The sequence below is a fragment of the Amblyomma mixtum genome, chromosome 10 (assembly GCF_055824585.1).
Source record: "Amblyomma mixtum isolate Tamu chromosome 10, ASM5582458v1, whole genome shotgun sequence".
NCBI classification, from domain to species: domain Eukaryota; kingdom Metazoa; phylum Arthropoda; class Arachnida; order Ixodida; family Ixodidae; genus Amblyomma; species Amblyomma mixtum.
The window spans coordinates 147,595,398-147,739,576 of NC_143021.1; the positions used below are offsets into that span (position 1 = coordinate 147,595,398).

A 144,179-nucleotide genomic window follows, 5' to 3' on the forward strand; every position below is an offset into this window, starting at 1 on the left:
TTTCGGCGGTTGTGAAGAGCGAATCACAAGCTTTAGCGAATGCAAATGGTCACCAGGTGTAGTTTTGGCAACAGCGACCTGAAATCAACTATTGCTTACATCGCAGGGCACGCGTACGATGAACGGGAATCGCCGGTGTGACCTAGACTGCCGAGCCGTGCTTTACGGCCAGCAGCAGTCGTCGCCGTCGCTAGCTTGTGGATAACAAGTTAGGCCGTTTCAGTTAAAGCGAACAGTCGCCATACATACTTCTGGATAAAGTAGTTTAAAAAAAAGTACTGGTCACGTCGGAGAAAGCCGGGACAAGAAGCGAGAAGCGCCAGTCCTGCGCGATGCCAACAACCCGGCTTTCTCAGGCGTGCGATCGCATCATCGCTTCCCACACATTGTAGCACTGCGTAAACAATCACGAGTACAACCAGTAAAAAAGAAAACAGATTGTTTATTAGAACCAAAGCGCAGATTGCGTTTTATGTTATGTAAACAAGCGATGTAAACAACAGTATGAGTGCAGTCGTCCTCATCGGCGCACTCCCGGGGAAATTTCATGCTGACGCGGTTAATATTCATTGGCGTAATATTATCTTCAAGCACTCCCTTAGACAGAACACATGTAGCATCGTTAGATGACATTCGGCTGGAAGGCATTCGAAGCGCCCGTGTAGCAGGGGTATAAGTGGTGATCACCTTCCTGCTAGAAGTTACCATAAACGAAAGGATGACAAGAAAGGGAAAGTTTTCACTCTTCGCTGAAACGTCATTTCGAGCCCTAGATTGTTCCACGGTAGCTTGAAGTGTAATGCAAATATGTTTACGCGGACAAACCATTTGTTAGAATTTAAATATACTTCAGACGGATTAATTGCGTATTTACGAAATTACACTTTAAATAGATGGCCAGCACCAAAATGCGATGTCCCGAAACTCGATTTTGAGCATTAAATTGTTCAACGACAGCTCGTAGTGCGCTGCAAATATGCTAATGCGGACTGCCAATTTGCTAGAATTTCAGTGTTCTTTGGACGAATTAATTACGTATTTACGGAAGTACACTTCAAATACATTGACGACACGCAAATGCCATTTCCCGAAACACGATTTCGAGCACTCGACTGTTCATGGCAGCTAGAAGTGTGCAAAGACGTTTAAAAGGACTGCCCGTTTGTTAGGATTGAAATATATTTCGGATGAATTAATTTCATATTTACGAAAGTTCACTTTTAATACATTGACAAGATGCTAAAACTGCATACATATACGTTTACAAGGGCTGCCCGTTTTCTAGAATTGAAGTATACTTTCGATGAATTAATTTCATATTTCCGAAAATACACTTTTAATACACTGACAAGATGCTAAAACTGCATGCATATTTTTTCATGTATTTGAAAAGTGCTCGAAGTATGCTTTAAGTGAGGTATTTTTGGCACATTTTAAAAATATATTTCGAATACCAAGCATGAAATTTCAGAAACGTATTTCCTACATATTTTTAGTGCATTCATGAATACAAAATATGTTTAAAATACATTTTAAATAGACCTCCGTATATTCCAAACGTATTAGTTTTTGCTAAGGGCACCTCTTCAACATAGACAAGATGGGCCTCCACGGGAAGCTCAACGGTAAGATGGGTTGAGACTAGGGATGTAAAATTTCCCGAAATTCTGTATTCCAGAAAAAAGCAATGACAGAAACAGGTTATTTTCTTGAAATATTTGAAACATTTGAAAAATACTAGAAACAGCCATAAAACAGTACCCACAACTCTATTTTCAACACCAATGATTTTTTTGCGTTCTTTTCTGTTCTTAAGTCTTACGACGCTAAACTTTTATTTTCTTCAAAACTCTTAACTGTATCTTTGATGGTTCTAGCCCGTTTAGCGCTGCAGATCTTTCAACAGTGCTTGCAGATATCGCCGTCCGGTAAACTTAATACGCGCTAGTGCATGATTTGTGAGAGCAGTACTGGCGACAGCGAGGAGGAGGAGGAGGAGAAAACATTTATTGTAGCACTGTATTGAATTGGGAAGGGAAGCTGTGGATGGTCGCTGAGCTGGGTGGCAGTCCCTATTCCGGGACGCCATTGGCTGCCGCCGCTGCCCTTGCTCTCTGTACCAGGGCCCGCTGGGCCTCCAGGTCCGAGCTGGACAGGGCCGCCTCCCAGGCCTCCATAGTTGGCTGATTTATAACTGCCACAGTTGTATTTAACTGGCAGGCCCACACCATGTGGTATAGGTCAGCATACTGTCCGCAGAATTTGCACCTGCCCGTGAATGTCGGGTCCACGTGTTTTAGTACGGCGGGATTTAGGAAAGACCCGGTTGGAGCAGTCTGAGGTGACACTCCTCGGTTCTGTCGAGACCCTTGGCGGGTCCCGGGAGCACCCTCCTGCAGATACGTACATGGTTTGTGATATCCGCGTAAGAGATTAGCGGAATCGGTACGATTGCCGCGGCAGAACCGGGGAATTGAGTGGAACCCGGGGAAAGGAACGCTCGGGCAGCCGCGTGAGCGGCCTCGTTTCCCTCAACTCCCTGGTGACCGGGCATCCATACTATCTGTTTTTTACTCATAGCCGAATTCGAATTGCTCTAAAATGCCAATAGTATTCGGCGGGCGAGCGGCGCTATCCTACCCCGCACGTAATTTCGGCAGGCCTGCTGCGAGTCCGAGATTATGTACGCTGCGTCGGAGTGGGTAGCGGCCAGTGCAATCGCCACTTCCTCCAACATTAGCGCGTCGCTACTTTTTACCGAGAGCCGGTTCGCCTGCTTTCCCTCGTGCACCACCGCAATGGTGCAATACCCTCCTCGGTTGGACCCGCTGCATCCACGTAGTATATGCCTGTCTTATTTCCGTAATGATTTTGAATAAATTTTGCCCTGGCTTCACGCCTCCCCTGATTATACTCCCAATTCATGTTTTTGGGGAGCGGCTTAACCGACAAAGTATTTTTCTATGCCTCCGGGATGTCGACTCTGCTTTCAGTGGTGGGGAGCAGCGCGAGATTGAGGTTCCGAAGGACTTGTCTGCCGGCGCTGGACACCGACAGCCTAGCAATTTGGTTTGTTCTATGGGCCTCAATCAGCTCTTCCACCGAGTTTTGGACACCAAGTTGGAGCAGGCGCTCAGTGGACGCTTTGGCAGGGAGTCCTAGCGCTTTTTTAACCGCCGGCCGAATCATCGCGTTGACGTTCCCGCGGTCGCTCTTCCTCAGCTTGAGGTAGGGCGCCGCATAAACCACGCGACTGACGATGAACGCCTGAACCAGGCGAACGGTTTCTTCTTCCTGTCAATATCCTGTCAATCATCCTGCTAATTTGTTCGCAGTGGACTTTATTTTTTACAAGGCCGTCGCATTGTTACCCCGGTTATTAATTTGTAATCCCAATACCCGAAGCGTCTCCATCACTGGTGTCTGGGTGTCATTAACGTAAATTTGCATGTTCTCACCTGAGTTTTTATTCGTTTTAATGTGTAGAAGTTCTGACTTGTTCGGAGCGCATTCCATACCACACTCCCGATCGTAATCTAGCACTGCCGAGGCGGCCTCTTGGAGGGCTCCCTCCATCTGCCCCACGCTGCCCCGGGACGACCAGATAGTAATGTCGTCTACGTAGATGGCGTGGCGTACGCCATCCACGGCATTGAGCCTCTCGGGGAGTCCCATGAGGGCACCGTTAAAAAGCAGCGGAGAGATAACTGCTCCTTGAGGCGTCCCTCGGGTTCCCATCTCGATGGGCCCGAATTTTTCATTGCCAAGTCGTATAAAAGCTTTCCTATTGTATGAAAAGTTTTGTACATATCTGAATGTTTTCTCGCCGCAATTGGTGGCGTTCAAATTCTCAAGAATTTTGCTATGTTTAACGTTGTAAAAAGCCGCCTTCAGGTCCAGGGCCTAAATAACTCTGACCGCCAGGTTCCCGAAGGGGGGTCGATGACTTCCCTATTGGTCTGAAGCAGCACGCCCTGCGCTGATAAATGTGGCCGCAGACCGAACATTGAGGGCGGCAGCAGCTCGTGCTGTTACAAATAATTGGAGAGCCTTTGCCTCACTGCCGCCTCCAAGAGCTTACCGGCGCAGGACGTGAGATATTGGTCTCAAATTTTCCATGTTTATCTTTTTACTGGGGCTTGGAGATGAACGTCACTACAGATGTTTTCCAGTAGTTCGGTAACTCCCCCAAGTCCCAGCATTCGTTGATATAGTGCGTAAAATCTTCTAGAGCTGGGTCGTTGAAGTTGGCCAGAAGGCCGACCGTAATCTTGTCATCTCCCGGTGCCGTCCCTCGCCTCATCTTCATCAGTGCGGCTTTGATTTCCTCGACGGTAAATTTTGCGTCCAACTTTGAATTTTCCTCTCCGGTGTATGTCCTTATCTCCTCATCATAGTCTACAGTCCTACATAAGTACCTTGCTCTCAGTTTGTCGGCGAGTTGTTCGTCTGTTCCTTGAAAGTCGTGGAGTGCCCTCCTTAAATTTCTGTTCTGTTCGCCTTTGGTTTTATTAGGCTCATTAAGACACCTGAGGAAGCTCCATGTACGTTTCGTGCTGAGGGTACCTTGTAGGGAATCGCATTTAGATATCCAGTTGGTTTTGGCTAGAGACCATGCGTACTCTTCCGCTTGTTTAGTTAGCTGGGCAATTCTAATTTTAAGCTTACGGTTATGTTTTTGTTCTTTCCATCTCTTAGTTAGAGATCTCCTGGCTTCCCACAAGTGAGTGGGAATCCAGGAAGCCAAACTTGTGTGTGGGCACGCGGACAGCACGGCAATGAACATGATTCTCAAGATCCCGTTTACGCTGCTACAGGTTCTCCTCCCGTTCCTGACTTTCGGTGCCGGTCAACCTACCAGCTTCATCGACGGCCCTTCACCTGCGGTGCGTCCTGTACAGCTCAAGGCCGATGCCCTACAGCTACCAGGCGACGGACGAGTGGCCCCGGAAATTCTTGGCTGCTCCTTCTTCACGAGCCAAGCCGCATCGTCATCGACAGGCTCAGCTGCACCGGATATAAGCCTTCGGCAACGCCCCACCCACTTCAGTGGGCACGCGGACAGCACGGCAACGAACATGACTCTCAAGCTCCCGTTTACGCTGCTACAGGTGCGTAACTGTGTTTCTTTACATGCAAAAAAGAGCGACAATCGTTGCCTACTGCTGTTCTCGTGCCCACGGGTTTACTTCGATATTTTGTCTGAGTGCCTCAACAATTACCTTTTACTACTGATGTCTGGGGATGTTCAATTGAACCGCGGCCCCACTACGCGCGGTGATAAAACTGTCAAACCCGGAAATCCTCCGCCTGCGGCGGATTTTTCCGCTGCTAACACAACTGAAGAAGATTCAAGTAATGGCGAAATCTTGCGCATCCTTCGCGAATTACAGGCCCAGTCAGTTGCAGCCGCTACCAGCAATCAGGAATTAAAAAAGGGTATCGATGAAGTCCGCCAAGGTCAGCAAAAAATTGAACTTGTTCTAGAGAATTTAGGCTGCAGGCTTGCTGACGTTGAGCGTAAAGTCGAAACCATAGACACGATTAAAGAAGAAATGGAATGCACTATCGATAAGCTACAGAAACAAAATGAGCGCTTACAAACACGCCTGGTTGAACTCGAGGATAGGAGCCGGCGAGATAACTTGCTACTCCACGGTATCCCAGACGGCCAAGAAACGTGGGCACAGACGGAAACGAAAGTGATAAACTTGTTATCCACATGTCTCGACGGCGAGATATCTGCAGCTGATGTTGAACGTGCGCACAGGATAGGAGAACAGCAACCGTCCAAGAACCGTCCCGTTAAAGTTAAATTCAAAAGCTTTAAAACAAAAGAAAAAGTACTGCAAAATAAATCTAAACTTAAAGAAAGCGACGTTAGTGTAACTGAGGACTTCTCACCGGATACCGCCATGCCAGAAAGAAACTAACTGAATTTGCCAAATCCCAATCACACACTTCTCCCTTCCAGATTAAATATAATAAGTTAATCATGAACAACAGATGTTACATGTACAATTCCGTCAGTGAGAGGACATTTGAGGTAACACACGCTGGCTCCAAAGCCCCAGTCGCAGACCATTTCCACAATACCCACACATCTGAGCCAGCCACTCCTGTAGAAGAAACCGTGTTACCATCTAATTAACAATCATAGAGGGGCTGTGACTATAAGTCTTCCCAAGAACATGTATTCATCTTATTCACTAGCATAAGAAGTGTAGTCAAAAAGCGTACAGAACTGTCATCTGTTGTAGATTCATGCTCCGCTGATATTTTTGTACTAACTGAAACATAGCTACATAGGAACATTCACGATTGTGAAATTCTTGATTCACCTAAACAGTTCCAATTCTATCGATGCGACAGAGATGCGAGGCAAGGCGGTGGCGTCCTTGTAGCTGTTAGTAAACACCTGGAATCATTCGCCCTTAGCATTGCAACCAACCTTGAAATTATATGGGTATCTGTCAAACTAACCCACCGCCAAGTCATACTAGGTGCTTGTTATCGCGCTCCTAATGCATCATCTACATTTAGCTCCGATCTTCATGACGCCGTTAATCTCGTAACGACACGTTACCCGTCAGCACATGTGTTCTTACTCGGAGACTAATTTTCCTGGCATTGATTGGTCCTGCTCTGTTAATCCTATAAATTCAGATTCTTCTACTTGCCAAGAATTTAGAGATTTATGTTTGTGCTTTAACCTCACACAAATTGTCACTGAACCTACACGAATAACTGACACTACCGCAAACGTACTACATTTGATTCTCTGTTCTAGCCCTGAACTGTGTTCACAAATATCATACTTGCCAGGACTAAGCGATCATCGCATATTGTATTTTTCTATCACCATACCTAAACAGAAGACACCTAGGAAGACTAAAACTTTGCGCAACTATCATCGTGCTGATTTTAACAAAATCAACAGTGAGCTTGGCTGCTTTCTCACGGCACTTTTAGAAGATTATGATTCGCGCCCCGTTGAAACTAACTGGTCAACGTTCAAGCATAAGATTAGTACTCTCACTAACCGCTTTATACTAACCCGGACCATCTCGTATAATTCAAAAGCCCCTTGGTATAACACCTACATTAGGCGCCTATCGAATCGAAAAAAACGCTTGTAGCGTCTAGCAAAAACAGTGCATAGTCAGTTTCGCTGGTCATTATATCGCTTTGCAAATGAAGCCTATATTTCAGCTGTTAAAAACTCTAAGAAATTGTTCCTTACTAAGACTTTGCCACATATGTTGTTAGAAAATCCTAGAAAATTTTGGAAAGTTATTAATCCTTCTGACACAACTAGGATTGTTCTAACAGACTCCAATGATGAAGTTGTTTCTGACAATGAATGTTCAACAGTGTTAAACAATGTATCCTTCAGTCACTTTACAAAAGACTTGACCACTGACTCACCAGAATTTAGCGCCCATAATTACTTACCAATGTATCCTGTTATAGTAAATCCGGAAGGAATCTCTAGAATTACTGACAACTTGAAATCCTTTTCAGCCGCCGGCACTGACGCAATTAACGCAAAATTTTTAAAAAGCACTAAAATATATTCATCGATTATTCTGACTAAAATATTCCAGCAATCCTTAGATAATGGTACGATGCTGGAGGATTGGAAGACAGGGAAGGTGGTTCCAGCACATAAATCTGGAAATAAGCCCTCCCCACACAACTATCGCCCAATTCCAATCAGTAGCATCCCCTGTAAGATATTCGAGCATGTTCTATTTTCACAAATAGTAAATTTCTTAGAATCAAACTCATTTTTTCATCCTGCACAACATGGTTTTCGCAAGTCACACTCATGCGAGACGCAACTTCTTTTATTTACTCATAGGTTACACACAATTCTTGATCATCGCTCTATCGCTGACTGCATCTTTTTAGACTTCGCCAAGGCATTTGATAAGGTGTGTCATCGACTTTTACTGCTAAAATTGCGCATGATTCGGCTCGATACTAACGTACTAAGGTGGCTAGAGTGTTTTCTAACCGGCCGTCAACAATTTGTAACTGCTAATAGCGTTAACTCGTGTCCACATCCCGTTCTTTCCGGTGTTCCCCAAGGAACCGTTCTGGGGCCTTTGCTTTTCTTAATCTTCATTAACGATCTACCTAACTGCGTTACCTCATCCATTCACCTATTTGCAGATGACTGTGTTCTTTATCGCGAAATAATAACCGAAGACGACATACAGGCAATTCAAGCTGATATTAACAACATTTCCTCTTGGTGCGAGACATGGAAAATGACGCTTAACGTAAAGAAACGTAAATTCATGCGCATATCTCGAACAACGTGCGACTTACCAACGTATCACCTCAACAATATTGCTCTTGAACCTGTCACGACATATAAATATCTGGGCATTCATATCACTTCTAACCTCAGCTGGAAAACTCATGTCGATTTCATCATTCGCAAAGCTAATCGCATGCTAGGGTACTTAAAACGCAACTTTCATGCAGCGCCTACTGACACTAAGCTTCTATTCTATGAAACACTTGTTCGTTCACAACTCGAGTATGGATCGTCAATTTGGGACCCAGGTATTAAAATGTTGATTAACCAGACCGAAATGATCCAAAACAATGCAGCTCGCTTCATCTTTTCTAACTATAATCTTACATCCAGCATATCTACCATGAAATCTAACCTAAACCTCTTATCACTGGCATCCCGGCGTAATCTTGCACGGTTATCTATGTTTCATAAGATCTTTCACCATAATATTCTGCATGATCAATTACTGATTCCACCTTCACATGTATCATCACGTTTAGACCACATTCACGAAGTTGGCACATTTATATGCAATACTAAAACATTTTCTGATTCATTTCTTCCCCGCACATCAGTAGACTGGAATCGCCTTCCCTCCTCAGTTGCAATGATCACCCAACCTTCATTATTTCAGTCAGCCATACGCAATATGTAGCTACTAACAAGTTTTGTACTGTATAACAGATCACCTTCCTAGTTTCTTTCATTTGTATTTTCGCTGTTTTTTGTGTACTGACATGTGATATTACAATTAGAAACTGTCTCTTAGGTTTTAATCATTCATCCTGTTGTATGCCCGCACACTTAACACTGTTCCAGTTATATTCCAGACATTCACGTTATTTGTTACTTATATTGTGAAATTTTTGCTGTGTTCGTATATATCGCTGTAATAACCCACTCCCCTCTGTAATGTTCCCACCCTGAGGGTATCAATAAATAAAAAAATAAAAAGTGCAAGAGGTGGTTGTCTACTGCCGGGGTGCCGTCGGTGGTCTGAAATTTGCGCGTGAAGCGATTTTTTGTTTCAATTAGCATTTTGGCCCAATTATCATAGCTTGCCGCGTCGACACCCAGTGCCGTGGTTTTCACTTCTCTGAACTTCATCCAATCGGTCAGGCAAGCCTCTCCCCTCCTTTTCCGTAATTTATTTGATTCTAATGCGATTTGTAGGAAGCAGTGGTCACTGCCGAGAGTTTCTTCTGTATTGTGCCATTCGTAATTTTTAGCGTTCCGGACTGGCCAGAGGTCTGGACACGTGTCTCGAGAGACGCTATTTCCAATTCTAGTCGGGTACAGCGGGTCCGTAAGGGTGGTTAGTGCTGCGTCGGCTATGGCTGCGGCTAACTTCCTGCCTTTTACGTCCTCTTTATGATACCCCCATTGGTAGCTGTGCGCGTTAAAATCCACTACCACCACTAAATAGGCGATGCGCTCGCTATTCGCTTCGCTTTGTGAAAGATTTGGTCGAACGTGGATTTGCGTTGTTGCGGTCTGTTGTAGATGTTCAGAACGAACGCACCTTTGCAGGACCGTTTGTTCGGTAGGAGCTGGATAAAAATGTACTCGATTTCTTCTCTCAAATCCAAATCTATCGTCACCGCCGTGCATTCTTTATGCACGAGGATGCAAGGGGACGGACTCGTTTGGTGGGTACTGTACGACCTGAGTTTGGCGTCTGTACCTACGTCTTGTGAAGCTATTATTTCTGGCTTTTTCACTAACGTCTCAATGTATTGTTGCAGCGTTTCTTTTTTTTTGTCTTAAACCCCCTGCAATTCCACTGTATGATTTGTAATTTCTCTTTGTCGCGTTTAGCCATACTGAATAAGTTATGTGGGTGGCGTTTTGCAGGCGTCCCCTTCTTGGGCGTCCTCCTCTACTATGCGTTTACTGCTCTTTTTGATGAAAATTTTAACCATTTTTGCTCTTGACCCTTCGGCCATTTCCTGCAATTTTCTGTCAATTTTGATCACGTAGGACTGGAGCTTGTAGAGAATGTTTGCTACTGAAGCTTTAATAGTCTTTTTTAACGCCTCCTGAATATATTGTTCGATGTTTACTTTCATGTTCGCAAATTGGTCTTCTATTTTCCGCTCGATCTTTTGTTCGAGATTTAGCTCTATCTGAGTGATCCGCGCTTCAATTTTTTGTTCTAGGTTTTGCTCGATTAGAGCCAACCGCTGCTCCAGTCTCGCTTCTAGTTCCTTGTTTTGTTCTCGAACAATTTCTCTGACCTCTTGCTCGGTTAGAAAACCAAAGTTGTTCGCATTCGCCTTGTTTTGCGCTACCGCGGAGGAAAGGCTCGAAACTTCCGCTTTCATCTTCTCCTCCGAAGAAGAGGGGGAGATGGTCATCGCGGGTGTACGGCACTGGCTCGTCATTGCGTTCAGTGCTTCCTTTAGCTTTTCCAATTCCTGTTTCGCCGCCGCGGTGGCTCAGTGGTTATGGTGCTCGGCTGCTGACCCGAAAGACGCGGGTTCGATCCCGGCCGCGGCGGTTGAATTTCTTTGGAGGAGAAATTTAGAGGCCCCTGTACTGTGCGATGTCAGTGCACGTTAAAGAACCCCAGGTGGTCAAAATTTCCGGAGCCCTTCACTACGGCGTCTCTCATAGCCTTAGTCGCTTTGGGACGTTAAACCCCATAAAACAACCAAAACGAATTCCTGTTTCAGTCTTAAATTATCTTCTCTAAGCTTTTGATCAGCCCAGGAAGGAGGGGGGACATAGCAACGCTGGTCCAGCTCACCTTGATATTGTTGATGGTGGCACTGGATGTGGCGGCAGCAGCCGGCGTCCCCTGGTTATTTTTGGTCATGGCCGCTGAGTGATTGCCTCCTCCGCCTCCTCTCGGTCCACCAGGTGGGGTGACCTTGTTTAATTGATGGGTGCTGCTTGCTTTAAACTTGCGTCCTCCTCCATTGGCTCCGGCGGCAGTGATGGAGTTGGGGTGTCTGTGTTTTCCTGTACACTCCTTGGAGCCTGTGAGGTGGGATTCCCCGCAGAAAAGGCACTCAGGCTTGCAATCGTGTCCATCTTCTGGGTCGTTCTTTCCGCAGGCATGTCAGCGGTTTTGTTTTGGTTTCGGGCAAACGTCTACCCTTTGTCCGACGACGCCGCATCGGGTGGAGGCCGGAGTTGTCTTCCGGTAGAGACGGGCCGGAATAGCTTCACTCCAGTAGATCACGTTGAAAGGCACTGTGCGTCCCTCGAACGTGAGCACTGCGACGTTAGACTTCCCTAGTTTTCGCACACTGATCACTTTGGCTTCGGGCGAATGGATGGCCTCGGAAATGTCTCTGTCGGTAACTTTGGGGTCTACCTGGATGACCCCTCTGCTGGTGTTAGTTTTGATTCGCGAGGTGCCCTGACTTCTCCTAGACTGCCGTGTCGGCGTGTGGCATTGGTCTTGAATTCCTTCCCGTCGCAACAATAGTGGGGCCTCGTTCGATCATTTGTGCGAAATTTGACTCACTGAACAGCGGTAACGGACCAGCGGTCTGCAGGTTCTGCTGCGCCTAGTGTGAGTTTTCGAATGCAACGCGCTCGATCAGGCACATCGCAAAGTGCCCGAAATGACAACCGGACATTAGATCCTCTGCACAATCGGTACAAGACGAAGCTTCGGAATCTTCATCTGGTTGCTGTCGCTCCAGAAGCCCATCCGCTGATGTGAAGTTGAATAGTATGTCGTCAAAAAATGATAGCATCGCGGACAAGAAAGAGGCCGGCGGACTAGCCCCTCAGAATGTTTCTATAGCAACATTCGTTGACAGAGTGACACTGGAGTGTTAAAACAAGCTTGCTGAGGCTCTGGCACGAGCGATATACTATAGGTGGGCACCATTGTCGCTTACAGAAAACAAATACTGGCGAGAAGCATTCGATATTCTGAGGCCCGCATTTTTGTTGCCGTCAAGGCATTCGCTGGGCGGGCGGCTTTTAAAAGCTGAGCGCGCCCGGGTGATAACACAACTGGAAGAAAAAATCAGTTCTGCGCTCATCATCTCCTTTCCTACTAACATCTAGACCAACGTGCGCGGGGAGAGCGTCCTGAACTTTGTTGTGGCTGCAGCCGACCGAAACATCTACAGGGCCATGGAAACAGACGACCGTAGGCACACAGTAGAGTACTTAGCTGATGAGATTTCGAAGGTAACAGAAAAGGTTGACAAGCACAGTTTTTGCTTTGCTTACAGACAACGCTGGTAACATGAAGGCTGCATGGGCGATCGTAAAGCAGCAATACTCCACTGGCACTGCGCTGGGTTGCTGCCCCCCGCACTAAACATGCTTTCGTTCACTCTTTCATTCTTTATTTTTTTCCAAAGCACGCATGTAATTACATGTAATTACATAAAGACATTCAATGATCCTTAACCAGAGCTAATCGTGGATCCGAAAATGAATACTAATAAGTCTACTGACAATTCAGGCAGAAAAAATATACGCATTTTTCAGTGGAGGATCAAACAATCCCAATACAAAACAACATTGTACAAACTGAAACACTATCGTATGGCAAACATATTACCATGGAAAAAAGAAAGGTCATTCTACACTGAGACTGCCACGTTCAAGAGATTAACCCTAATATGCCACGCCACAGATGTACAGAGTAGCATTACTGAGACACTTCTGTATGAAGAAAAAAATTCTTCAATGCTCTAATTGTATTGGGTGAAGATACGACCGAGCATGGGATAGCATCCAAATTTTTTCCCCACAAAAACGGAGACATCTGTGACCATAATGATTGTCAGATATTGGAAGTAAGTACTTTCCATGTTCGGTTGAACGAGGATTGGATAGAGGGGCGTTGTTGAAACGCTGGATAGGTGCCACGGTTCTAAAAAAACATTGTTTACAAAATTTCCTCAATGGTAGTGTATTAGGTTGGTTAGTGGTATTAGGTTATCTTGTTTAAATAAAGGCCATGATAGCTTTCTAATTGCATAGAAAATGATCAGTCTAAGAGCCCTTTTCGGCAACCTTACCACATGATCTATATACGATTGGCATGTAAAGGCCCAGGCCTCAATACAGTATGCCAGCTGCGACTGAAACAAATTTGATCTAATGTTTTTAAGTGTATTAGTCTGAAAATATTAAGATGCTTTCGCTAATGTATAGTAAGAGTATGACAACTTTTTACTCAGGGCATTGATGTGCTCATGCCGGTTAAAAACTTTATCCAAGATCACTCCTAAGCTTGATATTGTGTGAACCTACTGGGACTCACCTGCTCCAATATGCAAGCTGCAGGGTCATATGCACGCAGGCTTATGCGCCGATTTGAAAGTAATATATTTCGTTTTTTTTCTGTGTTCAGTGGGAAACGGTTAGATTAGAACCAGGTTTTAATACACTGAAGTTCTTTATTAAGAGCGATTATACCGTCCTCTGGCGATTTGGCAGTAACTATTATAGCGGCGTCATCCGCACACATAATGACGTGTGATTTCTGTGCTTATACAGGAAGGTCATTCAAGTAAAGGGAAAAATGAATAGGTCTCAGAACCGAGCCTTTCTGAATAACCATGGGCACCGTTAAAGAATTTGAGACATTGACTTCAATTCGGACCTTTTGGAAACGATCGCATGAATAACTTCTTAGGAACAGCACGGCCAAACCTCTAAAACCAAGTCTTTCAAGATTTTTGGCCAGAATATCATGATCCACAGTGTCGGAAGCTTTTTTTTATATCCAAGACCACGCCTACTGCTACAAAATTTCTGTTAAGCACGTCATTAAAGACTTCGAATTGGGACAAGATTGCAGTAGTAGAAGATCTTGACTCCTGAAAGCCATGTTGATCAGTGCTAAGAATGGCGCATTTCTTCTAAAAGTTCTCATTACGGTTGAAAAGCAGCTTCTCGAAAGGTGAGTTAAACTAACTTAGGACAGAAATTGGACTGTAATTGCTTAGATTATCGGGATTTACATTTTCGTATAGTGGGACGACCTTTGCTACCTGCAGTGCATCCGGGTATGTGGCCCTCTAAAAGTACTGGTTAAATAAGGAAACCAAAGTAAGCGCTAGAACTGCGACAGTGTTTTTCAATAGCGACACAGGAATTTCATATAGTCTGCACGCTTTTAACGTCTCCAGTTGCTTACCCACACATATAAGTTCATGACAGGTTATGTCATCATATCTGAAGCTGGATTCCTGCCATTGAGGAAGAAAAAGAGGCTCCCCGCTTTCGGCGTTAGGCATCACATTCCGACCTATGGAGCAAAAAATGTCTTTTAAATTCATCTATCATGTGAGAAGAGCTTCGAGACAAGTCTTTTGACGGTAGTACCCTTTGGGCTTCTGCTGGCTAAATGACAGAATTTAGTTTCCCTTAGTTTCTTGGCATTTCTTGCATTAGCATTAATTTTTAGTTCATAATAATGCCATTTTGTGGACGCATCTACGCTAAGGATTTATTCCTCCGAGTTCTGTATTGAGCTGCATAATAATAATTGCTCCTTTATTTTTCAGGCGCAGAAGAAATCGCCCAAGGGCAAATTGGCAGCGTGAAATAGTTCACTCCTTTAGTAACCTTGCATTCATTTATTAACATATTTATTTGTTCGACAAGGCGTTGGCAGTGTTAGTTAGCACCTAAAGGTTGAAAGTGGTCAACGCTAATTCGAGAAATATACTAAGAAAATTTGTCGCAGTCAATCCGGGTAAATAATTTGATAGATGGTGCGTGGGGCCATGGAATATTTAAGTAGTGCAACAAGTAGATGATCTGTAAGCGCAGCATTGAACTCTACAGCGAGACTACGAGTGGGTTAAAAGTTACACAGTGTGGAATCCAAAAATGTCGAAGTGTTGTTCGGAATGCGGCTGGGAGATGTAATATAATTATGGGAAACGAATGAAGAGAGAAGGTTACAATAGCCGCTGTGATTTTCACCAAGTGTATCAATGTTCATATCCCCAGTAATGATAGCGTTTTTTCAGCACTTCGTTATGTTCACGCATATATATAGTTTCAGTTTTACTGAAGAAGATGTTACGAGTATTAAGCGGCGCTTTTTAAACCACACAATCATTACATTGTCAATTTCTACGAACATTGCCTCGCTGGCATCGTTTGTTAGGTTAACAATATGAGGGCATTCTTTAAAACTTATAGTGGTTTCCATTGGGCGAACAGGAGCACTTTTAACTGCGCTCAAAGTGCTCTCGCTAGTTCCAGCGCCTACCAGTGGTCGAGCAGGTGCAGGAGCGTTGTGTTCCTTTGGCTGAGGAGGAGTGCTTTTGCGGCGCCGAGAGCAGCCGGGAGCAGTTCTGGGTGCTCCGTCGCCAGCGGCGGAGTAACAGGGGAACGGAGGAAGTCACGTGACCTTTTTGACGTCACTTCTGGTTTTATCTTTGGGAAGACCGAGGAGAAATGGCGGAAAGCGGTAGCGGTGGCAGTCGGCCGGTGCCAACAAACATAATGTCAGTAGCTAAGCGCCGCCGTCTCGACGAGGAGTTGTTGCTACTTTTTTATGAAGACAGCAGCTGCAGCGTCGACTCAGACACAAGCTCGTCTTCGGACAGCAGCAGCAGCAGCGATGACGACGATTTGGCGTTCTACGAGGAGATGTTCCAGCAGCTGTTTACCCCGCCGGAGAAGCGACCTAAGGTCGAGTCGTATCTGGAAAAGACGGTTGCCGCGTATTCTGACGAAGAGGTGAGTCCTTGTATCCCATTTAAAACGGGCGATCAATAAGTTACCTGCGTTTTTTTTTTTTTGCTCTCCAGTTTCGCAGGAACTTCCGACTGTCGCGGTCGGTTGCAAATGCTCTTGCAGCTGAGTTCGCGAAATCGCCACACTATCCCTCAAGGACCGATCGCGGAGGCCTGCCCCCAAAGTCGCCTCAAGAGCATGTGCTGTCCTTTTTATGGTAAGATATTGCAATTTTTTAGTAGCAAAGAAAAAGGAGCTGTTATTTAAGATGACTGATTGAAGAAATTTAGGAGCAAAAAAGTCTCGGCGCATCTAACCGGGTGCGAAGCCTGAAATTGAATGCAGTAATACGTCGCGTGATGGAGAGTTTACCAATCGATTTCTCGCTAAATGCTTATACTGCCTGAAAATTGCTTTTAAATGTCACTGCTCTTCCGCAAGCGCCAGGCTCAACTGATCGCATTCTTCCCACGTACGAATTTAAATGTATGGGATCACAAATTCGACTTGCGCAGTTTTTTATTATTTCTGTTCTTGTCTGTGCTTCCGTTGTGACATTCAGTGGGAAAATATCGTATGGCAGTACCAAATGTGCCTGATGAACACGTGAAACTTGTTCAGACAACTGGGCAGATGTGGATTTTTTTCTTTACGTCGCTGCAATGCTTGATGGTTAGATAAGATGCCAGTTTCACGATTTCGTGTTATTAGAAAATTGTAGCATTTTTTTTTTTTGCAGGTACGCTGCCAACAAATCCTGCATACGGGATGTTGCAGGGCGCTTTGAGCTCGGAGAAAGCACGCATCACAGGATGATGTACCGCGTCAGGGCGTTTCTTCTCGACATCGCCCCACGCATCGTGACCTTCCCAGATGACTTGGAGAAGCTTGCCGATGAGTTTAAGCAGGTAATGAAAAAAACGTCCTGCTTTCAGTTTGTACTGTGCGTAGGAGTTGCACTAGTGTAGACAGTTGGGCTTGTTAGTGTGAGATCATCTCAAAAACCAGCCGTTACAACACATAAAGGAAAGAAGGCCTTTGTCCTGTCGCCTTCTTTCCTTCATGTGTTGTATGTGTACCAGGCACGTATATGACGGTGCGTCTCTGTCGCTGACATGCGCGGTGCGAGCTGCCTGTTATCACTAGCGGGCTATATAATCGGCACGCTTCAATAAACACACGTTCTTCTTGTTCTGGACATCATGCTGTTGCCACGTTCTTTCCAACACGGATACATGGTGTCAGAAGTGGCTAAGACGATCTAGCTACACCGACGGCGGACGAAGCATGGAACGGCTGGTCGCACCGGAACCGCTGCGTCTGGCAGGGAGTGTCTCGGCATCATGGAAGCGTTTCAAGCAGAAATTTGAGATTTTCCTGCAAGCGTCGGCAGTCAAGGACCAACCGAGAAGTGAGGCTTCGAAAGCTGCGCTCCTGCTGAGCATCGCCGGTGACGAGGCACTCGATGTGTTCAACAATTTTAAGTTCGAGTCGGGCGAGAACAAGGATGACTACAGCACCTTGATAGGAAAGTTCGACGCCTACTGCACAGAGGTGAGCAACGAGGTGCATGAGCGGTACCTTTTTCGCACGAGGAACCAAGCGGAAGGAGAGCCATTCGAAAAATTTTTACGTGACCTGAAGAAGCAAGCTTCACAATGTAACTTTGGGACGTTACACGACTCAGTGGTAAGAGACCAGATCGTCTTTGGTACCAACAGTCCTAGATTACGGGAGAAGATGCTTCAAGAGAAAGGATTGACGTTAGCAAAAGCGGAGGAGATGTGCAAAATTGCAGAATCAGTAGCACAACAAAAAGAGGTGTGGCGTAAAGAAGAGAGTTGTGTGGATTTTGTTTCAAGGCGGCGCACAGACTTGCAGCATGCACAGAGTAAAGAGCCCAAGTGCGACGGGGAGCAATGGCAGTGTAGAAAGTGTAATCGCAAGCACAAACCGAAGCAATGCCCAGCATTTGGTAAAAGGTGCTGCGTGTGTGTTTCACCACTTTGCTGTCTGCTGTAGGAAGTCAAAAGAAGTGAGCGAAGTCGACACACTTCCGGAGAACGACTTTGACGTACTAGACGTAGGAATTAAAAGTGGCACGAATGAGTGGACTGTAAATGCTGAAGTCGGCGGTCAGGAAATTGCCTTCAAAATAGACACAGGGGCGCAAGCGAGCCTCTTACCGTTTTCAGTCTATCGAAAACTGCCATCAGCTGGAGCACTAACTCCGACGAGCACAGTACTACGGGCATATAACGGCGGCGTTATTACGTGCTTTGGGACAGTGTCGGCAACTGTGCGCGTTGGAAATTCCCACACGGTAGTGAAGCTTTTCATTGTGAAAAACGGTCGTCAGCCTATACTCGGACTGGACGCCAGTGAAGCTTTGGGACTGGTTCAGCGTGCCGTCAATGTTATAAATACGCCACCTAAACATGGTTCTCTCAAGAATTATAGGCATATTTTCGAAGGACTTGGTTGCTTGAAGCAGCCATATCACATGGTCCTGGAACCTGGAGCAGTACCGGTCGTGCAGCCAGCCCGCCGGGTGCCTTTGGCGCTGGAGGAGCCTCTCAAAAAGGAACTCGAAAGAATGGAACGAGCCAACGTCATTGTGAAAGTGAATGAGCCTACTGACTGGGTAAGTCCACTGGTTGTCGTCAAGAAAAAAGATGGCAGTTTGCGAGTTTGTTTGGATCCCAGGCAGATCAATCGGCACATTAAGAGGCAGCATTTTCCCCTCCCGAGACGAGAAGACTTGGAAGCTAAGTTGGCGGGCGCGAAGTACTTCAGTTGCTTGGATGCTAACTCGGGGTACCACCAGATACCGCTAGACGAAGAAACATCAAAGATATGTATGTACTTTCTCGTCACCTTTTGGGAGGTACCGATTTTTGCGGTTGCCGTTTCGAATATCATCTGCACCGGAAGTGTTTCACCAAACAATGACGCAAGTTCTAGACAGGCTGCCAGGCGTGCTAGTATATATTGATGACATTCTGGTGTGGGGCTCAACGAGACAAGAGCACGATGACAGACTAGTAGCTGTCCTGAAAGCGGTCGAAGAAGCGGGGTTGACTTTCAATGCGCAGAAGTGCAAGTTCAATGTGACCGAAGTAAAGTTCCTCGGTGACATAATAACCGGAAATGGCATATCTCCTGGCGCACAGCTCGTTAAAACAATGATTGACATGCCAGAACCAACAAGCAAAGCGGTGGTTCAACGTATGCTGAGTGTCCTCAACTATTTTGGGAAATTCGTGCCGCGGCTGTCGGAAAGAACGGCGTTATTAAGGGATCTTATCAAATGTCGCTCCGATTTTCAATGGACTGAAAACCACGCTAGAGAGTGGAAAAGCGTAACGCAAGTTTTGACTACCGCTCCCGTGCTCGCAATCTTTGATGCTCGAAGGGACACAAAGATTACATGCGACGCTTCGCGGAACGGGGTAGGGGCGGCCCTTCTGCAACGTCATTCTGATGAATGGCGACCCGTGGCATACGCGTCCCGTGTTTTAACACAAGCAGAGCAGAGGTATGCTCAAATTGAAAAGGAGGCCCTTGGCATTTGCTTTGGTTGCGAAAAGTTCCATCAGTTTGTCTACGGGCGACAACTGCTAATAGAAACTGACCATAAGCCACTCTTATCAATTGCGGAAAAGGCAATCGATGACATGCCACCTCGCCTGCAAAGATTTTTTTTGCGCTTGTTTATGTATGACTTCTGTTTGCAGTACATTCCCGGCATGAACTTGGTTCTAGCAGATATGTTATCACGATCCTCGGCTGATGGCAACAGCAGCAGCCGCCAAGACACTGGCATGGATGAAGTGGAAATTCACGCAGTCGAATCCCTGGGTTACATGGTGACGCCAAAGACGCAGCGCGAACTGTAGAGAGAAACTGCGTGCGACGACTGTCTGCAAGCCGTGGTGCAAAGTCTGTCAAGGGGCCAACCAGTGGAGGGTGAACTCAAGCCTTTTACACAAGACCTTTCTGTGGTTAATGGAATAGTTTTTAAAGGCTCCAAAGTGGTCGTACCAAAGAGCATGCGAAAGAAAATTCTGTCTAGAATTCATGCGTGACACCTTGGCATGCAAAAATGTAAAGAGAGGGCACGTCGTCTTGTTTTCTGGCCGGGCCTTAACAGTGAGATTGTTTCTCTGGCAGCTAGCTGTCCAACCTGCAGGAAATTCGCTTACGCGCACGCAAAAGAACCGCTCCTCATGCGGCCAACTCCCCGATGTGCATGGTACCGGGTGGGAGTGGACATCTTTTTCTTTGCTGCCGACTCGTACCTGGTTGCTTACGATGCATTTTCTAACTTCCCAGAGGTGCAGCAACTTCAGGACACTAGTGCAAGGGCTACAATTGCTGCACTCAGCGCTATCTTCGCACGACATGGCGTGCCACTAGAAGTGTGCACGAACAATGGTCCTCAATTTTCGAGCCACGAGTTTGCCGTGTTTGCACAGAACTATGACTTTACACATGTGACTTCGAGTCCCCATTTCCCTCAGTCAAATGGTTTGGCTGAAAAAGGTGTGCAGGTGGTCAAACGCATCTTGAAGAAAACCCAGGATTCCGGGGACGATTTCTGGCAAGGCCTGCTGGCCTATCGATCAACACCACTCGAAGACGGCCGATCCCCGGGGGAACTTTTGCAAGGGAGACGCCTGCGAGCCAACCTTCCCGACTTTGAAGAAGTGCCGCGCAGCAAGGTTGAGAAGCATCGCCAGAAAACGCAGGGCAAACCGTTGCCGAAGCTTTCTCGAGGCGACGTGGTAAGGCTGCGAGGAACTACAACGTGGGCCCGGAAGGCGAGGGTAGTAAGCGCTCCGGCTCCAAGGTCGTACCAGCTTCTAACGGAAGATGGAAGAATTCTGCGACGTAACCGGCGACATCTCGCAGAGACGCGAGAGCGGTATGCCGAGACGAGCAGTGACGACGGTGGCGACACAAGTGGGCCAATCGACAACCCCCGGGTACCTGCCTCGCCTTCGTCGCCTGGTACCTGCCTCGCATCGCAGGCCTCGGGAAGGCCACAAAGGACTGCTGGGGAACCACCGTGCGCTGCCAATATAGCGGGAAGCTCGCCTCCGGGTGCCGTGCAGCCACCAGCATTAAGGAGATCGTACCGGAACAGGAGGGCCCCGCAACGCCTTTGCTATGACGACGAATTTAATCAGTGCTCTTAACTAATCCCTGTTGCTGCAACTGTTTTTGTTTGTTCCCGCGAAAAGATGTATCAGGCACGTATATGACGGTGCGTCTCTGTCGCTGACATGCGCGGTGCGAGCTGCCTGTTATCACTAGCGGGCTATATAATCGGCACGCTTCAATAAACACACGTTCTTCTTGTTCTGGACATCATGCTGTTGCCACGTTCTTTCCAACACGGATACAGTATGGGCTGGTTTTCAAGATCATAGGAGTCGCCCTTAATCAAAGCAGCATTTCACTTGCCATGCACATTACCTTCAAAGAAAGCTGTGTGCTTTTCTTCACGAAACACATAATAAACTTATAATAAATATAGTATATACAGGATACCCTTGAATTTAGTTTGAACTGTTAAGTTGTGACAGGCAGTGTCGTCTCATCATTTCTGCTGTAAGCTGCATGAAGACGTTGAAGAGCTTGGGAAAGCAATGTTTTCAGTTCTATCACTTCAAAGAGTTGTTAAGGTCTTACTTTCATGTACAAGCTTATATTCTGATAGATTTGAAGACTTTGAGCACGACTTCACTTACTACTTTGTTAGGTCTTCTGTGAAAATTTTTACATTTATTCTTTCTCAACATCTAGATTTCAGGGTTTCCAGACACTATTGGCTGCATCGACGGGAGCTATATTCCTGTTAGGTGCCCTGCTGGCAAGGTGCGGTCAGTCTACGTAAACAGGCACCATTATCCATCCTTGACGCTGCAGGGAATATGTGATAACCGCAAGAGGTTTCTTGATGCCAGCACTGGTGCACCTAGCAAAATCCACGACTCCAGGATCTTCCGACTTTCAAATGTTTCAAAGAGACTGCCTCAGCTCTGCGCCGGGAAATATCAAATTCTTGGGGACGCTGCGTACCCATCTCGAGAGTTTTTGATAACGCCCATCCGAGACTATGGAAGCCTTGATGCCTCTGACAAGGCCTTCAACACTAAACTTTCGTCTACGCGAGTGCTCATTGAAAATGCTTTTGGGGAACTGAAGGGTAGGTTCAGACAGCTACAGCGTTTGGACCTCATGACAGTTGACAACATGTCGAAATTTATACTGTCGTGTTGTGTCCTCCACAACATCTGTATTGATAATGGGGACTCACCTGATAGCCTACTTCAGGACATGCGTCTGTGCTCCTAGGATAAAAGTGATCAAACCCCTTCTGCAGTTGAAGTTCACAGTGGCACGTCTAGAGAAGAGAGCCTCTTGCGGGCACTTGCAGAAGTCAAAACGAGAAAAAAATCAAGGCCAAGATGGGACTAAAAAGGAGGCAGCCACAAAATCTGCCATAATGCAAGCAAGCACAGTGCTAAACGTGAAATAAAAGTTGAGGCAATACTTAAACAAGCCTTGTTTTTGGCCGTGCACAGTGGGTGTATGAAATAAACAGTCATCAAAACATGTTCATTCGAAGTGCACTGTCTTCATTGCCTGAGCCCCAGGGCCTCGCGGATGAGCTGAAGTTTGTCTTCGTGCATCTTGCGACGTTCCTGGCGTTCTTGAATGCGCTCAGCTCGCCGCTCAGCACGCCTCTTCTCCTTTTCTTTTTCCCGTTCTTCCCTGCGAGCCATTCGCTCTGCACTAATAGCCCGCATTTGGTAAAAAAAAAATGCATCTGTTGCATACGACTGGTGCTAGCGCGGAATTCCCTTTTCTTGACTTCTGCCGACCCTTTTGCGTTGTCCCCACTTTCTGAACTGTTCGTCGCAGTACTGGAGCTCTCAGGTAGAGGTGAGGGCGGATCAGCTGAACTGTCAGCACTTGATGATGTCGATGGCTTGTAGGTCACTCCAAAAGAGTCCCTTTGAACCTCTGGTTCAAGACTGTCATCTATGCTCTGAATTTTTCTCATTTCATCGTCAAATGGGACAGGACAAGGTGAAGCACCTGATTTGTTATTGTTATCACTTGCCTTTTTCTTTTGCCTCATCACCGTTTTGTAACGATTTTCACATTGCTGTGGCGTTTTGGTGCATCCAAGCACAGTGGCCAAATCCTGGGAAACCTGTTTAAAAAGCATCTTCTTGTTCTTAAACTTTTTGAAAGGGCCAACCTGAGGAAAGTATTTGTAATAGTAATCTAACATCAGTTTCTCCTGGTGTCCACTCAGGAGCTGAAATAAAGATAAGGCCAGTTTACTAAAAGCGTAAAATGTTTCAAGCAGTGCAGTTGGCACAAGCTCACCTCCACCGCCTCTTTTCACTCCTGGCGCTGGCTGCAGTCCCCTCTCGCCGGCATCGGACCCAGCGGTGTTCTCTGCACGTGAACATACAATCATGGGCGTCCGGAAGGGGGGGGGGCAAAGGGGGGCGGTTGCCCCCCGCCCCCTCTCCCGCCCCCTCGGGAATTACGGATATCATTCATGCACTAGTAGAAAACAACTACACAGCTTGATTAGCAAGCTTGGGTGATATTAAGTTATCAGATTTTGCTTATTGATTTCAATTCTTTGTTAATTAAGAAATTCCAATGATTGTTCTCCAAGCCTAGAACTAATTTGCTGCTTCTAATTTTTGTTTCATGAGCGCAGTTTAGACCACAAATAGTTCCTTTTTGGTGCTAACCTACCGCCTCCCCCATACCCGGCCATCGGGTGCACACCCCTGGAAAAAGTTCTGCGGACGCCCTTGCATACAATTGGGACTGCGAAAACTCTGCCAAGCACCTCCTTTCTGCGCCGCAACGTAACCACAAAAATTTGTCAGTTGGCCCACCCGCATAATTAGATGAAGGCAAACAAGCGGATTACTATCGCACCTTGGTTAATAACGTATTTAGTCAAACAGGCATACACAGGAATCTGGGCGCATCGACAGATAAAAGGGGCAATAAACTGCAGAAGAAGGCTTGACAGTATAGCGAGAAAGTGCGGCGCCGTTCTCGTCCGTCGTTGCGTCACGCCGCGACTCCCCCGTTACCCGAAATAGTCCATTCGGCGCGAGAAACTGTGAGCAATGAAAGAAATGGATGAAAACAATCGTCAGATATGGCCATGCATAGTAGTTATTGTCACTTACCGTCGGGTCTCTCTTCAATGTTCTCATGAGAGGCCAAGGCATCGATGGCAGCTGTGGTGAACACAAAAGAAAGCGCTGGTATTAGCTCTGTTATATTTCGCAGCCAATTTTTAGGATAGAGGACGCTTACCTAGTGTAGCAGTTAGCGGTGAAGCATTTACCATGGCCATGAACAGCCGCTGCGCTTCTTCACCCATCGCAAGCTAAAGACGGCGACAGACACAAAACTGGCGCGGATTGTTGACTGCCGCGAGCGCGCGACGGGATGCAGACAGCGCGAGCGCGGGAAAAAGTTTGGTCACATGACACTTGGCGTCACGTGCTCTCCCTGCTGCTCTGCTCTCGGGGCAGCGTGCATGTTCCATTCGCGAGACGAGGACCCGCGTACCCTCTGCTCTCGTGCACTACTCCAGCTGCTCGCTGCTCTCGCTCCTGTTCGCCCAATGGAAACCGCCATTAGAGATTTTAATGTAAAGGACGACGCCACCACCCCTATTTCTGGCACAACTAGGGCGTGACAGAAAAGCATAGTTTGTTATATTAATACATTAATTTGGAAATAGTTTCGGAAACTGCAATTATATCATATGCATTTTTGTGTTCAGCCAGAATCGAGCAACGAAAGTCAAAGTTTTTCGATATACTCCTGATATTTCAGTGCAGTACGGAGCGAGCACAGTTCGTCACAGAAGTTATCAACTTTATCAGCTGTGAGCATTTCAAGATTTTAAGCTCTCTTGTCTAGGTAGGCTACCGGGATTAATCTATCTTGTCAAGTTCGGCTGCCGTTACAATTTGTGTATTTTCAGCTATCTGTCTTTCTCATAAGAATCTTACCTCGAGAAATCCAGGCATACTTCAAGTTGTATTCTTTCTTTGCGGTGACAGCCTTTGAAAGGAACCGCTTATTCTCGGGAAAGAGGTGTTCATTTAGAAACACACTGGTTGTGGCGACCAAGCCTACATCTCATGTAGTTAGGCGCTGCTTTTTGTGGCATTCAGCACTGCATTACGGTTGCTGCACAAGGCGAATTGACAATAACATTCTGTGCTTATTTCTGGACGGTACGCGATGAACAACGTCGATGTCTTCTTTTGTTATCGAGACAAAGCTTTGAGAGTGCAAACAATGATAGGCAGGTGTTCTTCGGAATACTCGGGTATGCCCTTTGGCTATAGATTTTGTCTTCGGCTGTACTGCTGAATTTCTGTCAGCTCAGTTCGAGCTTTTGTAAGCTCCTCCCGAAAGAAGTGATTTCTCTCTTCAGGAGCTCTTATTCAACCTTACGCAGAGTTATTTCTTTCTCGCGTTTTGCAGTAGCTACCTTAAATTCCTCAAAGCCTTCGGTAGTAAATGCGACAGATTGTGTAAGACTACTTAAATCTGCATTTAGATTTGTCTCCATCGCTTCAACCTTGCTGTTGAGCTTCGCGAGTAATGCTGTAATTCCTTGACAGTGGTAGGGTACTTTTCAAACAGCTTCCATATTTCGGGTTGCTTCGACACAGCACCATCTAATTTCTAGTCCTCTATTGCTGATGGATGACCCAGGACGCAGTACAAAGATATAAGGCTTAACAAAAATGTAAAAGACCTAGAAATGTTTTGGTTTTATCGCTTATAAGGGTTTAACTTCCCAAAGCGACTCAGGTTTGAAAGATGCCATACTTAACGGCTCCAGAAATTTCGACCACCTGGGGTTCTGTAACGTGCATTCATATCGCACAGTACACGGGCCTCTAGAATTTCGACTCCATCGAAATTTGAGCGCCGCGGCCTGGACCTAACACGCATCTTTGAAGTCAGCAGCGGAGTGCTATAACCACTGATCCGACGCGGCGGCTCCAACTGGAAATGCACCAATTTTGAGTCAGTGAAGTGCGAGCTGTGCGCGCCCGAATCATCCTCAGCAGTGGCCGCTCGCTGGGTGGTTGTATAAAGTTCCGGTTCGGGATGACAGCGCCGTGCTCCTATAATAGCACCGACGTCGACACGTGCTTTCGCGCCTGTTTCAGGGGGAGTAGTCTTTAGGAAAGTCGGAAATCTAGAAATGCACAAATTTCCAGTCAGTGCAGGGCGTGCTGTGTTCGCCCGGATCTACCTCAGCAGTCACTACTTTAGATCGCTGCGCCCACGCACTAAATTTGCTTTTGGCGGTTAAGATGATGACTCTTCAAGTAATTATTAAGAATGCAAAATATGTGATAAAGTATGTGAAGCCGTCTCATGTGGTCTCTGCTCATTTCGCAAAGAAACAGCTAGAGTAGTGCGACAGAAGTAAGACCACTATCTCTCTGCGTGATGAAACGCGCTGTGCAGGTGTTGTGACATCACTCGAAAGACTTCTGAAGAACAAAGAAGCGCTGCAAATAGCCGCACTTACCACTGAATTGGGAGTAGGCAATGCAATCAGAAGTAGGTGGAAGTGTACCTCAGAAATGTCTGGTTGGATGGTTCGACAGGATACCGGCAACTTATGCCAGGAGACTAATATCTAATTAAAAAACGCCGACAAAGCAGCGGTACGTCTAACACCAGAGACAGAATAGAAGTAGCAGAGCTATCGACGTTAATAAGTAAGCGAAAGGTAGCCTACATAAGGAAGTTTAGCATGGAGAAAATCGAGCATGCTCTAAAGAAAAGGAGGTAGCAGTAAAGACAAAACTAGGTGTGGGCAAAGACCAGATATATGAGTTAAGAGACAGAGAGGGCAATGTCATTAGCAATATGAATAAGATAGTTGCAGTAGCCGAACACTTTTGCAGAAATCTATTCAGTAGCGAATTTAATCAGATGGTTATTGAGAGAGACAGTCGAGCACAGCAATGGGACATCCCGCCAGCAACAAAGGGGAAAATAAAGAGAGCCTTAGGAGCAATGCAAAGGGGGAAAGGAGCTGGAGAGGATAAGAAAAAAGCAGATTTTTTGCACGACGCAGGCGAGATTGTGATAGAAAAACTAGCCCCCCTGTATACAATGCGTTGTGGCCTCGAGTATACCAGGAACTTGGAAGAACGCTAGCATTACCTTAATTCGTCAAAAAGGAGACGTGATGGACATGAAGAATTACACACCGATCAGCTTACTCTCTGTTGCCTAAAGGGTATTTACTAAGGTATTCGCTAATAGAGTCAGGAGAACCCTAGACTTCATTCAACCAAAGGATCAGGCATACTTTTGTAGAGGATACTGGACAATAGAGACAATAGACCACATTCGCACTATCAATCAGGTGATAGAGAAATGCGCCGAATATAACCAACCCCTATACATAGGTTTCATTCATTACGAGAAAGCATTCGACTCAGTGGAAACCTCGGCTGTCATGCAGGCTTTGCGGAATCAGGGTGTAGGAAAGTGTTGTGTTAAAATATTGGAAGATATTTATAACGATTGCACTGCTAACATAGTTTTCCATAAAGCCAGGAATAAAATTCCAATAAAGAAAGGTGCCAGGCAGGGAGAGAAGTTCGCGCCAATGCTATTCACTGCCTGTTTACAGAAATAATTCGGGGGCCTCAAATGGGAAGAGTTGGGGATAAGAGTTGGTGCAGGATGCCTAAATAATTTACGATTCGCTGATGACATTGCCTTGATAAGACACTCAGGACCTGAACTGCAAAGCATGATCAATGAGTTAGACAGGCAGGGCAGAATGGTTGGGCTAAAAATTAACAGCAAGAAAGCAAAGTAATGTTCATCTGTCTAGCAAGGGAACATCAGTTCGCAGATCATTTCGAGGTGCTGCAAGTAGTAAGAGAATATGTGCACGTAGTGAGCGCTGATCAGGATCATGAGAGGGAAATAACTAGAAGAATAAGAGTGCGGTGCAGAGCATATGGCAGGTTCTCTCAGATCATGAATGGCAGTTTACCGGTATCCCTCAAGAGAAAAGTATACAACAGCTCTGTCCTACCAGTCCTCACCTACGGGGCAGGAACGTGGAGGCTAACAAAGAGCGTTCAGCTTAAGTTAACGACAACGCAGCGAGCTATGGAAATAAAACAATATCGGTGTAACGTTAGGAGATCGAAAGTGGGCGTAATGGGTGAGAGAACAAACGCGGGTTAATGAACTCGCAGTCGAAATCAAGAGGAAGAAATGGGCTTGGGCAGGGCATGTAATGCGAAGGCAAGATATCCGGTGGTCCTTAAGGGTAACGGAGTGGAATCCAAAAGAAGGCAAACTTAACAGGCAGCGGCAGAAAGTTAGGTGGGCGGACGAGATTAAGAACACATAATAACTGCTCACAAAGGACGGCACAAGAGAAAGAGAACCACACGGGACAAAAGCAGACACAGAAAAGAGCCCCTTGTAGAAGAAATGAAATCTAGAAGAGCGCGGTGAGGGGCTAGTTGGTACGACATTATGAAAACAATAATAACTGCGCAAAAAGGACGAGACAAGAGAAAGAGAACCACACGGGAGAAACTCGGACAAAACGCAGTGTGGTTCTCTTTCTCTTGTTCCTTCCACTTTGCACCCTTTTTGTCCTTTTTGCCGGAAAAGTGCTTTCAAATGTCGCCGAATACAGGACCTGCTCAGGCGCCTGCTCCAGTAAAGAGCTGTGCGACTCGGCGAACCACATCTCGCAATCCACATGGGGGCAAGACCTTCGTGCGACCAAGCCTCTGACAGCAGTTGCGCCTCGCCTTCTACAAGTTCCACTCCCCACTGCTGCCTTCGAAAGGAACTGGTAAAGGTTCGACAGTATCCGCATCAAGAACAGGAATAGGCTCCAGAGACTTCTAGTGCAAAAGCTGAATTCCTTTCGCTTCAACCTGCAACTGAAAAACTGTGGTTTGATGAGTGACAGTATAAATGACTCCTGAAGCGATTCGCAGCAATCTAAGCTGAGAGTAAGATGTGAACACATTTGTTTGTGTTATTCCTCTTATCGTGTTTTAGTCAGTCCATGTGTACTCTTAGTGAATTACTGTTTTGGGGTTCAAAATTCATCGTGTTTTTGTTACAACAACCTTGTGCCAATATAGCAATGCCCTAATCAAGAATATTCTATAAAATATAAAAAATGAATATTATTAAGCATGAAATGCTTTTAGCTCCCGTTGTCGGCATTGTGGTGACGTCACGCCGAGACCGAGAGCCATCATCCGGGCACTGAAATCCGCTCATCCGGGCACTGAATTCCACTCATCCGGGCTCTGAATTCCACTCATCCGGGCTCGGAAATGAGAACATCCGGGCACCGTACGAGACTTAACGAGATTCAACGAGACTCTCTAAGCCCTCCTACGGGACCGGCATACAAGCGCCGGTTGCTCTCCAAACGAGTCACAAAAAATAACTGCTGCCAGTGTCTTCTCAATGTTTAGCAAGATATCAGTCGAGCTGTGCATTTGATAACGCACGGAATTATAATTTCCGATTTCTAATAACGCGCGGAAAAAGCACATACATGCCACAATACACTTCGTTGTCATACGTGATCTGTTAGGGGCTTTGAGAGAAGGCCGCTTAGAGAAAGAGGGCGAGAAGGGCTTTCGGCGGAAAACTTTCGCTCCCTCCCCAAGGATGGCGCTGCGGTCCCACACTCACGCATGTAAAAGACCGGCCGCTTGGCCTTCAAGCCCTTTCCCCCTCTGGCAGGCAGACGTATACACGCTCGCGGAGTATTCGAACGCGCTGCATATACATTCTTGTCAGGCCTGCGTCTCGTCGTGTCCGCGTACGCTTCTGCATCGTCCTGCATTTCAATGCCGCCACCGTCACAGCTGCTTAAGCCGAGCAATGGAGCCTTTGTTAGGCCCATAAGCATTTCATGCTTACTCTACTCTCGGTTAAGGGAGAGGCGCTCCTTCATGCCTCTATGATGTCCCGAAACCCTGCGGATAAGGTGCGATATCGCACCTGCAACCTGCTTGAGTTTCTTGAGGGTAGTGGTGTTTTTGCCATCGTTCTTGATGTGCAGGCCCAATAAACGGAGGGTGCCAGCCTCAGGTACCGGGTAACCATTCAATTCAATGGCAATGGGGGAGCGGGGACAGCGGTGGTTCATAGGCCGGATGAGGAGCAGTTCGGACTTCTCTGGGGAGCAAGACAGTCCGATGGTCCGTGCGTAAATTTGGGTGAGGGTGGCTGCTTCCTGTAAGGTTTCTTTGTGTGTTGCGTTTCCGTATACGTTTCTTGGAACTGATTGACCTGAGGGTAATAATTGCTTCAAATCCGCTACGATATCTTCTTCAAAGCAAGCACGTAATACGGAACAGATTATAATTGATCTTTCCAATAGCAATTTTTGCACTCAATATCACCACAGTCGAGAATAAGCGTCATGATACCAATAATAAGTAATACATACCAATAATAAATATATATATATATACCAATATATACCAATAATAAGAAAACAAACAACCGCTATATTGTTCCCCAGTGTCAGAATGTAATAGCACCTTTCACTTTGGGGAAGAGGTAAATTTGATTTCCGCATAAATAAGTGGTACACAGCGAGTACTTTGACCAGAATGTTACCCGTAGATGCTGTAAAAATTCAGTTCCAAAATTTTGCCATTTTTACCTCCATTCCTACATCTAAAACGGGACAGTGCAAAACAGTACAACTTAGCAGTGTCCATGCTGTTAGGTTCACACAATGCAAAATAGGCACTACAAGGACACAGCATTCTAAAGCGTATCAGTAATTGATCCTTTCTTATGAAACGGTGTCATAGCTAATACTGCATAAACTAAGCACAACAAATACAAAAAGGCACGCTAGCTTTGACATCTTCTGTGATTTTTTTGTCGCAACCTTTTAGCAGTGTGTTATTGTTAACACAAATTTTCGAGAGATTTCTGCTGATTAGCGCCATACAGTACGTGTTTTTTTTTTCGATTTTCGTGCATTGGAAAAAGAAATTGAAAACTGTTTTCCATTTTTTTTCCAAGCCCTCCCATCCATACGTGAGACACAGCGTTTACGCGGACTACATCACTCTGTGGTCATCGGGTCGCAGTGTTGGACAGATAGAGGACGCCCTACAGGAGGCAGCGTCACCGGTACATAAGTATGCCGAAGAGTGTGGCCTTACGTATGCACCCACGAAATTGGAGCTCTTTCATGTGAAGCGGGACGAAAAATCGGGAAGCTAAATTCAAATATACATAGATGGAACTCACGTCTCGGAAGTAGAAAGCGTCCACATGTTAATGCTACAAAACAACGACAAAGGTAACAACATCATAGCGATTAACAAACTAAAGTCCACCTGCCAGACAATCAGTGCGATGATTGCACGGTATCTGGCAAGCAAAATGGACTCATGGAAAAAGAGACGTCACGCCTGGTGGAGGCTTTCTTCATTACCAGATTAGCCTGTGCAGTGCTCTACGTGAAAGTGCGGCAGAGCGACAAGAAGACATTAGACGCAATAGTCAGAGCGGCCATCATGAAGGCGCTTGGACTCACCCGAAGACGTCTACTGATCGCCTTCACCTATAAATGCAAAACGCGCTGGAAGAACTACTGGAAGCTCACGAAACAAGCCAATTCATGCGGTACGGCTACGGGTCCAGACAGTGTTGGACACATCTTTGTGTACTTTTGAATGTAATAAAGAATTTGAATTTGAATAAGGAGTTCCCGCCGCGCTCTATAGCCCAAAGGTGAAACATGCAGGAAACTGCGCATCTCCAAATAGCTATATGAATCAACGCAACAAAAAGAAAACTACGTTTTATATTTTTATACGTTTCAGATATACCTTGTGTTGTGCCACTGATAAATTCTGGGACATTTGATGCGTATATTTAGAACTCTCAATTTCCGCCTCAGAAAAAAACAAACCAATGGCTCAGAAACTTTACGAAGTCAAGCCAGGTGCACACTTATAAGCTCAAAGAATTCCTTCCTCTTCTTCTGAAAACACCTTTATGTACGCTTTAGTCGCTTTGGGACGTTAAACCCATAAACCAAACCTTTATATACAGTTAGTTCGTTTTTATCACCCATATATGTTTCTGCAAACGAACTCAGCTACCTCGTCTTTGATTAAAATTTTTCATCACCTGAGAGCAAAAAAAAAAAATGCTACAGCCTAGATAGCTTCCAAGGCTCATCATAGAATTTGCTACGTCTGGCTGTATTTTTTACTTGTTAAAAGCCATTTTTGCTAGTCTTCCAATCGGTCCAGCAGGAATTCATAATGTAATCAGCACATTTTATTTCATGAAGATAGCTCTGATGGCGTGCCAAAAAACTTGGAGGCTGTGCCCCAAGGAGTTAATAAAACAAAAGGTACAAAAGTAGTCCGCAAATTGAAGAAGATAAAAAGGAACAAGCTGGGGGCTGTCGTAAAAAGCAAAGACAGTGCATTATATTGAGGCCTTCGGAAACCGATGTGAGAAGCAGAGTTTGGATCTCTTATATATCCTGAAAATGTTCGCGTCACTTCACTTCACACTTCGTATAAATGAAAATAAATGTATATGACGTGAAGTTTGGGAGGGAGGTAATTTAACTTGCATTTCCTCGCAGCAAGTGTAAGGAAGAATGTAACTGGTTTACGTAAGCACCCTGCGCTTAACACAAAAAATATGCAAAATAAATTTTCCTATTGTGTACTCAAAAATCAGGAATAAATACTATCCACTTATTCCGCAACAATAGTGTTCGTAAAGGAGGCATCTCAACTCTACCAATTTAATTTAATACATATAGAAAGCTTTCCCAATGAACATAATTGCAGCCTTGTAGAGGAACTCGAAGGTTTATAGCTTTGGTGAATGTCGCTCGCATATCCGTAATTCACAAGTGTGGAAACATCAATCACGATAGCAACTATTGTCTCCTCTTCGTTATTTATACTTGTGGAAAGGTTGAAGAAAATGTCCTAATTAATGGAGTGTTTTTATAGCTGGTCACCATAAAATCATTGTCAAAGAACAATACGCATATATTGTACAGGTGCGTCTTCGAAGCGCAGGTCGGAGGCCGTTGATCGAATACTTGTCACGGCAGGCACACACCCAGAGTCACTCCGGAACCGGCACAGCACTTCGTTCACCTCTTCGTCGCACCGCGTGAACGGATGCCGGTCGTTCCCATTACAGTTACCTCCCCGGCGAAAAGGAGCCATCCTGGCGACTTACGGGGACGAAAGAGTTGGCGGGTCATAGTAGGGCTTAAGACGCTCGACGTGTACAGTTTCACGCCCCCGGCGACGATGATCCGGAGATGGGTTAAGGGGCTCAACTACGTAATTCACGGGAGAAGTTTGTTGTAGAACGCGGTAAGGGCCGTGATAGCGGGAAAGCAGTTTCGTGGCGAGGCCGGGAGTGGAGGAAGGCACCCAGAGCCAAACGAGTGCACCGGAGGGATATGACACGGGAGGGTCCGAGGGGTCCCGAAGGTGCTTCTGGTGCCGCTGCAGTTGTGTGGTGAAAAAGCGCGCAAGTTGTCGACATTCTTCGGCATACATGTGAGCGTCGGAAAGGGATGTGGTCTCGGAAGGCTCAGGACGGTAGGGAAGGATGGTGTCCATGGTGGATGTAGGCTCGCGAACCATATAAGAGAAAGAAAGGGGAGAATCCCGTCGTTGTCTGCGTAGCCGTATTATAGGCGTAGGTTACGAAATGAAGTACTCTGTCCCAGTTGGAGTGGGCGGTATCAACATACATGGCGAGCATGTCACTGAGTGTGCGGTTGAACCGCTCAGTCATGCCGTTGGTTTGTGGGTGATAGGCGCTGGTACAGCGATGAACGATTTGGCATTCCTTTAGCAGCGCCGCGACTACTTCCGAGAGAAAAATACGGCCACGGTCACTGAGCAGTTCTTTCGGGGCTCCGTGACGAAGAAGAAGACGGTGTAGGATGAAAGAAGCAACACCCTGTGCGGTAGCAGATTGGAGAGGCGACGTTTCTACGTAGCGGGTGAGGTGGTCAACGGCCACGATGACCCAGCGGTTGTTAGCCGAACTCGTTGGAAGCGGACCGTAAAGATCGATGCCGACGCGGTCAAAGGGGCGGGCAGGGCAGGGTAACGGCTGCAATGGAGCGGGGTCGTGGCGGGGAGGGTTCTTGCGACGTGGGCAGGCTGTACATGATGGAATGTACTGACGTACGAAGCGGTACATACCGTGCCAATAATAGCGCAGACGCAAGCGAGCATACGTTTTCAATACACCGGCATGGCCGCATTGTGGATCGGCGTGGAAAGAGGCGCAGATCGCAGCACGGAGGTGGCGAGGAATCACCAACAGCCACTTCCGCCCGTCGGAGAGGTAGTTACGCCGGTATAAGAGGCCATCACGAACGGCAAAATGGTGGGCTTGGCGACGAAGAGTCCGGGACGAAAAAAGTGGCGAGGGATTACACAGTAAGGTGAGGAGGGAATGGATCCAAGGATCCTGCTGTTGTTCGGAAAGCATATCAGGGACACCGAACGACGAGAAATCGTAGGCACAGGCGAGGGCAGAGGCGGAATCGCAAGGGAGTGGTGAACGGGAAAGTGCGTCGGCGTCGGAGTGCTTGCGTCCAGAGCGATAAATAACGTGAATATCAAATTCCTGGAGACGTAAAGCCCAGCGGGCAAGGCGGCCAGAGGGATCTTTGAGCGAGGACAGCCAGCAGAGAGCATGATGGTTGGTGACGACATAGAACGGCTGGCCGTAGACGTAAGGGCGGAACTTGGCAATCGCCCAAATGATGGCGAGACATTCTTTTTCTGTGACAGAATAGTTGGATTCCGCCTTGGTGAGGGCGCGGCTGGCGTAAGCCACAACATATTCCGGATGGCCAGACTTCCTTTGGGCAAGAACTGCGCCCAACCCCACACCGCTCGCGTCAGTGTGAATCTCGGTCGGACAGTCGGGATCAAAATGGCGGAGTATTGGGGGGGAGACCAGGAGGCGACGTAAAGTGGTGAATGCTTCATCGCAAGCGGGGGACCAAGACGATAGATTCGGGCTGCCGGCAAGAAGCTGTGTTAAAGGTGCAATGATACAGGCGAAATTCCGGATGAAGCGGCGGAAGTAGGAACACAAGCCTACAAAACGGCGAAGTTCTTTTAAGGTGGTCGGTTTGGGGTGATGAAAGCGGTTTTAGGTCGGTCAGCGGCAGCCATGGGTACTTGCCAGTAGCCAGAACGTAAGTCTAAGGACGAAAAATACTCCGCTCCCTGCAAGCAATCTAGTGCGTCGTCGATTCGGGGTAGAGGATAAACATCCTTGCGAGTAATCTGGTTGAGACGACGGTAGTCCACTCAGAACCGAATGGAGCCATCTTTTTTCGTCGCCAGGAAAACAGGAGAGGCCCAAGGGCTGTGAGAGCGCTGTATTATGCCGCGCTGTAGCATATCGTCGACATTGTCACGGATGACGCGGCGCTCTGTGGGCGAGACGCGGTATGGTCGCTGGCGCAAGGGGGCGTGCGTACCTGTGTCGATTTCGTGAGAGGCGGCAAACGCACGGCCCAAAGATGGTTGGGAAAGGTCAAAAGACGGTGCGTCGAAGTGTTTGGCATTGTTGGCGGTGCAAGTTGCGTTCCGCTCCGAAGTTCCAGGTTGAGTACCGGGACGGGGATCGAAGCACCTCCACCAAGTGTACAGGTGCGTCTTCGAAGCGCAGGTCGGAGGCCGTTGATCGAAGACTTGTCACGGCAGGCACACACCCAGAGTCACTCCGGAACCAGCACAGCACTTCGTTCACCTCTTCGTCGCACCGCGTGAACGGATGCCGGTCGTTCCCATTACAATATCAATAAACGAAGCCACGGAATGTATCTTGCTATAAGAGCTACTATTGGCAAACTTGAAATACCAATTTTGGATCACCAAGGATTTTGTTCTTAAAAAAGCGTTTTTTCGCGACATGAAACATGATATACTTCTTAAAACATGTAATGCTTTGAAGCAAAGTGCCCTGTTGCAGAGCTTCTGATCAGTTGTGTGAATCCAACACACTACTGTAAATTCATGGTTCCAGCGCCAGGAATAGCACACGATACATATGGGTGTCACTGAAAGAAACACTTCATTGAGCTGACTAGTATTCACAAAGATCTGAAGAACTCGGCGATTCCAACAGCAAAAACCTGCTCATCGGGTGTCGAAGAACAAAATCCCAGCTTCTCTCGGCCGCGCTCCACTTAAAACTAAAAAAAAAACTAAAAAGCATTCATATGGGGTGCGGAAAGAACCTACAACAATCTCGACCAGCACACAAGTAGCTGTGAGGGCTACAATCATTCGACATAAATCTGGTTACATATATCGTCATAAAATAATAAATCCACGTGCCAGCGGTTTTAGACATCCGCAAAAAAGATTACAATGTTTCGCGCCATTATCCGCGTCCTAAATAAATGTCAACAAAAAAACGATCAGAGCTTACCAAATTACCTCTCACTTAAACCACAGGTATGTAAATGAGTTCACGTGCATGATTCAGCCTCTTCCACCTCTGAGAAAAGCAGTTTGTTTCCGAAAAATAATTGCAAAGCGATGAAAAGTTGACCGAATTGGTACGGATCCACGTTATTGAGGCACCAAAAGGTCGGGCACGCAGAGGAATAAAGTTGATAGTGAGCACTTGTTCTGTCTTTCTACGCCTCCGTCCTCGTCCTTGTAGTGCTTCAAAAACATGGTTTCGTTCAGTTCAGACCCACCGCCAATTAAATATTTCAAAAGAACTTCAACGCCCTCCTAAAGCCTCATTACTCCAGGCCCACTTTGATAGCAATGCCGAAATTGAATTCCACATTTACTCGAGCAACTGGAGCCTCGGCACCATCCTTGTTCAAAGTAAAAGGGAATAGCGCAAGTCAACGCCTATGTCGGCATATCGCTTTAAAAAGCATAGGCTAATAATTTAGAGACACAAAAGGAATGTATCGTGATCGTACAGGTCCCATCAAAATTCTGTACCTACCTGTATGCAACGCCATTCAACGTCAGGCGTTTGGCTAGCTAGCCAACTTGAAAGACCCTTCTGGCCGCCTCGCACACAGTAGCTGAAGACTCTAAGAGTATGATGTCATCGTAGTTCACAAGTCAGGACGGAAGCACTCCGACGCCGACTGTCTATCACGCGCACCTGTCATCGCACCTCTCACAGACGACGATGACGACTCGTTCTTTGGAGCTACGAACCGCAGCACTTTTAGCATCAAGAAATAAACACTACAAAGCTTTACGCCATTAATGGCGTGGACCTGTGTAAGCTCTGTTGATGCTGGTAGGCAGCGGCACGTGGCTTTACCAGTTTTTGGGACGATAGACATGAAGAGATATCTGGAGCGTTTATAGCCCTGAGCAGTTGCTTCTTTTCTGGTAGCAAAAACTTGCGGTTTTTACTGCGCCTTGTCAGCTTTTAAACTAAGTGCGACCACCGACAAAGACGGTGACCCTAGTCTTCGACGAACGCCGAGCAGATTTGTTGTTATTGCTGCTGCCGAGTTGCCCACTTCTTTGTGGTTACAAGTGACCCCAATATAGAGTTCGTTTGTGACAGGTAAGTTTACTAGTTTGCCGTTCTTTGCGTTGTCACCAGCAAGTGACACCTGGTGGACGTGCTGAGTTGATAAGTTCAATGAGTGCCGCTTCTGTGGTGCATTGTCCGGGTGGCGTAATAAGACGTCGCGACTTTCTTCAGCTGCGTCGGGAATGTTTTCTCTCTTGCAGAACAGTCCGCCAGGGCAGCCAACAGTCAACCAGGAGAGTAAGTTTATGGTTGCAATGGTTTCTTCAAACGTTGGAGGTGCCTGCTCTCGAGCTGCATGTCAGTCTCTCCGTGGAGATCTTGGCTTTGGCAAGGGTCCACCATGGTATGAGCGCATCCTTGATTTCTTGTGTGGCAGCGTTGTAATCTCGAAGCTGCAATGCAGCGTTACCCTGTGTCTTCGCCGGTGGAGGATACTCCTCGTTTCGTTGGCCACTAAGCTCAGCTCCGTAATTTGTTTCCGTCGTTTTCCTTTTCGGGGGCTGGTGGACATTCCTTACGTCGGCGCTATGTAGCTGTGGCGTTGACAGTAGTGCCAGAAGTGCATGCTGAAGAGCAAAGTGAAGGCCGCTTTGATGTGGAAGAAAGCTGCAGTCGGCATGTGTCCACCGCAAAGGTAATCTCAAAGGGGTGAAAGCAATGGCAACGTCCATCGAGGTTATTTGTCGATATTCTTCTATTTTTTCCCGATCTTTATTCCGGCTTACTGAGCGCTATATTAAGGTTTTATAGATAATTGTCGAAACTAGTGTCCCTACAAAGCTTTGTAAGGTAATGTGCCTGAAATATGCTAGATGGGCTTCAGACAAATGTAATCCTCGACAGCTTCCTGTCCGTAAGAACATCGCCATAATTCCAGCAATACTCGACCAATAGCTTACTTCATGACCTGGTGACGTGCACTTGATTTATTCGGCAACAGCTGTCGACAGCTCTGCTTCTGCGCCGAGCAAGTCCAACCTTGGAATAGTTGCTCATGTAGGATAGTACTGAATATTTGAGGAAATTGTCGGAGGCCCTAAGCCATAGGCATAATTCTGCGGTAATCCTCAACGATTTCTTTCAATGTCTGCCATGCATGTAAAAAGGTTCAGCATAAGTGTGAAGTGATTTGGGATGAGGGAGCATGCCCCAATTAATCCGCCACGTTTTCGCGAGCGCTTGGTGCACATTAAGCGTAGCAGTTATGTTGCCAAATTGGCGACTCAGGTTAGTCAAGCTGCGCTGGATCTTTTTTACGAGACGGGAAGCGCGATGGAGTTCAGCAGCCTTTGTACGGAAAGATTATCCAACGGCTGATTTCTGAACTGCGCTCAGCCTTTCAGACGCCTCGTCAATTATTGACAACTAAACTACATTAAACCGAAATAAAAAGTTAACTATAAGTGCTATATAAGGAAAACTACCAATCCCACGCTTAAAAGGGCCCTACTAAGGGGTTCTGCCACGACGAAGCAGCCATACAACTTGTATTGGAATTTTATTTTTAGTGCGAAAGCACAACTTCACGTGGTCGAACCGGCCCAGGAAGACTATGTAAAGCTTGAACTTGAGGGTGACTTTAGCGACACCATAAATAAATAAATTCGAATATGCCGCTATTGTGATTCGAACCAGTGGCGGCGCCAACAGATCCGCTGCGCTGGCCACTGCACGAGAGCACGATACTTTCGCCGAAGCGGATCGCACATCTAGGTATTCATCAAATAAAAATACCATTGAACTAATATCGCCCCCAGGCGCGGTGAAGATCTAGGAAAGCAAAACCATGAGCTAATCAGCCTTAACACATCCCTTTGCTTGTCTACTCCGTGGAACTGCGGGAAAGCTCTACCACTCTTTTGGATTATCAAAAAATCCTAGGGGCCAGGCCTAAATACAGGTAAGCATAGAGGGGCTATCGACGCCTTGAAAATGCACACAGTACAAGGGTACATTCACATCGACACTGTAGGACGTTTACACGAAGATAAATCTGTCAAAACAAAACAGGAACCAAGATATTTGATGTAATGAATAATAGCTATAGAAAAACCCAATAAATTACCAATAACCAAGGAGATGAAACTACGCATTTAGCCAATGGGGTAATTTAAACAATGTCAAGCTCCAACAGTTGAAAGAAGAGAAAGTCTAACTGAACGTTTGAATGAACGAACTGTTTCAAAATCATTAGCGTGTAGACGAAAGGCAGTTTATTGATAAAAATCGAAGCAGCATAGAAGGTCATCTGCATAGCATAGTTCTAACGCGAGAAGTTATATAACGTGTGTGCCTGATTTATAGTGTATCGTGTTTTATGAATATTTTAATCAAAGAATTCAGGTTTGTTTTTGTTTCCTTATAAGCAAAACAAAGCAGTACGAAGAGAAATCATGTCTTCTAAACGATGTATTTTTGACATAAGTATATAAGGCATTGGATGAACTTGAGTCCATAGACAATAAATAGAGCTAATTGTTTTTTTTTCTGTGCAACAAACCATTAGATTATATTATCCTTTCTCGTGTTGCTGCCAACCAACAAACAATACAGTAGTTCAGAGTGAAGAGATCGATAATTTCTCTACATCGTGTCATTTTTATATCCTCAGGTAAAAGATGCAGTTCAAAACGAGATAAACAAATATTTCTATAACAGTGGACTAACCAGCCAAAAGTCATACGTTGAACTTGTGATTCTGGAATCCTAAGAGGCTTGTTAATTAGATCATAAACATGGGCAGCTTTAAAACAATTTTACTGGCGTTTACACCCATCAATAATTTTATCTTTAAGGAACGAAACAGCGCAACTAAAACGAAGGACCAAGAAAAAGAGAGACACGGACACGCGCTGTTCGTGTCTCTCTTTTTCTTTTTTTTGGTCCTTCGTTTTAGTTGCGCTGTTTCGTTCCTTAAAGATGCAGTACCAACTCGCCCACTATGCTATGTTGCTACAAATAATTTTATGATTCGCTAGGCGTTTAAGGAGCCTTTAAGTTGGTCAGAAGGAGCTTTTAAGTTGGTCACAAATTAATGAAGTTATAAACCAGGTAAATTCGGATTGGGCGCCGGGGCCGCGAGCCTTGCGGCACCTATACATAAGCTCATTACAGTGGAAATGGCAGCTTTTCTTCAGTGTGTAATAAAACACCCTAAAAACTAATCCGAACCCCTTAATCTCAAGCGGGGCACGTAATGCTTATCCAACTGTGGCAACCTAGTCAAGTCAGTTACCTTGAAATCTTCAGTTTCTCTAGGTCTAGAAAATGTTTACTAAGAAGTCTACATGGAGTACATGTAGAGGAACGACTCCAGATTGTATGTAACTAATTTGTTAGATCACCACAGGGAAGTGATATAAAACAGAGGAAGGATTATTTTCGCAAATACCAAAGATTGCTATATTATGTAGCGAAGCAATGAAACGGCGCGCAGCGTGGCTGCAGTTATATCTGCTCAGCGCCTTTGGCAGCTTTGGGCACGACACACTGCTCGCACTTTTAGATTCTATCAATATGAGATCTGTCTTGTGAGACTGCCTGAAAATTATTCAGGAACAATTCATGGCGCAATCAATCAAAGCCAAGAATTTAAGTGATATCTTACCTTGTCTGTCCACAGCTCTTCAAGGCGTCTTTGTTGGCGCTATCCTTCGTGCCATAGGCAATCCAGAGAGGTCAGCCAGCGCCGAATAACGTTCAAACGGTCGGCTGCTTTCGTGTCGAACGGCAGACTGCTGATTTGGACTGATGTATGATGTCTGTGGCGGCGCGGCACCGGAAGTGCGTGTTTGTTTTCATACTTCACGCAAGCATGCGTGACGTTTGTTTATGCTTGCATTTTCACGCAGGCAACGGTCCTTTTGAGGCAAGGACTACACTTTTTTCTTTGTTATGCAACTTATAATGCTCAGTCACCGGCATAGCGCACAATAGAAGAGTGCCGGCTTTCTTTCTCACCTGAACGCCAGCAACGCTGACGGGCTCCTTGATGGATGGCTGATGTCACGAAGCATTTCTTTCACGTGGTCCCTAATTTCTTGGTGCTCCAGCGACGGTAGACAGTAAAGGCTTTGGCGGAGTGGTGTGGCATGTTCAGCACTTAATATTTTATGTCTTGCAATCAGCGTACGTCCAACCTTTGAAGACGACGAGAAGCACTCCCTCTAACTTCGAAGAAGGCTGCGTATTTCGTCTTGTCTCTTCCGGAACAGAGCCAGGTTTATGTGGAAGGCTGGCGTGTGGTCTAGCGTACGTGACTCTTGTGAGGGTAATTCGGAGAGATTACAGGCGTGGTAGAACTCCTGATAGTTGGCTAAGAAAGCCTCTGGTGATGTGTCGGTATTCTTCACTCCAATCTGTGAGTAGCACATATAAATAACAGCGCGACAGACGGGATAATAAGGAAGAGGCACAAAACACGAGCGCTGACTAGTAACTGAAATCTTATTGCAGCGACGGGAATATATGCCCCCAGGCCTCGGCCACAGCATAAAAAGCATAAAAATTTTAAACTATATCAAGACTATCCGCGTTCTTAGCAATTAATAAAACTAATCTCTTTCATCTTCAAGTGATAGAAGGTGTGCTGACGCACTTCACACCTCTTTTAAAAAGGACATGCGCTTCAAATATTTCGTGCACATGTTGTTGCTTGTCACAGCTCTGAACCTTGCTTTCTTCACGCTTTACAGTGCATTTGGAAGTGGCCAGGCGTCCAGGCAAATTCTTTCTGGTGCACTCTTTGAAATCTGCTATTTTCTCTGAGCCTATCATTTAATGTAAGATTACCAACAGGACAAAGTTACTTCGTAGACCACTTCCTTTTTACATTTGATGAAAGCCCTCTCCTGTTTCTTTTCGCGTTGTAATTGCGGCTTTTTCATCTCGATTGATCATTTTGCAAAGTTTTTCCTGATTGGTGCAGAAAAAAACACCCTTACCTCAGACCACTCCAAAGCTCTCTTCAGAGGACGACTCACACCGTGTAGATATGGGTTCATGTTTTTTCAAGTTCCTGTTTTTTCCTTGTCTTCATGACTGCCCGGTGGATATCTCTCAAAACTTCGCAGCCGACGGTACAAAGCACAGCGTCCGGAAATCGGGCGATGAGCAACTTTTGTAGTTGGTGCCTAAAGCTTTCTTCGGTGCGATGCAGATATTACCCATCAGGGCGTTCCTCAGTGCGCTTGTTGCTACTGCTCTTTTTACAAGTTTTGAGTGAGCCGATCTCTAAGGCATGAGACCTTTCTTGAGCGCGGGGGCCTTTCTTGACCTTTCTTGAGCGCTTTTCTTGAGACCTTTCTTGAGCGCATGAGACCTTTCTTGAGATGTTCTCGGGGCGTACGAACAAGTGCAAGTCCAGGAACTGGAGTTGGTTGTCTTGCGGTAATTCCCTCGTTAGAGTGGAATATTTAAGAGTATCTGCGAATGTCATGAAATGATCTTTTACATCACTCTGGGATACCAGGTCACAGGCCTTGTAGACGATCAAGAAATCATCCACGTAACAGAGCTCGTTGAGTGAGCTGCTGTTAAGCATGAAATGCTTTTAGCCCCCGTTGTCGGCAGTGTGGTGACGTCACGCCGAGACCGAGAGCCATCATCCGGGCACTGAAATCCACTCATCCGGGCACTGAAATCCACTCATCCGGGCACTGAAATCGAGTCATCCGGGCACTGAAATCGAGTCATCCGGGCACTGAAATCGAGTCATCCGGGCACTGAAATGGAGTCATCCGGGCACTGAAATCGAGTCATCCGGGCACTGAAATCGAGTCATCCGGGCACTGAAATCGAGTCATCCGGGCACTGAATTCCAGTCATCCGGGCTCTGAAACGAGAACATCCGGGCACCGTACGAGACTTAACGAGATTTAACGAGACTCTCTAAGCCCTCCTACGCGACCGGCATGCAAGCAACGGTTGGTCTCCAAACGAGTCACAAAAAATAACTGCTGCCAGTGCCTTCTCAATGTTTATCAAGATATCAGTCGCGCTGTGCGTTTGATAATGCACGGAATTATAATTTCCGATTTCTAATAACGCCTGCAAAAAGCACATAAATGCCACGTATACTTCGTTGTCGTACGTGATCTCTTAGGGGCTTCGCGCATCGAAGCAAAGCTGCGCAGGTGCACAGGGGCCCGAAGGAGAAGCGCTGCGTTCAAAGGGCAAGGCATCGCGCCGAACGGGTGGTGGCGTTCCTCCCTTGCTTTACGGTGCGGTTCGGGTGTCCACCGAGATGGCAGAGAATTACTGCGCCATTTCCTTTCCTCAAAAAACCAAATGGCAAGGCATCGCGCTGAACGGGTGGTGGCGTTCCTCCCTTCCTGTACGGTGCGGTTCGGGTGTCCACCGAGATGACATTAGGCCCTAAACATTTCATGCTTACTCTACTCTCGGTTACGGGAGAGGCAGAGATTTTTTTATTAAGCATGAAATGCTTTTAGCCCCCGTTGTCGGCAGTGTGGTGACGTCACGCCGAGACCGAGAGCCATCATCCGGGCACTGAAATCCACTCATCCGGGCACTGAAGTCGAGTCATCCGGGCACTGAAATCGAGTCATCCGGGCACTGAAATCGAGTCATCCGGGCACTGAAATCGAGTCATCCGGGCACTGAAATCGAGTCATCCGGGCACTGAAATCGAGTCATCCGGGCACTGAATTCCAGTCATCCGGGCTCTGAAACGAGAACATCCGGGCACCGTACGAGACTTAACGAGATTTAACGAGACTCTCTAAGCCCTCCTACGCGACCGGCATGCAAGCAACGGTTGGTCTCCAAACGAGTCACAAAAAATAACTGCTGCCAGTGCCTTCTCAATGTTTATCAAGATATCAGTCGCGCTGTGCGTTTGATAATGCACGGAATTATAATTTCCGATTTCTAATAACGCCTGCAAAAAGCACATAAATGCCACGTACACTTCGTTGTCGTACGTGATCTCTTAGGGGCTTCGCGCATCGAAGCAAAGCTGCGCAGGTGCACAGGGGCCCGGGGTAGAAGCGCTGCGTTCAAAGGGCAAGGCATCGCGCCGAACGGGTGGTGGCGTTCCTCCCTTGCTTTACGGTGCGGTTCGGGTGTCCACCGAGATGGCAGAGAATTACTGCGCCATTTCCTTTCCTCAAAAAACCAAATGGCAAGGCATCGCGCTGAACGGGTGGTGGTGTTCCTCCCTTCCTGTACGGTGCGGTTCGGGTGTCCACCGAGATGACATTAGGCCCGTAAACATTTCATGCTTGCTCTACTCTCGGTTACGGGAGAGGCAGAGATTTTTTTTTTCTAGGGTTTTATTTTCAGTTTTCTGTCACAGCGGATGAGCAGCAGGCAGGGGAGAAGCGGCGCCACGCATGATCCTATACATACTCCTTTTTGCTGGATGTAAAGACCACCTTTAAATTTTATGAAGTTGAGCGCACATAAAACCCCAGGACTTCAAAGAAGATCGCACAACTAATTACGAAAACATTTTGAAACCTAAGGGTTCCGATTGCTTAGATGCTTTTCTTTACCGTCTCACAAACAACTCGCGCGCTAGAGACTAGTTAAGTCATCAGAGAAAATGTTTGCTTCTTGCAGACATTGTTCTTTGAGCAAGTTTGGAACTTTCTCAGGTTTATCAGGAAGCAGTCGTCCACTGGAAGCAAGGAAAGAGAGTCTTCTGCTACCAACACGTGCTGCCAACTGCCTCGCTCATACCCAGTTGTTCTGAAAGGCCGATTTTCTTTGTGTTGCTTGACCTTAAAGAAGGTGTTCAGGCTTAGGCCTTTAGTCTTCTTCATAGCTTGTCCTACTTTATTTAGATTGAGGTCATAACAGAGCTTTTCGGCCCGTGTCTTCACAGTCGAAGGCTTTCCTTTTCCCATCCTTACTCCTAAAAGTATGCGAAGGTAGGATCACAAAGGCTCCGTCTTTATCAGAGGTCAGCAACCGAAGGTGTGCTTTTCTGAGGCTTGCCGCAACTTTTCTGCAATATACGAGAGGCTTCTTCATAGATAGCATCCTTAGAATGTCAACGCCTTGGCTGATACACCGGTCAGCCTCTTCCGGGTGTGCTCTTGCAGCGCGTTTCCTTACTAGAGATAGTAACTCGAACTTATCGAGATGAGGATCAGCGCAGAACTTTGGTAATAAGTTCAGAGCTTTTTAGCGTCCGTAGGCACTTCCTTATTGATGAAAATATGCATTGTGTGAATACCCGATGGGTGTAGGCTTTCTTAGGAAGAAACGGTCACCAGAGCCTGTAGATTACAGGAATGGGTCTAAGAGAAAGTGCTTGTTTCCCTCCGTGATGCCCTTGATTTTATGCTAATCTTCGCACCCACCGGGATGGTTACACCTTACTAGACGGAACGCTCACTTCTTCAACGACCATACTACGGGCAATGTGTGCTAAGGCGTTGTCTTCAAAGGTACGCCTCCCTCCATTAAAGCGTGATGTACTTGGACTGAAGGTCGATGATCGCTCGATGCTCAGTTGAAACGTACAGTCTTTGTCAAAAGTTTAGAGCCCAGGGGGTTTGCTTCTAAGCCTTGTAGTGAGACTCCTGAAGCATTCGGAGCAGCCCTACCCATTGGAGGAGGCGGGACCAGAAATCACCCTACCTTCAGGAAATTGGGAGCGCTGGAGATGCATTACGAACCACAAAGTGTGGCTCAGAATCAAACCCCCTGGGCTCCAAACTTTTGACAAAGGCTGTACATACCTACAATCATCCGTCAGGAACATTGATGTAGGGCTATGAAGGCCGCAGGGTAGGTGCATTCGCTGACCTTTTCTTGTGCAATGCATTGTCCTCGCGGTAAACTTGCCGGCCTTCTGCGGAGCGAGTTTTCGGCTGTCCCAAGTGCTCAGCACGTTTTTTGAGCTCAGCCGCAAACGCTCCACTCACGACAGAGTAGTCCGCTCCTATGCCCACTAACGCAGTTGCCATTCGACTAGTCGACGACTACTTCAAGACATTTATTCTTGTTCTCACATTACAAGCTGGTCTTGCAGTCCGAACTCGGCTTCTTCGGGTGCTGTAATCGTGGCTGCGATACGCCACTGTGATTCCTCTGGGCGGCGGCGAAATTCTGCACATGGACAGCATCGTGGTCGAGGTTGTCTATGTAAGCGGCATCTTCATGCGGTGTGGTAGGTAAATGACCTTGGGCATTTCCTTCGTGAGCAACGCCACCAACAGAGGGTGCTCTCACCAGTTGCTTCTACTGAACCTTGGAAACCTGCCTCGAACATCCGCTGTGCAGCAGCAGCCCGGCGGCTCAAAGCGCATGGTGAACCGCGATGAGGAGCAGGACACATGGCTGGACGACACGTACTCTCCAGCGCGCAGTCGTCCGTTTTCTGCGATTGTTCGTGAAGTTGTAGTCGTGGGATGTCAGTAGCGAAAACGAGCAGACCAAAGCACCTGTACAGTAAATGACGAAGGCTGTGGCCGGTGTAACCGCAATAGAACTGTGGGCGGTCGCTGGGAGTCCTCCGTTGATCTCAATTCCTAGAGCCGGCGCGTCGCTTGTAAGAAGGGCGCTTTCTGTGAACGTTGGTCGTAGAGCAGCGGCTGCTTAGTTTACTATATGCGGACGATATTGTATCATTAGCTTATGGCCAAGAACATTAGCAGACTGTGGTTGATTCTTGTGCAGAAGAAAGACACACTTCAGGACACACTACAGGAAACCCACACTGAAAGCCAGGACATTAGGCGAGTTCATGTATTGTTCTCTTCAAGCGGAAATGGATCTGCACTTTATAATACCACCTAAATCAGCCGACATGTGCTGCATCGAAAGAATACGTGAACATGCAAGTGTTGTGTTGGTGTGGTAGAGTGCCTGGAAACCGCATAAACGGTTGAATTTTCTGTGCATGACTAGAGGTGGGAGGTTGAGCGATATTTTCAGGGCTGCTACATTTGATGTCAAGACTACTGTGAAAGAATTAATCAGGCAGCTTTGCTTTGAACCTATTCCAACATGTTAAGACATGTTGAGGACATGTGGTGAGGACTGCGAATGCATGAAAAAGTACGAAGAGACTTTCAGGGACGAAAGGGCAAAGAGATGTCGCAATAACGAAGATTTGGGCATTATGGAAGGACAACAAGTGTGAAGTACTGAGAGCTGCTTGGAAATAAACAATGGTGCTAGGGTTTGTGTTTGAGAACGCGTTTTTCTGCCGAACACCAAAATTTCAGCAGGTACTAAAATAAACTGGAGAGCTGATAGAAAGTTACCAGTAGGTGGACACGGTAAAACCACGAACAAAGTGCTATAGGAGAACACGCGGTGGGCATCGTTCGATGAACGGGATGCTCAGAGTTAAATATTATATGAGGAACGCCTGAGGAGATGGTGCGATAACAAGCGGGCAGCTAAGGTTTTTAAACACTTAAGCAGAAATTACGTTGATTCACAGTGACGGAAAAGGTGTAGGAAAGTATCCATTATGTACGCAGGAAACAAGGACGGAGAAAAAAAGAGCTTTAAGCGACACGTAAAAACGCAGAACGTAACAACTAGATTGTTTCAAAGGAAAAAACAAGGAACTGCTGAACTGTATAAAATTTTGAAAAAAAAGAAGCAGGATGGAATCGTTCTATGAGAACTCAAGTGACTCTGTGAGACTTTGTCCAGAAGGTCATAGAACGTGAATTTACAAAAAGAAATCGATGACGACGATGACGACGAAGGGCACCTTTGGCAATAGAGCGCCATTGCACAAGCTAGAATTGCACAAGGTTGGGTCAAAGACCCATTTCCTAAGCATTTCACTGCAAAGAAGCCGAACACCAGGCAGGGGATTGCTTGTCCCCATTGTGTCACTGGTGGCTACCGGGCGGGACTGGGGATCAAACCCCCCATCTTCCGCATGTGAAAAAGAAATTCAGCAGAGAAGATTGCCACAGCTGCATCTGAATGTATCTACGTGTAGCGGCACCACGTGGTCTTCGCTTTAACGCAAATTTCTGGCTTATGTAAAGTTTGTTTGCAGTCAATATGACTTATTAGCTGCCACGTTGTGCTGGTATCTTAGTGCGAAATCATAAACCCCGAGCAAGGTCTGTCAGTGGTCAAACGCTTGCGGTGCTTGTGGTTTTCGGACAAGTGAAATAAATTAGCAAAAGAAACAAAATATCCGGGACTGGGATTCTATACCGCGTTGGCTCAAACAAATTAGCTTCGCCGGCCACTGCGCAATACTACTATACTATCACCGCATTTTATCCAACATGGCATTTCCTACAGGAAGTTATGTTTGTACAGAAGGGGATGCATACATATTATTTACAAAGTACGGAACTAGTGACTGCACTGCACTAGCTTGACAGAACAAAACACAGTTAAATTGGAGGCAAGGATAGACACAACCTCAACTGCGGAAACAAGTCCTGCAGAAAGGCTCTTTCAAAATAAACATGCCTGGGTTGCAGCGTCATTCAACAGAAATGGTGCAGAATGCGCGTTTTACCGCAGGCTATGAAGTGCCATGAGGTAAAACATGCTATCTGGTTCCTAATCGCGTTGAGTAGCCGCAAGGTAATAAACACTGTAGTAATTTAAAACAGTCTGTCTTTAACGTCCCCTGCAGCACGTCCCAAAGCTGAATTGCATTTTTGCAGTTCATAAAACACTGGCCAATGATTTCAGGATAGTGCACAGACGGCAGATAACAAAAGGCAGAACAATGTTTTTTCTACGGAGCCACGTGTTAACAAGTAGAGCTTTGGTGTATAATTTGTACAAGAACGTTTTGGTGCAAGGAGGGATCGGCATCTTGCATACTCCCGTTAACACATCATGACCCTTAAGGCCAAATTACACAAAAAGATAAAATGGCTGCCGAAAGAGCATCATTAACTCTTAAGCGAAACAGAAAATAGGTACCCGTTAGAAAATTGAACTGTCAAAAACTCCACAATAGCACAAACTCCATGCATAAAGCTTAGTAAAGATAGGAGCTCAGTATATTTAGAGAAACCACTCAGTTTGGAAACAGGGTCGTGAAAGTAATCTGGAAGAATGCTCTAATAATCTGACGCGCACAATCACGAGAAAAGAAGAAACGGGCGGCGGTCTCACATACAGGTGAACTCTACCCAATCATCCAGCCAGACGTGCCTGAAAAGATTATCACGCCGCATCGGCTCGAAACTGGATGCCCCCCCCCCCCCCCCCCAAAAAAAAAAGTCGCAAACATTCGACGAAAACGCTGAGTGGAATGTCTAGCGCAGTGCAAGAAGTGGAGTACGTGATAAATATTTCTTCCCAGACGGGTGTTGCAGGCTTGAGCACGCCTAAAAAAAGTCTGTGTGGGGAAAAACTGACTGTAACTCTCGACGACCGCAATCTGCTCCTTCGAGTAATGTGCACTCCACTTAAATGCATGAAGTGGAACTCCAACATATTTAGGTGGCACACATGACCATTCTGTTCCGGCATAACGGAGCGGTGTTGAGTGTCATTAACCGAACCGCAGGCCAGCACATTAGGAGCGATTCATCTTAGCGCCAGACACGATGTCCCATTGATCTATTGTCGGCACAACGTTGTCAACGCTGTGCTTGTCAATGCAGAAACGAGGAAGATCGTCGGCATGTGCAAGCACTTTCACTTCATTAACCAAAACAGAGAAGCTACGAGTATTACTTTTACACCAAACACTCAAACAGAGCGGCTCCAGATAACGGGAAAAAAGCAAAGGGCACATCATGCAGCCTTGTCTCAAAGCAGAGCGGATTGGCACAGGATTTGACAAACGACCATTAACAATTAAGCGAGCCAAACAATTGCTGTAATAGAGTTGCACCCTTTTAAGTAGAGTGGACTGAACATTTGCTCTCTCTAGACGGGAAAACAGGAATGAATGGCGAACATGGCGAGATCTATCTAAAGCAAAGCAAGCTAGTCATGAGAGCAGGAGCAAGCTTCGGGAATTGCGCGCACAACATGTACACCCCCTCAAAAGTATACAGCCCAAAGGGTTTGATTATGAAGCCTCGAGCCTGGCTCGTTATGCATGCTCAGCAGCCGTGATCTCTCGAAAGAGGAAAGGCATTACGTCCTCAATCTACCGAAGGTTTGGACTGCTTGATGCGCCAGGGAGCCACGCGAAACAGCTTTGAAGGAAACCCCTTGGGCCGTATACTTTTGACAGGGGCTGTACATTACTTTGAACTGAGCGGCCTCTCAAACCGCATATTTGGTGAAGGCCAATGAGAACCGACATTACGAATTGTATGTGATTTGACAAAATTTTAGCGAAACGTTTGCAGTCCAAATTTCCCAATGTGATGGGCCTATAGCGCACCACTGAGCGCAGTTTGCTCTATTGGTACTTTTTGAAATTAAGACTGTGTGATTCCTTGTAAAAGTCTGTGGAAGAGCCTCGACATGAAAACCTATCCTGAAGAGCTGCAGCAGGATAGAAGTGGGAATGGATTTAAATGCATTATAATATTCATTTGAAATCCCGTCAGGCCAAGGTGTTTTTGAGAAAGGCAAGCGATCGCCTTTTAGTTCAACCTCCTGAAGTGCGAAAGAGCCGCTAATAACGGAACAGCTCTCTTCTCATGAAGGCGTCGCCAGAAATGTGAACCGCGCGATAACGCCTCAGTTTTGTCTATCCGGAGTGCTACTAAACAACGCTGTCTAGTAATCCACGAATATGGGCATTACTCGGTAGCACCTGTCTGTACAGTCCCATTGGAAATAATTTCCGAAATGTGGTTTGCAATCGCATGATAGCACTCATCAAAGAAAAGCTTGTCTTGTGGGGCTTTCGCAATGCCAAGCACGCTTCGTAAAGGATCTGAAAAGGGCACCCTTGTATCGTTCCGCATCATGCCTTTGTAACTTCCTTTTGATACTAAGAATTTCAGCAGTATATAACCAGGCGCTTCACATTCCAATTCGTACAGGATGCATAATGTTTGCATGGTTGCCTTCTCCTGATGCATCTTGTAGAATGACTTAACATAGCCGCTTTGAATAGCTATCGCACGTACTTCTTGCTTGAACATTTCCCATTATCCCATGCGGCAAACAAGGGTAGGCTGCCAGAAAAACTTAATTGCAGCTCGGAGCGCACACGAATTATTAACTCTTCGTCATTCACAAGCGATGAGTTTAACTCCCAAAGCGCCCACAGCGGCCTAAATTGTGAAGAGTCCTTGCTCTCTGAGCCGAACAACCACAATGCTATGTTGAGAAAACGAACGCGGTGTCACAAAATTCGGCGCGCATTTGGAAGGCCGGCGCAGCGTGGAAGCAATATTACCAGTGCGCGCTGTAGAGAATTCTAGAAAAGTGGAAGTAATCACCCCGGAGAGCGCCATACCTTCTATTGGGCGTTGCTGCACTCCCCATTTAGCGCGCCCGCGTGGCACTGTCGAAGAATCAAAGAGGTAGGAGTAAATTCCACTCACTCCCGACAGAAAGGGCGTAGCCTTGAACACTTCGCTTACACGCCGGCGGCGGCGCATTGCATGAACGAACTCGAATTTTCTAGAAACGGTCTCCACGCCTGATCAATGGGGACGCGCGCCCAGTGCGAGAAAAACGAGATTGTACTGTTAATAAAGTGTGTGTGCACGCGCCTGCCTTGACGTGAAGAACTTAGAGACACGGAGTGCGCCTGTATAGGCTCGTATAATGGCCGCACGTTTCTTCCCGAGATCTGGGGTGAAAATCGGGCGTGCGGCCATTAAAAGGAGAAAAAGACAACAAAATAAATATTTCCGGTGGCACCTGCATATATTATTGCCAAAACACTCCTCGACCTACTTCGCCGAACTCGTCGGGATTTCGGGCTCGTCCATGTCCAAAACATCCTTCCTCGTCGTCGTCGTCCTCCTCCTCCGAAGTCGTAGGGACCTCAGGTCCGTCCTTCTTCCAGATGAAGTCATCCTTCGTGCGGTCCAGCTTGTTAGATATGCCTCTCACCTTGAAACTTTTTTCGAATGTCTCGAGTGAAATCGCCGCAAATCAGGGCAGCGGTGGGTTCCGATTTCGAGATTGCACGTGATAGGCCTTGGGCGAGCGAGATAAAGGTATTAATACGCGAAGAGCGACGCTCTATGGCTGAAAATGGCTTTGGCTATTCTTGGCTGTTCCCGACGTGCACAGCGATTGATTTTTGCCATAGAGTAACGAAAAGACGTTCTGGATTTCTTTCACCGCAGACTAAATGATACTGCTAAACTTCCTGAAATTCTTGGTGCGGCTTTTACTCGGGTAATTTTTAAATATATTTTTCCCTGATTTTTTTTTTAAAGTTAGGGGTACGGCCATTACATGACTGCGGTCATTACACGAGTGTTTACGGTATGTAGGGCCTTTGCCGCTGTCAGTTCGAGCCGGCATTTCAGCTTCAGAGAAGCGCGCCCGCTCGACTCCCGGGTCAGCACCACTTTCCCAGCCACGGACCAGCGAGGCCGCGTGCGCCAGCCTGTGGGACGGCCCCGTCGTAGTCCTCTGGTCGTCGGACTGTCGCAGTGACCAGTGAACAAACTCTGTTTTGTCTCTTTTGTATCTGCGCACTTTAGGTGCTATATTTCTTTTGTATTGTAGTCTCGCTCGAGTGTTACTTTGCGCAAGGTGCATTGTATTGCACCTTGGTCTGTGCTCTTACGAGTGACTGTAAATTCCTGTGTATCGTCTCTTTCCTGTATAAACTTAGGTTTGTTTGTGAACCTTTGGCTCCGAACCATTCTTTGGCTTGCGACCGGCGAAAGCTGGTGATTAACTGACCGTCCCCCTTGTAAGTTGGTACTGTTACAGCCGGGTAGCAGCATTCCACCGCTGCCACCAGTTGTTAGGAGTCAGGTAGTAGGATCCCACCAACGACACCCAGTTTTTACGGCTCGGGTAGCATGAACAGTTGTGATTGAGAGTAGCGTGGTTGGGCCGGAGAAGGGACGAGGAAGGATGGAAGTCGACATTGGGAGCGAAAACACAAACACGTCTACTGACGCTTTGAATAAACTTAATTACATATTGCACAAAGGAACAAACAGTCAAGGATTAAAAATTCATAGCGTCGAGCGACTCGATGAGCCTTGTCGCCAAGTCCTAGGGCGTTCGTTCTCACTTAGGACACGTGTTAAATACCTTAAATCTCCGCCCTTTCACCAGGCGGTGGTCAATCCTAGACGAGGCACAGATTGGAAGAGTTACCACGCGGAGGCACCGTGCGAATGGGCGAGGAGGATTCGGAGGTACGCTGCTACTTCGCCTTAAGCTGCACATGTCCATCCAAACACAGTTGCGGCGCAGTGGTCATAACCTTTACGGGCTCTCTCCCGTCGGGAGGGCTCCTGTCAGACACGGAAAGTTAGTGGAAGACACTGTTCCTTTCTTCCCCCGTCGTCTGTCCATCGTCGGTCGCTTCTTGAAGGGAACCAAAGGGAAGGTCGTTCGCACCGAGCCGAGCGTGCGAAGAACTCCAGAGGCTACTTCCCAGCCAGTCACCCTGTTTTTAGCAGGGTTATCTGAGGGTCACACGACCTGTCGAGATTGCCGCTGCTGTTGCCGCCACCGTGGTTGTCCCGGTCGATGGAAACTGCGCCTTAATCCTCTTCGGCTGGTGTGCCTCCCATTCATAGCAGAACACTCTTTATGGCTCAGGTTGCAACGCTCAGTTAACAGCATCTCCTTTGAGACCGAGCCCGCTACCTCCACACGCTCTACGGTTGTCCATGACAGGAACGTCCGTGACATGGAGTTTTGTGGTTTGCAAGAGCAGAGAACGCAGAAATAGTAGAAAGCGAGTATCCGAAGTGGTTTCAAAAATTGTCAGCAGCAGAGCCGTATAGTTTGGTGTCGCGCTGAAGCGATTAGTGGGGTTAACCGTATGGAGGTAAGCTTTTCTTGAAGAGTTGGGTATCCGAAAATGAACTTGAGGGAACTAGTAGAGTTTGGCATACGGACAGGGATCTTCGGGGACGAACTGCGGAAATGGTTGAACCAGAGAGAAAAAAACCGCTTGAGCAGAAGCTGAAAAGGAAAAAAAGGATCGCTGAAAAGGAGAGAGAGAGAGAGAGGGCTGAGAAAGAGAGAGTTAGTTCAGTAGTGTGGCTTTGTGGGCTTGTTGGTTCATAGCGTTTAAAAACACTAGCGCAGCAGAAGATGAAAAAACAGAAAGAACAGAAACGAACACCACGGGCACGCCAGAGGCCTCAAGAAGCCGAAAATGAGAGCGAGAAAGCTGGGCATCAAACGACCACGACCCCTGTCTCTTGGTAGCTGGTTTCTGTCTGAGCTTGCCACACTGAGTCGGGGGCAACTCCTTTGAGACTGAGGTCGCCACGTCCAAACGCTCTAAGGGTGCCGTGCGCGCTGGTACAGTTCGAAGTACGAACCCGCAAGAAGCTAGTGCACATGGTTTGGCTTGATTTATGGGGTTTAACGTCTCAAAGCGACTAAGGCTATGAGAGACGCCGTAGTGGAGGGCTCCGGAAATTTCGACCACCTGGGGTTCTTTAACGTGCACTGACATCGCACAGTACACGGGCCTCTAGAATTTCTCCTCCAAAGAAATTCTAGCCGCCGCGGCCGGGCTAGGGCACATGATGCATAAATACGACCTAGGCGAGCATTAGAGTGCCCCTGAATGGGCGTGAAGCTATGCTGCGGCCGAACCCGCCACGTGTAAAACTGCAACACCTCTTGCATTGTGCAGTGCATCTTGTCTTCATCAGCCCTACTGTCAATTATTCACGCTTTGACCTATGTGCTGATAGTGACAAAGATATGTACGCTGTATGGTTTGGCGCGAACAACGTCGTGGCAGAAACACGGCACTGGAGCAATATACGTTGGCGTTGACAACATTACTGCTGAAACGCGGCACTGGAGCACAGACCGCCGACGACATTGTGTAAATTGGCATTCACGATGGAAAAGTTGAAGACGCGTATAACTGGCTCCCTATGTCGGTCGACACTTGAATCGTGCTTTCAGGCGTTTGGCTGTGTGTCTACAGGCAAAGACTGCGCTTCCGTACAATATTTTGTGGTCAGCAGTGCTGAACCCGAGCCATTTTTATTTAATCTGACGTAGTATGGAGCCGCTGTGGACGACGGGGGCGCTGGTGAAGATTCTAAAGGTTCGCTTACAGTGCACATAAAATATCTTCGAAAGGAAAAGATTGGACAGCCATCGCCGCAGCTCAGTTGGTTGAGCACCGGACGCCAAATGCAGAGGTCATGGATTCGGATCCAACCGACCGCATGTGACTGTTTTTTTTCTGCTTTTATTAATCTCCCATTGATAAAAACTACAAAAATGCAAAATACATCCCCTCACCTCCTTAGTTTCAATGACTGCTGGCTTTCATCATTTATGTCATAACCAGCACCTCTTTCCAATCGACCCGCCGCGGTGGCTCAGTGGTTATGACGCTCGACTGCTAACCCTAAAGTCGCTGGTTCGATCCCGGCCGCAGCTGTCAAATTTCGATAGAGGCGAAGTTCTAGAGGCCTGTGTACTGTGCGACGTGAGTGCACTTCAAAGAACCCCAGGTGGTCGAAATTTGCGGATCTCTTCACACGGCGTTCCTAATTGCTTGACTAATTTTGGGACGTTAAACGCCATTAACCAAACCAAATCTTTCCATTCGCTTGTGTGCTGAATAGTTCATCGATGGCCTAAAATGTGGCAGTCTTGATGCCGTAGGTAGCATACGAGGGTGCTCGCACAGGTTCCCCCCTCACCGTCTCTCAATGTTCCTACGTGGCCCTGGCAATAACACAGGACGTACTACCTCCGCTGCTATGAACGAGGTTCAAGCTGATGAACATTTTTAAGGTTCGCTTACCCTACTCACGAAATACCCCCGAAAGGAGAACGTTGGATAGCCGTCGCCATAGCTTAGTAGAGTACTGGACTGAAAATTAAGACTTCGCGGGTTCGGATCCAGCCGGAAGCATGTGGTTGTTTTTTTCTTCTGCTTTTATTATTGTCCCATTCTTAAAAAAGTACAAAAATTAAAAAAGACATCCTCTATGCTCCTTGGTTTCTATGACTGCTGTCTTCCGTCATTTCTCACGTAGCATGCGCATCTTGTACCACTTAAATTTACATTTATGGTTGGTTTATGGTTTATGGGGTTTAACGTCCCAAGGCGACTCAGGCCATGAGAGACGCCGTAGTGGAGGCTTCCGGAAATTTCGACCACCTGGGGTTCTTGAACGTGCCCTGACATCGCACAGCACACGGGCCTCTAGGATTTCTCCTCCAACGAAATTCAACCGCCGCGGCCGGGTTTAAATTAGTCTAACTCTCAACAAATTCGGTGATTTACCGAACAAACTTAAAGCTCTGAGATTTTTGGAATAATATTTCTTAGGCAAACGTCTAAGCAAGAAATAAAGGAAAGAAAGAAAGAAAAAGGAAAAGAAAAAGAAGGAAAGAAAGAAAGAGAGAAATAAAGAAAGACGGAAAGAAAGAAAGGAAGGAAGAAAGAAAGATAGGATGAAAGAAAGAAAGAAAGAAAGGAAGAAAGGAAGAAAGAAAGAAAGAAAGAAAGGAAGAAAGAAAGGAAGAAAGAAAGAAAGAAAGAGAGAAGGAAGGAAGGAAAGAAAGAAGGAAAGAAAGAAAGGAAGAAAGAAAGGAGGAATGTACAGACCAAGTTGCAGACTTTACTGAGCAGCGAATTGCTCACTTTTTACAGCAGATTGCAAGGATTAATGTTCTGGCTTTTGCTCACAAAAGTGGACACATCACTTGACGTGTTTTAATAATTAGCAAGCGCATTAGTATGCGCGATGTGTTTATTCGTTTTGTTCCTTGCGCTTCCTCTTCAGCATTGCTTTAGAATGCAGCGATCAAGGTATCCGCTGCCACGGGTTGTCACCTTTTGTTGCAAGTCTGTAGTTTCTAGAAAACACCCTTTTTGCTAGAGCCGCTAATACGTTGGCTGGTTTATTGGTGAGCATTCCGTCGATGTCATCACTGCGAAAAAAAAACATAAACCAGCATTAATTTTTTGTCTCGCTGTTGAAGACGGCAAGGATGTATTTCCGAGAACTATCGGTTTGTTCTATTACTCTGAAGCATTTGCGCTGAATGTGGGGAACAATAAAGTGAATTATTAAAAACATGTGGCACCTCTGTTTTGAGCATTTCCGCGTGAAACATTGTTTCCAACAATTCTTTTGCAGCAGCAAACAGAGCACCATCAAATTTCATAAATTGTCTCCTGAATGCCGTGGATTTACTAGGACCTATAAGTGGTCAAGAGCGTTCAGCCTCTGGAAGGACGGCGCTCGTAGGCGAGAAAGGTTTACGGACTTGCCATATTGCCATTTCGCTTTGCCTAAAGCGTTGACAGAGCTCGGCTTGTAGCGAGCGGAAGAGCGGCTCAGGAGGCACTGCTTTCGGCTGCTGATCAAGATTTTGGGAGTTGATTCTTAGCGGCACACCCCTAATTTCAACAGATGCTAATTGGAAAAACACCGGCCTGCTAAGGTTGTGCGATTCCACACAAAATCCAGAGCTAGAGCACGTGATTCAAGATTCCTCACATTGACCTGCTTTACTATGAATGTAATTTTGGTATGAATAACGTGGTAAGGTTTATTTCTGTACGCAGACTCCAGTAAAATGCGCTGGGCTAAAAAGCGCGAAGTTTAGGAACTTCGTTCTGTTTGCGAGTGCGCAGTGATGTGTTTGAGACGTCGCATGAGTGAGAATGTAAATATAATTGTGAGGCTAGTCTGGTTGTAGGTTCCTAAAGGGAACTTCTGTTATGAACGGGATGGCGACGAAAGGTATAAAACATTAATCTCATCCGCCCACCCAACTTTCTGCCGCCCCCTGCTACGTTTGCCTTCTCTTGGAATCCACTCCGTTACCCTTAAGGAACAGCGGTTATCTTGTCTTCGCATTACATGCCTTGCCCAAGCCCATTTCTTCCTCTTGATTTCAACTAGGATGTCATTAACCCGCGCTTGTTCCCTCACCCACTCCGCCCTCTTCCGATCTCTTATCGTTAAACCTATCATTTTACTTTCCATAGCTCGCTGCGTTGTTCTTAACTTAAGCTGAACCCTCTTTGTTAGCCTCTACGTTTCTGCCCCATATGCGAGTACCGGTAAGATATATCTAATACCTAATCTAAAACTGACAAGTTTCCAGTATGGTTGCACAATTCTGCTTACTAAGCAACTAGGCAGGAGAAAACTAAGGAGGCACACAAAGCAGCAAATTAGAACAGATTTTAATTTCTTGAGAATTAATTTACCTATGTTGTTAAACACACAACATATGACGATATGCAACAAGAAGACTAACCAAGGAAAAAAGTATGGCGCCAGGTGCTGAATGGCATCACTACGTCTCTTGGAAAGCGCGGAGGGCCGAGCTCTATCACCTACTTAAGAACGCTACCTACCTCCCCTTTCGCCAAAGTGATTAACTGGTAACATCTGCACGTGGCTTCATTTACCAAATATATGCACAAAATTTAAACAGCTCTCATTGTAGGTTATGCACGGATAGAAGCATGACTGCTGTGTTATTTTGCAGTGACTGACTTCTTACACCGAGCGCAATGTACAAGAAGTTCTTCTAGTGAATTTAACTGCATGACTTGTGAAACTATCGGAACTATCATTCTGGCAATGTCCTGTCTAGGGGACTTTTACCGCGCCAGGAGCGCTGGCAGGGCATGAGGGATAAGGCATGCGAAAAAGAGCGCGTTGGTTTTCTGTTGTGGTATGCGAAACATCACTGTGGTGTGGCCAACCGTAAGCCGCCCCAACGGGATGCTGTGTTAAAGAAAGGCGCCGGGAACGTCTTGAGTCATGCTGCTTGTTCACGGGAGTCGCCTGTTAGTGAAATCATATAGAAAAAACCTAATAAAAGAAGCACCACACTCCATCAGATGAATCCGATCAGAGGTTAGCGTTACAAAGAGCATTGAGAAGCGGTTTTCGCGCAGCGATTCACAACTGCTTTATTCATTACTGTTCGATGACCTCAGCTGCGGTGCCTTCACAATTTATGAGTATCAATCCGCCATACCTTTCGAACTCCTCCGACATTTTCTACGCGGACCGCGGAGTTTTGTCTTTTGTCTACCTGAATAAAACATAAAATTTTTGCGATTTGTACAGCTTCGGCAGGGTTGAGTACACCGCGCTGTATATTCTCATGCACCTATGCGTCAGATGCGCCGCAATGTCCACAGTGCACTGCTGCGCGGATATTCAGGAGCGAGTTGCGAAAATAATGATTGAAAAAATAACGTACGCTGCCACCATGCATATACCAAGAGAGTAGAAAATGAGCAGCACCTGAGGAATCTGCTGATGGTGTCAGGGTCATCAACGGTCCACACATAAGCTTTGTCCACGTAGTTCTGGGTCGATGTGTTTCCACTGCGTCGTTCAATCACAGAGCTTGTCCGATGTGACGGGTAGATCTTGATCATGCAGTTGGTTACACCGTCACCCTGCCATCGATGCCCGCTGATGCCCAGTTCTTTGTACATATCCGCAATGCTTTCAAGAGTGTTGTAGCCACTGACGTCAAAACCTGCAAGTGCATAGTATTTAAGTGTTTCTTGTTCCAGTGTGCACTGTAAATAATTAATGCAGGGCAATGTATACTAAGCTCGATTACCAAACATAACCGTGATCGGAACAATCATCACTTCTAGGGGCGCCTATTTGTCATCATGTGTGTCAGTACATTCAGGACGGTTCCACTGAACAACAAAGAGCGTCCGCGGTGGCTCAAGGATTAGGGCACTGAGCCACCCGAAAGGCGCGGGTTAGATCCTGGGCGCGGCAGCCGAATTTCGATGGATGCGAAGTTCTAGAGGTCCGTGTACTGTGCGATGTCAGTGCACATTAATGAACACAGGTGGTCCAACAATCCAGAGCCCTTCACAACGGCGTCCCACATAGCCTGACGGACTTTGGGACGTTAAACCCCCATGAATCATGAAGAGCAAAGATCTTTTTTAAACAGGAGACGCAAAATCGTTATCCTGTCTGCTTTTCATCGATGTCACTTGTTCTTGTTGGTGGCTCTTCTCTGTCAGAAAGCTATCAGATTGCAGCGCTGCAGGAGAAAGGTAATTGATTGAAATGTTCACGGTGTAACGCGTACAATTACAATGTTTGTTTAGATAAATTTAGTTGATGTTCATTGAAGGGGTAGGCAATATTTGAGCCTAAAGGTGACCATCTTGTTTCTACCTAGATTGCTGCGGCTTGCTTATCTCTTGTTGGAAAAAATATTCGCTAAGTAATTTACTCGGCAGCAGGAAGTCATGGACAATATTATGCATGGCGCACATGTGTAGCTGGTATATTTCAAATAAACTTGTTGTAAATGTTAATAAGACAAAATGCATAATATTTAGGGGCTCCAGAAAAAACAATACATGAAAACTTGCCTTCCGTGCAATGGCTGGGAACACCTATTGCGCTTGTCACTAACATCACTTATCTTGGAATAATTCTAGATCAGAACCTGCACTGGAAGCCCTACATTCAGGCGATTTGCAAAAAGTTAGCTGCAGCATGCTTTGCGCTGTACAAATGCCGAGATTATTTTGGTAATGGCACACTCAGAATTATTTATTTCTCAATTTTTCAAAGCCAGTTATATTGCATTGAATCATGGGGCTTCACCTACCGATCTTATTTGGAACCACTTAGGGTCTTGCAAAAAAGGGCAGTTCGATTCATTTAACATTCAAGATACAACACCCACACTGCTCCTCTTTTTAAACAGATGGATATGCTGCCACTACAATCATTACTTGAATCCAGGACTGTCTTGACAATACACACATGCCTTAAAGACAATTAGCTGTTACACTCATCACTATTCTGTATCCCACCACTATGCACTCGCAACGCCACTCATAGAAATTTCCTTCTTCCAAAAACGAAAGGGAAAGAAGGATGGCCCATGTTGTTATTAAGCTTTGGAACAAGCTTCCACGTGCCCTCAAACATTGTAAAACTTTTATTGTGTCATTGAAGAAATATAAAAAATGAGTGAAGCCAGCGTTTTTTCTTTGCATGTATTTTTGGTGTTTGTATGTGTTTGTAAAAGAGACTTGGTGCTCTGAATATTGTTGCTCTATGTACCCATTTATGCCTTTCTAATTTCATGAGCTTTTATATGTATGTAATCAATTTTTGTTATGTCTGCAATTTTCTTTCAAACTGAACGCATGGATCCCAACTAGCTTTAGCTAGGGATCCAGATGTTTTCACAAGCATGCCTTGTATGAATGTTGAGAAATAAAATTGAATCAATCAATCAATCTATCAATCAATTCCAAGAAAAATATTAATTTCTCAGTGTGCCAGCTAGCCTGTTCAAACGGCATGCTTACAACAGGTAGAGCACGCATTTCTATAAATTCCGCATTCCATAAACATTTCGTCCATGACAGCACGTCGTGCGGCGTTCAAAGAGAATTTTGTGGCATCAGTACCTTGCTGCACACCATAGATTTCTTGTATTTTAGGAACCTTGCAAGAAATATATCCCGCAAAAGTATGCGGTGAATGTCGAGCGGGCTCAACAAAATGAAGGTCCATATTTATGCTTTCTTGCTGCTTGACGTGGTTCCTTGTGTGGCGCGCTGTCATGCGCATGACGGTTTTATATTTCTTTATTTTTTTGAAAAATGGACCAATGGCCTCCAAACAACATTACGGTCGAAATCTTTGGCTGGTACATGTGATCACCTTTGGTCTTATGGACGAGAAGACCGCCAGGCTTTCCAAGTGAACAAAACCAACCAACCACATTATAATGATGGGGAAATCAGATCTATCATCAAGTACCTGAAGACGGTAGATGACGTTTACTTGCATAGTCTACATTGGACTACTATTGGGCTCGGCGTCATAACTCCTCAGTCAAAATGGTCGCTTACCAACATGGTCCAGATAGTACGACGCATTTTGAGCCTCTGATAGTGTCTTCAGTGCTCCTCGGAGGAGGTCCTTATATTTGACGTCGATGACCGAGAGGATCACGTTCAGCATGCGCTCGTAGGGAACTGCGGATGAAAGCGTAGTGCCCAAATAAAATATCACTGGAAAAAATTGGAGGTTTCCTTCGTTCTAGACGGGAAGCTTGGCGTGGAGCAACAAAATAATCGTGATAGGTATCTTATTCTAGCAATGAAACGCCCACGGGAAGAATTGTCTGTGTAATTGAAGGGCGTCATGGACTAATCTCAGTATTGCACATTACTTTAACTGTTCATGTAAAGAATTCTAAAGTTCTGCTGCTACCCCACTGGTATGACGCGTTTTTGAAAGTTTGGTGGTGCTCGCAATCTTTTCTAGGGCCCATGAGTGAGTTTGAGTTTCTTTATTCTACCGCAGCGTCAATTTTTACATGCTATAAACATGACGCGGGAAAAAAAACGCACTTCAAACTGCATATAATTGATGTCTGGGCTTAAGTTTCAGCGAAATTTCTTTCACTGATAGCAGTATTTCGGCATGTCGCTAGAGAACGAAAGATTCGTAAACTGCTGCCTATTTTTGAACAGGTATAACCTCTTCTTACTGGCATACGACCGCCCGTTTCCACTCAGCGGTAAAAATGGTCGAAAGCCTCGAGGGGAAGAGATGTACTGTATTATCTAACACAACCGGAGAATGAGCGTTTTTGCGCGACAATGCAAGCAGTACTCAGTAAGGAGCAGTGGGCAAGGAATTACTCTTTGTACTGCAATAAATTGCGAAATGCTGGCTGTCATGGTTGTATCTGATTCTTAAACTACAATGCTTGTTTTTACATATTGCCACAACTGAGTCTATCAATGGCGAAGAGCAGAAATGCTTTGTGCAGAAAAACATTAGCCTCACGATTGGAAGTTTACGTGGGAATAAAATACATCGTGTTGTGCGTGAGTCCTCAGGCTTTCAAGGTCTCAGCCTTGCGTATTGTATTGCCTGGGCCTCTGTAACCTCTAATAATTTGCATTCATTCCTTACGTTGCAGATAGTGGGAAAATACAATCACAGGCCATCATTTTGTTCGGCTTGCTGTTCTTTGTTTTCCGCAGATGGTGTGAACGTCGGCGCTATTAGGGCCAGAGGGCATTTGCGAAAGCTTAGACATTTATTTAAAATCCTCATTTCCTAACAACACAGTAGGTTCAGCAAGTTTAGTTCCCAAAGTTAACAAACAATATTCATCGATTTACGTTCAGAGAACTTGCAAGTTCCGTGCCTTTCATTCCGAATTTTTACAAAAAGGGATAAGCGATTTACTCGTTTAATAGCGTTAATGAACTGGAACTCTGCAATTACCATGGTTGGTTAAAGTGAAGCATTGTCGTATATCCTTGATAATGTTTTGAGTGTCAGTAGCTTCGTACCACTGAACCGCTGTGATGCAGAAGGGATGTTGAGGTCAATTTGTTGAGGTCAATGGTCACCCTTTACAATTAATACAAACACACACTGGAGTTCCTCAAGAAAGTATTCTTGGCCCCGTTTTGTTTAATCTATACTTAAATGATATCGCCAGTCTTGATGATCGAGCTAAGTTCGTAATTTACGCCGATGATACTAGCATATTCTTTTCTTCCGATGACAGCACTATGATAGCCAACTCTGTACTCGCTAAGGTAGCTGCTTGGGCACAGGAAAATGGCTTGGTAATCAGCATTCCTAAAACAAAAGCTATTGTTTTCCGTCCTCAGACACGACAGATTCCGCCTAATTTAACACTTAGTTTAATTAATACGGAGATAAAAATAGTGAGTGAATTTAAAACGTTGGGAGTGTTCTTCACGGAACATACAGGGTCTGTTCTGAAAGTAGTCGGACTGGTTTTTTCCTGGGCGAACGGGCGGACGAGAGGTGGTCTGCGCGTTCAGGGTCGTTGAAGGGGGATATTGGGAATGCTGGGGAAAATCGGCAGTCGGCTCTCGGCCGTTGAAGAGAGGAGGTCGCTTGTACTGTCAACCCCTGTCGAAACGTCTCGTCACGCAGAAACGTCGAGCGTTTACTGGATCAGCGATACGCGATCTAATTTCGAGTAAATCTTAGTAAAACGGGCAAAGAGACTCACAACATGATTAAGGAGGCCTACGGTGACCCTTTCATGGGTATATCAGGTGTTTTTTGAGTGGTACCAGCTTTTCCGAGAAGGTAAGGAAAGAGTGGAGGAAGACGACCGCTCCAGACACCCTTCGACCAGAAAGACCAACGATAATGTGTAGCGAGTGAAACATTTACTTAACAATGATCGTAGAATGAGTATCAGAATGATTGCTGATGACTTCAGCATTCCTCAAAACCAAATTTTTGAGATCGTGACAGAAAACTTATCCATGAGGAAAGCGTGCGCGAAGTTGGTGCCGGGAGTGTTGTCAGAGGAGGAAAAGGCCAACCGGTGGGATCTTCTTCATCATGTGAATGAGGACCCCTGATTTTTTGCCCAGCACAAGGCGACAACGCTTCCTCTGCCCCCCTACAGTCTCGACTTGGCCCCGCCAGACTTTTTTCTATTCCCGAGAATAAACTCGACGCTCAAGGGGAAACATCATGGATCGGTAGAGGTGGTTCAACAGGCCGTGACGAGGGTGCTAAACAGCATTCCGGTCCAGGCGTTCCTGGAGGCGTACGAAAAATGTAAAACTCATTGGCAGCAGCGTGTAGGTACGGAAGGGTGTTACCTTGAAAAATTGTAATCGTTTGTACTATTCTCTTCAATAAATTTTGTGTAAAAAAATGAGTCCTACTACTTTCAGAACAGACCATGTATATCCTGGGACAGACACGTCGATTACATCTCAAGTAAGCTCGCCCCGATTAACGGCATTTTGTACAGACATACAGATTTCCTCCCTAAAAATAATTTGTTACTCCTATATAATTCCTTGTTGGTCTCTCATTTACAATATTGTAGTCTGGTCTGGGGTACTACTACCCTAACTGACATAAACAAGTTGAGTATATTACAGCGAAGGGTTATTAGAATTATTACACGCTCTCAATACGACTGTGATATATACTCTGTAATGCAAAACCTTAGCATAATACGTTTTGAAAACATGTACAATTATCACCTGTGCCTTGGGCTTATCAGGGAAAAGAAAGCTAAATGCAATAGTTTAATAAGGTTCGCCGAATTAGCCATGAAAGGTCCATCACGCTACCCCACACGCAATCTCAGTTTTGGAAACGCAAGTTTTGGAAAGTGCATTCCTTCTGGACTAATTATGGATTTCAGACACTAAAACATCGAATTCGTAATATACTAAACACATACCTAAAGGATAACATTGATATTCTTGATCTTAAGCCACTTGAACTGACATCTGTATTCTTGTAATGCACCGTTTTTTTCTCTTTTTTGCTACCTTTGTGTGCTCTGAATATTTTTTACTCATATTTAAGGTTTACCTAATTCGGTTGTCATGAATGCATACATTTGTGAATGCTTTCTTTATTATGAACTATCAACCAATGTCGCCTTTATGTTGCTGTATTACATTTGTGCGCTGCTTTTTACCATTACATTTTTCTTTACAGTGTACTTACAGTGTTCAATGCTTCCCTGTTTGATATTAGTATCTAATCTTCCTCCTACTTAGAAACCTGTATTCACTTTTTTGTTTTCTCGCATAAAATAACTGTGTGCGGTGTACATACCTTTCTTATCAATTTGCTAACAAGTGTATGCTTTTGGTGTGTGCAAGTCGTACATTTTTTTTACCGTTGTTTTTCTTTTTTTATTGTACGAGCACTACATTTTATACTTTATCATATATATCTGTTTTTGTTTCTCTTATTTTTTTTGTTTAGATTCTTCAATGTAAGATGTGTCGGGTTGTCGGCGTGTACTGCTGCTGCTTTGTAGGGGACGCAGGACTTGTAAAGCTGCTATAGCAGCTTTTTGCCTCGCCTCCTCCATCTTTGATGATGGAAAAAATAAATGAAAATATGTAGCAAACAAATTTTACAAACATCAAAAGCGATACTTATTGTCTTGAGGAGAGCAAAAATGGCGTTTAAACCTCGAACCTAGCTCGCACTTCAGTGCTGCGGAAATTTCTGGCTTTGTTTGCGGCCAGGACATGGGAGGAGATGAGAATATTTCTTCGTAGGCAGTGTCTTTTTGTTGAATTAGATACGTGATAAAAGCACCAAATAGCCGTCGCAAGGGCGGCAGTCGCAGCAACAACGCTGCTATTGGCCCCCTTTCTGCTGCCGACAGCGCATTTCTGCAAGCGTTATCCTATTTTCTTTTACGCAGACTGCAGGCACTCATAAAAAGGCCACACTTACAAAGAAGTATCACTGATTAGGCACGAGATGCCACCATGAAATTATATATCCGTGCGGTAGCACTGTGTCTCCGATGAAACGAACGGCGGCCGCACCACAGGAATACAGTGAGCGATGAGGCGAACTCACCCCGCCCCTAAAGTAGAAAATCTCACTCTTCCCGCAAGCGCGCAGACCGAAGAGCGCCTCCTGGTTCCCTCGAACCGACCCGAAAAGATCATGGAACGCAGAAATGAAGTCCTAAAAGGCTGCGCACGCACATACATGTGCGCAGGCTAGTTCTCACGTTAAACGACAGATGGCGTGGGTGGAAGACAGCGGCAGTGTTCGTAGCGCAACTACAGCCACGGCTGCTAGATCGAGCAGTCATCACTGCTGCCTCCAGTCAGTGACCAACTAGCGGCATCGATTCCCGACGTTACAGTACCAGTGCCTGGCCGTGCCTTACTGATCCAGCTCTTCATGTTAAGGTGAATTTAGAGGCGTAGAGAAGATGCTTGGGCACAAACACGTTCAAAACATGCCGGCTTGTGGTGCGGAGCCAGCACTCTCTTCGAAATGAGTGGACAGATAAACAATTACGTCATAAATAAAACATAACTTGGTGTCATAGTAAAGTTGTTTCTTCCGGGAGGATAAATTTCTGAATGTTTTTGAGGCTGACAGCGACAAGCGAGACAAGGACAAAGAAAAAAAGAGACCACGCACAATCGGGCGGCTCCAGGCTACTTCAACAGTGTTAGATGGCTCCCAGGTATCTAAGCTCACATTATGTCACTGAAGAAAGCGCGGGAACCAGATAAGGTAGATAATTGTGAACATGAAAATGACAAAAGGAAAAGATATGAATGAGATATGACCGAAACATTTCGAGAATCGACAGACGAAAAAGAAACGGGCCAGGATGTTACATGACATTATATCACGTCCAAAAACATACGCTCAGCCGAGTACAAACTTATGGAAGGGTCGCTGATGCACTGGCTAGACTTCCCACGCGCGAAGAAGGAACTCTTGCCCTATGACTCGTCTCACTCTAAGACCGTTAAGAGAGCAGTAGCAATGCAATGCCTTGAATCCGCGCTTCGGAAATCGTGTTCGCACGAGATGCATGGCAGTTTCGACCATCAGGTGCGCAGGCTTTTGACCGCAGGCTTCCCTTGCTTGGTCCTTACGGCAGTAGCCGGAACCCTCCTGAAGAAGTTTCGCCCTCGACGAAACGTGGCTGCAACTGAACGCGCAAAGCCCAAACCTGAGGTGATGCCTTATATTCATAAGGTGTCACATAACCTCAAAAAAGTGGCCAGAAGGCACAAAGTGCCTCTTGTATTCTCCGCGCAAAATAAGTTGGCGAAGCTGTGCCCCCGCTTCTGCGGTCATGGTGAGCGTAGTTGCAAAAAGCAACATGAAGAAGCCTGCGTCAGATGTGCTTTAGGAGTGGTTTACAAGATCCCCCTGTCCTGTGGAAAGTGCTACATTGGGCAGACAGGGCGTTGCATCAATGACTGTTTAAGGGAGCATACTAAAAATTTGATAAATCAAGATAAGCTTGCGAATCTAGTTTCGCACGTAATGCGTTGCAGCTGTACGCCACGGTTCAAAGAAGCAAAGGTTTTAGGCAGAAGTAAAAGCACGAAATCAAGAGTTATTTTGGAGGCATTTCATATTCATAAAAAGTCTAGCCAGTGCACCAGCGACCCTTCCATAAGTTTGTACTCGGCTGAGCGTATGTTTTTAGACAACGTCAAGTAACGTCATGTAAGATCCTGGCCCGTTTCTTTTTCGTCTGTCGATTCTCGAAATGTTTCGGTCATATCCCATCCATATCTTTTCCTTTTGTCATTTTCATGTTCAGAGTTATCTACCTTATCTGGTTCCCGCGCTTTGTTCAGTGAGATAATGTGAGCTTAGATCAATCAATCAATCAATCAATCAATCAGCCTTTTATTTTCTCTATAGTGGAGAAGGAGACAGGACTAAAAGCTCGGAAGCTTGACAGAGGTTCTGCCCGCTTTTTTTCACGCTGGCATTGCAACAGACAAGCGGCAATAAATTCTGCGGTATACATTATAGCACAAAAGAAAATAACACACCTTGGAAAAAAAGGAAAAAGTACCAACACAAAAATACATGCAACGTCATGACACAAACTTGTTCAGAAAAAATTTCTTAAGAACAGTACTTGAATGCTGGAAAGGGTGAAACATTTCTTTGTTTAAGTTATTTAATAGCACTGGCAGCGTATACGAGATAGATTGTTCTGAGTAATATGCTCTAGGTGTAGGAACTAACCACATTTCTTTATTTCTGGTTTGTGGAATATGGGTGTTTTTTGCAAGTTCTCCCAAATTACCAACATAATTTTCATTGCTCCGCGAAGCAGTTTTGAAACTCATTAAAAGTCTTTGTTTGTGTAAAGCTAAGACTGGCAGGATTTCATATTTTAAAAAGAGGTCACTCGTAGGAAAACAATACGGAACACCAGCAATGCATCTCACAGCTCTTTTTTGGAGAAGATGTAACTTGGCCATGTTCGTGATACCAGTGGTACCCCAAACGATAATGCAGTATTGTAAGAGAGATAGAACTAAGGAGTTATTTATTTATTTATTTATTTATACAGAATACACCTAAAGGCCCTCGAGAGGGTATTACATAGGGGGGGGGGGCACAGGCAATTGAACAGAATAAAACAGAACCACAAATATAAAACAAACAACAAAAGCACAAATAAGACACTTTGGATGGCATAAGTAAGCAAAAGAGTCAATCAAAAACACAAATAAGACACTTTGCATGACGTAAGCAAGCTAAAGAATCAAAAGAATGGCAGCGCGGCAAAGAACGAAGATTACTGCAGTATTAAAATTATACAAACAGAACACTAGTACAATGAATCTTTTTAGTAACAAACCCTGCAAAAAAGGAAGCCATGAGCAAATAAAATAACAATGTATGCGAAGAGTTAAGCAGTAGTTATTGAAGATATAAGTTTAAAATATTTATCAGGATCAGTGGTGGTTGCGATATGTGAAGGCAGAGTGTTCCAGTCAGATATTGTGCGTGGTAAGAATGAATGCGCACAGATAAATGTTCTGCACGTGAAACGTCTAACTTCAAAGGGATGATCGCGGCGGTCAAAAATCGAAGGAGGCAAAGAAAAAAAGTCGTTATGAAGTGATGGATGATGATAAATTTATGAAAAAGTGATAGTCGTGCAATTTTACGGCGGAGACATAAATCCTGGAGACCTGCGCGTTTCTTTAAGGCTGTGATGCTGGTGTTACGTGAATAATCGGAGTAAATAAAACGAACGGCGCGGTTCTGCAATGATTCAATGTTATTTATTAGGTAAGATTGGTAAGGGTCCCAAACAGCCGAGGCATATTCAATTTTAGGTCGAATTAGAGTGGTATAGGCATGAGCACGGAGGTGAGGAGGAGCATGCTTTAGATTATGTTTTAAGAGACCTAATGACCGATTAGCAGATGCAAGCATAAGGTTATTATGGTGGTTCCATGCTAAGTCTGAATGAAGGTGAAGTCCTAAGTACTTATACGTGGTGACTAGCTCGAGTGAGCTATTATTTAAGGAGTATGCTGTTTGAATTCGAGACATTCGGTTAGTAAAAGACATCAATTTAGTTTTTGAATGATTAAGTTGCATAAGCCAGGTTGAGCACCATGCTGTTACTGAATCCAGGTCAGATTGAAGGGATTGGCAATCGGTGTTAGAATAAATTTTGCGATAAATTACACAATCATCAGCAAAAAGTCTGATATGGGAAGAAATGGAATCTGGTAAATCGTTGACAAATATTAGGAAAAGTAAAGGGCCAAGCACACTTCCTTGTGGGACGCCAGAGTGTACTTGGCTGAAAGACGAATTGTGGTTATTGACCGTTGTAAATTAAGACCTGGAAAAGAGAAAATCTTTAACCCATGCAATGACAAGAGGGTGAATATTAAGCAGTGCTAGTTTCATTAATAACCGGTTGTGAGGTACTCTGTCGAAAGCTTTAGAAAAATCAAGAAATATGGAGTCTACTTGAATGCCAGCATCAATCGATGAATGTATGTCTTGAATGAATCCGGCAAGTTGCGTTTCGCATGAGTAGCCTTTACGGAACCCATGTTGATATTGCCACGCGCCTAACGCGCCGCGCGGCCTCCGCGCTGAATCGAAGACGACGACGAAGCGGCGGTGGCCTCTCGCGGCGCGCTTGTTCTGTTTTGGTGTCGTGGAAGCTGGCTCTATAATTAAAAAGAAGGCTCCCAGTCTTGGGTTCTTGCCGACGCCTACCTTCGCGGCTCTTCTGGCCGTGACACTGGTGGAGGTGCGACCGATGCTCCCTACTCCTGAGGACGACTCGACGCGCCCGCCTCTTGTGACCACCCCCGTCCATCGTGCCAGCCGGAGGATCCGAGGCCTGTCCCCCGAGGCCCTCCCTGTTGTCAGCGCGCCTTCAACTACCATTCCACTCATGGCAACGCCACTGCCCGCCCTGCCTACGACCGTCCCTGCAGCCAGCCCCACCTATCTCACCCTTCAGACTCCACGCACGCCTAAGTCCTTCCACGGTGACCTGTTTGAAGATGCCGAAGACTGGTTGGCTCACTACGAACGGGTCGCAACCTTTAACTGCTGGGACGACGCTACAAAGCTGCGTAACGTGTACTTCAGCCTTGAAGACTCCGCACGAACGTGGTTCGAAAACCATGAGACTACTTTTTCTACGTGGCCGGACTTTCGACGTCAGCTCCTGAGTACGTACGCCAACAGCGACCGCCGGGAGAGCGCAGAGCGTACACTGTCCTCTCGAATTCAGCTTCCCAATGAGGGTGTTGCCATGTACGTCGAGGATGTGACGCGTCTTTGCCACCGCGCCGATCCGGCCATGCCTGAAGAAAAAAAGCTGCGGCACCTGATGCGCGGCGTAAAAGAACAGCTCTTTTCCGGCCTCGTGCGGAACCCGCCCAACACCGTCGCGGAGTTTCTGGCCGACGCCGTGCACATGGAGAAATTGCTGCAGCAGAGATCCCATCAGTACGACCGGCAACTGCGTCAAACTTCGACTCTATCAACGTTGGACCGGTTCGACCATGAACCCAAGCCGAATCCGGACTCCCTTCGCGAACTCATCCGTTCCGTGGTCCGCGAGGAGCTGCAGCACCTTCAAGCCACCTTTGCCCCTCGCGTCGATTCCGTCCCCAGCGTCATCCGCGAGGAAGTCCGGCAGGCACTCAGGGCACAAGACGCTGCAGCTGTGCCGGCGCCGCAACTGACCCCATACGATCCCGCGTCGTACCCGACTCCTGTCCAGCCAGTCACGTACGCGGACGTCGTGCGCCGCGCGGCCCCCCCTCCTGGGCCTTCGCCTTACACTGCACCATTGGTCGCGGTGCACTCTGCCCAGCCGACACCTTACTGGGCGGATCGGCGCCAGGCACCGCGGAAGACTGACCTCTGGCGGACTCCGGATCAACGCCCGCTCTGCTACCACTGCGGTGAGGCCGGCCATCTCTACCGGCGGTGCCCCTATCGCGAAATGGGACTACGCGGTTTTTCCATCGACAGCCCCCGTCCACGCCCTGGAGAGCGCCCTCAAGACATCGCTGAGTATGTCACCCGCCAGCGTAGTTCACCGTCTCCTCCGCGCCGCGAGTCGCGATCGCCCTCTCCACGCCGGTCTTCGCCCTCTGGGTCCCGTTTCGCCCCAGGACAACGTGGTTCCTCGAGCCCTCGTCGGGAAAACTAGCTCCGGCGGCCTTTGGAGGCGAGGCCGCCGAACGCCGTTCCGACGCAAAGCTTCCACCGCCGCAGCAACTGAATCGCCCCGACGTCGCACGCCGCATCGCTGCACAGTTTTCCCCGACGCGCCTTTCGTATCGCCGCGATTCCGCAACCCCGATCGCCGACCCGCTTCCGCCGCCGCACCGACCCAATCGCCCCGACGCCGAACGCCGCATCGCTGAAGAGTTTCCCCCAACGCACCGCTTGAATCGCTCCGACAGCGCAACCCCAGTCGCCGACCAGGTTCCGCCGCCGCACCGACTGAGTCCTCCACAACAGCCATCGACGGGCCGTGCTGAAGGCAGGGTCTCCTTGGATATCCCTGTTCTCGTCGACACAAAGGAGGTCAGTGCGTTGGTCGACACGGGCGCAGATTACTCTATATTTAGCGGACGGCTTGCGACGGCCCTGAAAAAAGTGACGACACCCTGGGACGGCCCCGACATACGCACGGCAGGCGGACATCTTGTCGCACCACTCGGCATGTGTGCGGCCCGGGTTACGGTTCGAGGCTGCACATTCGTTGCCACTTTTCTCGTTCTCCGCGAATGTTCTCGCGATGTCATCCTTGGCATCGACTTTCTTCGCGAGCACGGTGCTATCATAGACCTGCCGAACCGCTTGGTGACGTTTTCTACCGCAATGGCCACAGAAGAACCTGCGCACTAGGGTTCTCGGTCCGCCCTGCGAGTCGCCGACGATAACGTTACGGTGCCACCACGTGCCAGCATTCTCGCTAGAGTTACCTGCGACGAGCCACATAGGGGACTCCGGGTTGTCGAGCCTAATGTCTCCCTCGTACTCACTAAGGGGGTTGCGGTGGCACGGGGCCTCGGATCCCTTCATGACGGTTGTACAGAGGTCCTTGTCACCAACTTCTGCAATGAGCATCGACATCTGTTCCGTGGCACAACCATCGCTTACGTCGACCATGTTCAGGAAGTGGCCGAATGCTTTGCTTGTGCGGAGGACACACCTGGAGCTGACGCCAAAGCGGTCACCAACGTAGACATAAATCCAGGCCTTCCACCGACTGAAAAGAGGCAACTCCAGGACCTCTTGCGGGAGTTTGGTGCGTGTTTCACGTCGTCGTCTAAAGTGCGCCAAACGTCGATAGTTAAACACCGCATTATCACGCATGAAGGAGCCCGACCCATCCATCAGCAGCCCTATCGTGTGTCCCCTCGTGAGCGAGATGCTATTCAAACACAGGTCGAAGAGATGCTCACAGACGGCGTCATCCAACCGTCAAGCAGTCCGTGGTCGTCTCCTGTCGTCCTCGTGAAAAAGAAAGACGGGACACTACTGTTCTGCGTAGACTACAGGAAGCTGAACAGTGTGACCAAGAAAGATGTGTACCCGCTCCCGCGTATCGACGATTCCCTCGACCGACTTCGTCAAGCCAAGTACTTCTCTTCGGTCGACCTCAGAAGTGGTTATTGGCAGATAGAAGTTGATGAGAGGGACCGTGAGAAAACCGCCTTCATCACACCTGACGGGCTGTATGAATTTCGTGTCCTCCCATTCGGGCTCTGCTGTGCTCCTGCCACGTTCCAAAGAATGATGGACACCGTTCTCACCGGTTTGAAGTGGCAGACCTGTCTTGTTTATCTTGATGATGTCATCATTTTTTCCGCAACGTTCACGGAACATCTGCACCGCCTCAGGACTGTCCTCGAAGCCGTTCGATCCGCCAACCTCTCCCTCAAACCAGAAAAATGCCACTTTGGGTTCACCGAATTGAAGTTCCTCGGGCACGTCATTAGTGCTGACGGAATCCGCGCTGACCCAGAGAAGCTTGCTGCCGTTGCTGCCTTTCCGGTTCCCGCCCACAAAAAAGCAGTCCGACGCTTCCTGGGCCTGTGCTCTTACTATCGCCGCTTCATTAGAAACTTCGCCCAGCTCGCCAGCCCCCTGACACTCCTCACCCGTGATGACACGTCATTTTCCTGGGGCAACGAACAGCAGACTGCCTTCGACGAGTTACGACGCCGACTCCAATCGCCGCCCATCCTGGCACATTTCGACGAAGATGCTGACACGGAGGTGCACACGGATGCGAGCAACGTCGGTCTTGGCGCTGTTCTAGTACAGCGGCAAAATGGCGTCGACAAAGTAATTGCCTACGCCAGCCGCGCACTGTCGCGCGCTGAGTTGAACTACTCTACTACGGAAAAAGAATGTTTGGCGGTAGTCTGGCCCGCCGCTAAGTTCCGCCCATACCTGTATGGTAGACCGTTTCGTATCGTCACCGACCACCACTCGCTGTGCTGGTTTAAAAATTTAAAGGACCCTTGCGGCCGCCTAGCACGTTGGGCATTACGCCTGCAGGAATTCGATTTCACCGTCACCTACAAGTCAGGCAGGAAGCACACCGACGCTGACAGCTTGTCACGCGCTCCCGTCGAACCTCCTCCAGAAGGCACCACCGATGATGATAGCTTTCTTGGAGCGGTCAGCACGTCTGAGCTCGTTTCCAGACAGCGTGCCGACGCCGAGCTGGGTCTGCTCATCGAACATCTCGAAGGCGGGCGACCTGAAATACCACGATACCTAGCTCGTGGACTATCATCGTTCTGCCTGCGGAGAGGGGTGCTTTATAAAAAGAACTCTACTTCTAGTCCGACAACTTACCTGCTCGTCATACCGTCCAATCTCCGGGATGAAGTCCTCCTTGCCTGCCATGATGAACCGACTTCCGGCCACCTTGGAGTTACACGGACCTTATCCCGAATCCGGAAGAAATATTACTGGCCCAACCTAACTTCAAGTGTCAAGCATTATGTCCGGACATGCCGGCAATGCCAGCGGCGGAAAAAACCCGCGCTCAAGCCTCCTGGACTGCTTCAGTGCATCGAGCCACCACAAATACCATTCGACAAAGTCGGCATGGACCTTCTGGGGCCATTTCCTCTCTCGTCGTCCGGCCACAAGTGGATCGTAGTCGCCACAGACTACTTGACCCGCTACGCTGAAACAAAGGCCCTTGCTCGAGGTACTGCCGCCGAAGTTGCCCACTTATTTATGCACGACATCGTGCTTAGACACGGCGCCCCATCGGCCGTCATTACTGACCGAGGCAAGGCGTTTACAGCCCGACTTCTACGCGACGTCTTAACGCTTAGCCATACTGCGCATCGACCAACAACAGCGTATCATCCCCAAACCAATGGTCTAACGGAACGGCTCAACAAAACATTGGCGGACATGATCTCGATGTACGTCGACGTTGAACACAAAACCTGGGATGAGGTCTTGCCGTACGTCACCTTCGCATATAATACCGCGACGCAGGAAACCACCCAGTTCACCCCGTTCCGTCTCGTGTATGGCAGAGAGGTCCGCATGATGCTAGACGCCATGCTGCCGTATGGCGGCGCAGAGCTCCCCCCTGAAGAAGGCCACTTCGTGGAACAAGCAGAGCAGGCCCGTCAGCTGGCCCGCTTGCACATCAAGGACCAGCAATCCGCCGATGCCCGACAATATAACCTTCGGCACAGGGACGTGCACTACGAGCCCGGCGACCACGTATGGGTGTGGACACCCGTGCGCCGCAAGGGATTGTGCGAAAAGTTTATAAATAGGTACTTTGGCCCGTACAGAGTCCTGCGCCGCCTGAACAGCGTCAACTACGAAGTTGTACCCCACGGAACTGTGATCGTCGGCCCTCAGCGTCAACGGCCTGAAATTGTGCATGTAGTGCGCTTAAAGCCGTACTTTTCGCGTGACTGAGCGCTGCGCTCACGCTGTGTTTCTTACCTTTTTCCCCTTACCCCACGTGTGACCTTGACTCTCGCCGCATTTCATTTAGCGCACGTTGTATAGTTCACCTCACCCCTATTCTTTTGTTTTTCTCTCCTCCTCCTCTCACTGTACATACCCCCTTCCACATCGAGACGATGTTTGCTTTCGCGGGGGGGGGGGGGGGAATAATGCCACGCGCCTAACGCGCCGCGCGGCCTCCGCGCTGAATCGAAGACGACGACGAAGCGGCGGTGGCCTCTCGCGGCGCGCTTGTTCTGTTTTGGTGTCGTGGAAGCTGGCTCTATAATTAAAAAGAAGGCTCCCAGTCTTGGGTTCTTGCCGACGCCTACCTTCGCGGCTCTTCTGGCCGTGACAATATTTAAAGATAATGTAATGTTCTTCAAGATAGCTAATTACCTGCGAGTGAATTACGTGTTCAAGAAGCTTGCAAACAGTGCTAGTTAATGAACCTAATGAACCAACAGCCTAATTTTGACACGCAGAATGGGGCGCAGGCGCGACATAACTCCGACAGCTGAAGATATTTTGGATCTGATATAATCCACATGATCATTCCAAGTCAAGTGTTTTGAAAACATGACGCCAAGGATTTTGACAGAATCCACTATCTCCACAGGATCATGGTTTAAACATACATTGAGTGGCCTAAACAATACCTTCCCTTTCGCCAAGTACAACATTATTTTAGTCTTTTTAGGATTAAACTTCAGAAAATTTGCTTTTGCCCATGTATTTAATGCATCAATTGTTCTACTTGCTTTTTCTTCAATATCGTCTTCTGGTTTCCCGGAAATGAACACTGAAGTATCATCGGCGTAAGATACAAATGTACTGTCAGGTTCACAATGCACAATATCATTTAGGCAAATTAAAAATAGAAGCGGACCCAATATGCTTCCCTTGGGAACTCCTGTGCAGATATTCTGTACTGAGGACAAGGAGCTTTTAAAGTCTACATACTGTGTGCTATGGGAGAGGTATGATTCCATTAAGTCTAGTGCTTTTCCACGGATACCATAGGTTTCCATTTTATGTAAGAGAATTTTGTGACTTAATAAATCAAACGCTTTTGTGAAATCTATGTAGATACCTGCAACTAGCTCCTTATTTTGAAATTTATCTATTATTATTTCTTTTTGCGTAAGTAGCGCTGTTTCTATGGATCGATTCTTTCAAAAACCGTGCTAAAAGCCAAGGAGGAGATCATGCTTGTTAAAAAATGACAGGACTCTACCATGTAGCAACATCTCTATACCTTTAGAGAATACCGGTAATATAGATATAGGACGGTAATTTTGGATCAAAGATTTGTCGCCACTTTTAAAAACCGGTATCACTCGAGCAGTTTGGAGTTCTTTCGGAAATACAGCGGTAGTTAATATTAAATTGTAAATGTGCGTAATGCGTAAGATAAGTGTGAGTCATCTAAAACTTTTAAAGTAGCCTCGAGCCGCCCGATTGTGCGCATGCGTGTGAAGACTATAAATGTGTTTCTTGCATTTATCAATAAATCAGTTGTTAGCAGCACTCCGTGTGTGTCGTTCCCTTTCTTTGTGTTCGTCTTCTGCGCTGAAACAAGTTTCAACTATAATTCGCACCCGATGAAAACGAGCTACCAGCCTATTGTGCACAGAGGACATAAATAGCGGTGCAGTTTTTCAATGAAATTAGGCCTGCTTTTTTGAACACATGATCGACAGATAGTTATGTAAACACAAAGAAAAGTTAAGCTCAAAAAATTAAACCCGCGGTGGCAAAAAATACATAGGAAGGCACGAGAGCGTGAGCAAATACTATTCGTGAGCTTGCAGTCATAGGAAACGTTCAAGCAGTCATTTAATAAAAGATGGTTACCCAGGAACATTTGAATAAAACGAATTATCTCACTAAAGACTGCTTTGGGCTTAACACACAAAAAGAAATTACATCTCAACATGGGAGATTTTGCAAGGGACCAGTTCTTGACATGTGACATAAAGTACTGGGTTTTCTGAACTATTATACTAACATAAAAAAAATTGAATGTGTACAAAAATACTTTTCATTCGTTGCTTTTGCACTAAGTAACAGGTAAGTAGTGCTGATGTTCGTTTTTGCGCTACGTCGTGTTTGCAAGAAGTAGGGACAGGATTTCTTTATCTTAGCCTTTCTTCAGCGCCAACAGAAACAGTTCCTGTGCATTGTTTCACTAAGTGCAGTCATCAGAAAGCAGAATCATGCAATCCAACGGCAGGTTCCGTGAATTATAACAAAATTCCGTACGCAGTGGGCGCTTTCCTACGAACTACAAAGCAACCAACTGGAATTCACACGTGACACCTGCCAGACAGACGTTATTAGACAGCTTTTTGGCGGCATAGGCATTCTCTGACAACGGCATACTACACTTGCAAAGGGATTGTAACAACATAACTTTGCAATATAACGCCAGTGGAGCCGTTCTCACTTTGACACTTTTCTACGGAGCGCACTTCTTCGCGTGCAGCGCGTTCTTCGTCTAGAACCAGATATTGTGTTTCCAAAGGCAGAAGCGCCGGGCCCCTTAGGACTCGAAATGCGGCTGGTATGACGAAAAAAATGTAGCTGACTAGAACATAGCGCGCGCAAATAAAGAAAGCACTTCAATATAACGCTGCTAAAAGGCGTGTAGCCACATGCAAAGAAGTAACGATATAACGAGATACCGCGGCAGCAAGCGATAACGACGGCAGTAAGCGGCAAACACGCCATAGAATTGTACTAGACCAGAATAGTCAAGGTGGATAGCCTAAGAGCCATTACCCATTGCTTCGAGGCGAAGCAAAAAGAAATATTTTACTTTATAAAAAGCGTTGTACATTCTAACCAAATGACACAACAAAAACGCTCTTAAAACGAGTCACTGAAATAGTGTTTTCAATGACAATAAATCACAAGTATGCAACCATTTATACTTTCTCCGTTTAGTTTGTCCACTCATTTATTTATGACACTTCAGTTCCACCGCTCTAACTTTTGTCGCTGGCACTTGGACTAAGACCATGTTCAGGATCAGCCCGCGCGATATATATAAATTTGTCTTGGCCACATGTGAAGCGTCGCTGGCATAGTGAGCTCGCCACATGCGCTGCTACCACTTCCAGTCAGCACGCACACTGCAAAAGAGTTTAGTTTGCACTGTTTGAGTTCCGTTGAGTTGAGCTTGTTGACGGCCACAGTTGGAAGGAGTTGGATGAAAATATTAAGGGCTGTCTAGTGTGTTGCGATGAAATTGTGATAGCATTCTTCTTTCACTCACCCAATCGATTCATGTTCTCAATCCAATCCAATTATGATTCTCTTCAAATTCTGATGTTTTTAACTCTAGGATATACGCCAATGGTGATTCCTTTCCAATTCCAACCAAAGCGAGAGTGCAAAATGCGTCAGCATTGTTAGATCGCTGTGAGTCCTCATATCGGTATCTGCGCAGCGGAGTGCCTTATTGGCTGTTTCGAACACAGCCGCTGGTGGGGATTGGGAGAACCAGGCTGCTCTTGCCCAGAGAAGGAGAGCTCCCGCAGACCTCATTTGTGCACGCATAGTACTTTGGAAGGATTTACATTTTCCACGGAAGCCTGCTGTTGTCTGCGTCATTTTGTTAGCCATTTTAGTTTTTCTTCAGTCAATCTGCGTCCGGCGCCTCCCCCCTCTATACTAAAACTGGAGGGTGGGGTGCAAATGACAGGTGGCAGGTGTAGAGATAGAAGTACCCCAAAACACCACCTATCAGTTGGAGGCTTCACACAGATGCTGCCCTGCACAATATGTGCCTTTATAAGTCTCTTAGTGCTATCGCATTAAAACGCCACCCGTCGTATCTCACCACCCAGCATGCGGAGGCTTTGCATAGTAGCCAACGGCGTTGAAGCCGCAGGGCAGTTTAGACCTTCACGACCATTTTAATACTCCCGGATTAGAAACACAATGTGTAATAAAGCGTGTGGGGTACAGTCGCATCAGGTGGCCTCGAGCCTTTAGACCTCAGCCAACTCGGTGGCTCTTGTAATGAAGCCTTTGGACGTTTGGATCGGAGGGCAGCAATGCGCCCCCAAGTGTTAAAGACTCGACAGAGACTCGACAGCTGCTCGACCGGGCAGGAGCAAGCTAGTAGTACGTAATAGTAGTAGACATTTATTCGGCCATAATTCACAGGCCGAGCATGTCGACCGCCTGGGCGACCAGAAGTTGCTGTTCTTCCTCCCCTTCAGCTCCAAGCCAGTCGAGCCAGGTGCTGATGCATATAGAAGGGGGGGGGGGGTAGGAACCCGATAGCTGAGCAGCCGGGCAATAGAAGAGGCAATGAGCCAGGTCCGCATAGATAGAGGGGCAGATGGGAAAGGAAGGGTCCGATCGATAGCGATAGAGAAACAGACGGGGGGGGGGGGGGGGGGAAGACTGCATTCATTTGGATGTGCCGAAAAAGGCGGGGTTCAGGCACCGTGAGTGATAAATGAGCGGGAGGATAAAAGCGTTTGTCGAGGTGGAGCTCGAGGTAGACCTCTTTTATGGTGCGGCGAAGAGTGACTCTCCTACCGACCTCCGACGGCTTGGGCCAGTGGATCAACGGTGCCCGGAAGAGTGTGTCGCGATCGAGCTGTCATTGCCGTCAATCCCTGAATGATCAGAGACCCAGCGGAGGAAAACGATGGAAGGCTGCAGTGCGCAGACCGCTCGTTTGACCTCCTGTTGGAGAGAAGGGGTTAGGATGCGGTTCTGTATGTGGTGTATAGCGTTTTGTGAGTCGGGATAGACTGCATACTCTTGGAGACAGGAAGGAGGGCAAATGACTGAAGGCCATGCTCAATGTGGAGGACCTCGAGGGACAATGCGTCCGGAGGCGTAGACACGCCCCACCTCCCCGCTCCTGCAGCAAGCTATATCAGAAGAAGAAAGATCTGATTGATTAACCCCAAAGCAGGAATCGTCTAATCCCACAGACAAAATAGAAGCCGCATAGCTATCAAAGTCAATGAGCGCAAGGAAGCGGACATAGGGAAATTATTATAGAAGAATAGAGCGCTCTCTAAAGCACCGAGGTTGTATAAAAGCGATGAAGACGAAACTCGGCTTAGGGAAAAACCAGACTTATTCTTTGAGAGGCAAATAACGGATGTCATTAACAATATACATCAAATAGTTAAAGTATCCGAAGAGTTCTACACAAATCTGTAAAGTAGTAAATCTAATCAGGACGTTAATCACAGAGGCAGTAGCGAAGAGAACTGGTATATCCTGCCAGTAACCAAAGAGAAAGTAAATTCACAAGAAAACGGCGCGAAATATGGTCACGAAAGAAAAACATAGATGACAGCGCTAGCGCCTTGTCGTGTCGTGTATGTTTCTTTTTGTCCCCGTATTTCACGCCATTTTCTTTGTGAATCATGCAACAACTAGCCCAAACTAGAGTTTTTCTTATGGAAGTAAAGAAAGTCTTAGGAGCAATCCAAAGGGGCAAAGCAGCTGGTGAGGATCAGGTAACAGCAGATCTCTTGAATAACAGTACTTTTCCGGGGCTAATTTGTGTGACATTGTGTTCAGGAAAGCGAAAACAGCACTAAATTTTACAGAAACCACACAGAAAAGCGTACAGGACGCGCTCTCGTCCTGTCCGTCTTTCTGTGTGATTTGTGTAAAATTTAGCGCGGTTTTTACTGTCCTGAACACAAGATCTTTTGAAGTAGGTGAGATTGTCCTGGTGAAATTGGCAACCCTGTAAAATCCCTCACTACCTGGATGGTACCTGAAGCTTGGGGGAACGCTAACATAATATTCACCCATGAGGAAAGAGTCGTCAAGTGCTTCTAAATTTAGAGATCGGTCTGCTTACTGTCTGTTGCCTGTAAGGTCTAATTTACTAAAGTAATCATTAATAGAGTCAGGATTAATTTAGGCTGCAATCAAAGAAATTATCATGTAGGCTTTGTAAAGAGTTCTCGAAGATAAACGAAATTCACTTTGTCAGGGAGGTTATCAAAAAATGCGCAGAGTATAACCGACGCCAATATATATATATCCTTTGATGACTACGAGAAAGCATTTGACTCAGTCGAAACTTGAGTAGTGATGCAGGCATCGTCGAATCAGGGTGTAGAAGAGTTTATAAAAAAAATGTTGGAAGATATGTAAAGCGAGTGTACAGCTACCGCAGTCCTCCATAACGTCAGAAATTAATGTGTAATAAGAAACGGTGTCAGGCACAGACATACGATCTCTGTAATGCTACTCGCTGCCTGTTCAGAAGAGGTATTCGGAGGCCTTGATTTGAAACAGTTGAGGATAACAGATAATGGAGAATGTGTGCTGTTCGCTGATGATATTTCATTGCTATGTCACTCTGGAGATGATGAACTGCAAAACATGACTTATGAGTTAGAGATGCAGAACATTAATACGGGTCTTAAAGTTAACATGTGGAAAACCAATGTAATCTACAACACTATTCAACACTCTGGAAAGCATTCTACAATTTGTAGCGAGGTTTTGGATGTGACAGGGGAATACGGGTACTTAGGACAGGGAGTGACCACGTATACACATCGCGAAAATGAAATAAAAAGAGGAATAGAAATGGGGAGGGGAGCATTTGGCAGGTTCTTTCAGATCATGAACGGCACTTTACAATATCACTTGAAAGCATTTATAAAACACACGTATGTTAGCGGTACTCAACTGCAGAAATGTGGAGGCTAACGAAAAGGATCGAGTTTATATCGAGGACAAAGAAGGGAGCTTTAGAAAGAAAACTTGCAGGTGTACCGTTAAGAGACAGGAAAAAGAAAGAGTGGGTCAGACATCAAACATGGGTTAATGACATACTAGTCTATATCAAGAGAAAAAAATGGCCATTTTCAGGTCATGTACTGCAAGGCAAGATTAAAGATAGTCTTTAAGGGTAACAGGCTGGATTCCAAGGGAAGAAAAGCGTAGCCGGGGGCGGCAGAGAGTTTGGTGGGCGGATTAATTCAATAACTTGCGAGTATATGGTGGACGCAGCTGATGCAGGGCGTGGTTACTTGGAGAAATTTTAGAGAGGCCTTTGCCTTGGAGTGGGTGTAGTCTGACTGACGATGATAATAATTATGATCTGCAAGGGGTGACGCCTGTCAGAGTACGCCAGGGAGGTATAAGGACATTTTAGAGGCCTGCCTAATAAGGAAGTCTGCTTTGTCCCTTTGCTGCGCCGTGAGGTAGATGTAGGGTAGGGTATACATGAGACGGCTAACAAACGTCTGTGCGTGGCGTGTGAGGTCTGCCTCCCGCACACCACCGGACTTGTTTGCGATACGGCGAATCAGTGCTACCGTTTGGGATACAAAGCCTGTGGCACGAGTGATAGCTGTGGTGTTTTAACGGCTTCATTAGTTCGGCATGGCGGAGACCTCAGAGATGGGGACGCCTTAGGGGAGGATCCGAATAGGGTGACTACCGTCATAGCCCGTGGCGCCCCTAAGTAGCAGCGATTCGGACTTTGTGGGGAGCACGCGAGGCACGCGAGGAAGACTAACTTCGGCCGCACTATCCATAGCGTTGCCTGTAATGACAAAGCCACCTGCCATTGCAGTGACGCCTCTTTTAACCACTGCGCTGCTGGTGGTGTGAAGACTCTCCGCCGTCAAGGAGCGTAAAATAGAGAATGAACAGTTCTGCATACATGGACATTGCCCACTAGAAATATCGGGTCATACCCTCTAGGCAGAGCTTAAGTGCCCCCCCCCCCACCCCCTAAGTGCAGAATCACGTGCTTTCTCACGTCTGCTCTGTTTAACTGCGTTAAACCCCTACAGTATTCTTACAGTTGAAATTACAATTGCCATAAATATTACGACAATTCCTCCACCAGAGCGACTCATTAACAAAACATGGCAGACACTTAAGTTTGCATTAGGACTATGACACAATGATGGTAAAGTGCCCTTAAGATCTCTTCGAGGTCTCCGCTCACATTCTTGTGCAGACATCCACACGCTTGCCGCCTTCCCATACTGCATTATAAACGTTATCGTCTGTAATAATTGGCAAAGCTCATTAGTGAACCTAAATAACTAGGTGTTCCTGTAAAGCAATATGTGAGGTGCTAGTACGAGGCCTCCGATTAGCCCACAGACCGAAGGTCGTCAGTGGTGTACAGTGAGCGTGCCCAGCTCCCAGTTTAAGGGAGAGCAGTTTTACTCCACTCGACCACCTTTTCTTTTTTCATCAAAACAGCTTTTCTTCTTCACTGTCCTCTAGATAAGTCAGGATTTTCCCAAAAACTAATTAACGAGCTTCGCATAATTCATCGCAAGCACCACCTGAGCTTCGAACTATTCACACAAATAGAATAACTTGTTAGAAAGGACTCGGCGGGTAACAGTTACTCAAATTTACCAGCCAGATAAATCCAAAGCCAAAACCTATTATTCATAGCAATCACCATGTAAAAGGGGGGGGGGGGGCATAAATTACCCTCTTATTCTACTTTTCAGTTCAACCGTCAAATCGTCCCCCTAGGGCCGAAAAAGACGGAAACAATGCTTAAGATACAATAACACCAGTCCGCCTCCATCCATATAAAAGTCTTTGTCATCTGCACGCCAAGTGTGAACACACATAAGCCCGGGCGTCATATAGCGTGCTTAATGCACCTCTCAATTTTTATTACTTAAGCTATCCGGCGACAAAAAATTTACCTCCCTCATACAAGCCTCCTATTTAATAACCGAAAATGCCTGCGGCTTCCATAGCACTATTTTTAAATTTATTTTCCATGGCGTTTTTTTACGAGAAAAAAGACATGGAAAAAAAGAATTTAAAAATAGTACTATGGAAGTATGGAAATTAGTACAATGTAAATGGTGACACCGCACAGCTACAAAGTGATGAAACCTTGAACCGAATTATGAGCACTTAGTGACTGCCACGAATGAGATGAACGGAACAACGAGAAGCCATATATATGAGCATGTGGCGTCGAGCTTTCAAAGGCTATCGGTTCAAACACAACCCTCTAGCACATTCTTAGCCGCAATAATTTGCACATATAATAGAAGTGTAGCGCTCTGCGCCAGGAAAAGGTCCGCCTTAAAGACTGAGACAAGCATAAATTATATTTTTAAAAATATTAATTGCACTTTTGTTTTTAATTTTTATTTTTAGTTGGACTCGGAGACGCCCAGTTACTGCAGACATTGCATACAGCAAACGCGATTCGCGTGACCGTCAGGCTCGTTTTAAGCAAGCTCGGTTGTGCATGTCTCAAGCCAGAACTGCCTGTGAGTGTGGACTATGCAGTATGCTTTTCTTTTAATGCCACCCCATATAACATGAGGTGCCCAATGCCCAACGCAATTCCGTCACGTTGTTTTCAAGTCGTTGCGCAGTGCTTCCAATGCCAGCACGTGGCTAACCGGTTGCTAGTGAGCGCGCATGCAAATGACTACCTTTATTTCAAAAACCATGAAACTACGTTGAGGTTTCCAAGGGGTGGTGGAATTCGAGAAAGAGATGTATTATAATGGTTTGGTAAATGGTTTCGCTGAAGGGGGCTTCCGGGCGCCTACTGAGTGAAGGGAGTAACACAAAAGATTTGGAAAAGAGTGGCGACTGTTTGTTGGATGTAGCAAATAACATGTTTTATGCTTCCACAGCGCTAATACCAAGCAATCTGTGCACACAAATTTTTATACTATTTTGCACGGCTCGAACCGGCGGTCTATGCACTGGGTGTGGAAAGTGTGGAATAAAAAAATTGCTTTCAGCCAAAATTTAATCTTTCCTCTAAACACGGGATATGAACTGCATGCATGGAAATACAGTTGTAACATTCGTCAGGGAAGCCTTATGATACATAACAGGTCCTGCATATAAAAACGGTTCTATCTCAGATTCATTATTTCTCTATGTGCGTATGGTACCAACCACTTTTGAGGGTAGCGCCGATTGCTTGCTGTCAGAGTGACTCGCCGCCTGAGGTATTAACTAAGCGCAGAAAATTTTTCCTTCTATTTCTGAATAAGATTTTGAAATATCTTAAAGCGGAGAATCCTGGGCCTGCATACCCCAATGGGCATGAAGCGCAAACGTTAGGAGCGGGCTACGAGTAGAACGACTGTTGCCATTCTGCACTCAAGAGAGTTTTGCGAAGGCTGCTTCAGTAGCAAAGAAATCAATAGCGTCATCGATATAGATTCTTTATTTTTTATGTAGAATTTTTGAATGATAAAAAAGCTGTCTCAAATGTGTCGATTTGCGGAATACCGCTGCTTAGTCATTTATATCGTAATTTTATTTATACAAGAGTTGCAACTACACAAGTGGTGAAAAAAAGGCAGTAACCCACCACACAGCTTCTCCCTTAAAGCCAACTGATAAATTAAGTTGTCGTTTTTTTTACAAAAACTTATTTCGCGCCATGGCTGCGAAACTACAGGAAATTATCCTTCGGAACTGCCATAGTGCCAAATTTATTTGCCGTTTAGGCCACCCAATCCTTCTTGTCTTTTGTGAATGGGTGTATCTATCTCCAGTGTCACAGGCGATTGCAGGTTTGGCTGCACGTTGCATTGGTAAGCAATGATCCGCGCGCTGCTTCGCTGTTTCTCGCTGCTACGCAGGTGGCGGCCAGAAAAGCGCGTGTAGAGGTTCCGGCCTGCTTGTACAATATGGAAACCAGCTGCCGTTCTGCTTCCTGGTAGCGCATTTAGAACGCATACACGAGTCGCATGCAATGAATTCACCATGACTTGCCAAGCACGGCAAGCAGCCATATAGATGATATGTTGGATGCCATTCTTGCCTACACTTCCAAGTGGCGTCTCATTTTGCAATGTAAGTATACCCATGACAATATTAAAATGACACGTCGAAGTCGATGCAACCACAGCCCGTGTTTAGTCTGCGCAGCACCCTTTGAGTCCTGAAGCCATGGCTGCAACCACAAGAAAAACAGCTGGTAGATAGCAAGCACTCGTGCTGTTTGTCACCGGTGCCTCAAAGCTATACGCGTTGACGTAAACTACATTGGAATGTATTGCAGTTCTGGCAGACACGCGGCTGTGTTATCTGTGAGTTTCATAATTTTTTCGTAAACCGTGTTCAATAGAAAACATGAGGAGAATTACATTTCGAATAGCCCATACTGCAGTCACTGCAAACCTTTTAGAAATCGCGCTGGCTGCGTCCTATCAAATGAGTAGTTTATTTCTATATTGTCCCTTCCAGCCATTATGTGTACTTGTGCAAAACCGAAAGGGAGGCTATCTGTAATCTTATTTTGCAGACAAGGCACAAAATTCACCAAGAGGTTCGCAAAATCTGCTTACTTTTTTCTTCTGTGGTTTCGAATTCAACATGTCATTTTCCAGCTACCAGCTGTCAACATCGGTATATAGCACATCGAGAAATACATTTTGCACCCTGCCAGTTCTTTAACAGCATTACCGGAGTCTCAGCAATGGCAGTCCAATACAGCGTGACAAAGCAGAGCAGTTAAGTAGGCTAAAACAGACATTTGGGCGAGTTGGTAATCCATAATTGTAGACAGCGCGAAAATAACGGGGACGTGGGAAGAACACAAAGACGAGTGCCTCAAGGAGCATCACAAATTTGTAGTCGAAGCGGTCAATGGGCCTCTAGGCATTCACTCCAGGGACTGTAATGATTGCACGCCGCATTTCCCAAACGAGAGTGATAAGTAAACATCGCAATCAGCTCACCCGTGAAAATTTAGAAGCCGCAGAAATGGCGAAGACTGAAAACGCATGTGTAAGTAGTGCTTCGTTGGCTTTAACAGCGAAGGAAAAGAGGTTTTTGGACGCATGATGATGCCGCTGGTGCTACCTTTAACAGATGTAGCTTTTATCCATCGATGTGATCAGCGCTCGGCTTTGTGTTCTTCCCACGTCCCCGTCTTTTTTCGCGCTGTTTGCAATCATGGTTAAATAAGCTCATACCGGCATTAACTTTGCGCGGACGTTCGTATTGTCCGTTTCGTAGCCTCAATTTGGCACAAGAGGCTATACGGCCTGTTAATCGACAGCTAGGCGACACGTTAAATAACTGGACGAGTATACGAAGTGGCACCCGAAAGTTGGGGGAATTGGATCTTTGTCAGCAGGGACGCGACGCTGAAGGCAGCAACTTAATCGTGTGCACTGCATCGTGTCGGCTAATCCAAAGCACTTTCAGTTACAAGTTATTTTCTTTAGTTTTGTGCCCCGCTGTCACTGAGGCCTCTAGGTGTTTCATGCATGTTTGTTAAACGTTAAGAGTGTACTTCTAATACAGTACTAAAGAAGTGGAAAAGTTACTGCACGACATCAAAAAAGGGATGGCAATGCAATGAAAAGGTCTAACTGGAGCGAACCATTATACAAGGGTAAAGCTGACTACGTACAGAACTGGAGGAAATACAATTGAGCATGAATGAAATGAGTTAAGACTAATAATGCTAGCCTTATTGGCAGCCATGCCACCATTGTGGCGGCATGCACAAATAATCTGCAAGATTCTGAGAAGTGAGCATTGGAGACAAGTTAGGTTATACCATGATTAGCTTCGAGTCCTCGTTTTGGAGCAGCCTACGCAAATTTTCAGACAACTAGCGGAATTTAAGGAGCTATCAGCGCAGACAATTGAGTTGTGACGGCAACGAACGCGTATGGGCCTACCACAAACAAAAAAAAACTTAGAGAAAGGGACAGGAAAGGACGTCACTCTTCAGAGAAACGCTGTGATTGCTTCTGAAATAAGGAACATTTCAGAGAAAGGGCCGTAAGTTTTCATAGCAGCCCCCTGTGGAAAGGCACGCATTAGTCGAGTTTGCTCGTCAAGCGGCGGAAAGAACGATTCATCTACTGGAAGAACTAGTCCTCTAAACCCCGACAAAAGCAGTGGAGAAGAAGAAAAATGTATATTTAGATGTATTTTAGACTGCCAAAACACACAAGCCTGATTACCACTTCAGGGTCATAGTGTCTGAGAACAGCGCCTGGTAAAAGCTTGTGTGCTCCGACCTTCAACGGCAGCTTAACATCTTGACGACTGAACATCCGTTCCTCATCGAAGTTCCAAAGAATTGGTCGACCACCTCGAACAGAGTTCTCATTGTGCGGTGAATGGTTTTCTAGTTGTTATAGAAGACCTTTATTATTCAGCGCCTCATGAAGAGTTGCTCTCGGTGCTGCGTGAAACGATATCTGAAAGCGGAGAAATAACCTCCCGAAACGGTGCTGGAGCCAGCAGCGATTCGTTCCTGGTCTTCTGGAATTCTACCTTCGGCAGACAGCTGTCTTTTCGAAAGGAAGTTTCTATAATCAAAAATGAGGCATCTGTATAGGGTCCTCGGTGCCACCTCAGTTATGCGGCCTACTGTTGTTTGCGATTGACAACCGCTTTCAAGCCAGTCTTTCGGACCTTCTGGTTGTAAACGTGTTCTGATACGTTGATCATTTCTCTATCAATTTTAGCAAATGTTATGGAAGAAACTACTTGCATGGAACTCGTCTTTGAGAACCAGGCATTAGTGCAGCAAGTCGAGCATGTATCCGTCTATTTCTCCGACCCCAAAGCTTCTGTCATGACAATCAATCAAGAACTGTTAGTGGAGTGTTTCTTGAAGGAGGAATATATGTAAATTATAACAAGTTGTCTGTAATTGTAGATACATCTCATGCTCGAATTCTTTGCTTCAGTCTTCCGAAAAGCTGGAACAGCTCATGAGCTGCGCTCAAATTTCGCATTAGAAAGTAACGCAATTATTGGCATTTTTTTGTTCAGTGGTCATCAGAATCTTGTATGCTCCTTAAGCTGAAACCCATGCAGCATTAGCTTCCATGTACAATGTCATGTGTCGGTTCTTTACGATATTTCTTGGCCAATGTACGCCGTGCTACCGTAGATTACCGAACATAGAGTGATTCATGTTGAGTCATGCCTTTTCTGCTTTTTTTTTCTTTTTTCTCTTAAAAAGGAAATCTTTCATGGTTGCATGACAAGTTTCGTGGCAATTAAGAAAGGCTTCCTTGCTAACCAAGAAAAGGTGTCCAAATGGGCTGGCGAACACTTCGTTCGTAAAATTCCGAGCTTGGTGCATACTGTGATACTTGAACGAAACGCTGAGTGATATCACCCCAATTATTTATAGGGTGTGAAACGTCCCTCTGCTTTCTCAGTACAACGCAATAGACATAGTTCGTGGCACTACCACGCGGAACATTCTTTGCTCCGTTATATTTCTGTTATATCGTCAACAAACTGATTAACTATGAAGTGTTTTTAGTTATTGCGGGCGGTTTCAGTGTTCCTCACTATCATCTTACCCCGTAGATCTCAGTAAGATGCCATAGTGCAAGCTGATAAACTCTTGCCTGGATGCCAGCAGAAAATAAAAATGACACAGCATAATTTTCGCGACTTCTAAGCCACGTGGTACGCAAGATAATGTATCGAAGCCTCTGTGGGGCGTTAGCGGCTACTGATAAGCTTACGCGGGGAAACAGACTTACTCCGATCTCGCAAGCAAGGGCAGCAAAAATTAGGAGGACGCTTAAGCATCGCCTTAAGAGTCGACTCGATAGCGCCTTTGCCTCCTTTTCCGCTTCTCATTCCTTTTCTTTTTCAGTTTTCACCTAAAAACAGTTGCAGTCATAGTTCGTCGGCACACCGTTCTCGACAAACCCGATGCCACGAACGCCAGCATAGCTCTGACGCCGAACGAACTGGGAGCAAGCCGCAAGCTTCGTGGTGAATGCGTCTTTGATGTACACTGCGTTGTTCGCCACTCACGGCGTGATTCCTGCGTCCCGGCACGGCCCCACCGCGCCCGAACGAGACGAGCTGGAGGCGCTGCCGTCGCACGCTGTCTGTTGGGGCAGTGGCGCACATTGTGAGGAGGAGGAGGAGGAGGGAGTGGTTTTAGTGGGCGCCGCCTAATGGCGCTACGTGCGCGCCAAGGGGAAAAGTAGCGGAAACGTACTTTGCTACTCAATTCATTGCGAATTCTGTAATTTCTATGCTCATAATTCCTAATATACAACACGGTACATGTCTCTAAAGCACCCTTATAATACACCGTATTCACTAGACGCGCCTCCGCTCATTCCGAATCATCAAGCTGCCGTGGCGGAGTGGTTAGCGTGCTCCTCTCGCACTCCGGAGGACCTGGTTGCATTCCCCAAGTGAACAATTTCCTACTCGGTTTTATTTATTAACGCTTCTGGGATTTTTTGCTCACGTCCAAAGCCGCCGACGACGAAACGGGCTTTTCTGCGACACGGGCTCCTTTACGCTATCGCTTTAAAATTGCTTCCAAGAATATGGGCATCGGCGTTCTATTAGTCGGAAATGTACATCAACACTTTCTTCAAGTAAAATCCAAACAACCTGACCATTACCACTGCACTGGTAAGGATGGTCTAGCGCTGCGCGTGATTAAGCTACCACATTTGTGAGGAAAGCAAAAAATTAAAAGAAAAGATCCCGCACAGCATATCGGCGTGAGCTTCCTGGGGCATACCTTACAAGACCAAATGAAATGTTCGTGTCAGCAAGCCTTCTGTTGTCTTGTATGGCAAAGAAATATACTTCTAAGCGCATTGACAGAAACATGCGATCGGATCTGAGGATATATATATGCGGTGGTTAGCAAATAAAGTAATGTACGAATGCACCCTTGCCACACTCTGTCTCGCCTATTAAGTCTTTTGCGTACTTTCTTCATTCTGGTGGATTACGTGTCACCCACCGGGTAAATGTATGCTGGAAACGGCGCCGCTCAATTCCTGGTCATCTTTTACAATACCGAGTGCACTAATAAATTGGTCCAATTTTCTTTTAAAAATCATGATCTCTAAACTAAGGAGTTGGTCAATACGCGAATCGCAGCCAAGGCGAGGTACAAACCCATCCACAGTTAGAGGAAAGGGAGGAAGAATATGACTACAACAGTACGACGGAAACTTAAGTGTTCTAGACACTTTCGGGCCTTCCGTATTTACGGCCCTTGGTACCAACATTACTGCACACAAGCTTCACGCACTTCTTCCTTTTGACGAGGGTCTCACGAAAGATTCTCATATATTACCTACAGAAAGAGGCGCAACCATATGGCGTCGTCGCATCGTGGATCGCGCATTAAGATTCATCGCCGTAAAAACGAACCTTCTATCCCGCCTAAATGTGGTCAACAATTTTCTCCTCATTTAAGTGTGTCGTAATCTCACACCCTGGCTAGTAAAAAAAAGTTCACTGCAGCACGCGACATCCGCGTCGCTCAAAAACACGCTTATAATGAGGAACGTAGCTGTAGCGCCCCTCCTGTGATTAGTGTTTCTCATAGCGGCGCGGCAGCTCTGGAATTTGGTGCCCAGTAGCGGTCACCTGATATGAACGCTGGTAGCTCGCCGCACCCGCTGGTCGATCAGTAGGACATTCCAAGTGGTTCTTTTTCTATCCACCAATTGAAGGGGTCGGCTTATCCAACGTGTTTACGAATAATCGATTAAATACGGTTGTTTGGCTCTTGTTTCCGTAATATTTCTCATGAAAGAGTTCAAGAGGCCAGTACAATACCGGGACAGCGACGGCTCTCGTTTTGGAGGCAGACCGGTGCCCTCGTTGGGAGCGAGAAAGCAGGTGGACCTCCTGTAGCCTTGGTGCCGTCACCGAGCGACGTAATCACAACCTGCCCACCGTGACAGGTGGTACTTAAAGTAATGAATGGCCACATGGGACTGTTCGTGAAGAGCAACCTGAGTCTCACAAGCAGCATCGGTGGCTGCGTTTGAAACAGCCACCTACCGGCGCAGTTCCGCATAGCTTAACCGCTTCGTCACTGAGCTTGGAATCGTATGAGGACTCTCCGGTACTATGGATGCGGATGAGAGACTGATCAATTCTGCATATACCGTGTGCGGTATGTATTTGAGAACACACGATGACTCCGCATCCTCCGCAAAAAAAGCTAAACACCTTTTTTCGCTGCCGGTCACCATGTCGGAGCTGCTCACTCAAGAAATGAAGAGGCACGCTGTCATAGTGTCCTTGGCTGCAGGACACCCCGATTCTGAGATTGCGACATTCTTGAAGGATGCCGATCAATTATCTTCAAAGTTCGGAAGGTGCAGGCTGCTAGTAGTGATGTGGACGCAGGTTCTCAGACGAAACGACACTGTCGGCGTTCTGACACTCTTAGGACGCCAGAATTCATCAGTCGTACCCAAGCTACCGTTGATGAAGACCCTGACAAGGCGGTAAGAGCCATCGCTAAGGAGGTGGAGGTTGACGAGGCCACTGCCAGAAGCGTGGTTTGTGAGGAACATCGCTACAAGCCCTATCCTATGCGGAGAGGAAATTTCGTGGCCGAAAAAACCAAGAACCTCCTGAGCAGAGCTAAGCCCCTCATGAACTAATTGAAACACCCAGAAGATCCTGGAATGCTGTGGGTTTTCTTCGATAAAAAAACTTCGTCCAGGACCGGAAGCTCAACCGCAGAAATAATAGGTGGCTGTGTCAAGACACTGAAAAAGTTTCAAACATCATGAGGACAGAATTTTCAGCATCAGTGATGGTAGGGGGCGTTGCGAGCAGTGAAGGAGATGTGATGCCTCCACAAATATTTCTTCAAGGTAGCAGGGTCAGTGCTGTTGCTTACACCGAAATACCGAACGCGGTTCTGAAGCCTTGGATTACTTCTGTAGCACGTGGGAGGCCATATGTTTTCTAACACTGCGCCATCCCATACAGCCCACACAACCTTAGAACAGATGGCTGAAAACCTACATGACCATGTCGCTCTAAACATGTGGCCTTCGAGCTCCCCAGATCTTAACCCAAGGGACTATTACATATAGGGCATGGTTGAGAGGGGGTCCAGTAGACACCCACACAACATCATTGCGGCCCTAAGAGGCGCTATTGTTAATGCAATGGCGAATGTTCCGAAGACTCACCTTATCACTGATAGCGGTAGGTTTCGGCAGCGTGTGGAGTCCGTAATTGCTGCCGTTGGCGGTTCCATTGAATAATAAAATTCAGCATTAATAAATAAAACCGAGTAGGAAATTGGTCGAGTTCGGGAGTCGAACCAGGGCCTCCAGAGTCCGAGGAGAGCATGCTAACCCCTCCGCCACGCCCGCTCAGTAGTTTGGAATGAACAAAGGCGCGTGTAGTGAATACGGTGTTGTTTGGCTTGGTTTGGTTTATGAGGTTTAACGCTCCAAAGCGACTTAGGCTATGAGGGACGCCGTAGTCAAGGGCTCCAGAAATTTCGACCACCTGGGGTTCTTTAACGTGCACTGACATCTTACAGCACACAGGCCTCTAGAATTTCGCCTCCATCGAAATTCGGCCGCCGCGGCCGGGATACGGTGTTGTCTTAGAAGGGTGCTTTAGAAACATGTACTGTAGTGTGTACACAGAGACAGGGCTGAGTCAGGCTGGTTGGTTCATGTTGAATGGTACCGCGAAACAGCGCTGACGGACGGGACGGAAGAAGATGAGACAGACACATGCGCTGAACTAACAACCAAATGGTTTATTGCGGCGAAAGAGGGGGGCAATATAAAGCATAGAAGGGAAGAAAAAAGCAGTGCAAACAGGACATGGCATACATTCGGGATATTATCACTGATTAAGAAAAGCGATCTCCTGTGTGAATAGAGACACCGATGGTTAGCTTACACATGAGTTGCCTAATGCGTGAATGTGAAAGGCCTCTCATATCAGGCGTGATACTTGGCGATGATAGTGGTTCGGTTCAAAAACGCCTTACATTCATCGCAATCTGCGAAATGAATGACCATGTTATTTCGGCGGGACTTGTTTTCAATGTCTTTCGCGTGTTCGCGTAGCCGATCGTTGACGCACCGTCCGGTCTCCCCGATGTAAAATCGGCCGCATGACAGTGGGACCTTGTAAATCACGCCACAGCAACAGTTGACAAATTTGTTTCTGTGTTTCTTCTGAGAAGCCTTCTTTCCACTTTCCTGATTCACTCTCTTGCACAGGCCTCCCAACTTATTCCTGGCTGAGAAAAGGAGCTTCACGCCGGCTTTGTTCACAATCTGTTTTTTTTTTCACCCCGGCTCCGAGCCATGCGGACACGCTTCGCATGGGCTCCGTAAATTATCGCTACCACGGCGAAACGAAACAGCGCATTGACCCAAGACTGGCACCAGACGAAGCGGAACACCATCCGGATTCCGTGGATACCTCTCGCTACCAGGCAAGTGGGTCATCTGCCGAATAATCAACGGAAACATTTTTCGGACGCCGTGTTGACAGCTAGGCATAGCTGCGACCACGGCATCGACCGAGCCGGCTAGGCCTAACGGCGACGCCGGTGACGAGTACGGTCACGTGAGATGATCCACGCTGTATGAAGGCGAAGCTGTAACGGAGGCAGAGCTTCAGGATGACGGATGGATCAACGCCGCCCTCGCCGCGCAGAAGAAATACAGGAAAAATAGGCAAGCCGCCAACGGAACGCCGGCAGCAGACGCTGACGGGCCGGGGCGTCGCTCTGATCACAGCAAGGCGTCCAAGGATGGAAACTCTGCTACACCTAAGCCGCGTCCGCCGCCTCTATTTCGAGGCAAACCGCTGCCAAAACTCCCTCAAGACGACTACATAATCGTCGTACGACCACGAACGCCACTCGATCTGAAGACGGCATCCAGATCGGAGATTGCCGAAGCCATCTGTACTGCGTTAAAACTGCCTCCAGAGGAGACAGTCCAGAATGATAGGTTCAGAGTACATCCGTCGAACAACACTCTGACCATCTGCACGCCAAACATGCAACGTGCCGAAGCTTACAGTCGCCTGACATCTTTCCAAATGGCGGACCAGCTGTTTGAGGTTAAGTCCTACGAACCAAAGCCAGAAGATTCTGTCAGAGGTATCGTCTTCAACACTTACACGAGAGAAACGGATGAGGAGATCCTAGCGGAACTTCGCGCCCGAAATCCCGACACGGACATAATACACGCGCGAAGAATGGGGCAGACCAGGCACTTCTTCATCATATTTGCCGGAAATCAGCTCCCAAGATCCATCAGATATCTGATGTTCGATGAAATCGTTTATCCATACCACGACAGAGTGGAAGCTTGCTTCAACTGTCGGAAGGTTGGACACCGCATGGACGTCTGCCCACAACCATTCAGCGAACTCTGCCGCAGATGTGGAGTCAACCACGCTCAGCCCAAGCAGGGAGAACAACATACGTGCAACTCCACTTGCATCATCTGCAGGGGCCATCACTTCACTGGCAGCCGCAACTGCAAGTTCCGCTTTCAAAAGCAAGTAAAAGAAGCCAACATGAAGAGGGCCAACAACAGCGAGAGCCAAAAACAAACCGACGAGAAACAATCGCAATCCAGGAGCAAGCATCCACCCGGGGGACGCCACCCCAGCGGATCGTCATCCTTCCCTCCCTTAGGCAGCGACGCCTCGTCGGGAAGCGCCAGCAGATCCGCCAGCCGCAGCCGATATCGCGACCACAGCGAAAGCCCGGGACGCAAGAGTGTGACCTGGCACACAGACCCCGAAAAAGAAGCCCTTCAGAAACAGGTGAGGGATCTTCGAATGCATAACCAGAGCTTGCAGTCCCAAATAGACGAGCTGAGGAAGCTAATAGGCCAACATGCCGTAACTCCTTCTAGTCAACCAAAATTCTACAAGGCAGTGGTACACCAGTCTGCAACCACAAGTACTCCACCTGAACCCAAATCACCTTCCCCATTAGGCCCCTCAGTGATCAAACACACATCCCCTGCTCTTCCCAAGCAAGACGATAAGCTAGGAGATAAGGCTGTGGACGTGGAGGTGGCATCTAGACATAAAAGGCCGGCCATTTCGATGGCAGATACTCCTCTCACACCTCCCAAGAAAAAAACCGAAACGACGGTAGCAGATTTAGTCGACAAAGTGGACCTCAGATTTGCCAAAGTAGAGGCCGAGAGAAAGGCCGATCTAGAACGTCTAGATGCCAAATTCGCGGCTACACTGGCAGAATTCAAAACTTTTATCATCGACGAAGTTAAGAAAGAAATGGCCAATCTAGCGGCCAGGATCACTACACACGGAATGCAACCAATTCATGGGCAGTATGGCCCCCCGCCCGCAGATAATTAGCGTATGGCAGTGGAACTACAGGCACTTCCTTCCAAAGAAGGATCACCTGCAGCTTCTAATCCAGAATACTGAAGAAAATCCGGACGTAATAGCGCTCCAGGAGAATAGAGGAAAAACCAAATTTGCGGGATTCAAAAACTTCATGCAGAAAGGCGTGGACACCAAAAAATAACAATTAACCGCTATTCTAGTACAAAGAAACACCACGGCTATCAAGCACGAATTCGATGGCATAACCGCTAATTACACTCTCATAGAGGTTGTTCCTCGCAATAGAGGAGACAGAAATCTTTTCATACTAAATGTGTACAGCTCTCCCCAAGATAAAGGGCTACCCGTTCCAAATTTATTGCGTAAGACCATGCACTTCACTAAAGGAGCGCAACTCCTCGTAGTCGGAGACTTTAAGGCACCCCATGCTGAATGGGGATACGTTAAATCCACCAAGAAAGGCACGAAGCTATGGGAAACTTCACGCGATCTCGGCCTCACTTTACTTAATGATCCCCACTCCTGCACGAGGCTAGGCAACAGCGTCAGCAGGGATAGCACACCCAACCTGATCTTAACCAAGAATATAACTGAAGCCAAATGGCATAATACCAGAAATACGGCAGGCAGCGATAATTGCATCATAACAATCGCGTTTCATACGTCCGCACACAAGTCAATTCCAACAAGCACTACGCTCACGGATTGGGATAACTTTAAAAACCTTAGAGAAGATACCGCTCCCACCAACATCAAAAACTTAGATAGTTGGGTAGAGCAGCTTAAAAATGACGTGCGCAAGAGGACCAAGGAGGTGGAAGCGAGGGAGGATCAGCCGACGGCTGACTCCAAGCTTCTCCATCTCTGGGAAGCGCACAAAAGCACCCTCAATAGATGGAAAAAACAAAAACACAACAGGGAACTTAAGCTAAAGGCAGCCAAACTACAGAGGCAGATCGAAGCACATACATCCGACATATCTAGGCAACAATGGCGCCAGATAAGCGACAGCCTAAATGGTCAGTTAGGCAACAAAAGGGCCTGGCTCCTCTTAAGGCACCTCTTAGAACCCACTCAAACAAAATCTACTACCAGATCTCACATGAGCGAAATCATACACGGATTCCCCGGAACAGATTCGGAGCTCCTAGACGAACCTCGAAAGAGATACCTGAACACGTCTGAAAGCGACGCCCTTAACCGCTACACGGGTGCTCCCAACGAGGAGCTGGACAGAGACATAACGGACGCGGAGACATGGGCTGCAATCGGTCCCCTTCGCACAACATCAGCCGCGGGACCGGACGGAGTCACGAATAAGATGCTGCGAAATCTAGATCGTAAATCTCTCTCGGCAGTTACCGATTTAATGAATGGATATTGGCGCAAGGAGAACTTCCTCAGTCGTGGAAACACGCGATAGTAACGTTCATTCCTAAACCCAACAAGAAGCTCAGCAACGACCACCTCAGACCCATATCCCTTACCTCGTGCTTAGGCAAACTCATGGAGCATGTGATCTTGAGCCGTTTGCAAGGCTATGCTGAGGATAATGACTTATTAGCCAGTACTATGGTAGGTTTCAGGAGCCACCTATCAACCCAAGACGTCATGCTCCAGTTGTATAACGACGTCATAGATACCCCGGATAAAACCGGCGCCAAAGCCGTTCTTGGACTTGACTTAGAAAAAGCCTTCGACTACGTGTCGCATGGAGCAATTCTAAAAGGCCTCTCGAGCATAAATGTAGGTGCCAGAACCTACAAGTATGTCAGTTTTTTCCTATCGGGAAGAACGGCAGAACTCTTAATCGGGGGAATCAGGTCGGATAGGATAGAACTTTGACATAGAGGCACGCCGCAAGTCTCCGTCCTGTCACCCTTTCTCTTCAACCTATCGCTCATATCGCAGACTAGCAAGCTAAACGCCCAAGAGGACTTACGTGATGCACTCTATGCGGACGACGTTACCCTATGGGTGGCGAATGGCTCCGATGCTCACATAGAAGAAACTCTTCAGAAAGCAGTACAAGTAGTGCAGGAGCATGCGAGTAGCATAGGACTCAAATTTTCTCAACCCAAGTCTGAACTCCTTCTAATCAGACATAAGAAACAGAGAGAAAACACCATAGAGGTCAACCTTCAAGGTCTCCCGATAGAGGTCGAAACCATTCGAGTACTAGGTCTGTTCATTCAAAATAATCGTAAGAGCAACATTACAACCACCCGTCTGGAAACAACGGTCAACCAGATAGTCAGGCTCATTCCAAGAATCACTGCTAAGAAGAGAGGTATGAAGGAGGCCGAGATCTGTCGCCTTATACATTCATTCGTCATTAGCAGATTCACCTACTCTCTACCATACCTCAAACTATTTAAGGTGGACATCGACAGATTAGAGAGGTTACTCAGACAGGCATATAAAGCTGGTCTAGGGCTTCCTAGAAACACACCCACGGACAGATTTTTATCCTTGGGTATACACAACACTGTACAAGAACTCATCACTGCACACAAGGCGATACACATCCAAAGACTGGCCAACACTACAGCGGGAAGGGAGATTCTAGATCGAATAGCGTAAACGCTGAACCCATGTCTGACCGACCGGACCCTCTACTATGAGGAGTGCGCGACAAACTAGTCATCAAACCGCTCCCCAAAAATATGCTACCGGGCTTCCACGATGGCAGACGACGAGCCAGAGCGCGGGCTTTGCATAGAAAGTACCTTAATCATCCTGGAGCAGTATACACCGATGCAGCCGATTATAATTTCAGCCAAGGGGCCTTCGCTATCTGCGCATCCAAATTCATAGCAGGAAGAAGCGAGTGCATCTCTGCAGCCTCAGTCACGGTCAAGTACGCGGATCAAGCAGAATAATAATAATAATAAATACTTTATTCACACCAAAGAAACAATACAAGACGCGGACGCGCCAAAGCCTCAATTGGGCTTGTAGGGCGCCGTCCGGCAGCAGCAACAACCTGTGTTACCAAATCAATTCATTGTTTTGTGTACTACATTAAAACATATGCACTAGAGCTGTTCAAGCTCGGCAATAGCATCACGTAACTGTCTGCGAGTGTTCAAGTTGAAAACATTATCAGGCATCTCATTGAATATACATGGGATATAATATGACCTCATAGACATACCAAAATGAGTTCGCACTGCAGGGACAATATATCGAGAAACTTTTCTTAATGGGATTGGTTTAACGTTGTGGAACCGAAATTCAGAGTTCCAGAAATATCTGAGTACAGTGACTTGTTTGAACACAATGTCAAAGGAAGGCAGACCTGAAGAAAGGAATACACTTTGCTGTTTATGGGGTATTGAATAGATGACACTCTTAGCCATATTCTTGAGAATACGGTTTATCCTATTTTTCCATGTTGCAGAACAGTTGAAGAAACAGCACATGCCATATCTCAGCAGAGAATACCCCAAAGACTGTGCAATTAAACGTCTTATGGCAAATGGCAGGTAGGCCCTTAGAGCATAGAGCAAGCATGCGACGCCTCTAAGCTTCTTACTGAGGTGTGCCATGTGCGTGTTCCAGGATAAATCACTGTCAAAGTAAATGCCAAGGTATTTCACGGACGGAACACATGTAATGGGGTAGCAAGAACATGCAGTGCAACTGGAGCTGTGCAAAAAAACCGCAGCGTTTTTCGGGATTGGCTTGTGTGCATTTTTAAAGCACACTAGATGAGTTTTTTGGGGGTTTATATCAATCAGGTTACATTGAAACCAATCATATAGATTAGTAGCGTCCTGTTGAAGTTGACGGAGTGCGCAAGAAAAATCTGTATTAGATGAGATGAGGAGGGTGTCATCTGCATATTGATAAATCTGTGATGAAGTTATAATGCTGGGGAGGTCATTAACATAGAGATTAAATAAGAGGGGTGATAAGATGGATCCCTGGGGAACACCACTATATAAGTCTATAGTTCTGCTTTGCACAGGTCCAAGTTCCACCATTTGAGATCGCTGAGACACATAATTTCTTAGTAACATTTGAAAAGGACCACGAAAACCATAGCAAAACAACTTTTCACAGAGAATATCATGGTGAACAGTATTAAATGCCTTCCTGACATCAAGAAAGAGACCAAATGCCACTTCATTTTGATCAAAACTAGAATGAACGGAATCCGACATCTTTTCTAATAACGTTTGGGTACCAGAACCAGCAACAAATCCGTATTTATGTGGGCTAAGCACGTTATGCCTCAGCAAAAATGCTGACATTGTACATAAGACGTGTTTTTCTAAAATTTGTGATATACACGACACGATAGATATTGGGCGATAATTCGTGATATCATTTCTTTTGCCACCCTTGTAAAGTGGTATAACACGCGCTTGTTTAAGAGAGCATGGTAAGAAGCCACTTTCAATCATATCATTTAGCATAAAAAGAAGGACACACTTCAAGCTTTGGAAGTTTCTGGAAAGGTCGCTGATAAATATTCCATCAATTCAATTCATCAGAAGAAGCGGCCATAGCCTTGGCCATAGCAAATACTGACGCTGACATCATTCTCAGTGATTCCAAGACTGCATTACGCAACTTCTCGCGCGGTAGAATATCCCTAACTGCTCGAAACATCCTCACAATTATTGCACTGCAACGAGAAATAGAACTGGTATGGACTCGTGTCCATTCAGGGAACCCAGGGAACGAAGCAGCCCACCAACACGCTCGAGGTTTTGTCGGCCGAGCGGTGGGCTCTCGTCCAGGGGGATCCGAGATGGAGGCAGTGATTTCGTACCACGAAATTACCCAATTCTACAAACTCTCTCGAAGAATCTATCCTCCCCCGCACAAGTCACTCTTGAAGCACCAAGAGGTGGCTTGGGGAAGACTTCAAACCCATTCTTACCCGAACCCGTACATTTACGCCCACATCTACCCCGATCTAATAGACCCCACCTGCAAACACTGCGGTAGCACTGCCACCCTCGAGCATATGCTATGGGACTGCCCGGAGGATCCTCCTCCGGAAGCTCTTATAGAAGCTCCCTCACCAGACGCCTGGGAAGAAGTGCTGCGCAGCTCGGACTCCGCCGTCCAGGCAGGAGCCATCGAGCGCACCGAAGAGGTCGCCGCCAGCTATGAGCTAACGGCCACCTGGCCCTCCTGCTAAGCGTCCAGGAACCCTTCTTTTCCGACAATAAAGTTTTCTCTCTCTCTCTGTTCACAACCTTTTTGAGGTTGTGCGATACTTGGTGAACATACGGAATACATGTTATGTGCTTATTGTCCAGTTTGCGCGCATCCTTCTGCATTCTTTTAATATCGACTGTGCTATGCTAGATAACACCTTCGTCGGGTAGCCTGCAGCGGTAAGCCTAGTAACCTGCGCGTCAAAGCTGACTTGGGTTTTATGCGCACATGATCTAAAGAGAGCGGCTTTCATGCATGTTTTCGCTATCCCGCACTTAGCTATCTTTGAGTGGGCCGACCGGAAGGGGTAGGCTCTTCTGGGATCGCGGGGAGTACATCCAACAGACATGGTCACACGATAGCACAAGTTCCAGATCTAAAAACCTTAGTTTCTTGTTAGTAGGTAGCTCTGTGGTCAAATGTAGGTTGTTAAGTTCAGTACTGAACACGTAAAAAATCTGAGCAACAGTATGTTGGTCGTCACCTTTAAGATAAAATACTAAAAAGTCATCTATATAACGCATAACCTTAACAACGGTGCCGTCAAGTTTGGCTTGAAGTTGTGTATCGCACGAAGCTAAGTACAGATCGCTGAGATTTTTTCTTCCCTTCTATGCTTTATATTGCCCCCCTCTTTGGCAATAAACTATTTGGTTTTTAGTTCAGCGCATGTGTCTGTCCCATCTTCTTGCGTCCCGTGCGTCAGCGCTGTTTTTTATTTATTTATTTACATATACTGCAGCCCCGATGGGGCTATTGCAGGAGTGGGAGGAAGAAAAAAAATAAAGAAAAGAAAAGGCAGAGAGGGACAACATATTCAGAAGTGAACACCATTAAAATACAGAACAGTAATTCAACAGACTAATCACTTATTTGCAACAACGTTGAAAAATAGGTTTGGTTCCAGGGAGCATATATCACCGGGTAAAGAATTCCATCCTTCGATAACACGAGGAAAAAAAACTAGATTTGAACATATCAGTGCGCGCGTGAATGGGTGTTACATACAATGGGTGGTAGCTCCTTGTAGATGAAGATGCTGAAAAATGCAAATACTGAGACAATGAAGCAAAGCGGGATGAATTAACAATGCCATGAAAATATTTTAAACACTTATTGTCGCGGCGGGTACAAAGGAGGGAAAGGCCTATGGCAGGAAGAGTGGATGAAGGTGAAAAATTTCTGTCATACCGTCGGCAAATAAACCGTACTGCTTTCCTTTGGACGGATTCCAGCTTACTGATATCGGACTGTTTATGAGGATTCCAGATTATTGACCCATACTCCAAAAGTGGACGAATTAGAGCTTTGTATGTTACCAGTTTAGTTTCTTTGGGGCCAACACAAAGTGTACGTTTTAGATAACCGAGCCTCCGCATTGCATTATTCGATATTGTTTTAGTATGCTTTGACCAGGACAAGTTAGAAGAGAAAACAAGACCTCAATATTTGTACTCGGACACTTCATTCAGAGAGTTATCTTTTAATGAGTAGGTGTAAGAAGATGGTATTGTGCGATTACAGAATGACATGTATACATATTTACGGAAGTTTATTTGCATTTGCCATGTTTCACACCATGAGCAGAATGACACGAATGACTGATTTAGTTGCGCGTGATCCTCAGAGGTGTTAATTGAACTGTATATCACACAATCGTCTGCATACAACCGAATTTTAGAAGTAATATTTTCCGGCAAATCATTAATGTATAATAAGAATAAAAGTGGCCCGAGCACGGTTCCTTGTGGTACACCGGATGATACATTAACAGTTTCAGATGAACAGGAGTTGAAAGAAACGTACTGTGAACAATTAGAAAGAAAGCTTGATATCCAGTTTTCCATTAACGGTACCATTCAACACAGAGATATGACAGGCGCATTTTATTTCCTTAAAATCAATTTTCCTTAAGGCCCTTACGGCGCGCTTCTTGAGTCCACCGAGATATCAGAGAGACAGGCGTCGTTCCGTTTCCTTAAAACCAAATGTCATTTCATTTCCCTTTCCTTACGGCGCGGTTCAAGTGTCCACCGAAATATGAGAGACAGGCCGTCGTTTCCTTTCCTTCGGGAAAGGCGTCGCGCCAAACCGGCGATGGTGGTCCGTGGACTCCTTGGCAACGCTGCAACATGCTGTCGCGTCCCACTCATAAAGACGAAGCTCTAGCGTCCTCAAATGCTTTTTTTGCATCCCGGAGACGAAATATTGAAGATGTTTAGTGGTTTACCAGTCGCAGGCTGCCACGCACAAGGGCTGTAACTATTCCTCTAAGCAGGCGTAGGAGAAACCCAGCAAAATGGGATACGTCTGCGCGAATATTTCTCCTGTATGCTAAAAATGCATATTAAGGCTACCGCGTCATGTCCTTAAGACGGAGCTTTAGTTCTTTTAGGGTGCATAAGATCTGCCGTGGTGAATTGGTAGCTCATCAAAGTTGTTCCGGGTGATGTCGCTAGTTCAACCTCTGCCTCAGCGGAATCATTTTAGTAAAAGTTAAATATAAATTATAATTTACTGAGACACAGTCTACACCTGATAACGAAAACTGCTCATGGCGAGGATAATAAGAAACGTTTGTACCCAAAGACTCAGAGGCTGCAATGTGCCTAAGTCAGGTTTACTTGAATGACAACGCGAAAACTGGTGTTATTTCCAAATTCTGGCGGCAGTCATCTTCGCAGAATTGGTGCGAGCAGTGCTTTGCCGTTCTCTTGGGCTTTCAACGTACCTCGTCACAGAAACGAGCTAAAGCCCTTATGGTTCCATTGCGCGAAATAGTAAAAAGGCGATCCAAGCGGGGTAGTAGTTTTTCAACTCCTGAAGGTTCCGCAGAACGCCTGCGTGACAATCTCAACGCATTACCCCCGTTTGCGTCCCTTGCATTGTTAATTCACCTACACACCTTAGAAACGTCCGCGTGAAACCAAGCAAGAACACAGCCAGGAAGAGCTTATCGCCTGTTCACATTTTCCACGGCACAGACACAGAACCAAGGACATCTGGAGACGTGTGGAAGGAAGGCGTCCCGAATGACAGCTTTTAGTCGCTCTCCCCTTTGAGCTCTCGGCCTCCGGGCACTGTGTGCGCGCGACGGGGTACGCAACATAAGCGCAATTCCACTTTGTCAACACGTCGCTCCCAGTAATGTGATCGAGCTAAACCTTTGACTCTGCCGGTTATGATGTTTGCGTGTCCTGCGACACCCAGGCGTTCTCAATGTAGCCAGCTCACAGAGCTTCTACTCCGCGGTTGCATCCAACTTCATGAAACGCCGTCATTATCTTTGTTAAACGAGGCCCTAATAAATATGGCGACTTAGTTTGGACATCTCGCCAGTTGCAGGATAAAAACGTGCAAAGCATCCCACACTAATATCCACGCTAGACACAAAGCGCCGCTTACCATTGTTCCAAAGGTAGCTCATCAGGTTGTTGGCCATGCTGACTCCCGCTTGATACACGCTGTCCCCAGAAAGGTGGCTAGTCTTGGTGTCAGCGTAAAACAGCAGCAACTTGTCAGCATACTTTCCTCCTTTTTTTTACAGAAGAAAAAGAACATGAGCGCTAAGTTGGAAGTATCGAAATTATTGGAAGAGTCTGTTCAGAACAAAGAGTAGAGTGAGATGCCTTACTTTTTTGCTAGCTCTTTCTTTTTCGCTAGCCATCTTGTTACCGACGATGAACCAGCCCGAAAAAGCTGTCAATACTCGGGAAAAAATATTCGCCATCCCAGGGAATGCGTACTAAACTGCAGGTTGTCTGCCCGAAGAATGCGAACTTTTGGAGGCTAACAACCACCGTCGTATTGTGGTAAAGTAGCTGCAACACCGTTAGCTTGAATGCGAATAAATGATATCACAACAAGCGGAAGCCGTGTAGGCTAGCGTAAGTTCGAAACCGAAGTAGAGCTGGCTTGCAGCGAGTAATTAAACCTAAACGCTGGGCTCCATGGTACATCCAGATACAGCCATAAGATTTGCCTGCCCAGTGGATACCTCCTTTGAAGAGGCCCTGCAACACTGCTCAAGAACCTGACAAAAATTTCAGTCCGGCCATGTTTTTTTTTACTTCTGCAGGGATGAGCGAAAAATGTAAACGCTTTGGAGAAGGAAAAACCGCAGTAACTACCACATTTCAGTGCGCACCACACTAAGGAAAGGGTTGAAAACGTATGCGTTAAGTGGAGCTGCAGCGACCTCGCATCGAATTCATTAAATAAAGTTAGATTCATTACAAGCAATAAAAGCAAGGTGAAGTTCGCTTATATTCGTTAATTAACGTTCTTAGGGCGGAAACGCTGTTTTAGCTGGAAACGGTGCGAAACACTTTCACCGAAGACAAGGCCGGCTTAAGGACAAGGCTCTTTCCCCGCACGCCGTTTTTAACAAGCATATGGCGTTGACGCTCAGTCCGAATTGTACGCCGATCTCCATCATCGCTGCCTAGAAAGAGAGTCTAAATAATGACCACAGAGTTCTTTGTGACTTCTTCTGTTTGAATTGCGCAGCGGGAAAAAAAAACATTTGGAAATCAAATTTCTCTGTCATAAATGCGGATATTTCGACGGGCTCAACATCAATATCGTCCCAAAAGCGAAAGACCCGCTTCTTACTTAAAAAAACAATAGTATGAAGTCTGTGCCTTCAGTCTGCCACGGCATAGCAAGGCAGTTTCACTTTTCATCGCCACCAAAATCAGCAATTCTATTGCACGGCCTCCTCCTGTGCAGTCAGACGCCAAAAACATCTCAATCTAAAAAGTCTATTTGGCCTACTTGGCGCCCCGTGTGTACGAGCTCGAACCGCAACATTAAACAGTTATTTACTCTGTTTCAGGTGAAAGCTATCATCAAGACTTTTTACATTTGATAAGCAACAGTAGGTGCGTCGAAATGCTAATGTGGGGCCGATACGCTAAAACCTGTCGATTTGTCTTAGGCTTTGCTGCTGCTATGACCAATCCAGAGAAGTACGGAATTCTTCGACATCGGTTTCATTGTGAGCCAGCTCGGAAATATTTTAACGTATTGTTATAGAAAGGATCAAGGTAATGGTTGATTCCACCAATGGTTAGTAAAATCTTTCTTTTAAAGTTAACGCATCGCTCTCATCGAGTTGTTAAGATTGCCATAAAAACCAAAGGGGAACGTTTTTACAACCGCAAAAACTTTATTACCAGAAAAATGAAAGCCTTCTAGAGATAAATCTGCGGGGGTATTGATTGTTACAAAGAAACCTTGCAGTATATGCCAAAATTTGCCTTTATGAACTTTCCTTTTAAAAATGCACTTTGCAGAGTTTATGGGTATGCGGTATTTAAAGTCACTTGTGGAAACGATAGTGCCTATTTCGTCTCCTTTGCGTTTTCTGATGACGTGCTCCTTGACAGATATTTAGTATGTGAAGCAAATGGGTGTATTTGTTAACACTTACCTTCGTTGACAGAGTCCCTCAAGTAAGAAAGATAGGTCCCAATTTCAGTAGATTTCTTACAGTAACGACCACAGTCGCAGGGGCGGCCATGGTACAATTTAAGTGCGGTTCCGTCTGACGCAAAGTTGAAGTCAGCCTCTAAAGCGTTCACACCCTGTTGCAAGAAACCATCCACCTCTTGCAAGCTGTTTGCCATATGTCCGAACAGATAGAACGGCCGGCGGTCGTCTGATGCATGGACCTACGTTTCAGAGCCGGGAAAAGAATTGTTGCATGGTTCGATTAACCCTATAGTCACCGGGCAGTATAGGTCAATAAATACGGATCAAGGAGCAGCCATGCGCCATCCATTCTGAGCTTATTTACTGCTGGAGTATACCAAGAACCCAGTGTAACATTTTAGAAACCTAAAGCGCCTGAATGTATTTTACATTGATCTCGGTGCCTTTAACCTATACCCAAAAGCGGTTTTTCTAAGTGCGTTGAAGGGTCCTGTATATAAGGCTCCTTACTGAATAAAATTAAAGCCAGAGCGCGGGGCCTGATCTAGCCAGGAATGGGCAGTGCCATTGAAACGATCTTTCGCAAATGCAGCGCATGCCAAAAGTACGCATAGAAGAAAGTTTCTAAGTCTTTAATTTTGCGGCCAACACACGGGGTGCCATGGCACCGGATGGTAATCGATCTCTTTCATTTCGCTGGTGACATGTACGTAGTGGTGTTTGATGAGCATTCAAACTTTCCAGACGTTGAGAAACTCGCCGTCACCACTGCGCGCGAAGTCGTCACAAAGGTTGCGACTATTTTCACGCGGTACGGAATTCCTGTCCAAGTGTATACCGACAATGAACCTCAGTTTTCTTCTAAGGAGTTCGCGGGGTTTGCACGCTGCTATGACTTCGTCTATAGTAGAAGCCCTGAATTTCTGCGGTCGAATGGTTTGGACGAGAAAGGAGTACAAATAGTGAAGGGCATTATGAAGAAAACTGCAGAGTCTCGTGACGACTTCTGGATGGGTCTTTTATCATACCGCGCGTCCCCATTAGAGGACGGACAATCAATGGGAAAATTGTTGAAGGGTCGTCGGCTGCGCACCAGTCTGCATGAATGCAGTATCGAAAAGGAGCGCCTAGTAGTAAAGCACCGCCAGTCGTCCACGGGCAAACCACTGCCTCCACTGCAGCATGGAGACAATATTGTCTCAAATAGAATAGGAAACAGAAGGGCTAGGCGCAGGCCGCAAGCAGAAAAGCAGAGTCCCAGCTCCGAGAGCACGCGAGTTCCTCACTTCTTCGTCCTTTCGTGGTGGTGGAGTGGTGGAGTGCGCTGGGTAAATCGCCTGGAGTATGTCGCACACCCCTCCTAACACCGAGGATCCCAGACCTCTCCCTGTCGACACGCCAGTGCATCGGGTCAGTCGCCGAGATCTAGGACTGTCCCCTGAGCATGGGCTATTGGAGACTACCTCGGCGCCTGGACAGCTGCCTCCTGTGCTCAGGCCATTTGACTCAACCTCGGCCCCTGCCCCTCGACCAGCTATGCAAGGGGCCGCGTACTACACCGTCCAGAACCCGCGGCTGCCAAAGTCCTTTCACGGGACTCAGCTGGAGGACGTGGAAAATTGGCTCCTCCAGTTTGAACGTGTCGCCGCATTCAACCAATGGGATGACGCCGCCAAGCTGAGGAACGTTTTCTTCACCTTGGAGGACGGTGCTCATACGTGGTACGAGAACCGTGAGGACACTCTTTTATGTTGGCATGAGTTCCGACGTCAACTGCTCGCCGCGTACGTCAGCGCTGATCGTCGGGAGCGAGCAGAGCGCGCCCTGCAGTCCCGTATGCAAATGCCCAACGAAACGGTTTCGATGTACGTCGAAGACATGACGCGTCTCTTCCCACGCGCTGACCCAGCCATGTCGGAAGCCAAGAAGCTGCGCCACCTAATGCGTGGTGTTAAAGAAGAGCTTTGCGCCGGCTTCGTGCGCAGCCCCCCAAGCACTGTTGCCGAGTTTCTAGCCGAGGCTGTCACGATGGAGCAGGTCCTCCGGCAGCGTTCCACCGCGTACGACCGGCCAGTCTTTGCTGCTTCTGTTACGGAGTCTCTACCGGCGTTAAACAGCAATACAGACTACCTCCGTGACATGATCCGCGCTGTCGTCCGTGAAGAGCTAGCGAAGTTATGTGGTACCTCACAGCCAGCGACCAGCTCCCTTATGGGCGTTATCCGTGAAGAGGTGCGGCAAGCTATCAGGCCTCTTTTACTGCGCGGCGAACCACAGCCCATCCAGACCGACTACTACCGCCCGACGTACGCTGAAGTTCTGCGGCGCCCTTTCCCAAATCCAACGGCATTTCCATAGCCCGTCTAGACAGACTACTGCCGCCCGACCTATGCCGATGCTCTACGACGCCCTGCCCCAACTCAGGCGGCATTTGTTCAAATCCCACACGACGTCCCGCTACCCTCCGTGCAGCCAGTGCAGCACATCCCGAGTAGTGATCGACGATCCCTGCGCAGAGCAGACGCCTGGCGTGGCCCTGACCGGCCGCGTTCGTGTTTCCACTGTGGGGAGGCCGGTCACCTGTTCCGCCGGTGCCCATATCGAGAGCTTGGCCTGCAGGGTTTTTCCTCCGATGCGCTACGACCTCGATTTGGACAAAGGCCCCCTGAGATTGAGGAGCACGTGACCCAGCACCTCCACCACAAATGTCACAAACAGAATAGGAAACAGAAGGGCTAGGCGCAGGCCGCAAGCAGAGGAGCAGAGTCCCAGCTCCGAGAGCACGCGAGTTCCTCACTTCTTCGTCCTTTCGGCGCCGCCCGGGAACACCTGGCGGCGATATGCGGGTTCGTGAAGGCCGCCAGTGGTGGCGCAAAGCGATGGTTCTCAAGAAGGTGGTTGCACGATTGTACATTTTGAGAAGGGACCGCGAACGTCTTCTAAGGCGGAATAGGCAACATCTGGTTCGAACCCAAGAACGCTACAACGTCGTCGATGACAGCGACGACGACGCGGACATCCGCTCCGAAGCTAGCAGACCCTCAAGTCCTAGTACCGCCGACGCGAGGGTGAGGCACGTGATGGACTTGCCGCAAGCACTCAGCACGCAGCATCAGATGCAGCTGCTCGATGCAGCATGCCAACCATTCCACGCAGGAGAACCCGGCCACGCCCGGAACCTAAACGGCTGAATTATGATCACAAATTTCACCAAATCTCTTATAGCATTGCCAAAATTGATCTCTTCACAGAGGACAGAATATGCATCAGATGTGCCTATCAGGCAAGCGGCCCGACAACGTCCCAACGCCTCTTGTTCCTTTCCGTTTCCCTCGCTGCAGCCGCAGCTATAAATCTATGCACAATAAAGGACCGGACATCTTTCCTGGCCTAGCTACTGATGTGTCATGTCTCTGCATGAAGCGATCGATACAGGTCCGAGAAATGTGAGACACAATATTTAACGTTACAAGTTTTCGCAAAATGATTTCTGCCGCTAGTTTCTTTCGCCAAGTTGCCACTGATGCCGCCGAGACTTCCTTAAAATGCCACGTTCGACAACCGTCGCCCAGCAAACTTCCTTTACCGCACTAAGGATTAGTCCCCGCTTTGAAATGGGCGAGTGTTTACTTCACTCCAGCTGCTCATCACAGATGAGCGAAGTGCAGGTTCCCTGGCTTCATGGCACATAGCTTAGGAACGAAACTGTCTGCATTCAAGGGAAGCTCGCCCGGCCTTGGAGAGAACTATGGCCTTAAGTTGTTAGTGCCGGACAAAACGTTGGGTCCTTAGCTGGGTGGCTAGGTGCCAAAGTAATCAGTTCACCGAGCTAAATAGTTGAGTAAGGTTTCTGATGTCAGCTGATGAGACGCTACCAAGTGTATCTTGCGTATCGACCGTAAAAATTTAATGAGATGGATTAGAATTGCAGATAAACTCATGTCCGACAACAGTACCGAATGCATTCATTATGTTGTCCGTTGTGCGCCGCAGATGTCTCTCTCGCACTTTCTCCTCAACGTTATCCTGGCCAATCGCTAGATCTCCAAGGGAACTACTCTGTTATGACTAGAAATTAAAGAACACAACTTCTCGTTAGGATATACACGCCCAGATGAAGTACCGACGGCGCGATAGCTTAACACTGCGTACATCGAGTAGCTGAAATGCGTCGTTGTTTGCAAAGGTTTCATTTAACCTCTTAAGAACTTCTGCAAGAGGGAAGACACGTCCCTGCATGATATGCGTATACAGAGTGTTGCAAGCGTACGTTTTCACACCATAACACCCCTAGCCATAAGTCTGCTCTAAGGGAGGGGGAGGGGGCTTACAGCTGCGTGGTAGATGTTCATCACCTCTATCTTCTGTCTCAACACGGTAAAACACTCGTTGCTAAAGATAGAGACAGTGGCATTTGTACGAGAAACCGCAACCTAAAGCCTTTTGTGTGACGTAATACCAAGCAATATTCCTGACGTAATACGAGGAAATTAAGAGCCATGATCACTTTTGGAAGAGTGGCATTCTTGGAAATTCCAAATAACCCTTTCCCCGTTTCTATTCTTATCATTAGTGTACATTTCTAGCTCTTTTTATTTCTACTTTAATTTGGAAGAGACTTCAGTGGACATTAATAAAGGTTCTGTGTACGTAGACACAGCTGCAACTGAGCTTTCGGCCACTATAAGATGACAATGGCCGTACATTTTGTTGGCATCTATTAGGAACGCTGACTGGCTGGTCGGTCAGACTGAGCGAGATTTTAAATTTTTAAACTTTTACCGAAGCGTTAAAGGCAGGGTCAATGGCTGAAAAGAGATGTTATTGCTTGCTCAGTGGTCGAAAGGCAAGCGCTAGAGAATGTGGGTATGCTTCTCTCGAGCCGCGCTAGGCAACGCGCACCTCAGCTGTACAGCGGCTTCCTTCTCTTCTCACAAAGGCACCTTCGTGCGCAAGGAGTTAGCCCACGTTTACACTCCACCGTTCTGCCTTTCCAACCGTCCGAGTCGGAGTCGTATTCATGATCAAATTAGACAGATGAAGTCGTCTTAATAAATTCTTTGCCATAAAAGCATTATTTTTCCACGGGTGCGATACTGCTTTGTGTCATCTGCCTGGCACTTCAGTACCTCCACGATTGACGAGAGCAACGCGTCGAGAAACAAGCGTGCCCTATTCCGCCGAAGCCGGAGAAACTACCGACGAGAACACACAGTATAGTCCAGTGGCTCACAACCAACGCTGCGCTAAACCTGGTAATCAGACATAAGTTTTGCAATAACGACCGGGACAAACGGATGTGCCGTCACGGTGACATCTGTCGACCTGAACGCACATTGTGACCTGTCGACCCGAACATACAATGGGATAAATATTCAGAGCTTCTTAGAAGAAACCTCGCAGAACTTCCTATTGGTCTCTACCCGGCCATGTAACGCGACTGGATGCTTGCAATAAAGCAAAACAGCACGGCAGTCGCTTTCTCAAGGCAAAGCTTGGGGGATTCGCGACAGAAGATACGGGCGTTAAACCTTCGCGGCAGTCGGCGGCTACGGAATCGGCACCCTCCTCGGTTACCGTGATAAGTATGATGCCACATTGTCGCACAAGTACCTCGTGGAAGGAGCACGTAAAGGTCTTTTATAAAGGACGTGTTTTAATCATGCGCCGTTCTTTGCCACCGCAGGGGTTACCTTCCTATTGTATCCCTTAACTTTCCGTTTGATAGCGCGGGGTACAGGTGCTCTTATGTGCAGGATGCTACAAGTTCCGTACTTTAAATCTGGCCCTTGGAAACTCCCTCCCCTGTCGGTGTTCAGAGTAGTCGGTTGTCAAACATTCCTGCCATATCATGCAGGGTTGGCACCGCTGTACTCATTCTGTGTGCTGTGTAACGCGCGCAACAATACGAACCGCATGAAGGCTACAACGACTATGACAAGGGAGGCGATACAAGAATACATGCCAGTGTGGCGCGCTTCCTTTGGCGTAAAGCTTAACTAATCGCCCGTAATGTGGCCGCACCGTTGCTATTGTCTTAGACGCAAAGCAGAGAGAGTGTTTCAAGAGCCGAGGTTTACATTTGAATGCAGCGTGTTGTCACTCTCCTTCACGTGCTAATCTTCCTCGAATGGGAACTGGACGTTCGTCACATCACAGCTGTGAGCAGTGGTTCTTCGTTTAATTGTTGACCCACAAGCAGGGGTATGGCACTCGGACAAACAGGACGGCCATGTCCGCTCTTGCCTGGTCGATCCTGAGAGTGGGTACAGTTTCCTGACATGCTATCAGACGTCCAGACCTGTAATCTTAAAATATCAAGGGCCTCAATAAATCTGTGGAAGCGAATCCATTTCGGCCTGCATCCTCTGACAAGAGCTTGAAAGCCGCAGCATGGCCCTTTATATTGTGGTAGGGACTGTACATTTTGATCTGTGCGTGAAGTAAGCTCTGGATTAGAATACTGTTCTATGTCGCGAATTGCGCTGCGAACGAAGTAGCTTGCAGGGTACGAAGTGCGCCACGACTACTTACAGTGAGGATCAGCACGCCAAAAAGATGAAGCGCTTTCAGGGACATTATTGATCGTGTTCTCTCGGTAAAACAGGTTTCAGATTCATCTGCGAAGAAAACCACACACATCACGTATAACAGCTTGTGCAACAAACACTATCTTGTATCAGCCTGTAAAATAACTGGATAATAACGTGCATATGAACGCAGAAGTCAACTCTTGCTTACAGACCCTGCTTAGCTGCACCTGATAGCGTCGCGAGTACGGCTGATAATTGCGACATGCAAAAGAAATATTATTCTTTAGAATTAATATTTTCCGACGCTTTGTTTTGGCCTCCTAGGGCTCAGGGCTACATTCTGTGACATTGGGGAAAGCTGTAAGCAAGGATGAAGTGCTGTTTGCCGGGCTTGTTGCGGAAGGCAGCGCTGTTAGATGGGTGAAGCAAGAAAGAATGAAGCAGGACACGAATCCACACAAAATAAGTGTTCGTCCCTTGTACGAGTACGTGTCAAAGTATGTGTCCTGCACTCAATGTACATGCAATAGTGAAGCAGGACGCGTGAAGGATCAACTACGATGGAGATACATTTGCTTACCTCACATTTCAGAATAAAAGGATAAAAGGAAGGAGGAAAATGCAGAAGTTACCAATTCAGACTCTGTGAATTAGAATCAGTATTCAGAGGTTATTCGGGCTGTGTGACCGCTGCTTAGTGCTAATTAGTAGATTTCTAGCTTTTTGGCAGTTGAAAGACACAACACGTTCGTGACTTTGAGACAACTTTAGTATGACTGTTATCGGGACTAATATATGTGTTTGTAGGTTATTTGGTGAATGCAGTAATTATCATATGCCAGCTGAATTGAGCTTAGTCGCACATCCAATGGTATATGCGGTTATGCAGAATTTATCACCCATTGATATCACTTGGCTCTATGAAAGATAGTGATTTGCCAGTTTCCTGATTATTTATTGCAAGAATTCTGGTTTTTTCACATATATATAGAGTACAGCGATTGCTACGGCTTATACCAATGTACTTTACGCATGCAAGAAAAGACCAGTTTATGTATCGCATTCAAAACCTGGTGCGATTTTTCGAGGCCGGCATGGATTCGATCAGCCAGAGCAATTGCCTTGCCGTGCGCCGTGTCAAACGTAAGCCGGAATCCCGATACTCATCAGTCGTTCCATGCTCATTATGTTTTATCGCTTCCCCTGAGAACAGACTGGATTATCTAGGATTGGCAGTCACGAAGCACATCTCGTTTTAACCTGGAAATAACAATAATTGCGCTTCGATAAAGCGGATGATGAGAAAGTACTTCAACTGCCTCTCATGCAACTCCTCAGGGCTCTCCTAGTATTTAAAGCGCTTACAGCAACAAGGTAGATGTGAAAAGCTCACCTTGCACCCCACAGTGACAGCTCGAACACTCAAGAGCTAAGGGTTGGTTTAAACTTCCTATTATCCTTGACACTTTAGCAAAAGTTAGCAAAATTGCCGGTGGGGAAGGAGCCACCGTCGTTCGAAAGAGTGCGACTACGTCATACTTTACACGCTCTTTCAAACGACTGTGAGAGTCATATTTTACAAGTTTAGGGACTTATCCTGTGTCACAATATGCGCGCACATTTTGAAGAGAAGCACAGGCTTGGGACTGGACATGCAGCACCTGATTCCATTTACGAGACGGCCGCCAGTCTGAATCACAACGGGCTTCTCAACTTGCAAAACTATGCGCCGGTTGGAGAGAAATGATCTGTAACGGCCAGTAATACTCGATAACAGTTTTTAGCGTGGACTGCAATGATAGAGGCGACTAAAAAATAAAGGGATTCTCGAAATCATTGCCAGCACGGCAAATAAAGTACTGGTAAGACAGCAATGCAGTGATAATAATGATAAGAAACTACACTAAGTCAACTCAACACGTATTATGAAAAAAGACTGCGCGTAACAAAACAAGCATTCCCCTGTATCCTTCACACAAGCATAAATTTATTTCCGACACTTTTAACTTGTCAGGAAGTCATTTCTGACAGCAGAAAAAAAAATGAGGTCACGATTAGTTCGTAGATTTAAGCTCCGTAGATCTCAAACTACGGTCTTCCGAAAGAAAGGAATCAGTGAAGAGGTGGTGAGCGACCGGTAGGGTTGTAGTGTAGGATGTCTGAAAATAATGCGACTCAATATGATGCTTACCAAATCACCAGCAGTTCCAGTACATGGTCTGGTAATCACTGATTGGAGAGCTATTTGCTTCTTCAGGTAATGCGCAGCGCTAACTTCAATGACATTCGCCGTTCGCGCCAACTAGACTTCCCTATAAGAGCGTTTCCAACTTCAGCCCTTGCTCACAAGTGCTACAGTGACCGAATGGAGTGCTCGAGTAACTTCATTCTGTACGTGTACTGCGTGAATTACAAGGAAAAGCACGCGCTTTCTTGTGCACTTTTTGCTGACGGTAGGTCTATGGCCATTACTTTTTTACCAATGTCAGCAGCGCTCTGGCGGAAACAGTGGAGCTGGCCAGAGTGGTCGTTTTGAAGAACGATATGCTGCAGCTGTACCTTTCCTGGATTGCTATGAGCGTCACTAAAGATGCCGGATGCTGACAAGAATGACTCAATCTGGAATTTCTGCTCGGCGTCTACAGCACAGTTGTGCTTTCCCAGGAATGTACGGGCGATGGGTTTGCGAGTTCTGCGTATGACGTGACGGCTACTAGTCACTGTGCACAAAATGAGAAGAAGAAAAAAATTAAATGCGGGGGCGACTCCGCAACCTTAATAAAGAAACAGCGCGCAGTGCAGGAAGCTTGCTGTTACGCAGCACAGATAGAGATGGGCAGACAGGGAGGCAGAACAAAGCTTCAAAATAAATCCTTTTAAGGGGAGAACTTGTGCCCACGAAAAAACATCAACTCATCGGTGCAGACGGCTGAAACTAGCGTACTCCGCAGTTTCTGGCACCAAATTAACCGCCATCTTGGCAACGCGCAATTTATCGATGATCGAAAACTGTCCATATAAAAGCGAAACCCCAGATATGATATCTGTGAAAAGGAGCAACTAAGCTGGCCCGGTAACCTTTGTCAGGTGGCCGTTTTATGCGAAGCATATTACTAGAGGTAGACTACAGCCCTTCGCCGTGGTTACGCGCCGTGCACACCACGTGGTACAGTGACGTCACACCACGTGACATACCACGTGACACGTGACGTCACGACAGAGGAAGACAGGTACACTACAGCCATTCGCCGTGGTTATGCGCCGTGCACACCACTTGGTACAGTGACGTCACACCACGTGACATACCACGTGACACATGACGTCACGACAGAGGAAGACGGAGGTACAATACAGCCCTTCGCCGTGGTTACACGCCGTGCACACCACGTGGTACAGTGACGTCACACCACGTGACATACCACGTGACACATTACGTCACGACAGAGGAAGACGGAGGTACACTACAGCCCTTCGCCGTGGTTATGCGCCGTGCACACCACATGGTACAGTGACGTCACACCACGTGACATACCACGTGACACATGACGTCACGACAGAGGAAGACGGAGGTACACTACAGCCCTTCGCCGTGCACACCACGTGGTACAGTGACGTCACACCACGTGACATACCACGTGACACATGACGTCACGACAGAGGAAGACGGAGGTACACTACAGCCCTTCGCCGTGGTTACACGCCGTGCACACCACGTGGTGCAGTGACGTCACACCACGTGACATACTTTATTTATTTGTGACGCTCAGTGTGCCGCGCGGCGTAAAACGTGGTGTTAGTCACGAAGAGTAGAATAAGTTACAGAAATGCATGAAGCCCGGTTGCGTGTAAAAAGTCACATAAGCTTCGGGCGTAAATGTCTTTAGTTACCCACACGTTCAAACTAGAGTCATTGTTTGCAGACAGTCCTGCCTCTTGAAGAACTCGAGCGCGCACCAGTGAAGTTCCGGGACATGTCCACAGTAGGTGGTGGACATTGGTGTCGGAAGCGGGTGCCTCGCAGTGAGGGCATTTTTGCGGCGCAGGAATCTTGTCACTTTTCCACTGGTTGCGAACAGCAGGCGTAAGGGCCACTCCGACACGCAGCCGCCTCAGAGAGACCTCCTCTACCCGTGATAGGTTGGGGGGAAGGGGGTAGGTACACGGGGGAATAAGAGCACGTGTACGCTGCCTGAGGGAGGCTGAAGATGTTAGATGTGTCAGAAGTGGATCTGGTGGCAAAGAGGCAGGTGGAGTTTGTAGAGTGTCAGTCTCACGAGATATGTCAGGTGCGATGCTGTGGACATCAGTGCGAGCTTGAACCCACTGAATGCGTATAGGCACCGGGTAAGATTTTCAAGCAGCATGTATGGCCTGGGAAACCCGAAGGGTACCGCGTACTTTCTTTAGTTACTTCACGGCTTCTTGGGAATGGGTACATAGGTGCACCTGGTTATAAGGAGGGTCGTCAGGTAAAGCTGCTATGGCATTTAATATTGCTTGCAGCTCCAAAGAAAGAAATGATGAAGTGTCAGTAGAGTAGGTTTGTCGGCCGTAGAGTTGAGGGTGTGTCGGGCTTATAAAAGCAGTTGATCCTCCTGTTGGGGTTATGGCGACCTCTGTGTAAACAGTGCAGCTGTCATGTTGCGTAGAAAAACCTTGTGGTAACGGCGGTGAGAAGAACTCCGACTTCTTATGACGGGCAGGCTTGTTTGATGTGATGTGACAGTAGTCCCATGGAGGCGGTTGAGGCGCGAACATCGGACGAAGAGAAACTTTCCGTGCTCTATTTGTTTGTCTCTGGGTAATTAAATCTTCCAGTGTGTTGAGCTGCGCATACTCCTGCAGCAGACAAATAGGAGTTGCTCGAGGTAGGCCAGTAATGACTCGCATGGCTTCGTGGTTAAGTGTTTCAAGTGTGGACCACTGTAGTTTAACCACGTGGCATACCACGTAACACATGACGTCACGACAGAGGAAGATGAGGGTCCACCTCGCGCCGTCGCTGTGGTTGCACGCCGTGCAGACCACGTGGTACAGTGACGTCACACCACGTGACATACCACGTGACACATGACGTCACTACAGATCGCCGTCACGCGCTGGGAGAGGGAGAACGATGCCATCGCACAGACACCGGAATGTCCTCGAGCGGCATTCCCGCGCATTTCGAACGCGCGTTCACACTCGGTGTAGGCGAAACGCTCGCTCCACCCGGCAGGCGGACGCGGCTTCCGTGGCAATCCAGGCGCCCACCCAACGCGCGTCTCGGGGTTAGTCAGCGTTCCGCTGTAGCCGTGCCGTTGTCTTCCCCCACGACGAAGGCTTCTAGTGGTTGTATTAAAATGACCAGGTATTCAACCAAGGAAAGCCATGTGTTACCAAGCCTAGCCATCAATATGCTTCGCATCTGACCAGGCTTAACCAAGTTAAGCCTCAGCCATTTTTTCAAAGATACGACGGTCAACGCCGACCTGGCGCCGCCATATATTGATCACCGGCGTCTTCGAAATTATATGTGATGGAAACTATGTTCTAACGCAGCACAGAAGGGCTGCAGTTTTGCCTTGTACTTAAAGTACTCCCAGCAATCCCGACCGGTGCAGAAAGAAGCTATCGCGCTGACATCACGGTAGTTCCAGAGCATTCTCGTAGAAAGTGACAACGACAGAAAGTGACAAGGACAAGTGCGTACTCTCATAAACAACAATGTTTGATTTGATTTGATTTATTGGAGCCTAACGTCCCAAAGCAACTCAGGCTACGAGGGACGCCGTAGTGAAGGGCTCCAGAAATTTCGACCACCTGGGGTTCTTTACCGTCCACTGACATCGCACAGCACACGGGCCTGTAGAATTTTGCCTCCATCGAAATTCAGCCGCCGCCGCCGGGATCGAACCCGCGTCTTTCGGGCCGGCAGCGGAGTTTTTTTAACCACTGAGCCACCGCGGCGGGTACAACGATGTTTGGCTGCAGTACTTGATCGCAATGCGAGCCCAGGCTGCAGCATCGATGCTCGTGTCGAGTCACAGGGAAAGACTGGTTAAAACATTGCCTGATGGTTGTGCCCAAGTAACAGTGAGATGGTGGCTGTGCCCAGGTCTACGGCGTGATCTCGTGCTCCCGATTGGTGCTGTATTGTCGTGGAGCTTAGTTTAGAGGAAATCTCGAGTTGGCTCATACAGAGCAACCTTCGTTACTAGGTGCAATAACCCACCGTGGGGGCTCAGCGGCTATACAATCTAAGCATTTTACGAAACGTTGGTGCTTATGGGGATAAACTGCCCAGCCACAACCGTTAGTTCTTCTGTGAATAAAATCACAGGAGGGTAACCGTTACTACGCTCGGATAATCCCTGAACAAGTTGAATGCGTTGGCGATTTTGAAGCCGTGGTCCCTGCATGTTGTGGGCTACCGAGGGCCACACATAATTTCTTGGGAAGGGAGTGACCACCCAGTGAGTCACTGGTGAAGCCAACTTTATGTAACCGCCAACATATGGCAGCAGCTTCCAGGCCTTCGTGTTTTTTGCACTGGATGCAGCTCACAGATTTTTAAGCGTATCTCAAAGCATAATCGCCTTTTTACTCCGCAGAAAATTTTAAAATTCATGCACTTTGCAATTTCATAACGTCTGTAGCCTCCACAAAGTAGCCGATTGGACGGCTGAACCCAGAGCCAAGCAAAGCATGAATACAATTGAGAGCTTCTGGTTCTCAGCTTGCTGCGAACAGCGGCGACGCACAGGCTCAGTACACGGAATCCATCGCAAGAGATTGAGCTGTGGTGTTCGCGTGTAGCCTTTCAATCTGGGATCTGTTTTGTGATCATTTAATTTCGAGCCTTTTCGAATTCTTGCCTACGGTCGCCATGCGGAACAGCGCATAACCCGCTATTGTGCAAGGATATATGCTACGGTTCTTCCTTACCAATGTCGACTAACCGCATGATTTTTGTAAAATAGTAAGTGCATTAGTGTTAATTCGTTTTGTTCATTACGCTTACCCTGGAGTACTGCTTTATAAGTAAGTACTAAGTTGTTCGCAGCCACTGGCTGTCATCGTTTTTTGCAAATCTGTAGCTGCTTGTAAACGACTCTTTCGCGAAACACGCTAAAACACTGGCTTGTTTGTTGGTGCCGTCAAAGACGGAGTGTCTTTGACGGCACTGCGAAAAAAAAAACGGATATTAGGATTAAGTTCAGTCTCGTTCTGAAGCGTGGCAAGGATGTACTTTCGGTATCTCTCAGCTTACACAATGACTTTTCGAGCAAGAAATATAGCTTTAAAACTTTCGCGCTATACTGGAGAACACTGCTGGCAATTACTAAAAATATGTGGGAGCTATGCTTTAAACTTTCCCGCCCGTGAGATTGTGTCTTCAAGCCCTTTGATACCGCACATTTTGGGACATCAAAATCGTATTATATTCAATGAATCACTAGTATTCACTATGACCACGAATTGGGAAAGCGTTTAAAGCCTTGGCAAGAAGGACGTTCTAAAATAAGAATGTTTTGCGCACTGCCGTGCCATGCTGAATTTTAACTCTGAATAAAGCAGTAATTGAGCGGGGCTAGTCGCTAAGTCACCAGCATTTAAGCAGGCAGTGCTTTCATTCCTATTCTACAGTATTAGGCGGATTCAGTGGACTGTCACGAACCAGCAAAATTAGTGGCTGCAAGCAGCGCTATCATCTATTGTCTCCGCCAGTTCCTTTTGACAAACCATCGCGGACATAAAAAACAGTAATAAAAAGAAGCCATCTTTGCTCATGATCATCATCATCATCATCAGCCTGACTACACCCACTGCAGGGCAAAGGCCTCTCACATGTCTCTCCAATTAACCCTGTCCTTTGTCAGTTGTCGCCACTGTATCCCCGCAAACTTCTTAATCTCATCCGCCCACCTAACTTTCTGCGTCTCCTGCTACGTTTGCTTTCTCTTGGAATCCACTCCGTTACCCCTAAGGACCAACGGTTATCTTGCCTTCGCATTACATGCCTTGCCCAAACCCTTTTCTTCCTCATGATTTCAACTAAGATGTCATTAACCCGCGTTTGTTCCCTAACCCACTCCGCCCTCTTCCGATCTGTTAACGTTATACCCATCATTTTCCTTTCCGTAGCTCGCTGCGTTCTTCTTAACATAAGCTGAACCCTCTTTGTTAGCTTCCACGTTTCTGCCCCATAGGTGAGTACCGGTAGGATACAGCCGTTGTCTACTTTTGTCTTCAGGGATATTGGTAAGCTACCATTCATGATCTGAGAGAACCTGCCATATGCGCTCCACCCCATTTTTATTCTTCTAGTTATTTCCCTCTCATGATCCGGATCTGCGGTCACTACCTGCCCTAAGTAGATATATTCTCTTACTACTTCCAGCACCTCGCTACCAATTGCGAACTGCTGTTCCCTTGCTAGGCTGTTGAACATTACTTTGGTTTTCTGCATGTTAATTTTTAGCCCCACCGTTCTGCTCTGCCTGTCTAACTGATTTATCATGCTTTGCTCATGATAACCGAGCCAAAATGAATGTCGCATGGACAGACACATAGGGTCGGAACTTCAACGCTCAGGCGGTGCACTCTTGATAAAGCTTACTTCCTGCCGTGCCCCTCTCCCCCCCCCCCCCCCTCTAGGCTGCAAACATGGAAACGGCCCGATAGGCAGGTCTGCGAACCGCAGCGCCACGTGGTGAGATATCCCAACTCTGATCGCCAGTGATCTGTGCTAATAGTTTTTGCTCGCGATTTTAGCTGTCTGAGCAAGTCGGTACATTTCGCAGGAAAAGGTACCGCGCAAAATAGACTAGACTAAAGGAGCGGGCAGAAACAGGTGCTGACTTACTACTGATGATTTTATTGCTATGATGGCTGAATAAATAGAAAAACCTAAGCACAATCAAGACGGGGCATTGCATCGCTGATTGAGTGCGTTAGCATACAGGAAGACAGAAGGAAAAAGGTAAAACCAGCACTGGCGACTTTAATTTTGTTATTTTTGTAAAGACGAAGAACATTCTGTGTAGCGGCGGCAGTGCCATCGCTGCGCGTGATTTGGGCTCGCTTTGGCTGACCGCAGACTGTTGCTGCCCTGCTCCTGAGGTCCCAGTGCCTTTAATAAACCGCCGTCTTACATTTGGTGAAGTCGCCGGGTAACAATATCGGATGCGATGCCTGTGGACACCCAGCATCAAGCAGTGCAAGCAGGCCCACCGACTGTCATCTGTGCCGGCTCCCTTCGCCAGCAGGATCCGGCTATCTTCAGCGGAACGGATGAGCATGACGTGGAAGATTGGATCTCATCTTACGAACGGGTGAGCCTGTATAACAAATGGGATGACGAGACTAAGCCTAACAGTGTCATTTTTTATCTTCCCGAGGTCGCCAACTTATGGTATCGCACCATGAAGGGAACGTTGGAACTTGGTCGGCCTTCAAGACGAAGTTCTCTGAAGTCTTTGGTCGCCCGGCCGTCAGACAACTCCGCGCCGAAGAGTGCTTGCGTGAACGGTCGCAACAGATCGGCGAAAGCTTCACTAGCTACATAGAAGGTGTAATCGCCCTCTGCAATCGACTGAACGTCAGCATGCCGGAAGCTGACACGATAAAGCAGATCTTGAAAGGCATTGATGATGACGCTTTCAAATGCTGCTAGCGCGGGACTTGCGCACCGTTTCAGAAGTTATAACGCTGTGCCAGAGCTTCGAGGAGCTGCGTAAGCAGAGTGTCCTGACTCGTCAGCACTCAGCTCATGTACAGTCACTTGCTGGACTGACACCGGCGCCTGATAACCCCTCTCTGCTGTAGCAAGTCAAAGACTGTGCGTGAGGAGGTGGCCCGTCAGCTTTTATCTTTTGCCTAGCCCTCAGGGGTCGCCACCATATTTGGCCCCGGCTCTCCAATATGCTATTCGAGAGCAGGTTGCTTAGGCGCTTCCGTCCGCCCATTCAACATCACATGTCGCTGCTCCGCTGACGTACGCTGACGCCGCCGCCAGACCTGTCGCCACCCCTCTAAGTTATGCCATCGTCGTCCCAAGACCTGTCGCCCGTCCACTGACTTACGCCGAAGTCGTCGCTCAAACTCAGCCGCCTACGTACCCTACAGTGTCAGTGCCCGTACCAGCGCCGGTACCTTATCTGCGACTCCCTCCACGAGACCGAGATCCCTGGCGCACAACGGATAACCGGCCTATTTGCTACACCTGCGGATTGCCTGTGCACGTAGCCCGCCATTGTCGTCGCCGTCTCCCAGTTTCACCACAGCCTGTCGGGTACTGGCCTCCAGCGCGTCAGTACTCCGAGTCTGCTGATCCCCGTCCGTTGACTCGTCCTTCCTCCCCCGATCGTTCAGAGTTTACCGACCGCCGTTCCCCTTCACCGCGACGCCGCTCCAGTTCTCCGATGCGTCGCCGCCCAAATAACTCTCACGAGGAAAACTAGATGCCGCAGTTCCTGAGGCAAGAACTGCGTCCCCGTCGAACTACCAAATACTTCATCTGTCGCCTGCGAACCTTATTGACGTTTCGGTGGAGGGAATTTCTGTCATGACCCTTGCCGACACTGGCGCCGCAATTTCAGTAATAGACGCACAACTTTGTCGCCACTTGAAGAAAGTTAAGACGCCAATTGCCGGTCTCTCGCTGCGCGCGGCCAGCGCTCAGCACATCAAGCCGTCAGCAGCTTGCACCGCTCGAGTTTTAATTCAGGACGTACTGTACGCGATCGAGTTCGTCGTCCTGCCGTTTTGCTCTCACGATGTTATTTTAGGCTGGGATTTCCTTTCTCGTCATGCTGCTGTCATAGATTGCGCTCGCGCTGAAGTCGGGTTCTCTGCCTTACCCCAATCGCTGCCGAAGGCTGCTCTCTCGTCGCCATGTATTAAAGCCCTCGTCGCCGAAGACATCGACGTGCCTCCGTGCTCTTACGTCCTTGTGCGCCTCTCTTGTGACCCTCTCCGCGATGACACTGTACTTTTCACGCCCGCTCATACTTTTATCCGCCGCAAGTATCTTCCCCTGCCTTACGCTGTATTGAATTTCTGCTGGCTTATCCGTACTGTGGGTCTGTAACCCATTCTCCTGCCCTAGTGTTTTGCGTCGTGGCGAATGTGTCGGCAGTGTCCAACCCATCGCGTCGATTCCAACCCGTAAGGAGACTGACGATGCATTGCATATCAATCTCACTGCGCTCAGCCCACCATCTTCTACGCCCACTCCTTCCTCTACAAAACTGTTTCTCCCCTCCATCGACGCAGATCTTCCTCCGCCGCAGCGCACGCAGCTTCTCCACTTGCTCCACCAATTCAGCGACTCCTTCGATTGCCATCACAGCTCTATAGGCCAAACCTCGACTGTGACACATCGCATCGACACAGGTGCCCACGCTCCTCTACGGCAGCGCCCCTATCGTGTGTCGACAACCGAGCGCCAAGTCATTGAAGATCAAGTCGACCAAATGCCCAAGAGCGGCGTCATCCAGCCCTCAAGCAGTACTTGGGTTTCGCCAGTTATGCTTGTCAAAAAGAAAGACGGCTCCATCCGTTTCTGTGTAGACTACCGCCGCCTTAACAAGGTCACGCGCAAGGACGTATATCCCCTGCCACGCATAGATGATGCGCTAGACTGCTTGCAAGGTGCCGAAATATTTTCTTCTTTAGATTTACGTTCCGGGTACTGGCAGGTACCCATGGAAGAGGCCGATCGCCCCAAAACACCCTTTGTAACCCCTGACAGCCTATATGAATTTACTGTGATGCCTCCCGGCCTTTATAATGCTCCTGCCACCTTTGGCTGGATGATGGATACCATTCTGCGTGGGCTGAAGTGGAAGACCTACCTCTGTTACCTCGAGGACATCGTCGTGTTTTCGCCTGACTTTGCCACTCACCTCTCCCGACTGAAGCACGTTTTGACCTGCCTCTCTGACGCCGGCCTTCAGCTCAACTTAAAGAAGTGTCATTCTGCCGCCCACCAACTTACCATTTTAGGCCACGTTATTTCCAAGGACGGTGCCCGTACGGACCCGGCTAAACTTCGTGCTGTGGCTGCGTTTCCTCGACCAACTTCTATCAAAGATCTGCGCAGCTTCCTGGGTCTGTGCTTCTACTTCCGTAGGTTTATATGCAACTGTGTCTCAATTGCTGCCCTTTTGACACAACTTCTGTCTGGCAGTTCCGATATTTCTCAGTGGTCCCAAGTTTGTGACGACGCCTTCGATTCTTTGGACCGTATCCTCACCGCACCGCCGAGACTGCGCCATTTCGACCCAACGGCACCTACCGAGGTCCATACTGACGCCAGTGGGGTACGCATCGGCGCCGTACTCGCCCAACGCAAATCCGGCTTTATCGAATACGTCGTTGCCTATGCCAGCCGCACGATAGCAAAGGCTGAATATAACTACTCGCTCACTGAAAAAGAGTGTCTGGCGATAGTTGGGGCCCTTACCAAGTTCGGCCCTTACCTTTACGGCCGCCCGTTTGAAGTCGTGACCGACCACCATGCACTATGCTGGCTTTCCTCTCTGAAAGACCCATCCGGTCGCCTCGCGAGGTGGGCCCTTCGCCTCCAGAAATACGATATCCGCGTCGTGTATCGTACTGCCTGCAAACATCAAGACGCTGATGATCTATCCCGCTGCCCACTTCCAGCCAATATTTACAGCCTTTCCACCTTCGACGCCTCCTCATCGATGCTTCACATCAGCGCCATGCCTTCCTCGCAGCGTGCCGACCCATGGATCTTTTCTCTTATTGACTTCCTCACCAACCCTACGGCTGCTTCGCCTTCGCGCGCTCTTCGCCGCCATGCTTCCCATTTCTCAATTCGTGATAACCTCCTTTATCACCGCAACTACACCTCAGACGGCCGCAAGTGGTTGCTAGTTATTCCCCGTCACCTTCGCTCGGAAATCTGCGCTTATTTTTATGCTGACCCGGAGTGTGGTCATGTCGGATTGTTCAAGACCTACGATCGCAACTGACCACGATATTATTGGCGTGGCATGTGCACGTTCATCCGCAAATACGTGCGGTCATGCCTTACCTGTCAACGTCGCAAGCCACCTCCCCATCGTTCTGCTGGAGAATTGCAGCCGCTACCTTGCCCGCCATGCCCATTTGACCTCGTCTGCATTGACTTATACGGTCCCCTCCCGTACACGCCGGCCGGCAACCGTTGGGCTATCGTCGCGGTTGACCATTTGACAAGGTATGCCGAAACCGCATCCCTTCCAGCTGCCACAGCCTCAGAGGTGGCCTCGTTTATTTTAAACCGATTCATCCTTCGTCACAGCGCCCCCACGAACTGCTCAGCGACAGAGGCCGCGTCATCTTGTCGGATGTTGTGAAAGCACTGCTCACCAAGTGCAATGTAATTCATCGAACCACCTCCGTATATCATCCGCAAACCAACGGTATCACCGAGCGCTTTAATCGTACCCTCGGTGACATGTCGTCTATGTATGTCTCTTCAGACCAAACTGGGATCTTGTCCTTCCGTATGTAACCTACGCGTACAATATCGCAACGCAGTCAACTACCGGCTTTTCTCTTTTCTTTCTCCTTTACGGCCATCACCCTTCTGCTACCATCGACACCATTCTCCCGTACCGTACCAACCCGATGGTTCCGAGTATACACCTCTTTCTGAAGCCGCCCGGCATGCCGAAGACTGTCGCCGCATCGACTGTGCTCTCACGACTGACACCCAGTGCAGAGAAAATTCCGCCACGACCTCCATCAAACAACGCCACACTTCGCCAACGAATCCCTTGTGTGGCTCTGGATTCCGACGAATACTCCGGGCTTGTCATCAAAATTTCTTGCCAAGTACCATGGCCCCTACCGCGTACTGTAGCGCACATCTCCAGTTAATTACACTGTAGAACCCCTCAACCCATCTTGTGATCGCCGCCGCCGTGGACGCCAGACTGTTCACGTCCAGCGCCTCAAGGCCTTCTACGAACCAGCCGTCTTGCCTGCGCCCTGAGTCGCCAGGTTGGCTCCTTTTCTCCCCGCGGGCAATTGCAAAGACGAAGACGAACATTCTGTGCAGCGGCGGCAGTGCCATCGCTGCGCATGCTTTGGGCTCGCTTTGGCTGACCGCAGACTGTTGCCGCTCTGCTCCTGAGGACCCAGTGCCTTTAATAAACACCCGTCTTAGATTTTTTTATTTATTTCGGTATACTGTCAACCCCAAACGGGGTTTTTACAGGGGTGGGCGCAGTTGAAAAAATAAACAACTTCGAGATAAAACAACTATAGAGCAGTAATAGAGGGCGAAGGATGGTTCTAGTTAAAGCAAAAACAAGAACAAACAAATTCGAGGGCACCAGTTATACAATGCAAAGCACATATCACCAACATTTTAACAAAATTTAGTCAGTTTTGTGGCAATAAACTCAGCTCGGCAACCTCCAAAAATTTGAGGACTGTCGGCTGCAATAGAACTGAAGCGTCAAGTGCATTCCATTCGCGCACTACTCGGGGAAAAAAAGTAAAAGTAAAAGGTGTTATTGCACCAAGAAAATTCCTCAAATGTGAGAGAGTGTTTGTTGCGTGTGATTCTGGAGTGGTTTATATTGACGAAGTCTTCAGAGTTTAGCTTAAATGAATTGTGTAGGTGTAAGTATAGGAATTTCAAGCGGTGCAGTGTGGATCGGATAGACAAAAACTAAAGCCCTGCGCGATGCAAAAGTTCAGTAGGTGAGTCTGTACGTCGGTACTGATCATAAATAAATCGCGCTGCTTTTCGCTGCACACTTTCCAGTGCGGCTACGCTAGTAGCTGTATAAGAGACCATGTGATGTTAGCGTATTCTTATATCGGGCGTATAAGTGTAACGTATGCCAGAAGCTTTATTCCGGGAGGCGAGTTATTCAAGGCACGTTTGAGGAAAAACAGCTTGTTCATGGCTTTGTAATACTTGTTGTGGGGCTAGTTGGTTCATGTTTCCAGAAAATGGTTGTAGCGTCGAAACAGACAACACACAGAAAGACAATGCGCCTGTCGCGTCTAGCTTTCTGTGTGTTTTTTGTTTCGGCGCTACAACCATTTTCCGGTTCATTGCTTTGTTTGCTATATACTGAACGTGCGTTGTCCAGTTCAGGTCGGATGAGATAATGATGCCCAGATATCGGTATTTTGTAACAGTTCGTAGCACACTGCTATCAGAGCCATAAGTGAACTTGAGTGGGTTTTTTTTTCTTTGTGACGGACATAGAAACAGTCTATTCTGTGTTAATGACCATGCTCCATTCGTTACAGCACTGAACAACTTTATTCAAAGCATTATTTAGTTTTATCTGATCGGACTGGTGTTTAATTACATGATAAAGAACGCAATAATCTGCAAAGAGTCTCATTTGTACTTCATTTTGGTTATTTATATCTTTAATAAATATCAAAAATAAAAGACGCGCTAGTACGAATCCTTGCGGGACACCCGATACCACGGGAATAATGTCGGAGGTATGTCCGTTAAATTGGACTAATTTGTAACGTTCGGGTAAATAACTGCTGATCCAATGTGTGACGGGACAATCAGCAATTAAATGCTTAAGCTTAAACGTCAGTTTTTGGTGTGAGACCAGGTCGAACGCTTTGGAAAAGTCAAGGAAAATAATGTCAAATTGCGACTGATTGTTAATACCTTGCGCAAGGTCATGCACGAATTGAACGAGTTCTGTTACCGCGATTACCGCCAGAAGGTCAGCATATTCAAGCAGTGCTCGAAATTGAAAGGCTCTCGCTTTTCTATCAGTGAAGATTTTTCACGTGATGTCCGTGATATGAGAAAAAAAATCTGCGACCGAACAAAAGAAAATCGCGACCGCAAAGAAAAAGTATTCTTAACCTATGATAAAGTGCGTATAAATGGACAACTGTTTGATTGGGATAACGACCAAAACGACATTGTCGAAATCGAAACAAAAAACGAAACACCGCTACAAGAATCCCGAACGACCAGAAGCAAAACCCGTTTACCTTCCTCAACTTCAATGCCTGCAGTATTGTCAATAAAATACCTGAGCTGGAGGCTACTTTGCTGGCTGTTGAGCCTGGCGTCGTGACTATCACTCAGACATGGTTGCATCGTGGCATTTCAGACTGTGATTTCGTTCCACCTGGATATACGGTTATTCGCAGGGATAGACAATCTAGAGGTGGTGGCGTGGCAATTCTTCTTAAACAAGCAATAGTATACTGCATCATGCCGGAAGAGGTAGGTGTTGAGGCTATATGGTGCAAGATCCAGTTAACCGATGGCGTTGTTCACGTTGGAGCTGTCTACATGCCTCCAAATGCCGGTGCAATGTGTCTAGACCCGTTGTTCGACTACATGCTTAGACATACTTCCAGCGGGAAAATTTTCATGACGGGGGACTTTAATCTACCAGATATTATAGACTTCTTGTTCACGTTCAACCTTACGCAGATTGTTGACACGCCGACTCGCGTTCATAACCAAACCAGCCGTTGAGATAATAAAATTTCTTTTGGAGTGGGCACAAGAGATCATCAAGAGCAAGAAAAGTGCGCGAGCAAGCCATATAACCGGACTATCAGCCACAGTACATGCCCACGAAACAACGCAGCTACACACGAAGTTCATCTCTTGACTCTTTTTTTGCGTTTATTACTGTTAGGTTAATGGGGGTTTAACGTCCCAAAGGAACTCAGGCTATGATGGACGCCGAAGGGACGCCTAAATTTCCGGACGCCTAAGGCTCCGGAAATTTCGACCACCTGGGGTTCTTTAACGTGAACTGACATCGCCCAGTACCTTTGAATTTGACAGGCCTCTAGAATTTCGTCTCCATCGAAATTCGACCGCCGTGACCGAGTTCGAACCCGCGTATTTCGAGTCAGCAGACGTGTGCCATAACCACTGAGCCACCGCGGCGGCCCCAATAGTTCACCTCCTGCATTTAGCCAGTTTCTTATTCATTCATTGATCCGTGAATTTCAACGAGACGCAAGGAAATAAGAAATTTTGCAAAGTTCTGCCTGTTTGTGACCAGGTGCACCCATTTCTCACAGATATAGTGCAGCCTTTTTCTAGCCATAGCAGTGATCGAAAGCATCGAGGGGTAAAGGATTACTTTGTTCACTAACACTGCCGAAGAACCAATGCTTTCCAAAGATACTCCTAGCAGCACTTACTGCAAGGATTACTCAGTAATGAAGAGCAGGTGATAACTTATCTTTTGTGTTACCATAAAGTGCAAAATGCCTGTTTGTAATGATTATATTTTAGGCACAAACTATACTGCAATTGCTTTTCCATATTGTATGATTTGGAACCGCTCCACTTCTCTGCGACAAAGCACGAAAGCTTGGTGCAAGGAAAGCAGAAGCCTCACACTTGGATGAATAATCGGAAGTAATAGAGTCAAAGATCACGTCTCGACTTGCCAACCAGTAGACTAATATTACGCTTCCTGCATAGAGTGTCCGCAAAGGCGGTAACGCTGACCAAGAACGCGCATTGGGCGCAGACGCTGACCCTTCCGAGGTGTAAGCCATGCATGTTGAACTAACCTGACCCTCTGTCACCTCAGATACCTTTCATTCATGAATGATGTTGCCGATACGTGGGATCATTCACACACAGGTCATGATTTCCTTCGCCCTTCTTTACTTTGCTTAGCGCAGGTAATGTGAACTTTGGCGCCGACAGCACCAGGCGGCATTCGTGCAAGCTTTGTGGTAGCTTTAAAAATCCTCACTTGCACACAAGACGGCAAGTTTAGTGAGCTTAGTTGAAAATGTTGACAAACTAGGTCGGGCGATTTTCTCGTATAACGTTATTGTGCTGGAACAGAGTAAGGACTACGGCTAGGCTGAAGTGGAGCTTCTTCGTCCATCCCTTTTGAAGACCCACATGCCAGCAGTTTCGTACCACGCGGCGGGAGATGATGCAAAATGAAACCAAAAAAGAAATTTCGTAAACACCGAATAAATTATTATTCCAATATCGGAAGCAAAAGTGGTATAATCATTATCGGATTGACTACGCCCACTGCAGGGCAAAGGCCTCGCCCATGTCTCTCCATTAACTACCAGCTGCGGTGACCGTATCCTCGCAAACTTGTTAAGCTCATCCGCCCACCTAACTTTCCGCCGCCCCATGCTACGCTTGCCTTCTCTTGGAATCCACTACGTTACCCTTATGAAAAACTGGTTATCTTGCCTTCGCATTGTTGTTGTTGTTGTTGTTGTAGCCTACGACAGAATGGCACATACCCACTCTGGGGGATCGGCCAAGAATCGGGTGGAAAAGGTTGGTATTCATCTGTACATAGTAAAGGCAAAAGGAAAGCACACGGGAGAGGAACACCGGGGGATGTCATTAGGACGCGTCTGTTCCCTCACCCGCTCTGCCCGCTTACGGTTTCTCAGCTTTACAAACATCATTTTTCTTTCCATAGCTCATTGCGTTGTCCTTAACTTAAGATGAACCATTCTCGATAGCCTCAACGTTTCAGCCCCGTAGGCGAGTGCAATTATGATACGGCTGTTGTATATTGTTCTCTTGAGTGATATTGTGAACTACCTTGCATCTGACCATGTCTGGGCCGCTTACTAGGAAGTTTTGAAGTCGGGACATAAGATGAATGAACCATTTTTGTTTAGAGGCGTGCCTTTTTGTTCCTTTCGATCGGTACCAGTCCAGCTTCACAAAGACGCAAAAAAATTGGAGGGCGCTTAAGCGTCGCCTTTAAGTCTGGAATGCGACAGCGGGGTGGAGCACAGTCAGGGAGTCCACGGAATGCCATGGCACGGTTGGCGCGACGCCGTATCCGTTGGTCAAATCCCTCGGAGTCTCTAGGAGGCCTCTCGAAACAGCCTGTCCTTATCCCGATGAGATTGACCGTTCAGCGTCTTAGTTTTGACTGTGCTTTTGGAGGAAAGAAAGGCGGAGTAATCATCTCACATATCGGTGGAAACCTGAACCACGCCGTGAGGGAAGGGAGGAAGGTGGGAGTGAAAGAGGAAACGCAGAGAGGGCGCAACAAAGGTCTGCGTCTCCGTTGGCATCCCGTTTGTTGGCCACAGTAGCACATGGACGCGTACATCACGGGCGCGCAGGTGTTACGGGTTCCATGATATCGCAGTGTTGACACCCGCACAAAACATGACGCACTCACGTCCGGTTGCCGCTGCCTGCTTGGCTGAAGCTCGAAGAGACCCCCAAGGATTTCACCTAAACAATTCTAAACAATTGTGTTATCACCGGGTGCCGCATTCGGACCGATTGACCTCGTCAAAGGTTTCGCCTACCCGTCCTCCAAGTTCAAACTCACATCCCCTGTTCGGTGCCAGTGCACGCTAAATAACCCCAGGTCACCGAAATTATCGAAGCCAACCCGACCGTGGCAGCCACGTTTCAATTTAGGCGAAATGGAAAAGGCGCCCGTGTGCTGCGCGATGTCAGTACACGTTAAAAGATCCCTAGGTGGTCGAAATTATTCCCGAGACATCCACTAGCACACCTCCTTCTCACTTTCTTCTTTTACTCCCACCATCCTCCCTTCCCTTAAAGCGCGGTTAGGGTCTCCACCGAGAGATGTGAGACAGATAATGCGCCGTTTTGCTCTCCTCAAAAACCAATTTACCCGTTACGGCGGTGGCGACAGGAAACTATTATTTGATTGGTTTGGTTTATGAGGCCACAGTCAGGAGAGACTCGAGACTGGCCTTAAGGGTCCACCCCTTATAAATTCTAGGACTCCTCTCCAGTCCAGAACCCCTGTGGCTTCCTCGGCAGCTCGGGCCCTGGCAACGAGAGCTCGTTGGCTCTCTAGGATAGAGCAACCGAGCAGGGCAACCTCCCAGCTCTCGGGTAGGTGAGGGAAAAAGGGGGTTAGCGGGCTTAGATGGGGCATGTCCATACCATGTGGTGCACGTCCGAGAAAAAAGCAGAACAAAGACGCATCTCTGGAAGTCCCGCCAAAATTTTCAAAATATCCACCCACATTTCCGTTCTGAACGTCGTGCAGAGACAGCCAAATTGTTAGGCAAACGCTTTCTTAATGATTGTACAGCGCCCGGCGACGCTATAAAGCGCCAGCGCTGAGATCAGCGTTACAGCGCGCGCTAGAAGAAAATAAAGATGGACAGCGCGTGCTCGGAGCGCACGCCCGGCACGGGCACTTCGGAACTAGAGAGAGAAAGAGAGAGAAAAAACTTTTATTTTAATTGAGGAAGGTTGCTCGAGCAACTTGGGTGGCATCCCTAGTCGGCTCTGACCAGCGAGATCCTGGATCAGCAACTTAAGTTGGTTCGGAACTAGAAGCGTGCCACCCTGGTCGTCTTGCTCTGGTGCTCCGCTGCGACCCCGAAAATCCTCAACAGTGGTCACTCCGGCTTAAGACATGACCGACCCCAGCAACCTACCACCCTCAGGCGACCTTCCGCCTGACGCTACCTTGCGCCCACGGGACGTCGCAGTTCTCCAGCTCCGCCTACCAACATTCTGGCCCAAGTGTCCGCAGATCTGGTTCGCCCAAGTGGAAGCCGTCTTCCATCTGCACCTCGTCACCTCGGAGGCATCTCGGTTTCGCCATTTACTTTTCAACCTGCCTCCTGAGGTGGCTCAAGAGGTAGCGGACATCATCGCTGCACCCTTGGGCGATACCCCGTACCAGCCACTAAAGCAGGGCCTTCTGGACCGCACCACGGCGTCAGAGAGTGCGCGCCTCCAGCAGCTGCTCACCTACGAAGACCTTGGAGACCGCCGCCCCTCCCAGCTACTCAATAGCATGCGGCAGCTCCTGGGCGACAGCAATGCAGACCCGAACAGCGCACTGTTGCGGCAGCTCTTCCTGCAACGCTTGCTGCAGTCCACCCGCCTCGTCTTAGCTGTTGCGGGCGACTTGACCCTTGACCGCCTCGGCCAGCTCGCTGATCGAGTCCACGACGCGACTTCTCCTTCCGTCGCCGCCCTCCCTTCTCCACCGGAGAACTCCGTCATTGCAAGGTTAGAGGCCCGGATCGATCAGCTGGCCGCTTCTATCAATTCCCTTTGGACGTCCTCTCAAGCCCCGCACGGTTTATCCTCAACACCTCGCCGCCGTTCGTCTTCGCCGAGTGGTCCGCACTCGTCCTGTCCTCGCCGTCCGCGTCTCTGCTGGTATCACCGAGCTTTCCAGCACAACGCTCGCCACTGCACTCCACCATGCAACTGGTCGGGAAACGCGCAGGGAGATCACCGACGCCGGCGTGTGACCTCGCTCTTCAATCTGGCCGCCTTTTCGTCGTCATGTATCGCATTTCTGGACTGTGCTTCCTCGTCGACACTGGTGCCGAAGTCAGCGTACTGCCGCCCTCCCAGGCAGACCGTGCTTCCAAGCCACATGGACGTACTCTTCGTGCGGCCTACTCAACCTCCATCGCAACGTATGGTCTCCGATCCCTCACTCTGGACATTGGCCTGCGGCGCACGTTTCGATGGGTCTTCATCGTCGCCGATGTACATCAACCAATCCTCGGTTCCGACTTCCTGACGCATTTTGATCTGGACGTCAGCATGCGTCACCATCGTCTCATCGACAGCAAGACGCGCCTTTCCATCACTGGCGTTATATCAGCTGAAGCTTCCACTGGCATCCGAGCTCTGCTTCCGTCATGCCCGTACGCTCAAGGCCTCGCAGACTTTCCCGAGGTCACGAAGCCTTGTAATCTCCATCAGCCACCCAAGCACGGTATAACCACCACATTGTAACGCGTGGTCCACCTGTCGCAGCTCGCCCGCGCCGCCTCTTCGGTGAGCGTCTGGCTATTGCAAAACGGGAATTCGACCACATGCTCCAGTTGGGTATTATTCGCCCTTCATCCAGTAGTTGGGCCTCACCACTCCATCTGGTGCCCAAGAAAGATCCGGGTGACTGGCGTCCGTGCGGCGACTACCGGGCTCTCAACGCCCACACGGTCCACGACAGCTATCCCCTTCCACACATCCAAGACATCACTGGACATCTGGAGGCCTGCAAGATCTTTAGTAAACTGGACCTTATCAAGGCGTACCACCAAATCCCTGTTGAGCCGGCCGATATTCCGAAGACGGCCATCACTACACCCTTCGGACTGTTTGAGTACGTACGCATGCCTTTTGGGCTACGCAACGCAGCTCAAACTTTCCAAAGATTCATTGATGAAGTGACGCGTGGTCTCCCAGCGGTATTCGCCTACATCGACGACATCCTCGTCGCGAGTCGTACTCCAGAGGACCACGAGCGTCACCTCCGGGAACTCTTTCAATGCCTGCAAGAGTTTGGCTTGGTCGTCAATGCCCAGAATTGTGTTTTCGGCTCTTCTGAGCTCGAGTTCTTGGGCCACCACATCTCGGCGCTGGGAATTCGTCCATTGCCTTCTCACGTCCAGGCTGTCAAAGACTTCCCAGCAACAACCACCCTACGCAAGCTCCGTGAGTTCCTGGGCCTAGTGAATTTTTCACGGCGCTTTATCCCCTACTGCGCCGAGCTTCTTCACCCCTTGACTGACCTTCTCCGCACCACCAAGTACTCATCCTCCGCGATTTCCTGGTCTCCCGAAGCTCAGGCCGCTTTCACGGCTGCAAAAAAAGCCTTCGCTGATTCGGTCGTCCTCATCCACCCTAGGATTTCCGCCCCCACTCGAATCATGGTGGATGCTTCCAGCGTGGCCATTGGTGCGGTTCTCCAGCAGAAGATTGACTCCGAGTGGCACCCACTGGGTTTCTTCTCTCGGAAGCTCCAGCCTGCTGAGACTCACTACAGCGTATTTGGCCGTGAGCTGCTTGCTATCTACTCCACCATCCAGCACTATCGCCACTTCTTAGAGGGCCAGCATTTTTAAGCATGAAATGCTTTTAGCCCCCGTTGTCGGCAGTGTGGTGACGTCACGCCGAGACCGAGAGCCATCATCCGGGCACTGAAATCCACTCATCCGGGCTCTGAAACGAGAACATCCGGGCACCGTACGAGACTTAACGAGATTTAACGAGACTCTGTAAGCCTTCCTACGCGACCGGCATGCAAGCGCCGGTTGGTCTCCAAATGAGTCACAAAAAATAACTGCTGCCAGTGCCTTCTCAATGTTTATCAAGATATCAGTCGCTGTGCGTTTGATAATGCACGGAATTATAATTTCCGATTTCTAATAACGTGCAAAAAGCACATAAATGCCACGATACACTTCGTTGTCATACGTGATCTCTTAGGGGCTTCGCGCATCGAAGCAAAGCCGCGCAGGCTCACAGAGGCCCGGGGGAGAAGCGCTGCGTTCAAAGGGCAAGGCATCGCGTCGAACGGGTGGTGGCGTTCCTCCCTTCCATTACGGTGTGGTTCGGGTGTCCACCGAGATGGCAGAGAATTACTGCGCCATTTCCTTTCCTCAAAAAACCTTGCGTTCAAATGGCAAGGCATCGCGCTGAACGGGTGGTGGCGTTCCTCCCTTCCTGTACGGTGCGGTTCGGGTGTCCACCGAGATGACATTAGGCCCGTAAACATTTCATGCTTACTCTACTCTCGGTTACGGGAGAGGCAGAGATATTTTGTTCTCACGGACCATAAGCCTCTGGTGTACGTGTTCCGTACGAACTCTTCGCAGTACGTCGCCCGTGAACTTCGTCAGCTGGCCTACATATCGGAGTTCACAACCGATATTCGACATATCAAAGGCACTGAAAACGAGGCAGCTGATGCACTTTCACGCATTTCCTCCATCGGCGTGTCTCCACCTGCTGTGGACTGGCCGTGCCTGGCCCGGGCACAGCTTGAAAACCCTGAGCTGCACGCCCTGCGTGAGCACCCCCGAGCCCTCCGTCTGCAGCTCGTGCCTCATCCGTTTGTGCCCGGATCGCTCTGGTGCGACATGTCATCGGCTCTATCGCGACCGTTCATCCCGGAGGCCTTTCGTCGTGCCATTTTCCATTCCCTTCACGACATCTGCCGTCCTAGCATTCGAGCCACGCAGCGCCTCGTTACCCAGCGGTACGTCTGGCCGAACATTAACACTGACGTTCGCCAGTGGGTCCGCTCGTGCATTGCTTGCTAGTCCGCCAAAGTGACACGCCATACCAAGACTCCCCCTCAGTCTTTCCTGCCGCGTGGATCGCGCTTTGACCATATTCATGTTGACCTGGTTGGACCGCTTCCCCCCTCTCAGGGCTACAAGTATATTCTGACGGTGGTCGACCGCTTCACCCGTTGGCCCGAAGCCGTGCCCATTCCTGACATTACTGCGGAGACTGTTGCCAGAGGCTTCGTTTCGACGTGGGTGTCCCGCTTCGGCTGCCCCGGCATTGTTACCACGGATCGGAGCCGCCAGTTCGAATGCGCCCTTTTCTCTTCGCTCACCCGGCTACTCGGCACAAAACACTGCCGCACCACATCTTACCATATCTGTGCCAGCGGCATGGTCGAGCGGCTCCATCGCCAGCTCAAGGCTGCCCTCACTGCGCGCCTGGATCGCGAGAACTGGGTAGACCACCTCCCTATGGTGCTCCTAGGTCTACGTGCCGTCCTGCGTCGTGACCTTGGCTGTTCGGCGGCCGAACTCGTCTTCGGTACCTCCCTGCGGCTGCCCGGTGAATTGTTCGTACCTTCGGCTCACTCGTCCCAACCCCTGCAATACCTTCAACGCGTACAGGACTGTATTCAGCATCTGCGCCCAGAGCCGCCTCACTCAACTGCCCTTCAAGTCTTTGTACATCCAGACCTTGCTTCCTCGACGCATGTTTTTCTCAGGCGAGACGTTGTAAAGGCGCCTCTTACCCCCTCATACGACGGCCCGTACCGCGTCCTCAACAGGACGACAAAGTCAGCGACAATCCTGCTCGATGGTCGTAAAGAGGTCGTGTCCCTCGATAGACTCAAACCCGCGTACCTAGAGACACGTCCCCAGGAGCTGCCCTCCAATGTTGCCGGCCCACCTGCAGACCTGCTTGCCGCCGTGGGGCTACTCAATCTCTGCCCCGTCGGCGCGTACATTTCGCCGTTCCGTCTAGGCGGGGGGCCCTATAGCGCCCGGCGACGCTATAAAGCGCCGGCGCTGAGATCGGCGTTAAAGCGCGCGCTAGAAGAAAATAAAGATGGACAGCGCGTGCTCGGAGCGCACGCCCGGCACGGGCAGTTCGGAACTAAAAGCCTGCCACGCTGGTCGTCTTGCTCTGGTGCTCCGCTGCGACACCGCAAATCCTCAACAATTGGATTGGTTTGGTTTCGTTACCTCTGTGGTATATGTAGATGAAGCAGATTCTTCGGCTGACAAGATGGTAGCTGTGATCCCCACGGAACGTAGTACACTCTTATGGGGGCACTATACGCACTCAGCACACACATGTTTGAGAAGAAACAGCCATTGCTCTAGCCACTGTGGGACCCTCGGTAACAATAGTCAGCGGCTCAAAATTGGCGGCACATGCTGGGTATAATATCCCCACAAACAGCACGGATTCTGCAATATTATCAGCGCATACGGTGCACTCGCCTTATCTGGGCGCCTGCTCATGTATCCCTTGCTGGTAATGAGGCGGCTCATAACCTAGCTCGAGAACTGTCCCGCCCAGCTGGGTCGTGCAATCCGCCCGCCCCGTACTCCGGCAAGAACAGGTTGTTTACTTACAGAGAAACACTGCAGCACTACAAGCTTGCAAGACTCAGATTCCCCCGTAGCAGATGAAACGGTCTCCAAACAACAAGCCGAATCCTGACGTAAACATGAAACTAACACGTATCTAAATCCCCAATTCTGTAGCTTCAATTCGGAACGACTCTACTCAGACAAATGCAAAAATTGTGATGTTTTACGATGTTTTCTAATGACCGCGCTGCACTTTGCAACGAGCGCCTGGATCTGTTGTTCGCGAGTTCATACGAAAGTTCCTCTTCTTCCATCGAGGACCACCAGCCTGCACTGACGCATGCTAGGGGGCAGTAGAATACTAGAAATAGATCTATTATTAACCTACATTCAATAGTTTCGCTGAAGGCGGGTTGTGGACGCCTGCATCCAGTGGGGGGAGTTAAAGAGAACATACCTAAGAGAGTGATCATTCTTCTTTGGACCTAGAAACAATACTTTTTTGCTGCCACAGACCCACAGCGCGAACCGCAAAACAAGCGCAGGCACTTATGTTTTTATATGCATTTTCTACGCCGCGCCCGACGAATGGATACAATGAGTGCAGAAAATCCTGAAAAAAATATAGAGACCACTGCGGCGACCCGGATTGGGAGGATGCGAAAGCATTGACGTCTCCTCCGCACTCGCCCCTCTCTTTGCCTCTCTTTACCATTCTACTTTTGTTTGTAATTAATTGAACTACTGAATTACCGTAATTATCTTCTGCTTGAATTAAATATCGTTTTATTTACTCTGACTATAGATTTTCTTATGTCAGTCAACCATTTTTTTATGTTCAAATTTGGCACCGTGGTTGCTTTCCCGCCCATTTACTATATTCCCGTCCAGCCTATTCAGCCGCCCAATGGTGTTGGCTGATAATTAACTAGCAAATTATTCTATGGCAATCAAACTTTCTGCTCAACTAATTATCGCTCATCAAATACATTTCAATTCATTTCAAAGGTTGATTTCACTGTTTTGCCTATTTTTGAACTAATTCGCCGTCCACGGCAGTTTTCCCGTGCATTCACTACGTCGACGTCGGCGCTATTTTGGTGTTTTGACATTGTCGGCTCTAATTAGTTAACTAATCAACCTGTCGTCCCAATCGCTTTTCTGCGAAACATCCTCACATCATTCTTTTTTCGATTACAACACACTTTTGATGCTGCCTCTTCTGCGAACGTCACAACTTATGCGGACACCCCGCCGGCATACCATAGAAATGCTTGAGCATTAAAAAAGATCTGCCAAAATATATCTTCAAGGATTAAATAGCAGGCGTCGACTGCTCGCTGTAAATTACCATTATTGCTTCCTCCATAAAAACTACCACTCTTTTCTTACTAAAACATCACAAAACCAACATTTAGTAACGATTGTTTGTGCGATTCATTATTGTACCTCTCTGTGTACGCTTCCGCCAATGACAGTATACGAAATACTCACGTACGCGCATGCTCATGCACATACGCACGAAAGCACAGAGTACGGCTTCATAATTTATTACAGCAGAAAATTCTTGACTTGTATATGGCAGGGGAGGTGATGTGCTGTGCAACTGCTGCGTGTGCACTAGGAGTAGCGCCGCTGTTATTATTTTGTCCATCAAGACAGGTGCAATTTCGACAGGGACAATTTTGCGAAAGTTCACGTTTTAAATTAGCATGAAAAAATCTGTTCAAAGATTCCTACTTGCAGCGCATCGCTACTCAGTAATTTATATGATATTTCAAACTACACCATCATGCAGCTACGCTAAACAAAAAAAAATCAATACAGGACGCAGTGTCTGGCGTAAAGGCAATATTAAATTTAGTTTCCTTTTTCTTTTCATCCACGAAAATTTTATTCGTTGCAGTGGATGTACAGCTGCACAGAATAAATATTCAGAAACCGCCGTAGCACCGAGTTTTTTTTTTTCTGTTGAATCCTTTCAATACTTTTATCGTGTTTAGAATAGCTTCATCTATTTCCAGTGTCACAGGTGGTTGTGCGTTCCGCTGCTGACGGAGTTGGTAAGAAGAGTTACAAGCGGTGCTTCGCTCTTTGTCGGCGCTACGCAGGTGTCAGCAACAGAAGTGTGGGCAGAGGTTCCGGTCTACTTGTACAATACCAGAACCACCTGCCCTTCTGTTTTCTGGCAGCGATTTTACAACGCGGAGCAAATACATAGGCGATTGATGCAGCACGATTCGTGAAACATCGCTGGAAGCCATATAAAATATGATATACATCGTTCTCGCTTACTTCCTAGCGGTATGTCATTCTACAAAAGAAGTACACAAACGAAAATAATTGAATGAGAATTCGAACTCGACGCAATCCCTTCCCCCATGTACTATCGCGCTCAATATGACTTGCAACACACAGCGTGTGGCCGCAGCGCTTCCCGGACGTACGGTGGTCCCTACAAGCGGCGTGCTTGAAAACAAAGTGGGAAGGATTCTTCTGTTCCACCTGTCAACCGCATCCCCCGGCGTCGTCTCTTCTACGCAATCTGAGATCAACTGCGATATGCGCCTTGCACTGTCACACAAATCTCACTGCGCTAGCGTTGGCGATGTGACAACGCTATGGTTTTTTCTTGACCAGATGACACTGGGGAGAAGGGTCACTGCTGGAACAGCGAAATCTTTTCCCTTTCGTTTTCAAGCGCGCCGCTTCGCGGCCACGCCGTGCTTCCGGTAAGCGCTGCGGCCACGCTGCCGGGCGTTGCAAGTTATATTGAGCTTGATAGTACGTGCTTCATACCTTGATATTTCCAGCGTCATTAAATAATAAATGAGGCCAGCGAGTATGATGCCCAGCGAAACCTATGTTGTTTGAAAAAAATGAGACTATTTATTGCATATCTTCAAGAATTAATGCATGTTTGAGAGCATGCTTCAGTTTTATTTTAAATTGGGGTATAGGAAAAAATATTCACAGTAACTTTTTCTGCACAGCTCTCGTTTGCAAGACACACTACCGAAGTGCAGATTGGGCAGGTCAGTAAATAGATATGTTGACTTGTCCTCTTCCTTAAGCTTATCGAACTTATTTATGTGCTTTCGCTGGGCGTCCTCCTGTGCTCGGGAATCCGAACTGAATACGAATGAAGAAGCATTGTTATCACCGAGTGATACGCAAAGCTGAATTAAATGCACAAACATTACCAACAACGCTTTCTCCTATTGTATTTTACTTGTTGGCTAGCAAAGCAAAAACCATAAAATCAAATTTGTGAAAAACTCGACCGCAATAGAGAGATCACTCAATACTCGAGCTCTTGTCAAGCAAGAGGAAAGGCTGGTTTACTGACTTACACGTTTTTTATGATGGTGCGGGCATGACGAGCAGCAATGACTGCATGCGTCTGGCAACATATGTAGCGAGAACTACTGCAAAAGCAGATGAGCAGTCTCCAAGGTAGCGCATGCATTCTTTTAGAAGGGAATAGTCTGTATGCATTCTGTATGAATAGTCTGTGTTGTAGGGAATAGTCTGTATGTATTCATGTATGTATGAATTCATGCATGCATGCATGCATGCGTGTATGTGTGTGTGTGTGCGCGTGTATGTATGTATGTATGTATGTATGTATGTATGTATGTATGTATGTATGTATGTATGTATGTATGTATGTATGTATGTATGTATGTATGTATGTATGTATGTATGTATGTATGTATGTATGTATGTATGTATGTATGTATGTATGTATGTATGTATGTATGTATGTATGTATGTATGTATGTATGTATGTATGTATGTATGTAT

General features: G+C 47.3%; 2 protein-coding genes and 1 pseudogene across 3 annotated transcripts; 1 reads left to right on the forward strand and 2 right to left on the reverse strand.

The window, feature by feature from the left end:
- Positions 1-20,217: 20,217 nt before the first annotated feature.
- LOC149327262 (uncharacterized) lies at positions 20,218-21,359 on the forward strand. The gene has a single exon (XM_089563443.1). It carries the CDS (start codon positions 20,218-20,220, stop codon positions 21,187-21,189), a length of 972 nt encoding a protein of 323 aa, XP_089419569.1. The 3' UTR covers positions 21,190-21,359.
- A 1,240-nt stretch (positions 21,360-22,599) lies between these two features.
- LOC149327263 (uncharacterized) lies at positions 22,600-24,425 on the reverse strand (annotated as a pseudogene). The gene is made up of 4 exons (XR_016286136.1): positions 24,359-24,425; positions 24,229-24,279; positions 23,396-23,467; positions 22,600-23,324 (listed from the first exon to the last, which is right to left on the reverse strand). The product of XR_016286136.1 is annotated as an uncharacterized LOC149327263 (transcript).
- Positions 24,426-57,504: 33,079 nt separating this feature from the next.
- Positions 57,505-114,846, reverse strand: LOC149327264 (dermonecrotic toxin SPH-like). Its single transcript, XM_089563920.1, has 6 exons — positions 114,802-114,846; positions 108,266-108,506; positions 106,237-106,365; positions 62,589-62,714; positions 59,977-60,217; positions 57,505-57,631 (listed from the first exon to the last, which is right to left on the reverse strand). The coding sequence occupies exons 1-6, from the start codon at positions 114,844-114,846 to the stop codon at positions 57,505-57,507; spliced, it is 909 nt and encodes a 302-aa protein (XP_089420046.1).
- Between the last annotated feature and the right edge of the window lie 29,333 nt (positions 114,847-144,179).

Excerpts from the sequence above, each read along its gene's own strand:
- LOC149327262 (XM_089563443.1), top strand. The coding sequence starts at position 20,218 with ATGCGGCCAACTCCCCGATGTGCATGGTACCGGGTGGGAGTGGACATC.
- LOC149327264 (XM_089563920.1), bottom strand. The coding sequence starts at position 114,846 with ATGTCCCTGAAAGCGCTTCATCTTTTTGGCGTGCTGATCCTCACT. Across the intron at positions 106,366-108,265 it reads GAGGGACTCTGTCAACGAAG|GAGGAAAGTATGCTGACAAG; the intron begins GTAAGTGTTAAC and ends TGTAAAAAAAAG. Across the intron at positions 57,632-59,976 it reads ACCATCAGCAGATTCCTCAG|TGATGACATCGACGGAATGC; the intron begins GTGCTGCTCATT and ends TTTTTTTCGCAG.